The sequence below is a fragment of the Lissotriton vulgaris genome, chromosome 1_1 (genome assembly GCF_964263255.1).
Source record: "Lissotriton vulgaris chromosome 1_1, aLisVul1.2, whole genome shotgun sequence".
NCBI lineage: Eukaryota > Metazoa > Chordata > Amphibia > Caudata > Salamandridae > Lissotriton > Lissotriton vulgaris.
Window position 1 is genome coordinate 227,172,121 of NC_141685.1, and position 144,179 is coordinate 227,316,299.

Below are 144,179 nucleotides of genomic sequence, written 5' to 3' on the forward strand. Positions count from 1 at the left end.
GGTTTGAAGCCAATCCATGGTGGCAGAGGGGAGTTAGGGCCTAGCTGCAGAGCGCGCGCGGAGTGATTTGGGAAATTTGTGAAAAATTGACTAAGTCCCCATTTTTGTACTTTTGCTCTTTGGCTGTTTGGGGGTCTTCTACTCGTTTTCTCCTGGGTTGACGGCTCTGGGGCCATTGCTGGGAAGCTCTAATACCGGATAAAAGTGTTTTGGACCAAATCCCAGGCGGAACATTTTTTGTGTTTTTGATGACTTGCTTGCCTTTGAGGTGCTCTTAGGGGGGGTTCCGTCTGTTTGTGGGTGAGTTTCGTGGTCTGGGAGCATTGCTGGGACACTCTAATCTTGATTGCATTTGCTTTTCAGGAAATCTGTCGTGCCAACCCCGACTTATGGCCTAGCTACGCAGCGCGTTTGGACCGAAGGCCCAGAAATATTGCAAGTATGAGATTTTGCTTTTGGCCTGTTTGGGGGTGTTATGCTTCTTGGCGGGTGGGTTGCCGGGTCTTGGGGCATTCCTGTGAAGGTCTAATACCGGGTAGAAGTGGTTGGGACAAAATCCTCGCGGAAAAGCCTTTAGTTTTGGCACTTTTGTAACTTAGGGTTCGTTAGGGTTAGCCCTAGCAGCAGGATTGCATGTGTTTCGGGGTGTTCTAGATTTTTCCATCTGAGTTCTGGGGTCTTAGAGCACTCGTGAGAATGTGTAATTTTGGTTGCAAGTCATTTGAAGAAAATCCATGGTGGGAAAGGGGGGATTTGGCATAGTTAAAGAAAGCCTTTGCCACTATTCTTAACTTAGGGTTCGTTAGGGTTAGCAGTATTTCTATTGCATGTGTTTGAGTGGGGGGGATTTCGAGTCTTGGAGCGATGCTGGCTATGGCTACTTTTGCTTGGTTGCTTGCAAGTGGTTTGAATGCAATCCACGGTGGGTAATGGGTAATTAGGAAGGGGGTACTTCGGCCTACTTTTACTTTCAAAGTAAGTTTTGTCACCAGTTTTCTGCTAGGCCTCGTTTTTTGAGATTTGATTGGGGGTCTTCTACATTTTTGCGACTGGCTTTAGCAAGGGCTGGGTGGGAGCACTGCTAGGAAGATCTAATTTTGTTCTAAAACACAGTTTACAGTACACCTAGCTTGAGGTGCAAGATCCGCTACATTAATTTGCCCATACTTATTTATCCTTCAAAAGGTGACTCAGAGTACGCACTTTCAAAAATATTGTACTGTCTACTAGGAAAATCAAATTGTGACTTTTTGCACTCCACAGCCTACATACCTTATATTTATTTATCAGTGGTGTTGTAATATTATATCACTTCCTGTTTTTCGTTGAATAACTACAGGCCGGGTTTCAGTCTCTGCAATGGGGAAAAAAGGATGGAGTCAGGCTTCACAGTAGCGAGCCACAATTCAGCATCAGGCAGGCAGTGGACAGGGTGTCTTCTGGTGACCAACATCGATGGATGAAGCGTCGGCTGCAATGGAGGAGTGCCGCTAATAGGAGGATTTTTTTTCTGCAGGCAACTTACTTACCACTTCCAACAGGACCACTACAACCACATAGATACAGTATCCCTTGCCTTTTTCTCTGACTGGGACTGCATTTCTTGGATCTCTCTCGGCTTCTAAATTGATCCCTTAACACATCACTTAGTCCACTCCACTATCACATCTGCACCACACATAGTCATTTGTAAGTGCTCCTACGTAATTCGCAAGTCGCAGCACGCCCCAGGCCGTACAGGACTGGGATGGCCCCAATGATGAAGCATGTCACCAAGGGGCAACCCTGGTGAGTGAGGGGACACCTAGAAAACAAGCAATTTCTCCTTTTCTATCTACTATACCTTCCAGACCAACCCCACTGAGTGTTGTTGTGAATGGATTTATAGTGACCAGCAAGGCTCTCGGGTATCTGGCTAAGTACAGAGACCTTATGTTGAATATCGTTATCAATAATTCCACACAGGCCCTGTACTGTCGCATTCTTTCTTCCACAGTTGTCGAATGTACTACTTACTTTTCACTGACATGCATGCAGTCGTTCCTGCACTTTCAAAGATTGATGGATAGGTTTGTACCCAAAGAATTGTTTATGTTCCATTGTTTGTCTATGCTGTGCTTTTTTTTACAGGGTGTCTTCTGGTGACCAACATCGATGGACGAAGCGTCGGCTGCAATGGAGGAGTGCCGCTAAAAGGAGGATTTTTTTTCTGCAGGCAACTTACTTACCACTTCCAACAGGACCACTACAACCACATAGATACAGTATCCCTTGCCTTTTTCTCTGAGTGTGACTGCATTTCTTGGATCTCTCTCGGCTTCTAAATTGATCCCTTAACACATCACTTAGTCCACTCCACTATCACATCTGCACCACACATAGTCATTTGTAAGTGCTCCTACGTAATTCGCAAGTCGCAGCACGCCCCAGGCCGTACAGGACTGGGATGGCCCCAATGATGAAGCATGTCACCAAGGGGCAACCCTGGTGAGTGAGGGGACACCTAGAAAACAAGCAATTTCTCCTTTTCTATCTACTATACCTTCCAGACCAACCCCACTGAGTGTTGTTGTGAATGGATTTATAGTGACCAGCAAGGCTCTCGGGTATCTGGCTAAGTACAGAGACCTAATGTTGAATATCGTTATCAATAATTCCACACAGGCCCTGTACTGTCGCATTCTTTCTTCCACAGTTGTCGAATGTACTACTTACTTTTCACTGACATGTATGCAGTAGTGCATGCACTTTCAAAGATTGATGGATAGGTTTGTACCCAAAGATTTGTTTATGTTCACAATTGTTTGTCTATGCTGTGCTATTTTTTCTTGTCTCCCAAAACCTTTCCCAAAAACCCCCGTACCCATCCATTTTTCAAACCCTAACCCTCTTCCCCCGGGCTGTGTGGTTTTGATTGATGTGTGACTAAATGACAGCAATAAATCCACACACTTGCTGGGGAGGATAAGGTGATAGCAACAGGCTGGTGAAGAAATCCGAGGATATATTCTTACTCTGCTTGACAAAGAACCATTGCTAATGTGAAACAACTTCAACCGAATTAGTAGTTATACTTTACCATTTGTTAGGCTACAATGTGGCACTGTTCTACTGTACTGTCACCTGCTATATTCTCAGTTGTACCGTTGAATTGCTCAGGAGAACAAACCAGATTTCATTTTCTTTTTTTTCATAGGCATGCAACTGCCACTGTGTCACACCACTAGTACCACCGCTATGAGGAAATTTTATCCGACCAAGATTGCCAACCATATTCGCTGTTTCCCGTGGAGCCAGCCCTGGGTCTAGCCCTACTTTCAAACACAAATTACAGGTAAGATAAGCGTTTGGTGGTTTGGGGGTATAATGGAGCATTAGTACGAGAGACGAGAGACTGAAGGTAGTACTACTAAAGTCCTAGGACTCTTGGATTCACTTTGTCTGTGAGAGGCACTTAGTGTTGAAAACATTTGGGCATTTACACTTAAAGGAAGAAAATGGAACTAAACTTTCAGGAAAACAAAGTCAACGTTAAACCCCCACCCACCAGGCAAGCAGTAAGAAATGGGTATGCTCAGATAAAGTTTGAAAAAGTATATTTATATCCCTAACAAAATAATCTCCCGCAAGACCCTCCCTAACCCCAACGATTGTCCTTCAAAAGTCCCCAAAAACCCAACTCCCAATTCCCACCCCCCAAAAGTCTCTAAAAAAGGGGCAAGGGACACTATGGGCGGATGCTGTCAACTTTTTGGGCCAGGGCATCATGCTCCTGGCGGAGCAAGGCGTGCTCTTCGCGGAGCCCCTCCAACTGGTTGGAAAAGTGGTGGAGCTCCTGCTGGAGGCGGGACACCATCAGGGTACTGCGGCGCAGGCGTGCCTTCAATGCCTTGTAGGTGCAACGGCTGTGAGAGGAAGCTGTAGCTGTTGTCCTTGCTACTCGGCGGTGGCGTTTGGCTTTGGCAGCCCGGCTCAGTCTGGGTGGACCACTGTGCTGGGTGGCACTGGCAGCCCGTGGGGGAACGGAGGCCGATGAAGACGACGTAGTTGTTGTGGTCGACTGCACACTTTCTTCGTCCTCCAGGGCCACCAGCCGCCGATATTCGGCCACAGTGGCATCGATCCTCCGTTGCCGGGCCGCTCTAGCCAGCTCCTTCCTCCTTGTTCGTTTGGAAGGAGAACCTATATGAAGAAAGAAAGACATAGTCTGTAACCAATGCTCCTTAAGATTAACTCAATCATTCAGCAGAAATTTGTGTTGCACTACAACTAGCAACTTGCAAACGCATTACATAACTATTGAGGCCAGTATCTATCTAACCTCACACTTCTTCATCCTTGCTCTAACATTAGTGGGAGTTTAAGGAACAAATTCTACGAGCACTATGGACTTCCATTGGAGTCGACTATGAAAGTACACCAGTCTTATTCTTCTTCTTGTCTCTTGTTTTGGAAAATTGGTACGTTATCTTCTGCAAGCCGGCATAATGCCAGCGCAGTAAACTTGCACCCGAGAAAAAGAGACGCACGCCATGAGGAGTGACGTAGACTTGCGTTGCGTTACTGTACCCGTCCAGTACATGCAGGTGGTGAAGCTCTTACTTTTCTATTACGGGTGGCACTGAGAATACTCTGTTACAACTCAAGGGCTACTGCTTAATTAATTTAACTTTCACCCTACAGTGGAATTGAGTACTAGAAATGGAAAATTGAAGAAGATAAATAATCTGATTATCTATCACTTCACATGGGATGTTTTTGCTTATATATGGGATGACTTTAGGTGCTTTGCTTTTTATTGAGTGACCAGTGATACATCCACACATGAATGACTGAGTACTACTAAACTTATTAAGAGAGGTAGGGAGTGGCCACCGTAATAACCGGATCTATGCAGTGCTTGCAATACAAACTACTGCTACTATTGATGGTAGTATTTGGACAAAATTAAAAGTTCTTTTCCTTGCCTTTCCTACACTGGAACGGACGTGCGGGTGCAGTGTTACATGCTCTTCAAAGTTACACTTAGTTCATCCACTGACCGTCTACTCTCTAGATCATGGGTACTCACAAACTTTCTCTCAGGGGCTACATTTACAGTGTAGTTTGGGGCCGAGGGCCACACTGGTGGGGGCGGAGTCAGAGGGGGCGGGGCTAAAGCAAAACGATAACTTGTGACCATGAGGTTGCACACAGGTCCCTGCAGCAGATGCCCTCACCCACTGAGCCACCAGACCCAGCATTTACATACATCTCTCTCCCTCCTGCTCTCCCTCCTGCCCTCTCCATCTCTCTCTCCCTCCTGCCCTCCCTCTACCTCCCCCTCTGTCATCTCACTGTGTGTGTGTCTATCTGTGTCAGCCTTCAGCCCGGGTTGAGACCGCTTCCTCAACGCGCACACACAGACAACAACACCAAAGTACTTAACAGGTCTTTAAAATACCATTAACATATTATTGAGGCTTTGTTTGTTGTAGCGCCCCTGCTTCTCCACCCTGACAATCACTGCTTGCCCGGCCCCACAGAGGCTTTGTTCTATTTCACCTCTTTGTGGCCTTGCATCTCCACTCTGCTCTGTGGGGGCCGGGGGAGCAGTGATTGTCAGAGTGGAGATGCAGGGGCAGTAACAGGTGAAATACAAAAAAGCCTCTGCTCTGTGGGGGCCGGGGGAGCAGTGATTGTCTGCAAGGTCTGCGCACCGCCAAGGAAGGCTTGCCGGGCCACCACCGGCCCGCGGGCCGTACTATGAGTACCCCTGCTCTAGATACACATATGCTATCTAAGAGTCAGATAGTAGCATGATCCAGGTATATGGACACATACAGTTTCTGTGTCACCCACCCAGGCTGTTGTCCTTCCACCCATCATTGCTTCATCATTCACCCAGCCATGCATCTCATATTCTTGCCTTCCCAGCTAGTCTTCAATCTCAATAAGTAAGGAATATATAAGAGCTTACCTCTGGCCGCCACCACCACCGTCTCAACTCTCACAGCCGCCGCCTCCTCCCCTGAAGAATCGCCCTCCGCCTCCGTGTCGAGCACCACCACCTCCACACTGGCCGTGCCACCAGATGTTCCACCTACAAAGTACATTTAAGAATGTTAGAATAAAGCACTCACTAGTCTTTGGTCTAGGAATGAAGACATGCGAAAACAATGTAATTTGTGACTGTCTACGTTAAAGTTAAAAAAAATGTCCCTTTTTCCAGGGAAGGTTGTCTTGCTGCACTTTTTGGCACAACTGATGAAGGCTGTTTTTTTAACACGCACCATTTTTCTCCACACAGACAGAAGATGGACTTCTAACAACAAGATCAAGTTGAAACCAGGTGAGAGCTCGGCTCGACCACAAGAAATGTCTTCAATTAATCGTCAGCACTAACCACTTTTCCATTATCAGTTAAACGTTTAGTTTTATTATGACTTCATTTTAATAAATGTGTTTACTTTTAATAAAGCTTTTAAACTTAAATACAATCTGTGTATTTTGGTCCAGAGTCCAGACTAGAGTGACTGAGCGAAAGGTTTTGCAATTTTTGCAAGCATGAGTCCAGATAGAACACTTCAAAAGACATTATGGACAATCCCAGAGGACTGCACTAAGTTGATAGAGCTATTGCTGACTAGAATCATGGGAGTTTCGCCAACCGTGCAATCTTAGTTAGCTACACAGACAGACTAATAAGAATAATCTAGTAATACCACAGGGAGTCATTGTAGAGGCAGGATAAGAATTTAGATACAGTCTACAAGAAGAGCAAAGACAATTTTGAAAAAAGCCAAATGAGGAACGCTAGGAAAAATAGGTACTAGTCTAAAATGAAAACTTACTGGGGCCAGCAGAGGAGCCCTCGCCTGCCCGATCCTGGCCCTGTTGAACAGCATCCGCCGCCTGCTGCTCCTGTGTCCTCCTCTCGCCCCTGGGGGGAGCTGACGTACAACAAGAAAGAAAGAACAGAAAACATGGATGATTGTTGCTTGTCAATGTCAACCAAATCAAACATTTCAAAAGAACAATAACAAAATATTTCCGCAAAATTATATTGATTAGGGTTAGTTTTCATTTATTTGCGGACCTGTGACTTCGAAAGTCACGTAACTCACCAAACAAAGTACTGAAACGTTCACCTAGGACTGGCAGGCAGCAGTCCGCAGGCAAGACGCAAAGTGACAGACAAACTCCATTGTGATTTCAGTCAGATCAGTGACAACACTAACAGTTGCCTGCTACATTACCAGTCATTTAAATAGTCAAACTATCAATCCACCGCCACTATTTTTCTTATTGTCAGGGGTACAAAGGAAGCGGCAGATTTAAGCCCCTTGCGGCTCTTTTGCGCCGTTCTTGCGTGACTTTTGTGACGCAGCAGCTAAACAAAAAAGGGCGCCATGGTGCGGCGTATAATATTATAAAAACCTGACGCATTTGGGAGATGCATCCCGTTATAAAGCCCTGCGCCATCAGGGGGCGTTCCGGCGCAAGGGAGGGCATTCCTGCGCTGGAACACATCCTAATAGTGGCTGAGGGAAATCTACAAAATTTCAATCAGTCACCTTTAGGACAATGATGCGTCACACAAACCCTGCACCTGCTTGAAGCAGACGTACGGCTTGACCCAGCATTGGGGAGATAGGGTACCCCAGAGCATTGCTGGAGCTGCGCCATCGTTGTGACGCAACTCCAGCAGTAAAGCTTCGGTGACGTTTTGGGCCCATGGTGCGCCGCATTGCAAATACGGCGCACCATGTTTGGTGGTGGTAGCGGGCCGCACAATTAATGGCGCATCCCTGCTACTTTGCAGGGATGCGACGGTAATTGCAATTCTGCCCCTTAGGGGCATACTTACTTACGCGTTCTGGCGCATCTCCAGAGATGCGCCAGATCAAATGCGTCACGCAAAACTACCCTTGCGACATGGCAGATGCGCCTCATTTACAATGCGGCGCGCCCTGGCGCAAGGGTAGGCACTTGCGTGACGCATCTCGTCACGTAAGAGCGGCGCATCGCTGGAGTCACGTCGCCAACGCAATGCAACTCCAGTAATGCTCAGGGCCACCCAATACTTAACATGCTGTGTCAGTCCTTTAGCCTGCTTCGAGCAGACATAAGGAATTGAATTGACGTAGCAGCGTCGCAGAAGTGCCTCCGTTAAATCTTGTAGATTTCACGCAGGCAATTTTGCGAGGCGCACAGCCGCCGGACCGCCCACCCTGCGTACTAGGAACGCACCCATTGTGGTGCAGGCCCATGGCTTTATAACGTGACGCATCTCCCTAGATGCGTCATGCTGTAAATGACTCGCAGGGATGCGGCACAATTACGCCGCTGTTGCGTCACGCAAGGCAACGTAAACGTGGCGCAAGGGGCTTGTAAATGTAATCTGCCCCCTAGTGTCTAGCATTACGCAGTTCTGTAAAGTACACTCATACATAATAGTTACTCAGGCCAATGATGAGACCACGAAATAGAAAACAAATAAGCATAGTAGCAACGCCACTGAGAAGGAGAGCAGTGCACCTGAAATGCACAGAAGATTTTGAAATATAATTTAACTACAATGTAATCGTTATCAGCGGCATTATTGGCTTGCTCCATGTAAAAAAACAAATATTTGCAATACAACAACACAGAGCAGGAGAAAACATCATAGTAGTGAGTGATTAAATGGCTACTACTACTCACCAAGCCCGGGGATCTCCAAGCCGAGCTGGTCCAGCAGGTCGCGCTCGCGGTCCAGGAGGTCGGTCCAGCGATGGGTGACCTGGCTGTAGGTGTGCTGGACCCCGTAGAGGTGGGATATGGCCCAGCACACCTTCTCCCACCGCTTCCGGCGCTCCCGCATGTTGTAGCCGCCGGCCGCGATCCTGCCGCCTCCCGCGATGGTCCTGGGCAGGCGGCGCTGGACGAAGTAGACCAGCGCGCCCACTTCCTCCGGGCTGAATATCTCCCGTCGCGTCACCTGCTCCCCCCTCAATCTCCCGCATGCTGTCCTGGCACTGGGTCCAGCACTACTCCCCGCCGCCGCTGCGGCCCTCAAGTGCCTGGGCAGCTTCACGGCGCCTGGCTTGACCATGGTCTGGGCAGGTAAGGTAGGAAGAAGTAGAAAATTAAGAAAGAATAGGATAGGGAAGAAGAAAAGAAAAGAGTTTAAAAAAGTAGTTTAAAAGTAAAGAAAAATAGCAGAAAAGACAAAAATATACAGCTAGGAAAAGAGAGGGATAGATAAGAAGCAAAATCGTAAAAAAAAAACTGAAAACAAGCAAAGGATGGCAAAGATACCAAGAGGATTAAACACCATGCCCAGACACAGGAAATGAATGAAAAACAAGATGGCCGGCGCCCGTTCACGAGCCCGAAAGTAAGTTTGCGCGAGATTTTCCTCGCGATCTCGTGCGAACCTCTAGATTTCCCGCGCGATCTCGTGCGAACCTCTACTCGCAATGCGCTTACTGCGCGAGATTATACATAGCGGGCGGAAACGGAAATACGTCACGCAAACAAAATGGCCGCGCCCGTAGTCGACCTTGGGGTAAATTCGCGTGTTGCGCTGCAAGCGGCTCGCGAATACTGCAAAAAAACTCGCGAAACAACAAGCCGCAAAAAAATAAAATGCTCATTCGCACGAATTGGCGGCTTCCGCGGTCGGTTTCGCACAACGCCGGGCCCGCGAATAGCGCGAAAAAAACCGAAAAACGATTTCAGCAAAAGCAAAAGCAATGAGCAGGTGCAAAAGGTCAACCTCATGATTTGTAACGATTCTTTGTAGTGCTTCCTGAGGGGGCCCTCCAGAATTCGGTTGCCTGCTTGCAACTATTGTGTGACCCTGCTCTGACCTTAACTGTATGCCACAAAGGTCCTGATTTACAGCTAAAGGAGCAGACAAGCAGGTGCCAGGCTGGAACTTGAAATTCTTTCAGTGACACATTAATTAGCCCCTAATTCATTATTGTCAGTTGGGGCAGGGCAGGTGTTGTTAAAAAACTAACCCCAAATTAATTCATGTCAGTTCAAGCAGGGCAGGTGGGCTTGCTTTTCCCCCCCATCTTCTACAGTGATGATGAACCAGAGGGTGGCATTGATGTAACAGAGGGTGGCATGGGTCAAAGAGAGGGTGCCAGTGGTGAAACAGAGGGTGCTGGGAGGCTGTGATGATGAACCAGACGTAGAAACAACATAGTCGCGACCGTTGCGAGCCGACAAGTAAGTTCGCAATTGCGAACTAGTACCAAATCCTCGCGAACTGGCAGAAACAATTGCGAACACACAAAAAAAAAAAATCCGCAAATTCGCGGGAATTCGCGGATTTTGCGGATTGCGAGTTCGCAAATCCGCAAAATTCGCGAACGCGAGATCCGCAAAATTCGCCCATGCTTACTGCCAGCGCCGTTGTAAAACAGTTACAAAGTTAGCTTGCACAGGAACCACCTGCTTCGTTTTATCTAGTGGTTCCTGTGCAAGCTAACTTTGTAACTATTTTACAACGGCGCTGGCAGCTTGCTGGCGCCATTGTAAAATAGTTAAATGAGTGTGGGTTCAACTTTTGAACCCATTACGTTCGCGGATTTTTTTTGGCGGATTTTGCTGGAAATACGCAACATTCGCGGATTGCGGATTTCCCGTAAATCCACAAAATCCGCGAGCGTAACGGATTTCACGCTCATGCTTAGTGTCATCGGGCTCTCCGCTCGATCCATTGCCACCCAAATTCTGGAAAGCTTTTCAGGCGGAACTTTTCCAGCCTTTGTATTCCATCTGCCTCCAGTCTTTGGAGTTGGCAAGCGTTCCCGAGTGCTGGAAGCTGGCAGTCGTGTCACCACTGCTTAAGAAACCTACGCTAGACCCCGCCTGTCTTTCCAACTACAGGCCCATCTCTTTGCTTCCTTATCCTATTAAGATCGTGGAAAAATTGGTGACCCGCTCCCTCTCGAGCTTCCTGGAAGAAATCGGATGGTTCGATGATACACAGTTTGGCTTTCGTCCGGGGCATGGGACGGAATCCGCACTGGTAACCGTATTGGACAATCTTCGTTCGCGTGTCGACAGTGGTCGGGCAGCCTTCTTGGTGCTGCTCGACATGTCGGCCGCGTTCGATACGGTCTGCCATCGGACCCTTATCAGGAAGCTCGAGGAGTGCGGGATCACAGGGGGGGCAAGAGATTGGTTGGTCTCCTATCTCAGCAACCGGCAGCAGCTGGTCGCGCTTCCTCCATTTCGATCGGAGCCACGGAAAGTAGGGCAGGGGGTGCCACAGGGCTCGGCCATCAGCCCTATACTTTTTAATCTGTACCTCTGCCCTCTGTCCAGCTTATAAAAACCTTCGGTATCTCGGCTTTTAACTATGCCGATGACACCCAGCTGGTCTTTTCTCTGGAAGGAAATAACGCGGTCCCGCTGGAGACATTCCAATGTTGTATGGCAGCCACAGCGGATTGGCTTCGAGCAAACTCCCTACAATTTAATAGCACAACGACGGAGGTGCTTTATTGCTCCATGGACCGGATTCCGCGGTCACTCCCAGAGAACTTTTGGCCTGCCACCTTCTCCGAGCCAGTGCTGGCTGCGGAGTCAGCCCGCAATCTGGGGGTGATTTTTGGCCCAAATTTAGAACTTGACATGCACGTTAACAAGACCATTTCTTCGGGCATGTTGCTGCTTCGCATGCTGCGTAAAGTCCTGCCCCTCCTCCCTGCTCAGGCCAGGCCGGAAGTAGTTCGCGGGACCATACTGAGTCGTTTAGACTATTGCAACGTGCTGCTTCTGGAGGCCCCAAAAAATGTGCCGGGGAAGTTACAACGGGTGTAGAATATGGCCGCCAAGTTGGCTCTCTCTCGCCCTAACTTCAGTTCTTCCACCCTAGCGTTAAGGGACCTACACTGGCTGCCGGTGCACTTGTGTGTACTGTATAAAGCGGCGTTCCTTGTGTTTAAGGCAGTACACCGACAGGGCCCAGTGCCATTGCAGAATATGTTTACCTGGTACTCTGCCCCGCGGCTTCTCCACTCTTCCTCGGCACAACTGCTTGTGGTCCCAATGTTCCAGAGAGTTAGGATGGGTGGCCGCTCGTTTAGTGTTGCAGCGGCCAATCTTTGGAACTCCCTGCCACTCTCTTTGAGAAGCCATAGGGACTATTATCCGTTCAGGAAAGCCCTAAAAACGCATCTCTTTCCTAGAAATGTCTGAGCAGCGATAAGTGTTGTTGACTGAATTTCAAGCGCCAGGATGCCCTCTGGGTGACAGGATCGCGCTCTACAAGTATACTTACATACATACATACATACAAATTATGTTAAATAGAGGTAACTGTGCACAGGACAACAGTTTTTAAATTACATATGCGTAGGTTAGGAAATTAGACACATTTATGATTTGTTGTCATTTCTTGTGTCTTTCAACTGCAATTAAGCTTCTCTAATAAGCCTCTACCTGCATATTTCTTTTAAAACTGCTGCATTTTCCAATGATCTCATCATCGATCGCACCCCACCACCAGCCTCACTGAAACAGACTCCAGACAAACACACCCGAGGCTTGGCCGGCCTGCAGCATGAGTGGCAGACAGGCTCGAGCGCTGAGCGGGCAGCCGAAGACAGGGCAAGGCTGGCTAGCCAAGCAGCAGGGACAGGTAATAATTAAATTATGGCCGGGGGCCCGCACAGTGACGGTCTCTTTCCGACACTGGCTGGGCTGGGTCCTGGGTGGGATGCATCACCTCACTCCTCGCGCTCACTTTTAAATTGGGATTCTGCGCATGACAATGGTTTGGTCACAGACACCAGCCCCACCCTATGCCTCACTCGCCCAGACGCAGAGACATCAGCGCGCACGGCATGCAATTACTAAAGAGCCTCAGAGAGGCCTTCTCAGGGTCCAGGGGGACAAAATTGCGCACCATATAAAATAATTAGGATGCCGGGCATGTGGGATGCGCACCAATACTATTTAATTCATGCTGGCTCTCTCCCGCCTCGTGAGGGGGCCCCTGGAGCACGCCCCCCCTTGCAACGTGGCTCGGAGGCCCGGGCCCTGTGTTATGCCCCTGGCCATGGGCACCTACCGCACCATTTAAAATGAATGAACTAAGAGCTAGGCTTGTTTGCTCCCAAGTGAGGGGGGCCCTTGAGCGCTGAGGGGGCCCTTGAGCACGGCGAGGCCCCCCCCGCAACGCAGGGGCTGCGGGGGCCTGTGTTACGCCCCTGAGGAGAAGGCTCATACAAGAGAGAATCTTCAGAGTGCGCATTACCTTACTAGGGCAGACTGAATCAGAGATATTTGCTAAGTATAGGCTGAATGCTAATTTAATTTTAGATTTAATTCAAGAATTGGACCCAATTTTGAAGAGGCAAACACGCAGGACACAAGCCATACCAACCCATGTACAGGTATTGTGTTCACTGCACCTCCTTGCTTCTGGGTCATTTCAGGGTGTAATAGCCATTGCTGGTGGTGTCTCCCAGAGTTCACTTTCCAGATTTTTTAATGCCTTTCTAAATGCCATGTTACAAAGAATACGGTATCATATTAAATTTCCTAGCACACAACAGGAGTTGATGAAAACCAAACTAGATTTCTACAACATGGCTCAATTTCCACATGTCATTGGCTGTGTAGATGGCACACATGTACCCATGTGCCCACCCTCTGAAAATTAGTATATTTTTCGCAACAGAAAATGCTTCCATTCCCTTAACATTCAAGCAATTTGTAATTCCAAAACCATTATCACAGACATAGTTGCAAGTTTCCCTGGAAGTGCCCATGACTCCTACATTTTTAGACACAGTGCCATTCATGCTGGACTGTTTGCAGGTCAATTTGGTGATGGATACCTGCTTGGTAAATATTTTATTTTTAAATTGTAACACACTTTCCCTTCATCTTCACACATTTCTTCTGTGCAATTTTAAAATTCCATTGTTTTCTATTACAGGAGATAGTGCCTATGCAGTAAGGTCTTATATTTCAACACCATACCTAAATCCAACTTCCAGGAAAGAGCAGCATTACAACCAGGCTCACATAACAACCAGGAATGTTATAGAGAGGACCTTTGGTGTGATGAAATCACGCTTTCGAATACTTCATAAGACAGGTGGAGCATTGCAATATCATCTTTACAGAAAAGATCTGAAACATTCGGATCCAGAGAACCTAGCTAGCTATTAAGACATTACACTATTGGGTCTGTCTTAAGAAAACAATAACACATTAAGGTAGGGAAAGAAAATTAGTATGTATATCCAAAAATTAATGTAGGCATACTGTTCCTTTTAATTTTTCACTTTTTGGAGTGGTACTCACAGGGCGGGACCCTGTGTAGTCCTGAAGAAGAGCTGGGGGGTACAGCTCAAAACTAGTTGACTTTTTTACTAGGGCACTGTGTTTCATAATAGAACCAGCTTACCCAGTAAACGACCCCATTTTTAATGTATCCGCTAGAAGCCTGAATAAAGTTAGTTTAGCCCACTAGTAGGATATTTTTAACTTTTATCACTCCACTTCACTTCCCCCTTTGTCACATCACACCACACATACTTTTCACAAAAAGTGCTCCTACGCAATTGCGATAGTTGTAGCACGCCTCAACCCGCAGCGGGTTGGGAAGCCCCTATGATGAAGCATGTCACCGTGAGGAAACTCCGGTGAGTGAGGGGACTACAAAGAAAAAGTTTTCTTTCCCTACCTTAATGTGTTATTGTTTTCTCAAGACAGACCCAATAGTGTAATGTCTTAATAGCTAGCTAGGTTCTCTGGATCCGAATGTTTCAGATCTTTTCTGTAAAGTAAGTGCTGTGGAGGGCGAACCTAGCTAATGTTTACCTCTACTTCCCCCCCTTTTTTTTCTGAATAGCATTGCATGATCAACCAGACATTTGCTGCAAAATAGTTGCAGCATGTGCAATGCTGCACAATCTAGCAACTGAGAGAGGCATAGAACTTGATGAAGAAGATGTTTTACCTCAAAATGACAATCAGCCTCCTCAACCACAGGCAAGAGCACATGGACCAGAGGCAGCAGAGGGGAGAAGGAGAAGGGCAGAGATCACAGCATTACTTCTGAATGATGTAGCAAACTAACTCTGAATTTTTTGGTTTTGAAATCAATGTAAATTTGTATTGAAAGTGAAACATAAATGCATTTACTTCATGGACTTTGACGTTTATCACAAACTTTATACTGTATATACTGTTTATACTGAAATGATAATTATTGAACCATAGACAACTTTGACATTATTAATACCAATCAAGAGGCATCACAGACATAATGTCATTTGTTACGGCCACGCACTCCTAATGCCTTCCCTGCATTTTTTCCACTGTGCATGGCCATATTACTTGCATCATTCAGCTTTCTATTACTACGCTGTGTGCCACTTAAGCAATGCTCAAGTGTGCCACTCACAGCACTGCCGGCACCACTCTCCCCCATTGGTAGTTGCTTTCCTGGGGATACATTACAATGTGAATTTCCTGAAGGGTCATAGATAGTCCCCATTCCCTTTTGAATATGTTCAAATGTTTTCATCAAGAGTACCTGGGTTGAAAGGGTCTGTTTGCAGAGGCCACTTGTACAATTGGAAAGGCGAGCCATTTGCCTGTTATGAGCCTGCATGTTGGTCAGAAGTCGTACCTGCCTTTTGCCACTTATATTTTGCTGTTTTTGCATCAATGTGCACATGGTCTCCAAAGAATTGTCAATGCGGTCAAGCTTCAATGAAGATGTTTCATGGCCTGTCTTCATTACATTTATCATTTTATTCATACTGTTCGATAAAGAACCCATTTGTTTGCTGATATGTCCAAGTTTACCTTTAATTATTCTAATGTCTTTGCCTTGCAGGCGCTGTACCTTGAGGATTTTGTCTTCCACAAGATTGCCAGTGATGGGACCCTCTCCAAATTGACCACTTTGGGTCACATTACCTCGGTGGAAAGAAAAATGCTGAAGTCTCCTTCGCCTTCTCAGCCTTCTATTTGTGACTGTTGGAGTGCTTTGAGGTTGCCTTTCAGCTACATTGTCATTCTGCTCTGTTTCAGAATCAGTTTGCAGCAGTTGTCGCACTCTCTGTCTTTCCCCTGTTTGTGATTTGGATGCTGATGTGCTGGGGGCATTTCCCTCTTCTGTTTCTTGAACTTCTTGGTTGTTGAAATCCCTCAAATCCTGCTCAATTATTTCCTGCAGTGCTTCTATGGTTTAAAAAATGCAAACATGATGGGCCCGATTCACAGAACTAACTTAAGACAAAATCCTAAGCTTTCTACTTTTGGTATTCACAGAAGTTAGGATTTTGTCTTAAGTTTGTCTTAAGACAGACTTAAGACAGACTTAAGACAAAATCCTAACTTCTGTGAATACCAAAAGTAGTAAGTTTAGGATTTTGTCTTAAGTAAGTTCTGAGAATCGGGCCCAGAGTTATTTAAAGTTTGCACTTTCATTAAAATAATGAATACAATGTGACATTCTACACAATCACATGATCCCAGTCTCATTCTTAATAGTTCTTCATAGTAATAAAGTTTAAATTACAAATTATTGTTTGTGTACATGATGGACTTGTAAAAACTACAACTCCCATAATGCACTGCTTTCATTTTCCTAACATTAAATAACTGTTGCTGGTAACACACAGATAAGATATCATACACAACAGAAATACAATGCTGTTCATCCAACTACTTTCACAAGACTCTTGCAATTTCTAAGCTCCATTCAGACAATCAAAAACATATACAATTCACTTACCTTCAGAAGGAGTTGGAATCTCAGAAGTATCAATGTCTATCACTCCAACTACAGCCTCAGTCAACAGTGTGCCTTCCACCATGTCTTCCAGGGGGTGTTGGGTCTATCCCTGGGTGTTCCACCTCTAGTTTTCTTTGCTGATTTAATCCTGTTTGCTAGCTTCTCTTTTGCACGACTGCGCAGGTCATACCATCTTTTTTGTAAATGTTTTATGTCACGATGTGCCACTCCAACTGCGTTAACCGTTGCTTGTATCGCAATCCATAGGTTTCTTTTAACAGATTCAGGAACCTTCAGAAACAGCTTACCAAAAAGCTCTACCTGTCTTGCAGTCACCTCCTCAATAAGAATTTCCAACTCTTGATCAGAGAACGTAATTTTCCTTTTGCTGGCTGGCCCCTCTTCAACAGGATTCTCATTTTCCATTTTTCCAAAGATTTGTCAGGCACACGCTGCAGCAGCAACCTCCTGGGAAAGCAAACTGCCAAACCTCACCTTCAAAAAAGGGAGCAGCTGTGCCTAATTGCTGTACTGGCTTTCAGGCAGTTGATTCAATGAGATTCATCATGTGTGTAATTTCGCAAAATGCGAATTTGCAATTAAGAATTCGCAATTTTACTGCGATTCGGTAAAATTTGCAAATTTTACCGAATCGCAAAAAAATTGCGAAAAAAATGATGAATTGACATTTGCGATTCCTTATTTGCGATTCCTTATTTTTCGCAAATAAGGAATCGCAAAAAAAAAAAAGTTGATGCATCTACCCATAAATCCCTTATTAATCTTTCCTAAACCCCTTCTAATTCCTTCTATTTAGTAGTACGTTTCCCCCATTTACCAGACACTTCCTCCTGTCCTCCCGCATTTACAGATAAAATGTATAACTTTTGCATGTAAAAGAGGCAGAGGCATTGACCTCCACATATATGGCTGAGATACCCACCACCCCCTCTCGACACAATCCCCAAGGATGGGAAACCGGAAACGGTTCTGAACTTTTGGAAGGCGGGAGGGAGTGACCCTCCCGGACGTATTTATTAAAATATGAAACAAAATCAAAACATTAAAATAACAGTTTCATATTATGTACAATTTCATTTCCACATTACGATGTTTGGCTAACCTTAACATATTTCTAATACAAAGGTTCTCCTAGCCGAACTAACATCCTACAAAACATTTAACTTGAAATTGTACATCCTAACGTTAAGGGCCAACGGCAAGGTCGTAACCGGTGTCAGATCCCTAAACCAGAAATACCCCCCTCACTTGTGAGGGGCGACCGCACAGAGGCGTACCTCAAGTGCATCTATCAATTTCCCTTTGACTTGACGGGGGCCCCAATGAACTCGACGCCATTTAACGGTCGTCCGAGGACTCGTGTGAGGTGTCTAAAAGGTAGCGTAAACCCCCTCCCAAACTCCACACAACTTACCCCATCTGCCGTCGCAGATGTCCTGGCCCCGGGAAATTCCCCAGGAGGGCCCGTAGTCCCTCCTATGCAGGAAGGGGCCTTGACCGCCTTTCCTTTCCTTCCGGCGGCCCATCCTTAGAAGGGACCGCCTCCCCGTTGAGGGGCCAATGGCCACCTCCCCCGAGCGCTCCCATCCGTAATGGGTGACGCCCCCCCCATAGGGATCTTCCAATTACTGCTCACCGATCATGACCTTACCGCCACAGGCCGGATAGTTGACCGGCTATCCGGACCCCCCACAACAACTCCTGCCTAAAGGTCATGTTTTAAACTCTTTAGCCAAGCTATGAGGTCACCTATGAGTAACTCATTGCCCATCCGGGACAAGTGGACCCCATCCCCCAAATACATACTATCCCCCTTGATACAACCATGCGGAATAGAATGCAAAGTACTTGAACGAAACAATCTACCCAATTTATTATTTACTTTTTTCACTGAGTGATTCAGAGCAGAAACCGAAATCGCCCCCCGCCACACTTTCCGTGGAATCATATGGGACCATGCAATAGTGCACCCTGGAACTCTTCTTGCTAACCAACTTACTGTGGAGAGCATCGCCTCAAGAAGAAGTCGTCTACCAGTGGCCACCAAATCGTTGCCCCCAAGGTGGACTATGATTATAAACGGCGGTGACCTTGTCCGCCCTAACAAACCCTCGAAAAATGATTGAAACTGGTCAATACAGAGCCCGCCCCTTCCGTAGAAGGTCACCCTGCACCCGTATTCCCCAGCCATGTGAGTCATGTCACCTGCTTTGAATACGTCCGCGGCACGCCTCACGTATGAGTGGCCCACGACCCACACCTCTCTTTTCGCAGCCGGTGATGTCTGACCGCTGGTTCCCAGGTGTCGGGTTGACTGCACAGTCCGCCCCGCCTCATAAGTTTGCGAAACTGTAAACCAAACAAAAACAAGAAGCGTGAGTACATCATTACAGCTTCACAACATGTGCAACCGCACATACCTTTTGTAACAGTTCGAGGACCAACGCCCCAAACGTTTTACTTTTTCAACACTCAGACCCCTGGCTGTAGCCTCAGTAGCAGCCCCTATCCGAAAGGAATGGGTCCCAAACTCGCCGGGGTTCAAACCCGCGGCCGAAATAGACATCGCAAGCACCCGCTGGAACTGAAACCTCGTCAGTGGGGTGGCGTCAGCGTGCCTCAACAAGGTCCCCCCCCCCATGATGCCAACCTCTGCGCTAAATATTCCTCCACGCAAACAACAGGGCACATGGAAGACCCGGGAATCCTCTGTATGATTATGCAGTCCCCCATCGCACCCTGATCGGTTTTGGACCTGACAAACGAGACAGTTATCGTCTCCCCCTTAGCCTGAATGTGCTCTCGGCACAGTCCCCCCATAGTATCCTGCTTGTTCTTTGCCACTAGTTCGCTTACCCGCATAGCCCCATGGAATGCTAGCGCAAAAGCGGCTCGGAATAACACCGTTTCATACCGGGATGAACACGTTGCAGGGAGTACAGCTAATAACAGGGCCAACCTATCCAAACCTATAGGGCGTCTCTCATCTACTCTGCGGCCCTCCAGGCGTTGCCACCCACGGAGCGCTTTCTGCACAACGAAAGACGCTGTCGGGTCCTGGATCCCATGAGCCCTTGCCATAAAGGAAATGGCGGCTCGATGCCTCTGGGCCGTAGCTACTGATTTGCCTGCCTGACGTAAAGACAGCAAAAATTTTACGACAAGCTCTTCTTGACCCCAAAGCTCCCCCCTAGCAGAACCCAAAAAGGACCAATAGGAACGAAACGCCCCTTCATATGCCTTCCTTGTCCTGGGTGCTAAACTCTCTCCCACGAGGTTTTGTAGTTCGGGGCACCGAGAGACCAAAGAGCTTCGGGAAAGGGGGCCACCACCGGGTCCGCTGTGGGCAGAAAACCCCAAAAGGCCTGCATACGGAAACGAGAAAGCGCATCAGCTGCTTGGTTCAGCACCCCCGGGACATGTCGCGCCCTACAGAGCACATTCAACTGCATACATAAAAGCACAATTTCCTTGAGCAGTCTCAGGATCCATTTACAACGTGCTGCCTGGCTATTGATACACTCAACCACGGTCATGTTATCAGACCAGAACACAACAGAGTGATCCCGGAACCCCTCAGGCCATGTTTTCAAGGCCACCAAAATAGGGAAGAGTTCAAGAAATGCAATGTTACTCGTGAGCCCACACTCATGCCACCATGACGGCCATTTTTGAGCCGACCATTGTGTCCCGAAAATGGCACCAAAACCTATACTCCCCGCCGAATCTGTCCACAGCCCCAGCTCCTCGGAGGACACCGCCGGTTTGTTCCAGACAATTCGACCATTGAAATCCGCCAGAAATGCCAACCAAATGCGCATGTCCTGGCGAACCTCAGCCGAGAGCCTCGTGCGGTGATGTCCTTCCTTCAGGCCGACCATGGCTTGTGCAATCGAGCGGGAAAAGGGGCGGGCCATTGGCATTACTCTCAGGGCAAAATTCAACTGGCCCACCACTTGTTGCAATTGATGCAGGTTTACTTTCGTCGCACGAATACATGTTTCAAGGGATGTCCTGAATTTTAACACTTTTTCCCTGGGTAATCTAAAACAACCTTCTTCCGAGTCGAGCTCGATCCCCAGAAACTCGAGCAGAGTTGAGGGACCCACAGTCTTACCTGGCGCCAATGGCACACCAAAATGATTCATTAAGACACAAAATTCATGTAAGGCCTGTCCACATTCAGGATCCCCGGCTGCCCCCAAGAACAGAAAGTCATCGAGATAATGCATAACATGCTGAAAACCCGTCTTCCTTGTGAATACCCATTGCAGAAAACAACTGAACTTTTCAAAATAGGCACAGGATATAGAGCACCCCATTGGCATACATCTATCCATGTAATAGCGACCCTGAAACATAAAACCAAGGAGACGCTGATCGTCTGGGTGCACCGGGAGCAACCGGAACGCTGACTCGATGTCTGATTTTGCCATCAGCGCCCCGGGCCCCAGGCGATTCAACATGGCGACGGCCTCATCGAAAGATGCGTACCGCACCGAACACACTTCCGGGTCTATCGCATCATTCACGGAAAGACCACGTGGGGCTGACAAGTTATGTATTAGCCGAAACTCACCCGGGTCCTTCTTGGGGACCACCCCTAGAGGGGAACAAACAAAGTTAGCAACCGGTGGCGAATCAAATGGACCGGCGACACGACCTCGAGTCACCTCCTTCCCAATCTTTACCTGTACCACCGCCGTATGCTGCAAGACAGACAGTTGGTTCTTACAGTTTGCTACACCCTGAAAATCCCCCACTGGGATGCGGAAACCATATGAAAACCCGTCCCGCAACACCCCAGCGGCAGCATGATCCGGGTATTCGTTGAGCCAAGGAATCATTGCCATGGTATCAATTGGAGTAGGTAAAGGCGCCCCTCGGACTATTTCAGACCTGTTTGGCGCTTCCCCTACCACCGTTATCACCCGTCTTGGCTCTGCACATGGACTCAGGATGGGATGACTGCCCACACCCTCCACATTCATGTCTGAACTTGCATGACCCCTGGGGCCTCGTACATTTTCCCCTGTTAAAATTCCAACAAATCCCCCTTTTACCTGCGTTGCCACTCGACTTTGAGTGGTGCTCGTTACCTGCACCCGTCCGAAAGGGTGTCCCAGAGGATTGGCGGGAAGATTCACCCCCGTTACTCCCTGACAATGGCACTTTTAACATTCCTGAACTCTCCATTTTCTGCCACGAGATGGAGTCGAAACAATCCCATGTTAGAACTGGGTCGTGCTCCTTAGCTTTTCTAAAAATATTGTCATAACAGAACCACTGATTGCCCTCGTACGCCAGAGAATACTCCATGATACGTGACTGATAAATAGGCAACTCGGTCAACAACTCGGGCCTGCGCTCACCCATGATGGAGGTAAAAATGCCCCACGCTCTGCCCCAAGTACCTATGCTTTCGTCAACCTTAAAGGCGGCCATTTTTGCGCGCCAAACACTCGGATGCATGAGCTCCTTTTGGCTCCTCACATGCTCCATCTCGTAATGGTCGGTAAGCAAAGAAAACATGTTCACATACTTATCCGCCCAAATATTTTCCTTAATTTCCAGTGGAACATGCTGGGCAACTTTCTCCCTTCGTGAAGGTACAGACCCCTCCCCCGCAATCGGCAATGGCCGCTTACCTGAACTAGATGCTGCATTTGCTGCCGAACTTGGGCCTGCTGCATTTTCAGCCACCGGAACCTGTGGGGGAACAGAAGATGGTGCCTTCGCAGCCTCTCTAGATTCCCGCAGTTGTCTCATTACTGCCCGGGCGTCGTCAGCCGTGGTGCCCTCACTATCTTTTCCCAACCACGCTGCTAATTGCGCCGCCAATTCGGGAGGCATATCCTCCCCGTTCACGGGGGTGACCACCACGGGGATCGGATGCCCCTCCTTCGGAACCGAAGTTGGCTCCTCCAGTGGAGTATCGGGAACCGGGGTTTCCCCCCCAAGTGCCCCCCTTTTGGACCTCTTGCCTCTCCCGCTAGGGACTACTCCTGGCAAAGCTGGTCCGATGACTCGCTTCGGTCCTCCCTCCCCGTTCTTAGCCGCCATCTGCTTCTTCAAATCGGCTACCTCCTTTATGAGCATGCGGAGCATCTGATCGGTCCCGACCCGCTTTCCGACCTTCTTGCCCGGCATTCTCAAGCGAGGATATCTGTAAAAACAAAGAGAAAGATTACAACGCTCAAAATTGGCTCTTCGTTCCGTCTCGAGCTCACGTGCAGCGGGGAGGTGCAGCTTCAGAGCACAGGAACAAGAGGATGCTTTCTTGGCTTGTTGCTCCTTTTATTCGTCTTCGGGCGGGCGTAAACCCGCCTGCGCCTGCCTCCGGGGGCGTGGCTGGCCGCGTCAGTGTCTAGGACAACCCACTCCAGGGCGGGAAAAGGCGCGCCCCGGCTACGCCGCTTCGGGCATACCAGCCGAGACTCGCCTCCCGCCCAAGATGGCCTCCCGGGGGGATCGGGGTACTCCACCATACGTTCGGGGGGACCGAATGGTCGCCCCTTTCCATACGTTTGTGAATTGCTTTTGTTGTACATTAGTAGTTTTATTGCAGTGCCACAAGGCACCTTGTTGCACTGCCCTACATCAAATTGAAAGTGCAGAAATGCATCGTATTTAAGCAATATAGTGCATTCCTGTTCTTTCTGCTAGTGCTGGTGCCGTTTTGGCAGTAGGCACTGCTGTGTAGTTTCTACTATACAGTAGGAATTGCATTTGTAGACAGCACAAATGTCGGAATGGTGCCAGACTGATTCCAAGCGTCCCCTCAGGATATGTTGTCCCATAGGCTAGCTCGCTCACAGTGCCAATATGAGCACCCCCTAACCTATACAGGTAGCAAATGGTTCAGGCCTCCACTGAACATAACAACCTTGATCCCTCAGGAATCGTGGGAACAGATCTGGAGCCCTTTTGCTTAGTCACTTGTGCTCTCTTTCTCTCAGACAAATATATACAGAGTACACAGATGGACGTTGTCAATGTTTATTGAACCAACGTGATTCTTGTACAAAAGATATCTTCTGCAATGATAAATAGACAGTAGCAAATGAAGGAATCAGGACAGTAAACAGAATAAAATATTCCACCAATGTGCCTAAACAACGTATATATGCAAGCATATAACAAAATATAACAATCTGGCATACTCCTACTGTGTACCTAACCTATGCATTTTTAGTGTGTGTGTGTGTGTTCTGCCAAGAATCCCCATTCTGGATGATCCAACCCCATTACCTGATAGGAATGAATATAGACCCTGTCTTGGTAACAAGCTGGACATATCAGGAAACTGCTGGGCCAAAGCATCAACGTTTAGAGAACTTGCAAATGACTACAAAATGCTCCTCTACCAACACCTGGAAATTGATGTCTTTTATAACAAAAGCCATCCTTGCCTGGGACTGAGATCTTGATCAGGCTGCCATTGCTTGTGTGTTATAGATAGGTATGTCACCAAAGATTAAAGAACAATAAGAACATTTATACGTGTGTATAAACCTTGTAGATGGTGTCAAGGTAGCATGATAGTGTTCTTGCGAAGTTGATTCTGTAAGCAAGTGTAGTTTCCAAGAAACTAATCCAGACTGTCATGGATGCAAATATGTTTCAGAAATCATAGTGCAAAAGTGAAGGAAATTTTAGGAAAGGAAAGACCCGTCTAAATGTAAAATGGCAGTATTTCCATCAAGTCCTAACAAGGTGGCTGATTAGGAAGGCGGGCGTACTTTAGTCCGCCCGCCATCCTCATGGTGCTGGGACCGGCCAACAGACGTGCGGCGGTCCTGCACCGCTAATTGGATGCGACCGCCCGCCCTGGTGGTAGCATTCTGCATATTTGACATTGCGGTGGGTGTGGCTGTAAGCAGCACCCACTGCAGTGCCAAAGAGCCTTGTTGTGCATTGCCATGGACAACATGGCAGGCACAGCGATGTGCCTGACACCTTGGTCATGGCAATGTAGGGGGGTACTATAGGTACTCCCAAGTGCAGCCGTCCACCCCACAGGCTCCCGGGGGCCCTTTAACGGGCCTCCAAAGCAATTCCCTGCCAGCCTTTCCATGGCGGCAGAGCTGCAATGGAAAGTCCTGTGAAACCCAGCATCCTAATATGGATGGCGGTGCCTGCTAGGCACTGCCACCATATTGAGGCCCAGGTCTGCCCCGCCGACCAGCGGAAAAGTGGCGGACGGACTTTCTGTGCACTGCGTTACCCACCGCCATTGTAATCTGGTGGTGGGTAAATCAGGTTACGATGGCATGACGGTTGCCACAGCCGTGTTACACCATTGTAATCGGCCCCTGGGACACATGCCAGCACCTTTGCACCTTGGTACAAGGTGTCTCTGTTGCGGGGAGGATTGCTTTTGTAGTGGAAGGGGTACCTTCCCTCACAAACAAAATCCTAAGAGGCGTGTTCCTCTTTCTATGTGTGCTGCATAATGCAGCGAACATGGAAAGAGAAAAAAAGTAGGCGTATGGATTTGACGCTTCTACAGGTTTACATCACTTTGAATATCTGGGGCGGCATTAAATTCCTTGTGTGTTGCACAGGAAGACCCAACGCGACGCCCATGGAACGCCTCCTGGGTGCAGAGTAAGATAACTCTGTGATTTGCGCTGCGTCACCGTACTCCTGATTCATGAGGGTGGCTTTCCATGGCTTCATAAATCTTTATGATAACCCTGCATCACACATGTACCACTTTACGTACACACATGAAGCAGGGATCTCATAAATAAGTTCCCGATTGCTCTCCCACCTTAAAATGAAGTAAGGGAGCCACAGGCTGTTGGGATGGAGTCCTGCAAACTGTGGTACCGAACAAGATAATGACACTTCCAATAGCACTAATGTTGGTGTGAATCTGAACAGATGCTCTAGTTTTGCGAGCTCAAATCCCAGAATTCATTCATGGTTAATTAGTTGTGGGACAAACATCAACATGCAATAATGATTACTGAGTAATGGGGGGATCTAAGAATTCTGTTGTGATTAATGAGTGATGGAGCAGCCCTGACAATACATGAAGGGTTCATGAGTGATGGGACAACTCTGAACATGTAATTGTGATAATTCTTGGCAAAATTGTGGCCATTCTTGAGAGTGTTGTTCACCTCTTTCTTATGCTTGCATGTGCATCATGGTAGTCATTCCTAATATATTGTGGGCATTCTTGGCACTTTGGTGCCGTATCCTGTTATAACTATTGAGCTAACATAATATTGGTAATTTGTAGTATTTTAATAATAAAATGCTGAGAGAGTCTATCCGTATACTCACTAATCCATCCATCAATTTATGGTCACCCCTTTCATCCTCCATCATCCATGCAGTCACTTCTTCGAGAATTCATCTATGAATTAATTCATGAACTCCCTCACCAGGCTCTCAGTGAGATTCTTATCCATTGACACATTCTTACATTCCCATCATCCATTCATTCAACCACGCTACCATGCTCAGAGAGTCTGAATCAAGACAATGACTTTCTTTTCAGGTTAATATTGAGAGTTTAATCACAAAAGCTAAGTTTATGGAGAAAATATAATTGGTGGGAAAAATACAATCCTACATTGACTAAGCAGCTGCGCAGTCAGAAAGAACTTTCAAAAGTTAACACTGTTACAGAGAAGAAGCAGAAAAGAAGTCTAGAAAAATAATCATTCAAAATGATAAAATTGGAATTTGCAGATTTCAAAAAAACAAGCTGAGGGGTCTTTCAAGAAACATGCTGGATATATTGTTGACATCAGCTTTATCAGCATTATAGGGCTTTCCATCCCACTGAAAAGGAAATGCCAGGAATAATAATAATTACAGAAAAAAATAAGGAATACTTATTCAATAACGTCATTTCTTTGACAAAGAAAACTAGAGAATTGTATTCTTGACACGAGGGTAGATGTGTACCGCACGATTGTGTTAAACTCAGAGACCAACTTGTTTAACTGTCGTCGTTTGCTCCGAATCTATGATGGCTGTGACTTTGGAATTCCTGTTTTTGTCAACGGTGCATTGTTGCACAAGTCTTCAGAACAACAGGAGGACTTGAAGCCGGCAATCTTCCGTATAGTGTTGATGATGTCTTGGCCTATACATTCTGCCATCATTGTGCATTTTTTAATTTCCACTGTAAAAACACAACAAACTAATTAGTTCATTATATTTGCATTTGTTTCAGCAAGGAAAGGACATCACTTGGGAATTAAATATGGTATTTCCTCCTCTTCTCCTTCCTCCTCCCATTGTGCCCATTCTCCAGTGCTGCTCACACTTCCTACAGCGGTTTTCTCTTTCTATCCCTGGAATAGGGATTTACCCATAAATTCCCTGGCTTTTCCCCAGCACTACCTGTTCTTTTGTTGTGCCCTTGTCAGTTCCTGAGGGCTGTAGGGCTTTACAGGGGGGTACTGAGGAGTCGATTAGGATGGTGGAAGGACCGACACAGCCAGCCATGCGGCGGCGGTCCTCCCGTCGCCGACTGCCAGTTTTCCCCTCCGCATTAGGATGGAGGGTGGAAATGTCTCCTGACCATGGCAGACTACAAGACTGTCCACCACTTGTCCACCATAAGCAGTCATTCAGATTGCCTGGCGGACGGTCCAGGGACCATAAAATGATGGTGGTGCCTCTTTGCTCTCCCGTTGTGGCTCTGAGGGGACGGTAGGCTACAAGCTGCTTCTCTTGCTTATGTCTAATACTGCCTTCGTTCTTTTGGGAATTGAACAGCTTCAGTGAGCACTGTTTGTTTAATTATAGTGGTGCTGCATTCTAGATAGTTTCTGGATGGCCTAGGGTGCCATTAAGCTACTTCTCGGTAGTGTCTGAATATGTGGTCCCTATGGCTGATGTAGCTTCCTTTCTACTCTGTTAGAGTTCTAATATGCTCCTCTTGAAAAGAAAAATAAAGAAGGAAAGGGAGGGCTCGAGTAAAGACATTTCAAACAGAAATAAGCTTTTTTTTGGCTACGTGCGCAACCGTAAAAGTACATCAAAAATTCTAAAGTAAAAAAAATAAAAGAAATAATTACGATCTGAACCATTGAGCAGCTACATTGCAAGAACCAGGGTGATATATGGCACAAGAAAGTGACAGTGCATGAAAACTACAGAGAGCTAAACAGGATGAGTTATTCTACAAGATTAAGTTCTAAGGTGACATAACATTACATCAATATAGTCACGCCTTTAAACCAGTACAATATACAGAATATGTCGTAAAGAAAGTGGCATCATGGCAGCTAAAACAATATAGATTGCCTTTTTGCAAGTTAAAACTGAGAACCTGCAGCCTTGGCTTTGTGTGCGGGCCATAATATACGCATCAGAGTAAACGCTGCCCCTTGGGAATTTACAGAGGCTTATGGAGTCTCTCTTTTAAGAGAAACCTTAGGCGTCTGGATGTTTGCTCATCATTTAATATTGATCAGGCACTTGGTAGGCCTCTCAGTTAGGGACCCAGGTGGGTATTTAAGTGGACCATCTCACCGGTGCCAGCTTGCGGCTTTAATGGGGAAGCGTCTCAGAAAGTCACACTGTTCTCCTCCTGTCACTGAGAGATACCTACATTGAGTCAAGAACAGGGGACAAGGATCCAGGGATTCCTCTGTGTCTGATAAGGATCTGCAGAAGATTGCAAGGTGCCTTTTTGAGACATATAATCGCCACTGTAAGAAGAATTAATTGCCTCTGGATTTTCCTGTCTCCAGGCAGATCCTGCTTCTATCTCTGTCCTCCTGCTCCTCCTGGGCTTCTCCAGAGTATGATGAAGAAGTGGCAGGTGTTCTGGTTGATCTTTCTGATCCTAGACGGAAATATATTTTGATAGAGAAGCTGAAGTCGGTGGTCTCCCACCTCTCTCACAATCTTCAGCTGCCCGTGGAGAGGATTAGTGAAGCACAAGTGGGGAAAGGTTTCATCAATTCCAAAGGCCCTCTTATCCCAGGGTGCCTGTGATTACTACTTTTTAAAATATCTTGAAGGGAGAATGGAAGGACCCTGCCAGACTCTCAGTTCCTATATTCATAGGGGAAACTTGATCCTTTGGCAAAAGGAGAGACTGTTCTGCCTCAATGATGGGTGGTGGACCTCCGTCTAGCGTGTTTATTGGGTAAACCATCCCTTCTCACTGAGAATTTTGTCCTTTAAAGACCTGCAGATTCGAAGGCTGAGGGCGCCGGCAAAGGATTTCATACAGGTCTTAGTCTTGCGTTTAGTGTGGGGATCTGTTGGATATATGTCTCTCAATCCTTAGGCAAGGACTTTTAGTTTCTCTCTCTCTCATGCTGCATTAACGCTGGTAAGGATTTCTCAAAGCTATTGGGAAAAATGGGAACCAGGCCCATTTCTTGTTGGATGTTATGCTTCACAACCTACGAGCATCAGTCATGGCTTTAGCAGGCTCAGTTGCTGCCGGGCACCAATTGAACTGTAGGAACTGTTAGCAGCCCAAAAAAAACTGACTGTTGAGAATGCCCTTCTTGGGTACTAAACTCTTTGATGGTAAGTGCGAAGAACTTCAGATTAAATCCTTTAAGAGTCAGAAGCAAATGCCGCCTTTTGTCACAAACAGAAATCTTGGAAAAGAGGCAGGAAGAGTTATGAGCATGAGTCAAAAGACTGACTTCTACCAGAATAAGAACTGTTTTCAGCCTAAGGAAAATCAAGCAGCCGGGAGAGGCAATACAACATCGAAGTCCTCACTATGCCAGAACCTCTACATGGCCAGTGGGAGGTCATCTGCAGTTTTGTCATTAAATATCAGGAGATTTAATATCATATATGCAAATTCAGCAGCTTGTTTCTTAGTGATACCTCATAGAATTACTTTGAGATTTTTAAGACCCATATTTTGTTCAGACGGTTTGGCCCAGGAATATGATAAAGATGGAAGCCTATGGGACAGTGTATCCCTTGGACAGGCCAACGGAAGCTATTCACTCTATCTCTGGATCTGGGTTGCTCCTCCAGGGATTTTCTTGTTCAGAAGGCTTCAGGAGAATTCAGAATAATTATAAACTTGCCATTGCTGAACCAGTATATCATGACTATGAATTTCAAGATGAACACACTGACACAGGTCAGTACTCTCATATCCTGGGCGGATTTTCCTATAAAAATCAACTTTCAAGATGCCTACCTGCACATTCCTATGGCTCTGCCCCAAATAAGGTTCCTCAGGTTTGCTGTCGGAGCCATCACTGGCAGTTTCAAGTGGTACGTTTTGGGCTGCAGACCTGACTCAGAGGTTTTACAAACATTTCGGATCCTGTCTTATGTCTTTCCCTTGCCCTGGGGTGGTAGCCCGCCCATATCTGGATTCTCTTCTAATCTAATCCCCAACTCAGAGCCAGCCACTAAGGAACACAGAGTTAAAAGTCCGGACGCTGGACTACTTTGGGTTCCTAATGAACTGGAAGAAGATGTTCCTGAGGCCATCTCAGAGGTTGGAGTATATAGGGATCTTATTCGACATGATCCACAGGATCGCATGTCTTCAGTAGTCCAGGAAACTCAAACTTAGGAGCCTGCTACAGATGTTGTCGAAACGACAAAAAGCCTCAGTGAGAGAGTGGCTTCAACTCTAAGGAACTATGGTAAACTGTAATTTTAACTTTCTGTGTATTTCTTCATTTTCTTTTTTACTTTCACAGGCATCAACTCTAAGTGTTGCTCCTTAGGCACAACCCCTCAGGTCAGTGGTGCTTCACATTCTCAATCTCTTGAAATTATGAGGACCTTTTTCCAGTAACTCCTGCTGTCCGGGAGAGTGTTGCATAGTGGATAATGTCAAAGGACACACAGATGATGGACGGAATGCAGAGCAATTCAAACATTAACCCCCAGTCAAGAGATATGCGTTAAATCCATTGTTCTTGTGCACACCATGCCATCCCAGTTTAGACCCAGCCATATATAATCAGTCTTGACCGTGTGCCTCATGGGAACAGCATCCTGAATGGCCAAATCAGGTCCTCTGTGGACCGAAAACAAGCATCCTGGGACTGGTTTCGAAGCATCACCTTCATTAGCCAGGCTAGCTTGAATTCAGTGGCACGGTGAGCGCGGGACCCACGTCTGGGCATACCCGGTGCACTTAGGGCGAGAAAGCAAAAGACACAGAGATGATGGGCAGAATGCAAAGCAAATCAAACACTCACTCCCAGTCAAGAGATCTGGGTTAAATCCATTGTTCTTTTGCTCACCATGCCACCCCAGTTTAGATCCAGCGAACTGCAAATTAGTCTTGACCCTGTGCCTAATGGGAACAGTCCAGCCTGAATGGCCAAACCGGGTCCTCCCTGGACCGAAAACAAGCATCCTGGGACTGGTTTCGGGACATCACCCATCATCAGCCAGGCTAGCTTGAATTCAGTGGCACAGTGAGCGGTGGACCCACGTCTGGGCATACCCGATGCACTTAGCGCGAGAAAGCAAAAGACACGGAGATGATGGACAGAATGCAAATCAAATCAAACACTCACCCCCAGTCAAGAGATCTGGGTTAAATCCACTGTGCTTTTGCTCACCATGCCACCCCAGTTTAGATCCAGCCATATGCAAATTAGTCTTGTCCTTGTGCCTAATGGGAACAGTCCAGCTCGAACTGCCAAGCCAGGTCCTCCCTGGACCAGATACAAGCATCCTGGGACAGGTTTCAGAGCATCACCCCTCATCAGCCAGGCTAGTTTGAATCCAGTGGTGCAGTGAGCCCGGGACCCATGTCTGTGCATACCAGGCACACTTAGGGCAAGAAAGCAAACACACATATGACGGACGGAATGCACACGAAATCAAACATTCACCCCCAGTCATGTGATCTGCGCTAAATCCATTGTTCTTTTGCTCACCATGCCACCCCATTTCAGACCCAGCCATATGCAAATCAGTCTTGACCCTCTGCCTCATGGGAACAGTCCAGCCCGAACTGACAAGCTAGGTCCTCCCTGGACCGAAAACAAGCATCCTGGAACCAGGTTCGGGGCATCCGTCATCAGCCAGGCTTGATTGAATCCAGAGGCACAGTGAGGCCGAGACCCACATATATGCATACCCGGTGCACTCAGGGCGAGAAAGCGAAAGACACACAGATGATGGATGGAATGCAGAGCAAATCAAACATTCACCCCCAGTCAAGAGATCTGGGTTAAATTAATCGTTCTTTGGCTCACCATGCCACCGTAGTTTAGACTCAGCCATATGCATATCAGTCTTGAACTTTTGCCTAAACGGAACAGTCCAGCCCAAACTCCAAAATGCCAAGAGAGGTCCTCCCTGGCCTGGAAACAAGCATCTTGGGATCGGTTTCGGGGCATCACCCCTCATCAGCCAGTCTAGCATGAATTGAGTGCCATAGTGAGCCCTGGTCCAACGTCTGGGCATACCCGATGCACTTTGGGCAAGAAAGTTGAACAGGCCATCTCTCTTTGCATACTCCAATCTAGTGGTTTCAACAAGGTGCAAGGAAACAGCTTTTTGCAAGTTCTCCCCACTTTTTGCCACCATTTGGACTATTAGCTGATTTTTTTTTTATATGAGACTGCACTGAGGCCTGCTAAACAGGCCTCAGTGCCAATATTCTAACCCTATACCAAATATATGTTGAATTGGCTACACCCAATTGGATAGTACTGACTTACTTATAAGTCCCTAGTATGTGGTACCCAGGGTACCAAGGGAATATAAGTAGGCCCGGGCGGTAAATTCCGTTCCGCTCGCTCAATTTGCGGAATTTGGGTAAATACCTATTCTGTTGAGAATGCGGAATTGCCAAAAATTCCGCAATCCGCGGCTTCACTGAATTTTTTGCATATTCGTGCTTTCGAAATGCGTGTTCGCAAGATATTTCTCCCGGAGCACGCAAACACCGTTCGCGAACAAGAAAAGAGCATCGCGAACGGGTGAAACGAGCAATTCCGTGTGTTTTTGTAACTTTTGCATGCTTGCAGACATTTAATTACCGTTTGTGGAGCTTTGCGTATCGCGATTACAGAAACTCCACCCACCCCTACATGTAAGGCAGTGTGTTCACCCAGGGCTGCAGCATTGTCTGTACCACCCTGCACGTAACATATCAGACTGAATGGGCAGTTCGAATTTGCCATTACACCTAATGACAAAGACACCACTACCCTTAAGAGTATATGTTGTCTCCCGTAAAGTATGCATATGAAGCCCATGGCAGGGAGCCATATATATTTAAGTAAGACATATGATTTTTAATATGTCTTAACAGTTTATTTTTCAATTGTCATTTTGCTGTGGAAATGTTAGGAGCCCCACTGGCTAACACAGGGTTAAAAGGTTAGCACCTCCTACGACCGGTCTGAAGTACCTTGGAGTATTTCTCTCGGACTCGGCGGACGCTGCTTGGGACCGTAATCTAATACCAGTCTGGGAACGGGTACAGACAGATGTTAAAACTTGGTCTCGGATGCCCCTGTCAATCTTTGGTCGATCCGCTATTTTCAAAATGGTGGCGCTACCGCGCCTATTATACCAGCTGCAGAACCATCCATATCCTATCCCACCTCAATGGTTTAGACAGGTCAACTCTGTGTTGGGCCGCTTTCTTTGGGCTGGGGGTGCCGCCAGAGTGGCGCTACGTACATGTTTTTTGTCCACCTACTGTGGGGGTTTGGCCACTTCGGATTTGCAATCGTATTATCAAGCCGCGCATCTTCTCATTCTGAATGAATGGTGGTATGGCGATGGTGGAGATCCAGCCTATGCCCTGGAACGTGCTTTGATTGGCGATAACTCACTCCACACCATCCTCTACTCACCCCGACTGCGTCGCTCGCTGCCGAGGGTTACTCGACTTGTTTTTGCGGTGTGGCGACAGGCCTTGCGTCGCATGGGCTGGTGGGGCAGACTGACCGCGGAAACGCCCCTGTGGCGTAACGGCATGCTGCCCGAACTGTCTAAGCTATCGGGCTTCGATGGCTGGGACGCGATCGGTATCTCGCAACTAGGCCATGTGCTGTCCGGCATGACGCTCAAATCTTTCCAGGCCCTTCGTACCGAATTCGATATGCCCCAATCTCAATTTTTTCGGTACCTACAATTTCGGCATGCACTGATGCCCAGTCTTACCAACCTTGACTCACTCCCCGAATTTAGCCCGATTGAAGCAAAGGTCTTCATGGGCGATCTTGGGGATAAAAAAGTTTCACGCATCTACCAGACAATGGTCACCCATTGCTCCTCCACCCTTCTCCCGCTAAAGGCGGCCTGGGAGGTCGACATCGGTCAGTTGGATGAAGATGATTGGCGAGTGGCCTTGGAATCCCCGAGGGGAGCGGCTATTGCAATAAGATTTCGACTCATACAATTCAAAATTCTTCATAGAGCCTACTATACACGTGAGCGTCTGTGGAAGGCAGGACTGATTGAGTCCCCGGAGTGTCTGCGGTGTGGGGTGGAGATGGGTACGTTGCTCCACACAGTATGGTCGTGCCCCAGATTGGTTGGCTTCTGGAGGGGTGTGTGGGGCTGCCTATCGGAGGTGCTGGGCTGGACCCTCCCCCGTACTCACCGTCTGGGCCTACTGCATATCCTAGAGGGGGTTGGTGGCAATATATACAAGAGGCACCTGCTCCTCCTGGGGCTAGTGGTGGCTAAAAGAGACCTAGCCCGAGCATGGAAGGATGTGAGGCCCCCCCCGAGTGCATGGAAGGCTGGCATAGACTTCTGTATGGGTCTGGAGAGACCGATCTTTGAAGCTCGGGGATGCCCCCGTAAGCACTTTAAGGTATGGAAGAGGTGGGCGGACTACAGGGGCTTGACACTAGACCCCCCGGCAGAACAGGAGGAAGACCTTTAGCCCCATATGGCCCGGCGACCCTGTTTCCCCACACACACAATTGCCACACCAAGAATTTACATCGGCACTGTACATACACACATGCATGGGATTAGGGTGGGATCCAGGGGAGGGTTCTGGGAGTTGGGTAGGTAGGTAACTGGAAAGATAAAGAAGGGGAAAATGCTTCTTTGTATCCTGGAATTACATTAGTTCCTCGACTGGACACCCAGTCCTATTTTATGATTGTATCGGTATGTTTGGTGGTACCATCCTGACTGTGGGGGGCCACTCTATTTCATATGCTCATCTTTATCAATAAAATTGTTGTGAAAAAAAAAAGGTTAGCACCTCAGCACATCTAACTCCGGAATGGGACTACATAACAGGGTCAAGTAAAGTATTGCATTAATTGTGTCATGAAATCCGACCTGATTCTCAGGCTGGATTTTATGTCACTATTAAAGTTAAGCAACTTTTAAAAACCTATCACTCTCTACTCCAGCTTGTTCAGTGACCTCACAAAGGCCCTGACACTTAAATACATTTCTGACCACCTGGGGAGATGTGTGAAGGACTCTCAGGCCCAGGAACAAAGGAAGCTTCTGCAGAGTGAGGTGTTACCTCCTCTCCCAGTGTGGCCACTCAGGGTGCTAACCCCCAAGACAGGTTTAAAAGGTGAAAACGCCTTTTGAAGTGCAGCTGGTAACAACATCCCTGATCCGGATGCCTTTTGATCTTACAGAGAATTAGGAGACAGAGCTAAGTAAGGGAAACCTGTGTTCAAGCCAGTTTTGCTCTGGAGATTGCAGCCTTCTAGCAGTCACACCCCTAGGGTAGGCTATCCTACGACCCATGACAAAGGCAGAGTCTTGCCATTTTGAAAGGGTCAATAATAGAGTACTAGTGGATTGCCAGGTGCCACACATCACAGTAACTTGGATACTGGAAAGGAGGGTAACCAGTGAACCATTGGCAAGTGACAATGTGGTCTTCTATGTGCTTGTTTCTGGAATAAATATGGCACCCCTGGTACCCTGCTCTTCAGTTACATTAGAGACGAAGAGAGGAGTGAAGAAGGGCTGCCCTGCTGCCCTGCTACCCTAGAACCTCACAAAGAAAGGCTGCACCATCAAGAAGACTGAACCTGCTGCACTTTTGGGCTAAGGAGAACTGTAGCGCAGCAGCCAGTATGGCTGACTCTGGAGCGCATGGCTCACGGTTCGATGAACAACAGCAGCCCAGCACCATGTGACCCTGGACAATAGCTCACTTTATTTCCCCCCATCGCCTTGAGACCCTTTCGGGTAATTAGTTTGTGCTTTACAAATACCGGATTATGTTTATTTTTTTATGCCAGCAAGAAGGGTTGGTTCGACAGTGGTACAGGCTGAAAAACCCAGAGTCTTTGGCAGGGTTCTGAACTGGAAAGATGCGGCAACAGGGGAAATTGACAGCTGTCTGGAGAGCAGTTCAGTGCTTTGCACGTATGTCAAAGTGAAGAGCTCTGGTGGCTCATACTAACAATACAGTGGCAATGTCGTACTTGAACGGTCAGTTAGGTTTGGGTCTCATCTCTCTGAAATAGGTGGTGCAATAGATTTGCACATGGTAGGAGTTTCATCTACTTGATCTGAGAGCCAATTACATCATGGGATGTCCATAAACACTCAGGTGGATTACCTGTGCAGAATGTTTCTAGGTTCCTGGTACTTTGTCCTCAGCACCTTAATCTTCTGGCAGATCTCAGAAGGTGAGGATGTCATATAAGTCACCTATTCACAACTCATCACAATTCTCAACTTCTGAATTGTCTTTCAATATTTCAGAATCATCCAGCTATGACAATAGAGATGGCCTCATCCAGGTATAGTCAAGCTGTCCAACAGGACAGCTATTGGAGCTGTGCCTCCTGGTAGTATGCTTCAAGGCACTGGACCTCAAAACCTTTTGGGCCACTGGCAGCTGCATTTTGGTCAGGGCAACATGCTAATGCCTGGATCCCCATATTACTGTACATCGGAGAAGGTTCGGTTCAGTGAAGAAGGATTGGGGAGTCTAACCTGGAGATTCACAAAGTAGTACAGGAAACAAGGCTGGAAAGCTATTTTCGCCAGTACGATTTTACCAACAGGTGCCTTTTGGAAGGTTCCTCTTATAAGGGTCCAGTGGAATGTGGTAGAGGCAGACCCCTTAGTACTACATCATCTGTGCGTACCTATTTAGGCAGGTGTCACCTACATATATGTCATGAGGCGGTTGCCAATGGCTGTGCAGTGCACAGCCAGAGACTCAATTGCCAGCACAAATAGCAGGGGGGAGAGTGGGCATCACTACCTCGTCCCTCAACCCCCAGGAAGCAAGCCGAGACAAAATGAACTAGGCGGATCTTGGACGTTGGGTTGGGGTACAATAGTTTTGTGTAAGCTAAAAGCTAGGGTCTGATTCGATTGTGCGTGAGCACTGCAAACAGGTAATGCCAGGCCATGGTATTGAATGCCTTTTTTAAATCAACAATGAGGTAAGTCCCCCATGGGAACTACCCCCTTACCTGGTCCTACAAATTGAGAGGCGGCAGATATTCTGGAAAGTGCTACGGCCCGGAGCGAAGCTGTTTTGAACGGGGTCCACAAGCTCCTGGAGGATCTGAGCTTCTCGTTCAGTTAGAATTTGGAATAGGAATTTATAATAGACCCTAGAATAGCAATGGGTCTGAAAGAAGCTAGTTGTGTGGAGTCCCTGTCTGGCTTGGAGAGCGAAGCCAGGATGGACTCACAAAGCAATGGAGGAAGCTCCCCACCCCCTAGCACAGCTCTGTACATATCCGTCAGCCCGAGTGCTAGGAGTGATGAAAAAGTATGGTAATACTCAAGGGGGAGGCTGTCTAAGCCAGGTCCTTTGTTCCAGCCAAGGTCACAGATTGCTTTTTTTTCAGCTGTTGTTGTGGTATCCGTGTCCAAAGAGAGCCTTTTGAGGATTGAGATGTGAGGAGAACAATGCCCACCTGGAACATGTCCACATGTTCTGCCGGAAGCTCTGGGGGCGCCCGGTAAATGGATGATTAGTACTCATAGAATGCTTGCAGTGTTCCAGCCTGGTTGCGGACTGTAACACCTGAAAGATCAACCACTTTGATTATGGGATGAGTCACTGACACCTGTCGGACTAGCAAAGCTAGGAGTCTGCCATGTTTGTTGAGTTCCCGATGGACTTAACCTGCCTGTGATGTGAAGTTATAGTGCCGTACGTATTCAAGGAGAGAGCGTATTCAATTTTCATGCCTACGAGCTTGTGGGACTAGCATGGATCAGTGTCTATTGATTAACCTTGATCAGCTAGTGCCCACTCAGCTGCCCCTATGCCACTCTCCAGGTCCTGTGGATTACTGCTACTGCTATCTGCTGGATGCAGGCTCCCCTCACGACCACCTTGAAGGCACCCCATTCTGGCCTAGTGGAAGCTGTAATTATGGTTTTAGCAGAGTACTGCCTGATGCATACACCCTGCTCTACCTGGAACACCGGGTCATTAAGATAGTCTCACAGCAGTTTCCAAGTGGGTGTGGGAGGCAGGAGGGCCATTTGAGGTCCATGACATGCACGTAATGATCTTTTCTTCCCAGCTAGTCCACATGCTGAATAAGGGGTAGGAGCCAGGGAGAGCCAAGAAAACGGTAAAGCTGCATTTGCCGGCTATGCACAATGCAATGGAAGGAGTAAAGCCAGGATGTAAGAAGTCGGGAACACCATGCATCTGGAAGCACCCAGTGGAAAATGCAGGTTTGAAAATGATCCACCTGTGCGTGTAGAGGGGAGAGCGGCAGTGGAGGATGGGATCTATGTAGGGCTAGGTCAAGACGGCAGTTATAATATCTGCCTAACACCCATGGTTTCTGATAGGGGTGGGTAACCCAATAAACCCTTGCGGGCTTGGGCAGTCAAAGTATTTAAAGGAAAAGTTGCCGGCAAGGGATTTGTTTGGTGCTTTGAGTTTCACAGTATCATGAAATCTATATTAATTAGATCAATGAGCTGAATAAAACAGCAACTGTGCAATGTTTTGTCAATTCTTAGAGAGATCAATAGAAACTACCACACTAGCTCTATAAACAGTATAAGGACTTAAACTAATTAGTGATCACTTTTGTAATTATATACAATACAAGGTGTGTTAAATGAAAGAACAAAAGTAAAGCAACACGGGAAAGTTTGTTCTTGAAAAAGGTTTTTGTTTATATTTGTATAGAAATAAATTGTCAACAAATAAAGGGTAGTCAAGTCAAGTCAAGTCAAGTCAGAAAATTTATATAGCGCGCTACATACCCGGAGGGTCTCAAGGCGCTTGAAGAGGGGTGGGGAATTATTGGTCAAATATCCACGTTTTAAGTTGCTTTCTGAATGCTAGGTGGTTCTGAGTAAGGCGAAGGTGAGTGGTGAAGTGAGTTCCAGGTTTTAGCTGCCAGGTAGGAAAAGGATCTGCCTCTCATGGTGGTTTTGTTGATGCGAGGTACAGTGGCCAGGGCTTGGTTGGATGATCGTAGTTGGCGTGAGGGGGTGTAGAAGGACAGTCGTGTGTTGAGGCATTCTGGTCTGATTTCGTAGAGTGCTTTGTGTGCGTGGGTTAGGAGCCGGAAAGTGATCCTCTTATTGACGGGGAGCCAGTGGAGATTTTTCAGGTGACCAGAGATGTGTTCTTTGCGCGGGATGTCTAATATGAGCCTGGCTGAAGCGTTCTGGATTCGTTGGAGTTTTTTCTGGAGTTTGGCGGAAGTACCGGCGTAGAGGGTGTTTCCGTAGTCCAGTCGGCTCGTGACCAGAGCGTGGGTGACCATTTTCCTAGTTTCGGTGGGGATCCAACGAAATGTTTTTTTGAGCATGCGAAGAATGTTGAAGCAGGATGAAGAGACGGCGTTGACTTGTCTATTCTCTGAAAGTGAGGAATCCAGGATGACGCCCAAGTTCCGTGCGTGGTCCGTCGGGATGGGTGCTTTTCCAAGGGCTTCTGGCCACCAAGAGTCGTCCCAGGCAGAGGGGGAGGTGCCTAAGATAAGGACTTCTGTTTTGTCTGAGTTCAGTTTCAGACGGCTGTGTTTCATCCATTCGGCAACTTCTTTCATTCCTTCGTGAAGGTTAGTTTTGGCGGTGCTAGGGTCGTTGGTGAGTGAAAGGATCAGTTGAGTGTCATCCGCGTAGGAGATGATGTTGAGGTTGTGTTGGTGTGCGATGGCCGCGAGGGGGCTCATGTATAAGTTGAAGAGGGTGGGACTGAGTGAGGATCCTTGGGGTACGCCGCAGATGACTTCAGTGGCCTCTGATATGAAAGGTGGAAGGCGGACTCTCTGGGTTCTTCGGGTGAGGAACGAGGTGATCCATTCCAATGCTTTTCCTTGTATTCCGATGTTTTTGAGGCGCTGTAGAAGGGTGATGTGGCAGACTGTTTCGAAGGCTGCGGAGAGGTCAAGGAGGATGAGGGCGACTGTGTCTCCATTGTCCAGGAGGGTTCGAATGTCGTCTGTTGCTGCGATGAGGGCGGTTTCAGTGCTGTGTTTGGCTCGGAAGCCGGATTGTGAGGAGTCGAGGGATTTGTTTGTTTCAAGGAAGGCGGCGAGCTGGTTGTTGACCGCTTTCTCGATGACTTTGGCCGGGAATGGAAGGAGCGAGATGGGGCGGTAGTTTTTGAGTTCGGTGGGGTCAGCTGTGGGTTTCTTCAGAAGGGAGTTGAGTTCGGCATGTTTCCAGCTTTCCGGGAAGGTGGCGGAGTTGAGGGAGCAGTTGATGACATCTCGGAGGTGTGGTGCTATGATGGAGTCTGCTTTGTTGAAGATGTGGTGAGGGCATGGGTCAGTTGGGGATCCTGAGTGGATGGAGTTCATCAGGCGGATGGTGTCCTCAGTGGAGATTGGTTTCCAGTCGTTGAGGGTGTTCAAGGGAGGTGGGGGTCCTGCAGGGGGTTAGGTGGGTTGGTCTACGGGTTGGTTGTCTAAGCTGTTGTGGATGTCTGCGATTTTGTTGTGGAAGAATGAGGCTAGGGAGTCGCAGAGGGCTTGGGAGGGGGTGATGTCGTTGGAGTTGGCCGTGGGATTGGTAAATTCCTTGACGATATTGAATAGTTCTTTGCTGTTGTGGGCGTGGTTATCTAGTCGGTCCTTGAAAGCGGCTTTCTTGGCTTTTCGGATCAGTTGGTGGTGTGAGCGGGTGGCGTTTTTGAAGGCTACCTTGGTGCTGGTGGTTGGATCTTTTTTCCAGGACTTCTCAAGGGAGCGGCAGAGTTTCTTGGATTTCTTAAGATCATCGTTGAACCAAGAGGCCCTCTTGCTGCCGAGTTTGTTTTGTCGTTTTTTCAATAGTGCTAGGATGTTGGCGCTGTTGGATAACCATAGGGTGAGGTTGGAGGCGGCTTGATCGGGATTTGAGGAGTGGGCAGGGGGGTTAAGAAGAAGCGATGAGGAGATCTGGTCGATGGTGATTTTGTTCCAGTTTCTTTGCAGAGTTGTTTGGGGGTGGTTGTTCGGTTTGGGTTTGTTGTAGGTAAAGTGGACGCAGCTGTGGTCAGTCCAAAGGAGATTCGTGGTGTGACTGAAGGAGACATGATTGCTGGAGGTGAAGATAGGGTTGAGTGTATGACCTGCGATGTGGGTGGGGGAAGTGACGAGTTGTTTAAGTCCGAGGTTGGCGAGGTTGTCCAAAAGGGTGGTGGAGTTGCGGTCGTTGTGCTTTTCAAGGTGAAAGTTGAGGTCTCCCAGAAGGATGTAATCTTTGGAGGGGAGCGCGTGTGGAGTGATGAAGTCCGTGATGTCCTCACTAAATTGAGCGCGGGGTCCTGGAGGTCTGTAAAGGAGGGTGCCCCTGAGTGTGGTCTTGGGGTCGATGTGGATCTGGAAGTGGAGGTGTTCGGAGTTGGCGAGATAGACGTCTGTGCTGGTTGAGATGCGGATTGATTTCTTATGGACGATAGCGATTCCTCCTCCTGTGTGGCTGGTGCGGTCCTTGCGTATGATCTTATAATCTTCAGGGATGGCAATGGTGATGTCTGGGGCAGAAGAGGCATTCATCCATGTTTCTGTTAGGAAGGCGACGTCCGGAGAGATGGTGTCTAGTAGATTCCATAGGTCAATGGCGTGCCTGTGGACCGATCGGGTGTTGAGCAAGATGCATTGTAGGTGGTTGGGGTCGGGTCTCTGTGGTGTGGTCGTAGCTGAGTAGTGGACGGTGCCGTAGAATTTGCAGGAGTTGCATGAGAAAGGACCATGGGTTTGTCCAGGAGCAGCTTGGATGCAGTTGGGGGAGCGGCCGGGGTTAAGGGCTAGGAGGGTGGTGGCATTGTAAGTGATGCAGGAGGGGTGGGTGGTGCGGGGGCCAGGGGGTCCGGCGCTGGGCGCGGTCCAGGCGCGGACGGGCGTAGACGGGCTTACCTTTTGCGCACCTTCGGCGCGGATTGGGCGCGGTCGCTGCGCGTGAACGCTGCGCGCGATTGCGACGGTCATATATGGATAGTGAAAAGGGGGAGGGGCGAGGGCGGCTCAGCTGGGAGGCGGGGCGGGCTCAAGTGAACGCACACGGAGCACAAACAACAACAGAAACAAAATGGAGGGGGGAGCAGAGCAGGGCGCCGGGGGATATCGCGCAATGAACTGAGCAACAAGTCAGAGTAAATAACAAGCCAGTTATGCAGCCACCAATCGAGGTAAATCTAATTAAGTTCTAGGCGCAAATAATATAGTTGATCACAATGCAGCAGATAAATGACAAGCCAGCTGTGCAGCAACAAAGCGAGGTAAATGCGATTCAGTTCCAGGCGCAAGTCAAACAGTTAATTACAGTGCTACGATACCGCGTCTCGGCAGGGAGACAGGGGAGCGACCACTCAGGGCAGGAGCGATGCATATGTATCTTAAGTAAATGGAACTGAAAAAAACAATCCATTAGTACAAAAGAAAACAATCCAGTCTATAGCAAAATAGATAAAAATGACTTCTTTTAAAAGATCATAAATAGAAAGTCAAAAACAAACAAAAGACTTGGATTGATGTGTCGACGTTTCGGTCTCAGTGGTGAAATCCAGAGACCATCATCAGGACAAGAAGATAAGGCAATGAAGATGACCCTTATAATGTATTAAAGACCCAAATATTGATGAACTCAGGTGAAAAATCAAGGTTCATAACCTTAAGGGAAATACTATTTATGCCCCTTGGTTGTATCCATAAGTCCAGGTTAAGTCAAAATTAAATCCTTTATGGTAAGGTGAGAACGTGACATCAATGTCAGGAACCACGAAAGTTCGGGAAAGGTAGCAAACGTCTCCTCTGTGCCGGGTCAAGGGTGAAACAAAACATGGTGACTCACTGGTATGGGCAAGTGCAGAGGAGATAGTATCCCAGATGACCCCTGCTCGGCCTTGGGCGCATAAATACTTCCAATTAGAACTGGATGGCAATCTAGGTGGCCCTTAAGAGGGGCGTAATGGCCATCTACTGTCATACCGGTTTCAGGAAATGGGACCTCAGGATGAATCCACATGGATACGCTGAACAGGTTGTGGTGGAAAAACGCCCCTTCAGTTCATGTGCAACCGGTCCAACTCCCCGGCCCTGACAAGTGTCTCTCAAGTGAAATATCCTGCGCCTGCTAGCTTTTGATGTAGGAGCAGATGGCATAGCATCTTCTAGTCCTGTGTATGTCATGGATGTTTAAGGTGAGGGATCGGATGTCAGTGCTGTGCAGTTGATGCACAAGTGGTGCGAGCATGGGGTGCCTATAGTCAGACCCAGAATTACCATATCCGAGCCCTGGGAACCATGAGACTTCTACATGCCAAAATGTTGTGGTTGTGAGAGAGGAGATGTTTAAGGGGAACTGTGTCAACTGGGGAGGGAGAAAATCTCAATGCTGAGAGCTTACCACAACAGGTGGTGCACCCAAACTGACTGAGCATGTAAATCTCACTTTTAACTTCCATAGGAATCAAGAAATTCTTCTCTATTACTTACCTCCAGATAATACCAATAAGGACCTTTGATGCATCTCCTGGAAGTAGTAAGTGCTATAAGAACTACCTTAAGAGATTGAATTTAGGCTCTCTGATGCCCACTTTGTAAATTTCAAACCTGTTAAGAGAGGGAAAAAGCCAACTTCTTCCACTACAGCACAATGAGTGTGATCAGTTAGCTCCACAGCTTATCTGGGTTGTGGGAAGAGGATCACTGAGAAAATGAATACTCAGTCATCTAGACTATTGGTATCTTCCTGGGCTGAATGGGCAGAGTTTATTTTAGAGAGATTTGTAAGGCTGCAACGTAGGCCTCACCTTCAATATATATTTATCATGATAGATTGTATGTTAATCGGTACTCCGAGTTACACTTTGGGTCAAAGCTTATTTTGGGGCTGATGTCTGCTTGTAGACATTGTTTGCTTTCCTTTTTTATGTTTGTTGGGGTACCAGAGATCATATAAATATTTGTGCTTGACCCAAATTTATGTATGATTTTAATGCATCAGGAGTATGAAATGGATTTTAAGTAAGTTTATTCAGCTTTTGTTCTTTAGTTTGTTCTTTTGTCTGATGAAGGAAAGGGGTAAGCTTGGTCAAACCTCATTAGGTAAGGAATGGGACAAAGAAGGAAAAGAAGAAGTAATACTGGAATTACTTATGAGTAATCTTCATTACTAGGATTCTTCTTTTTGCTTATTTATTGCTTACAAAACCGTCATCCCGCCCTGTTGTACTTCATCTGACTTTTTTTGCTGAGGGCTAGATCGTAAACAGGCAGTCCTTGGAGAAAAAAAAGGAGATTCATGGGTAAATCCTTATTCCAAGGATAGAAAGAGTAAACATAGTAGTAGTTAGCTGTACTGGAGAACAGGCACCTTCACTCATTATATAAGTACTGGGAGGAGTAGGAAAGAATTGGAGTAATGAAGATTACCATTAAGTAATTTGAGCACTACATTGCATGGGAAGGAGAAGGAGTGTGTGTGTTTCACAATTCATCACTTCCTGGCTTTGCAGGCAAATTAACCAAGGCCCCAGTTGTATTTTCTAGTGACATCTGCCTCCCAAAAATGATTTAGTATTCTTAGACTTCTTTTTAGGTCTCGCCTAGGCAGCACGCATGTGCTGTCTCTCTGAGACCCTTGTCTTTCTGTTGACAGGTTAATACGTGTGTTTCTCCCTCCTTTTTTGTAGGGTAATGCCCAGACAGCCCCGCATAACTACTGTATTCATGCTATCAGTGGATTGAAGTGTTTCTGTTGGAACTTTTTTTTTTGTTGGTGGTTGCTAGCTTACGGTAAACATGGATGTAGAGTATTTGTACTGGTCGTAATTATGATGCCAGAGACATTTGACGTGGCATGGTTACAGTTGTCTTTTTAGTGGTTATCGTCAATGAAAATTTACAGTTTGTGTGTTTAATAAGTATATAGACAACTTTGTAACACCGCAAGTACAACTTTACCATTTTCCTGTGTTTTCCTTTTGTGTGTTTAATAAGTCTATAGGCTACTTTGTAACACTGCATGTATTTATAGTTAGCTGCAATTGTTTGCACGTTTATTAAGCTATAATATGGGCAATATGAAATAAAAAAAAATCCACTAGCGCGTGTAATAAGTATATAGGCAACTTTGTAACTCTGCAAGCACAACTTTAGCCTTTTGCTGTGGTTACCGTTCGCGTGTCTATTCAGTATAGAGGCAACTTTGTAACACTGCGGGTAAAACTTTAGCACTTAAATAAATTAAAATGTGTGTTGTTTAGTTTGTTTGCGCATAGTTAGCCTGTTTTTGTTTTGTTTTTGAAGTGTTGAGTTTCACCCCGAAACTTACACAACAGGAGACTTTTAGGCTGCTTTTGTTTCCTAAACATATGTTTATCTAATATATTATATTAACACAGTAACAAACGCACCATGAAAGCAATTCTGTCTACTGCTTAAATTGTGACAAAGAGATGCAGGGTTTTTGATTAGGCAACAGCTTTACATAGTAGACACTCTACCACGTACCTTGCTGCCGATGGAGGAGCGTGCTGCATTGGCTGCCTAGCGGACCTGCTGTTGCCCCTACGACTCGCCGGACCCGCTTCGCGGTTCCCGCAGCGCGTCGGTTGTTGAAGGACTGCCTGAGGAGCCTGTGAGGAGGAGCGCGGGGTAGGCAAGAGAACCAGCGGGGCTGCGAGCTAGCAGGGGACTCCAGTGACCAGGAGCCCCTGCGCGCCCAACTAGCAACACCTGGGCTGCTCTCCCCGCTGGCCACGCCCCCCCGCCAACGGACCAAAAAGCTGCTTTTGCCCATCTGTCTGTGGGACACTCTACCACGTACCTTGCTGCCGAGGGAGGAGCGTGCTGCATTGGCTGCCTAGCGGACCTGCTGTTGCCCCTACGACTCGCCGGACCCGCTTCGCGGGTCCCGCAGCGCGTCGGTTGTTGAAGGACTGCCTGAGGAGCCTGTGAGGAGGAGCGCGGGGTAGGCAAGAGAACCAGCAGGGCTGCGAGCTAGCAGGGGACTCCAGTGACCAGGAGCCCCTGCGCGCCCAACTAGCAACACCTGGGCTGCTCTCCCCGCTGGCCACGCCCCCCCGCCAACGGACCAAAAAGCTGCTGTTGCCCATCTGTCTGTGGGACACTCTACCACGTACCTTGCTGCCGAGGGAGGAGCGTGCTGCATTGGCTGCCTAGCGGACCTGCTGTTGCCCCTACGACTCGCCGGACCCGCTTCGCGGGTCCCGCAGCGCGTCGGTTGTTGAAGGACTGCCTGAGGAGCCTGTGAGGAGGAGCGCGGGGTAGGCAAGAGAACCAGCGGGGCTGCGAGCTAGCAGGGGACTCCAGTGACCAGGAGCCCCTGCGCGCCCAACTAGCAACACCTGGGCTGCTCTCCCCGCTGGCCACGCCCCCCCGCCAACGGACCAAAAAGCTGCTGTTGCCCATCTGTCTGTGGGACACTCTACCACGTACCTTGCTGCCGAGGGAGGAGCGTGCTGCATTGGCTGCCTAGCGGACCTGCTGTTGCCCCTACGACTCGCCGGACCCGCTTCGCGGGTCCCGCAGCGCGTCGGTTGTTGAAGGACTGCCTGAGGAGCCTGTGAGGAGGAGCGCGGGGTAGGCAAGAGAACCAGCGGGGCTGCGAGCTAGCAGGGGACTCCAGTGACCAGGAGCCCCTGCGCGCCCAACTAGCAACACCTGGGCTGCTCTCCCCGCTGGCCACGCCCCCCCGCCAACGGACCAAAAAGCTGCTGTTGCCCATCTGTCTGTGGGACACTCTACCACGTACCTTGCTGCCGAGGGAGGAGCGTGCTGCATTGGCTGCCTAGCGGACCTGCTGTTGCCCCTACGACTCGCCGGACCAGCTTCGCGGGTCCCGCAGCGCGTCGGTTGTTGAAGGACTGCCTGAGGAGCCTGTGAGGAGGAGCGCGGGGTAGGCAAGAGAACCAGCGGGGCTGCGAGCTAGCAGGGGACTCCAGTGACCAGGAGCCCCTGCGCGCCCAACTAGCAACACCTGGGCTGCTCTCCCCGCTGGCCACGCCCCCCCGCCTATCACACAGTCGCAGTATCAAAAGGAGCGCCGGACCCCCGCTGCGCGGGAGCGCGCGGGAGCAGCCCGGGACAAGGGCGGGACCGTCTTAGGCCGTCAGTGGCCGAAGGAGGCCGGGCTGGGCCCCCTCTCTTGATTTCTTCGTGTCCCAGAACCAAGGTAATGCCCTCACCCACACATCGGGATACCCCCTCAAAGGAGGGAGCCTCTAGCTCCGGGACTTTGGATAACTATTTTAAGTCCAGCAAAGGTGAGGTGGACATGACCGGTTCACTTGAGAAACGCAGGGCGGAGCGGAGGCGCTCCATTGAATCTATGAAAAATAGGCCCTTGATTGACATTAGCCCATGCCCTACCACCCAAGAGGGAGCTGTGCTACTTAGCAGCCCAAATATCCCGCCCCTAGAGGATTATCCTCTTCTGTTAAGGGAACTCCCCCCCACTCCAGGGATAGCACCTGCACAGAACGTCGAGCTAGTCCCCCTAGAGATTTCTCACTCACCTATCACCTTGGTAACTCAAACTCCACCTATTCAAGTGGCCAATAAGAGTAAGCCCAAAATAAACGTGGCGGTAGAGCTGCATAGGCCCCCACCTAGTAAACGTGCACGGAAAACAACAGGAGGGCGGGGGAAACCCAAAATATCTCATTTGGATTTTGGCAAGAAACGGCCAAATACTGCCCAACCGGGGAAGCACATGGAGATGGTGCCTCCTACTAAGCTCTCAAATAGCGGTACTAATGCCATCACCAAAGATCAAGAGGGCACTACGCCAAATCCAACTAATCCACTTTTTGCCAAAGGGAACATTGAATTTCTACTCCGCTCCCTTTTACAGCCAATCACCGACAGTTTAAAAAAAGTCGAGATTAGGCTCACTTTACTAGAAACCTCTCTTACCACCTTGAGCACTCTAGTAAGCAAGCAGACCAAGTCAGTGGAAATCCCCCCCCCGGGCGCAGAACCTCCCAAAGAAGACCTGGCACATATTGCCAGTAGAGCCCCCCCCAGAAGCATGCCATCTGCCCCCCCGTTACAACCCCTTATGGCCATCCAAACCCAGGCACGGCACAATAATCAAAGCACCAGACCCACCCAACTAGCGGACTCAACCCCACACAGCTCGCAAATAGAGCCCGCTGGTATGCACCAAGGCCAGGTCAATGTTCCCCCACTCACGCCCGTTTGTCCAGCTCCCAGACCACGGAGGCCAGACCTCCCACCGGAGGCCAATAGATTAATGGTGGTTCTAGCGGGTGCCCCTCACCTAAGATCAGGGGAAAATGAGGATTACCAGTCTCTCAAGAAAAAGGTAATCAAATGGCTTAATTGGAACCGACCCCTGCCTCCCCAATATAATAATGAAATCATCATGGTAAGAAGGGTTCCATGGCTAGGGAAGACCAGGAAAACTATAGTGGGGGACTGCATTATGGTAACCTTCAAAGATCCAGGCACGGTCCGACACATCTGTAGAGGAAGGAACCGATCCCTGGATTCTACCATACAGACCCTCCCGGTAACTTTCTTCTTTCCCCCGATTCCCAAGCGCCAGGCCCCAATATATGATGACTGGATAAGGGTGGAACATAGACGCAACCACAATGGCCCTGCACAACGCCCTTACTTTCAGCCACCAGATACACCCTTCTGTGATTTCAATCGCTTTAACTGCCTGGATGGCTTGGATGGGGTAGACTGACTTACTGCTCATAAGACAGAGTCCGGGGTTTTGAGCCCCCATGGGTCGTTCGATCATTCCACTCTTTCCCCCAGCCCAAGTTCTGGCTCACTGATCGATCCTTCTGCCACAGTTTACGGCAGAATTGAATTCTCCCACCTACCTACTGATGGAGAAGTTCCTGCTGAGGGGATAACTTTGGCTCCCCCCCATGTGGGAGAAGGGGACAGGGGTTCTACGGTGTCACATGTAACTCATGCTTCAGGCATTGTAACACAGGAGGACCCGGGCCTGACCTCTTCCAATCTTTGCACTTTGACACCGCCCACCCCTGAACATCTGAGGATAATCTCCTGGAATATTGCGGGACTAACAAACAAACTGGAAGAGCCGACCTGGGAAAACTATATAGAAACTGGCGACATATGCATGTTCCAGGAAACCTGGGCGAGAGAGGACATTGGACACCAAGGCTACACATCTTTTTTCATTCCAGCAAGGTGGGAAGGTAAAGGCCGCCCTTCTGGGGGCCTCGTGATATGGGTTGCTGCTCACCTGGGCTGTGCGGCATCACGGCTTCCATGTAATTCCGATGACATTCTGGTGGTCTCATTAACATGGCCAAACAAAGTAAATCTCCTGTTGATTAACATCTACTCACGGCCGATGGGAAAGGCAAAAGAATCACCGACTTTTAATGAACTCTCGAACTTTTTATCTGAACTGTCGACTGATTCTTATTATGTGGTGGGTGGGGATTTCAATTCTCACTTTGAGCCACTCCCCGGCCTCCAAGAAGGGTTCTTATCAGATGAAGAAGCTAGGTGGGCAGTACCAGGGGTCGATGTTCCACCGCCGAAGGCCTGGACCCCTTTGGCGCTGCAAATCACTGCCCTTACCTTAAGGTATGGACTTAGAGCGTGTAATGGGAGAGTCAACTCGGACACACCAGGCAAAAATACCTACAACCGCCGGGGAAGAGAGTCACACTTGGACTATGTTCTGGTCCAACTAGCGAGGTGGTCCACTATACAAGATTTCAGGGTAATAGACAGGCTGGACAGTGACCATAATGCCCTTGAGTTAGACCTTGTTCATCCAGCACCTCAGGGCTTAGCGACCCAGGAAGAAGGGAACCGCCCCACGCTTCTCATAGATAACAGCAGGAGAAGACTCAGGTGGGAGCAAATGGTCACAAGAAAGGATAAACTCCCAATGCTCTACGCAGAGATTGCCCCTATCCTGGAAATTGTGGGGGACCTTGACAGTGTGGCAAGTAAAATAGACACAAGGAGTAAACTGTCTGAGGCCCATAATGAGCTTATAAAAATAGCGGCACCCCACTTCACATGTAAAGTCCGGAAGACAAGAGAGAGGTGCCATGGCAGAACTCAATGGTACAATGCGGCCTGTAGACGGGCCAAAACAGAACTCCTCGGAGTAATAAAGGAGGGTAAAGGAGGGGAACGCCTTAAGCAATGCAGGCATGCTTACAAGAAACTCCTTGCTCATGCTAAAATAGAATGGGAGGAAAGCCAGTGGGAAGAACTCACCAAGGCCCTAGCAGTGCAAGACCAACGCCTGTTTTGGAGAATGGTGAATGGGGGATCAGGGAGCTTACACTCGGCTGTGGAGCCCAACATAGCTCCTGGAGTGTGGCAGGCCCACTTCCAGTCCTTATACAGCGCTGAGCCCGGAGAACTCCCTGCGGTGATCGAACCAGTGGGGCAGGGCTCCCAGGCGGATCAAATAACACTGAGTGAGGTCACTGCTGCCATTTCAGGCTTGGCCTCAGGGAAGGCCCCTGGGCTGGACGGGCTACCGGGAGACCTGTACAAGCAGGAGCCCACCGTCTGGGCGCCCTACCTCGCTGCTCTCTTTAATGGCATTCTTGGTGGGATGGAAATCCCTAGTACTTGGCTGGGGGCTGAGGTGGTCCCGATTTACAAAAAGGGATCCCCCCTCCTCCCAGCCAACTACAGACCAATTAGTCTCATCGATGTAGCGCAGAAGTTGTTCGGCAGGGTCCTCCTGAACAGGCTTCAGGAATGGATAGAGGAGGTAGGTGCCCTCAGTCCATACCAGGCAGGCTTTAGGAAAGGGGTATCGACTGTGGACCAGGTCTTCAGATTGAACCTGGTCTACTGGAAGACAGTGAGGTTCGAGGGTGGCAGTTTGTACACGATATTCGTGGACCTACGAGCCGCCTTCGACCTCGTGCCCAGGGGGAAACTTTGGGACATTCTGGCAGGGATGGGCGTACCACCAGACATCTTACTGACCCTACAGAGGCTGCACCACAACAATTATGCCCAGGTAAGGTGTGGGAGGTCGGGGGAGTTGACTGAGAGATTCCCCGTGGGCAGGGGGGTAAGACAGGGTTGTGTGCTGGCGCCGACCCTGTTTTGCCTCTTTGTCAACGGGGTAGTCGCTCATCTGAACGCCACTGACCACACAGATGTCCCTAAACTAAATGGCAACAGTGTGCCCGCAATAATGTTTGCGGACGACACGCTGTTGGTATCCAAAACTCCCATGGGCATTCAAAGGATACTCGATGCCTTTGTGGCCTTCTGCCAGGATAGAGGACTGGAAATCAATGCCATGAAAACCAAATACATGGTATTGAATCCAAGCCCAAAACAACGCCCGAATCCACTCCTGGGAGCAACACGGCTGGAAAGAGTAGCCACGTTTGAATATCTCGGCGTGACACTCAATGAAAATATGACCTGGGGGACCCATCAAACCAGAGCCAACCTTAAATTAGTGCAAATTTCTGGGGGTATTTCCCGGATGATGACCGGCTCGACTTATCGTCCATTGGGGGCCCTAATTCAGATATACAAAGCACAAGCCAGGGGGGCGATCTTGTACGGGGCTGAATTGTGGGGCCATACTCCATGTCGGAATCTGTCAGCCACGGAAAACAGATTCGTAAGGCAAATTACCGCACTTCCTCCCAGTACCCCACTTCTCCCCCTGAGGCTTGATTTAGGGCTACGGCCTCTCGCCGACGAGATAAGTCTAAGACCCATAGCCTTCTGGCGCAGGCTTTGGAGCAGTGACGATCTCGCCGACTATAGGGCGGAACTGGCCGAAATATTGAAACACCCCAAGGCGCTCAGTATCCCCTGGATCCAAAATATCCAGTCAGTTTGCACAGATCTGGGGCTCCCCGAATTATGGACCAAACCTGCAGATACAGCACCCGGAATCTCTAAGAGATCCCTGGCGAATCTGTATCACGAACATAAAAGGGAAAGGGCTTTAGCTACCCAGACAGAGGGGTCCCTTTCCTCTAAATTCCTGCAAAATAAGGACCTTTACGCATTTGAAAAGGCTTTTGATCCCATATATCCCGTTCTCACTAGAAAGTTATTTCTCCAGTGGAGATACGGGACACTGCCTTTGCGCTCCTTTTCTAGTACCTGGACGCAGGTCCCTTCTACTAAGTACTGTCCCCTTTGCGTTGACAAGGAGGAAAATGATCTGCATGTGATTTTTTTCTGCCCAGCATACGCGGCAGCCAGAAAGTACTGGCTGCTGCCTTTGATCAAGAACTTGGGTGGCAGGGAATATATGCCTATGTACAGGATTTTAAAAAGTGATGTTTCCGGCCCAATTGTCTTTGCTCTTGCCAAATTTTTTACAAATGTGTGGTATACACGTAATCGTATTTTAAAAAATGCTGGGTAGATTGATGAACTGTTTTACTTTTAACATGTGGATCTTAAATCATGCACTGATGTTTTATTATATCTGACACAATCATGTGATTTTTAATTTATGTGTATCTTTTATGACCAAATGGTCGAAATAAAGATTGAAAATGAAATGAGTATCTTTTTTTTAATTTAGAGACTAAAAACGAAAGAGGTTTCAGTGCTTTTAGCTTGCGCCAGCTGTACACATGTTTGTTTTTTATTATTTTTTATATTAACACAGTAACAAACGCCCTATGAAAACAATTTTAAAAAAATGCTAAGTTTTGAGTGTAATTTAACCAATAGGTTTTGCTTTTATTTAACGCTATAAATTTTGTTTGTGTGTAGCTGCAAACATGTAGTTAAAGGCATTCTTTAGTGGTTGATTTGTAACTAAAGAATTGTGGGTATTTTTCTTACAAAATCTCTTGATACTGTATATGTATTGTGTTACTTTGCATAACACAGAGCATATAATTTAAATGTTAATAGTATTTTAGTTACAGCTGCTTTCCCTCTTTTTAATTTGTAAGACGAGCAATGCATGCGTTTTCATTAGGCGGCAGATTCACATAGCATGTTTTTTGTTTACCCTGCATAACATAAATGAGACAAACTGTAGAAATAAGGGTAGGATGTTGTTAAAGGCCCAAACTTGCAACTTACAAGTTTGGCAAACATGTTTTATTGTTTAGTTGTACTTAGTACACTTTTATTGCGGAAGAAACACTTAATATTTATATACACATAATGGCTAAATATTAACTTAGGTGGAGCTACGCTTACATTTCTGTTGTGTGTAGTAGGCAATACGTAGCTATTGTCACCCTTTTAGTGCTTATGAATGGTTTAAGCAGAAGGTGTCCTTTGAAAAAGATATGTGTATTAAAGATTTGTAGCGTGAACCCTCAGCATACAGACAAGGCACCCTAAATCTGCCTTATTGTTGCGTACAATTTAGTCAGCACTGCCATATATTTTGGTGAGTTTTTTGCCAAGTAATTTTAGTTGTCTTGCATTTAGATTTATGTGTACAATTTACGCGAATGTACATTAATATATTTAGCAAAGCTACTGTTAGAGGTAAGCAATGTATTTTTGAAGGCAGGCATGTGTAGTAGTTAATGAAGGTGTGCAGTACTGCTACTGACCAGTCCCCCCACCGCATTACCAGTGTACAGTTTTTTGAGCCACATCCTTTTGGACATACGCTAGTTACGCTGTATGTACACACCATTTCTAAAGCTTACTATGCCATAAACCGAGCACAGTGCTTGTATTTGCATTCCAGTGAGCCCCTGTGCACTGTGCTACCTTGTGGTGCACACATGGGCTTATGCTGTGGAGAAATTAGGCAATAAGGTTTGTTATGTACATTTACCAGCTTACAGCATCACAAGGTGGTGATTGTGGGGGAGGTGGGGAGACGAAACATGTAATTTTGTTTGCTTTCTGTGACTTTTATTCTGTTATGTGTGCCTTTTGATCACCATTTCAAGTGCTTAATTTGTCAAAAAAGGCTTTCTGGGGCTTTTATTATGTGGCAGCTTTACACAAAATGTTTTTGAGAGTTTATCTGTTCAAAAGCTGTAGAAATAAGAGTGGGATATTGTTAAAGGGCCAAACTCGAAACATACGAGTTTGGCAAATATGTTTTTGGGTTTAGTTATACTTAGCAACCCTTTTATTGTGAACAAAGCACTTAATATTTTTATACAAATAATAAGTGATAATTAAGTTAAGTGGAGCTACGCTATAAATTGTTTTGGTGTGTCTCAGTAATTCGTAGCTCCTGCCGCCGTACTAGTGCTTGTGAATAGTTGAAGTAGAATCTGTACTTTGAAAATTATTTGGTTTGAGAGTTTTGTAGAGTGACCATTTAGCATACAGACAAGGCACTATAACATCGCCTTTTTATTAGCATGATTCAGTTACCCTGGCCACATATGTTGCTGCTCGGCAGCTATATATTTTTAGTGGCTTTGCGGATAGATTTACGTGTGCAATGTACGGGAATCTATATCATGATTTATGTGGCAAAGATACTGTTACCGGTAAGTAAAATGTGGCAGATTTATGTCGGACCTGTGGCACTTTGCGCTGCCGTTGCGTCACTTCTGTTACGCTTCAGAAAAGGGGGTGGTGATGTACAGAGTATCTGAATTAAGCAGAACACTCGTACCCAGTCAAGAGATCAGGGCTTGATCCATCACCGTTTTTTAGCTCACTGCACCATCACAGCTCAGAACCTGGCTACATGCAAATTAGTCTGTCCCTGGCCCAGTGCATCATGGGAACAGGGCAGACCAAACTACCAAGCCAATTCTTTTACTGGAAAGGAAACAAGCTTCCGGGGACCGGTTTCTGGCATTACAGCCGTCTTCGGCCCGGCTTGCTTGAATCCTGATGGGTCAGTGAGCAAGGGACTCACATCTGAGCATACCCTTCCACGCTTATGGTGGACAAAACAGTTCAGAAAAGGGGGTGGTGATGGACAGAGTATCTGAATTAAGCAGAACACTCCTACGCAGTCAACAGATCAGGGCTTGATCCATCACCGTTTTTTAGCTCACTGCACCATCCCAGCTCAGAACCTGGCTACATGCAAATTAGTCTGTCCCCGGCCCAGTGCATCATGGGAACAGGGCAGACCAAACTACCAAGCCAATTCTTTTACTGGAAAAGAAACAAGCTTCCGGGGACCGGTTTCTGGCATTACAGACGTCTTCGGCCCGACTTGCGTGAATTCAGATAGTGACGTGAGTAAGGGACTCACATCTGAGCATACCCTTCCACGCTTATGGTGGACAAAACGATTCAGAAAAGGGGGTGGTGATGGACAGAGTATCTGAATTAAGCAGAACACTCCTACCCAGTCAAAAGATCAGGGCTTGATCCATCACTGTTTTTTAGCTCACTGCACATCCCAGCTCAGAACCTGGCTACATCCAAATTAGTCTGTCCCCGGCCCAGTGCATCATGGGAACAGGGCAGACCAAACTACCAAGCCAATTCTTTTAATGGAAAGGAACCAAGCTTCCGGGGACCGGTTTCTGGCATTACAACCGTCTTCTGCCCGGCTTGCTTGAATCCTGATGGTGCAGTGAGCAAGGGACTCACATCTGAGCATACCCTTCCACGCTTATGGTGGACAAAACGATTCAGAAAAGGGGGTGGTGATGGACAGAGTATCGGAATTAAGCAGAACACTCCTACCCAGTCAACAGATCAGGGCTTGATCCATCACCGTTTTTTAGCTCACTGCACCATCGCAGCTCAGAACCTGGCTATATGCAAATTAGTCTGTCCCCGGCCCAGTGCATCATGGGAACAGGGCAGACCAAATTACCAAGCCAATTCTTTTACTGGAAAGGAAACAAGCTTCCGGGGACCGGTTTCTGGCATTACAGCCGTCTTCGGCCCAGCTTGCTTGAATCCTGATGGTGCAGTGAGCAAGGGACTCACATCTGAGCATACCCTTCCACGCTTACGGTGGACAAAACGATTCAGAAAAGGGGCTGGTGATGGAGAGAGTATCTGAATTAGGCAGAACACTCCTACCCAGTCAACAGATCAGGGCTTGATCCATCACCGTTTTTTAGCTCACTGCACCATCCCAGCTCAGAACCTGGCTACATGCATATTAGTCTGTCCCGGCCCAGTGCATCATGGGAACAGGGCAGATCAAACTACCAAGCCATTTCTTTTACTGGAAAGGAAACAAGCTTCCGGGGACCGGTTTCTGGCATTACAGCCGTCTTCGGCCCGGCTTGCTTGAAGATCCTGCTGTGGTTGATTTGCATCCCACAGATGCTGCAGACGAATAGATTACAATCTGTCTCGCTCAGCTCTTTGCCCTTAATTAGCCTGTCCTGGTTTCCTTTCTGAAGTGTAGGATTTTACACCGAAACATCACAGTATGGCAGACTCTATGTCTGCTTTTTTCCCCCAAACATATGTTTATCTATTCCATTATATTTACATAGTTTACAAACTATTTTATAAAAGCTAAGTTTTGAGCGAAATTTAACGAATGTATTCAGCTTTTATTTAACGCTACAAATGTTGTTTGTGTGGAGCTGTAAACATGTAGCTACAGCCGGTCTTTTACTGGTAAATTTGTAACAAAGGAATTGTGGGTCTTTTAATTACAAAATCTCTTCATACTGTATATTTGTTTTGTTACTTTGGTTAACACAGAGCATATAATTAAATGTTAATCGTGTTTTAGCTACAGCTGCTTTCCCACTGTTTAATTTGTAAAAGAAGAGGTGCATGTGTTTTTATTAGGCAGCAGATTCATATTGCGTGTTTTCTGTTTAGCCTGCATACCATAAATGACACAAACTGTAGAAATAGATGTGGGATATTGTTAAAGGTCCAAACTTGCAATGTACGAGTTTGGCAAACATGTTGTATGCTTTAGTTGTACTTAGTAACCTTTTATTGTGTACGAAGCACTTAATATTTATATATACATAATGACTTTTATATTTTTATATGGCTTTGCAGATAGATTTATGTGTGCATTGTATGGGAATCTATATCCTGATTTATATGGCAAAGCTACTGTTACCGGTAAGTAATGTGTTTTTAAATACAGGCATGTGCAGAAGTTAATGAAGGTGTGCAGTGGTATTACTGACCCGGTCTACCCACCATAATACCCGTGTATGGATTTTTTAGGTGCATTTTTTAGTCACGCTGAATGTACACACCCTTTCTAAAGCTGGTCATGCCACAAACAGACCATCTACAGATGCCCTCCTATAGCTTTTGAATGGTTTATGCTGAACCTGTACTTTTAAAACAATATGTGTATAAAAGATTTGCAGCACGACAGTTAGCATACAGACAAAGCACTGTAATATTGCCTTTTGTTTGTGCATAATTTAATCAACACGGCCACATATTTTGGTGCTCACCGGCCATTTAATTACAGTGGCCTTGCAGATAGATTTACGTGTGCAAAATACGGGAATCTATATCAGGTTTTATTTGGCAAAGCTACTGTTACTCGAAGTAATGTGTTTTTGAAGACAGGCATGTGCAGTAGTTATTGAAGGAGTGCAGTGCTGCTACTGACTCATCCCCACTGCCTTACTCGTGTATGGACTTTTGAGTCACATCCTTTTGGACGGACTCCCGTTACGCCATATGTACACACCTTCTCTAAACACAACGGGCCTCATTTATGAGGCTGTGCGTCACTTTTACGCCGTCGGTGCGTCACTTTTTGTGACGCACCAGTGCCGTAAAAAATGCACCTTGTTGTGCCACATTTACAAAGTGACGCATCTAGGTAGATGCGTCACTTTGTAAACCCCCACGCCATTTTATACCTGCGCCAGGTATAATGTATGCAAAAGGGACGTATTGACGCAAGGAAGGGTCGTAGAAGAGACTCAATGAAATCTATGAGATTTCACAGCGTCACTTTTAGGAGGTCGTTGCGTCAAAATCTTGCGCCTGCCTCACAGCAGGCGTAAGACTGACACACACCCTTTCACATGGGGCTTACCCCATGTGAAAGGACGCATTGCTGGAGTTGCGTCACTTTTGTGACACACTCCAGCAATGCGTCACTTTTGCGCTTACTGATACGTCAGAAATACTGACGTATCTGTAACTCCTTGCGACATGATGCGTCATACATTAAATATGACACATCAGGAATGTCGCAAGGAATGCGCACTGAGAAGTGACGTATCGCTGCTTTCACGCAGCGATGCGTCATTTCCCATAAATGAGTCCCACCCTTTCTAAAGCTCGCTATGCCACAAACACCCCACAGTGCTTGTATCTGCATTCCATTGAACCTCTGTGCTTCTTTGTGGTGCACACAGGAGCGTTTGCTGTGGAGATATAGGGCAATAGGGTTCATCATGTACATTTAGCATTCTGGGAGTTGCAGTCCTGGTTTTCATCCATCCATGTAGGGTTGTGTCGAACAGAGTGGGTAGCACTCATTTTGAGGTAGTACACAGTGCTGGAAGCCTGGTTTGTCTGTGATGTTATAGTGTTTGCATAATGACACAAGTACTGCTTGAAGGAAGACCATAAACTAATTGTGTACGGTTGCTTGTGTTTGCACACAGTAATGTTTGCTTGTGCAGATCCGTTCAAGTCTCCATGTGACTGCAGAACTGAGTGACTGTGTGAGTATGTGTGTGGGTTGTACACATGCCTTTTGGGTTGCCTACAGGTTGTGTTATCCGGATTGTGTTTTTGTCCAGCAGCATAGGGAGGTGTCCATGTGGAAATAATTCTGTTGTATGACTTTATGTGGGTTACACAAGACAGTCGGTTGTTGGGTAGAGGTTGTTCTGATCGGCGTTCTCTGTAAGCATATGGAGTTGTCCATGTGGCTGTAATGCCCTTGTAGGTCTGTTTGTGAGTTACAAAAGGCACTCTTGTGTTGGGCAAAGTTGTTTTTGTTCTTCCATACACAAATGGAGGACTCAAGGTGGCTGACATGCTGGTTCAACCGCAGGTCTGTGTGTGCATTACACAAGACTTTAAGGGATTGTATTGAGGTTGTGTGGGATGGGTGGTGTGTTCTTTCACAGGCCTATGAAGGGTGGCGGCCTGTGTGTCAGATATGTTGCCTCATGAGCGTCTGTGGAGTTTGTGTTTTGTATTCTGTGAGTTTTTGTTTAGCACTGTGGGGGTCTGTATGTGGCTGTGTTAATATTTAGCTGGTCTGAGAGAATCGTGTTGTCCTGGATGCTTCGTGTGTGCTGGAGTGTGTGGTGGATATCAGAGACATTGAGCTTCTCTGGTGTGTAATGGGATCTGTGTGGCGACCAGTGTGTGGCTACATCGATGTATGCTTCTGTGAGACTACAAGTTTCTCTAGAGGTTGTGTGTAAGGTTGGCTTGTGTGCAGCGCATTCAATGTGTATACTTGTTGATTTCTATAGCACTGCCATCTGTTGGAAGCTTCTTGGCTCTCTGTCGCTGAGATCAGGCACCTTTACTGGAACAGTTTACTTTAGTGTGGGTGAAAACCAGAGAGAAAATCAGCAGGGAGAGAGAGCCAGGGCATGAGGAACCGAAATATCTGTAAAAACAAGCATTGGCATAGACAATAGGTCTCGCCTTTGGGACCTTATAAGTGTTTAGTTATCCAGCACAATACATTAATTGTTGCATGGCTAAACACCTATAAGGTCCCAAAGGCAATACCTATTGGCTATGGCAATGCTTGTGTATTTATGTGTGTGTTGCATGCACCATGAAATGGGAGGACATGGGCTGGGGGCAGGAGTTGTTGCAGCCCATATAGCATCACATAAGGCTCTGTTTCCAGTGGATCAAGGAATTTAAAGGCCCAGTATTTTCAGATGTAGTAAAATGAAGCTCAGAACTACCAGGGTACTCAGAGTGGTATCTAATTGAGTCATACTCCTCCAGACCTCGTGGAATGAGAGCCTTAGGGGGTAATTAAGTTTGTGGGCAGATCGCCAACACCCATATTACGGTGGCAATCAGCCAGCCAAAAACCAACGCCCGCATATAAATTCCCCCGCAACATTACATGGCGGACGGGAAGACCGTCCGCCAGCTTTCCCCTGGTAGGCAATCGGGCCGCCCGATTGCCTACCGGCTGGAAAAACCCAGGAATATGGTGGCTGTGCCCTGCAGGTACCGCCATCCATGTTAGCCTCATGGTGATGGAATGCCTTCCATGGCGGCAACGCCGCAACGGAAAGGCATGCGCTCTTCAAATATGAGGGCCCGTAGCGAGCCCCCAGGGATTCTGGGGGGTGGGGGGTGCACATCGGGGGTACCTATGGTACCACCCCTGCATTTCAATGCCTGTCACGTTGTGCATTGAAACGCACAACTTGCATTTGTGGCATTGTGGCGGGCGGTGCTTTCAATGTACAACGTGGCTGGCACCGCGCGGTGCCTGTCACATTGTGCATTGAAACGCACAACTTGCATTTGTGGCATTGCAAAGGGCGGTGCTTTCAGCTCCGCCCGCCAGTGTGGCGGGCGCATCCTAATTGTTGGTGCGGGACCGCCACACGCATTGCGGGCGGTCCAGTTTCCTGGGGCTCTGCCGGGCGGGCTCCGTCCGCCATACTAATGAGCCCCTTAGTGTAATTGTTAGATACACAGATTTCAATTAGGGGTAGTTCATGGTAGCAACTCCAACCACTCGCCCTACCTTTCATATCCATGTTACTGCCATTGGTATTTCTTGCTTGGGGCAATGGAAGAGGTCCAAGTCCTTGCCCTCCTAGCAACAAATTGTAATTTGTGGTGTAGCTGTGGGTGTGACATGTGACCAATCCTGCAAAGGGAGCAGGATGTCACTTCTGGCATTGTTTTGAACTGATGTTGATGATCTGATTGAGAAGTCTATGTCACAGTGTACTTAATAAGTTTATTTCCTAAGAACAAGTGTATTGCAGAGCTTTTTCTGATCACACAGCTGGAACCAACTCCCTCCGCTGGTTAGGTCTCAAACCAACCATTCTAAATTTAGGACACTTAAAAATGGAGCTATTCAAACAATATTCTTGCTTTTGAGTATTTGGGGACTTTTTGTCTTTGCAACATTGTCAGCTTGTATCAATCAGTGTCAAGAGGCCCTTCTGTCACTGTTTGTGCTTTATAAACTTTTCAAATAAATAAAATACTCACGTGTCCCCATACGGTAGTCTGCACACCTATTCATATTAGGATTACATCTCTCGAGCATCGTCTCCTCATATTCCGGGCTGTAAAAGTGACATATAAGGGCTCCACCTACAGGGGTGTTGAGAGGAGAGGAGGGAAGAGGGGAGGGGGGGGGCGAGATGGCACAGCAGGGCAGTGGAGTGGATTGGAGTGGAGCAGAGAAGGAGACCAAAATTAGACATATGTCAGCCTCAAATGAGTGTGAGAAATGGGAAGATATAAAGGAAGTGTGACAAAGAAAGATTCCCTACAGGTTAAGGAGAAGGAAGGCTGAAAGACAACAAGAACATTTTTGAAAGTGAGATAAAGAGAGACAGAGAAAGTTACATATGAAGAAGACATTAAATATCCAGATCTATGAACTGAAAAGAAGGAATTACAAAAACAGAGTATGGCGAATAAAATAGTTATGCTTAATAAATAAATTTTTCTTCCAGCATTTTTAGGTCCTTCTGTAACATACTCTTCACCCCTCCACTTTCCTTTCACTGATGAGCCAGGATAAACTATATTGGGAGATGGGGTGGTTGATTAACATATGAAAATTGCAAAAAACACAGTTGATGGACAGAATGCAGAATAATGTCTTACATTCACCCTAGTACAAAGATCTGGGCCTAAATCCATTGTTTTTTTGCACTCCATACCACCCTAGGTCAGACAATGGCTATATGCAAATCAGCCTTGACCCTGTGCCTCATGGGAACAGTCCAGCCCGAACTACCAAGCCATGTCTTTCCTAGACCGGAATCAAGCATCCAACGACCAGTTTCTGGCTATCAGCCTTCTTCAGCCTGGATAGCTTGACTGATTAACATATAAAACACCCTTCTAAATTAGCTACAATGATCATCATCCAAAAATACATTATTTTGTTCATTAGCCATAAAAAGTTCTGGATAAAAAACATATTAACACATAATTTGTTTTCGTAGTATTAATAAAGAGCACCATAGTATGGGGTCAGAAGAAGAGATACTCCACATAAAATTGGATCAGAGCACAGTCCAGTGATAAAAACTACTAGTCATGCGACTGAGTTTAAAAATCTACTTATAGAACCTGTAGATCTAGTGTTGTAGAGGCCACCACCCGCCTCCGCAAACATATGTGCATAATAGGCAGTCAGTAATTGTCGTGGCAATCGAAATGACCCACACTGAGACGGGTAAGTGATGCTTCGATTCTTTATTGTTTTCTTGCCTTGTGCCCACATGCACGTCCGTCCCCTCTGCCCTCATCCAGTCTAGTGCCTGCCCCACTCCCTGACCAGAAGTGGTGTCCGGTCTCTGTCCCCTCCACTAGGTCCAAGTGCAGGGTTCTGGTGCCACAAGCGTCCTCTCCATCTTCGTCGATGGTCTTCACTCCTTTGAAATTAGAACTATTTCTTGTTATTCGGTACGGGCCTGCTTCCTCTGTGATCATTGGCCCTTTGACCTCCATTACTATTAGCGGATCTTTGGAGTATGGACTGTCAGACTTTCTCAGTAGCCGTTGATGCACTATCACTTAGTCTCCTTGCTTGAGGTGCCCTGTGGAGGCATGTCTCCTGTCATCCCCATAAGCTTTCACCTTTTCTTTTGCCTCCTGGTCTCTTGCAGCAATGCTGCTGTGTTCTGATGGTCTCTTCACTTCATACATAAGCCTTTAAACAGTCCCATACAATTGCAATTGATGCCGAAGCCATATTAATGTTGATATAATCCCTGAGTGCCTTACGCATCACCTCAATGTATTCCAGATTAATATGAAGATGTCTAGGGAAAGTAAAATCCCTGATTGGTGCTTGCGCATTTGATCGGAAGTGATTTTAGGACAAACTGCCACCAGTGCGTTTTCCAAGATAGAATATTTGGCTAAAATCATATCAATTCTAGAGTAGGGTTTATAGGGAGATGAAAAAAGGTATATCCTGGGACATTAGGGAGTAGCCTCCTCCAAAAATCTTCCAACTGCTGCAGATGTCGGAGCTCATGTATGGCATTTCTAGTCTTACACATTTTAGCGCGAGCAGAAACATTAGTGGTGTCAATCATCCTATCCATTATGCAATTAAAGTCGCCCATCACTGTCTTATCACCAGACCATTCCAGCAGCTCAGAGCTCACTTGGTGTATAACGTCTGGGCGATCTGTGTTGGGGCCATAAACCATACATATTGTGAGCGTATTCCGGTAGATCAAGATTAATGAAATTGTTCACCTCCCCCTAGTATCTGCAAGTGAGCAAACGACAGTAGCCTGACAGAATCTAGATTTTAACAAAGCCACCCCACGTATAGATACTGTTTGTGATGTGCACACCATGAGGTCGTATTCCAAGAGTTTAAGGAAGTCTTTGTCTGTATAAGCGATATGCTTCTCTGCCAACTCTATCATCTGAGGTTTAAAAGTAAGTAACTCTTCCATTACTAATCGTTGTTTCCCCGCTAGATTCAATCCTGCTACATTCCAACACAGACACTTAAGTTCAGACAATGTAAAAAATTCAAAATCGGGATCAGATTGTAAGTACTCAATGCAGAAAGCTCCTCTGTCAGTTGCTCTGCATAAGTAACAGTGTTTGACCTTTCAAAGCTGTGGCTTTTAGCCCTTATGGAGCAGATTTCATCTGCACTCAGGCTTTGCTTTTTTTGTATTTCAGACATACTGCATTTAAATTGATGCACATTTTGGTCTAAGTTAAAACACATGGCAGATGAAAATATGAAAATTAGGCCTAGTCAGTCTGAAATGCTTGTGCTGAATTAACGTGCTTTTTGCAGTGTAGAGAAAAACTTGTGATTTGAGTGACCTTTTTTAGTGGTGGAGAATAATCATAGAATGTGTTCTCTCTTCCCAGCTCATGTTTCCTTATAATCTATACCCCTGTCCCTGTCTTAAAAGACTTTGGCTTGTTGCATATTTTGATAAACATGTTCAGTTTATAACACCTATTTTTATAATGTGTTTGAATTAATAATGCACCAAAGACTACACATGGGGCTAAATGCTTTTTTGCATGAAAAGCTATCTAACACATTAAGCATGTTGCGGTGTGTGCTGCATTAACTGTGTGCGCTTTTAAATATTTACACTAATGTATAATAATGCTATGTTGCACACTTTTATTTTGCATGTTGTACACAAACAATGAGAAAAGCTGCTTTAAATTATTAGCTTTTGCTAGGGAAAAATAATACAAGAATATTAGTATGGAGATCGGAAAAACATAATGGGCTGATTGAAATTAATACTCTTTTGTGTTTGTTTTGTTTTTGGGCCTACAATTAAATGGCTGCCTGTGAATCCAGCAAGGTTGTGACTTGCATTAAAGAGAAGAGAGCATGCACAGCCTGTGCCAGCTTGCCACAAGACATGAAGGAGTCAAGGCCAGTGTGAACTGTACATTCTTGTAATTGTGCCAATGTACCAGTGTTAGTTAAAGTATCAAACCTGCCTACGATATGACAGGAAGGAAAATCAGACTGAAACATTTTTTCCTAGTAAATTTTGCAGAAACATATAATTGTATTACTCATTTGCGCTTCTTTTGTTAAAACTGGTATAGTCTAGAATTTAGAATGAGATCAGGATGGGGATACCTCATGCCATCGTGGCTGACTAATCAGTTACAAGCTTTGTTGACTATGAAACATTTTTGTATAGTCTGCCAAGAATTAGAGTATAAATAATTACCTCTTCAGAGGCGTGGTTGGCTTTTGGGCTCTTTTGGCTTCTAGGCTCCTTTGGCTTTGGCTTAGGTTCTGCTTCATTCATATGGGTTAGTTACGAGAATGTCGCAGGAGGAGATTTCTGCAGCCTTGCAAGGAGATTGCACTGAGGAGAGAGGGAGGTTTCTTGCTCATATTTTTTTCAGAGAGTCCTTGAACGTCATATTTTTGGCAAGGCAGATCACATTCCTCTGTGGTCTGTGAAGATGGGGCTGCTCGCTCCTAAAGACACAGACAGGCAAAGAGTGCAGCTGATTAGGCTAGAATTAGATGCCAAAATTCTACGTTTATGCTTTGACTAATTAATTAGTTTGAAAAGATTTATTTGTCTTCTGTATTTATTTCTCTTAATGGGAGATTTTTGCTAAATATTGATTAACCTTGTAAGACTCTTTTTCCTCGAAACTCTTTAAGAGTTTTGACTGACATTTGCACCACTTTTTTTTCTACATGTGATGCTTATATGCAGACTGTAATATGTTCTGTATTAATGCTATTTTTCCTGTTTTCCAAATTTTTTAACCTGATTAATATTTTACTATTGATAAAAGGGTTAAAAAAATACTCAACACCTCTCTTCATTGGTTTAAATAATAATTGCATTTTTGACTGTTCATGTTTATTTAAAGTCTCCTGAAGGAAATACATGGTAATAAGGGCGCAACACCTTTTCAGCTGTAAGTAAAGGTAGCAGGGGTTTTACATTGAGAAATTACCGCTGCATCACCCCTCCTCCCCAGGCAGCCATCCCTACCTGACCCTTCACCCGCCCCCTCCCAGTTGCTAGAAAAAGGAATCAGCCCTTTCCCTGCTGTCCCATAGTGACAGCATTGCCAAGACGTCCCCCCATTCCCCCATCCCCCGTGAACCCCAGTCCCCAACTCTGTAAGTCAATCATACCATTAGGAAAAACAACAATATGTGCTTGTGAATAAGAAAGAAAGAAAAGAGAAAAAGAGAATAAAGAAAGGAAGAGAGGAAGTCTCTTAGGAGTATCCATTATAGTATCCATTATAATGCAAAAAGTAAAAGTCTATTTCCACAAGAACATCCTCTCTTAAAGTTACTGCAATGGGCTTAAGACTATAAATACTACTTGCTAGCCGATTGCCATTTGCTCAGAGCTTGCTTGGCGTCTTGCTCATTGAGAAAAAATATTGTCTGCCATCCTTGACTACTTTTAGATGTGCAGGCTCTTGCAAGAATACCTGCGACAAGACAATCTTAAAGGGATCGATAAGTTGGCGAAGCCTCCACCGTTTGTGTATAGTCGCCTTGCATAAGTCAGATCGCATGAAAATAGTCATTGTGTCTACTTTGACAGGAGCTGGCGGAAGGGCCCTAAAATTACCCAGGAACACCAAAATTGGACGGGCTAATTTGGTTTTAGATTAATTACCCTGGAGGCTGAGATTGACAGTGGTAGTCTATGTGCTCTTTGGACTTGGGTGTCCATATCCCAATCTGCGAGGTCGGGAGGGCCTTTTGAAGGAGATTAACAATGAAAGCGTGTGGATCGCTGCCTTCTCTGCCCTCTGGAATTCCAAAAATTTGCAGGTTCTGTCGCCTCCTGCGATTTTCCAGATCTTCAATCCTGAACTGTATTCCTGACATTTGAGAGTCCTATGCTTTAACAAAATTAACTGTAGAAGTATTGGCATCTTCCAACTCCATCACTCGTTGTTGTAAGTCGGCAACTTCGGAAGAAAGTTGGGCGACCTTGGATGTAACCTCCACCAATGCTTGCTTTATTTCAGAGCTATTCATTTTAGACTGCTGATAATATTCTTGGGTTTCTGCTCTCTGAAGATTCAAAGTCGAAAGAATGCTGGAAAGAGGAGTATCTTCACCTGTTTGTGACAGATTCGGAGGTAACACCTGGGGGTGGAGAGCAGGAGAGAAGACTGAAGATGTTGAAGATGTCGATGAAGTACTACCAGGTAGAGGGTCAGGCTTCTCCAAAGGAGCCGATGAAGGTTGTCTCTGGCCACCTCCATTGCCCCCAAAATTTCCATCAGATGTTTCAATCGGGGAGGTCACAGATTGATTTGCGTTTGAAAGTCTAGAAATAATAGTTTTGACCTTTACCTTAGAAAACACCCACTTACGAAGCGGACTGATCCTAGTCCTGGGCTTAGAAGCATTGACAGTTGCATCCTTTAATCGCCTCGGTTACTTGCTGTTTTACCCCTCGTCCGCGCCATTTACCTCCTTCGAGGTTTTTAGGCATATTAACATTCATATTTTTCTTCTGAGCCTTAACCCCGTTAGGGGTATTAAATCCATTCTTTGTGGTGAATGCCGAATCCCGGACCAGGTCTCGTTGTTCTGGATCTGGCGCCGACTCTATTGGAGTCTGAGTGTTTAAATTTTGGACTGAGATATTACTGTTAGATTCTCTATGAATCACTGTGTGTTTAGTTGGACCCTCTGATTCCTGGCTGATAAGACCCCCACGACCAGCAGTTGTATCTGTGGCTGTTGCTGTATCTATACCATTAGCACGCCCAGCCATATCATACTGATTGGTACATTTATCATTCTCGAGACCGTCCGCTCCGCCTATATTTGCTCAGTCGGCTCCGTCAATCTGATCAGTTGAAAGAGTAGTAGCATCAGAGAGTTGAATATTTGTAGGAGAGCCGAGGCTGATTAGGCTGTTATTGCGATTATTACTGTCAAATGCAAGACTGACACGGCTCCTACTTCCCTGCACTGCAGTGTTTAGCACCTTGGCCATTACAAGACGTGGAATGGAATTTTCCGAGCCACATGTACAAAGTATTTCGTTTGTGTGGCCGGATTGCAGTAAATTCTAGATAGACGTCCCTATTTGTGACCCAGGCCTGGGCTGAGCCTTCACTTTAAGCCTACCACTGCTATCAGTAGCTGTTTGAGAAGTATTTACAGTGAATTGTGGCACTCCAGTTGCATAGGGAGCGGTATTGTTTACCCAGTTATTCCCGGTTATCGCAGTAGCCTTTTCCTTTTCTTTGTCTCTATACCCCACATGAAGTGCGTCACTTGGTTCCGCCTGTATGGGGATTTTGTTGTACCTTGTTTTTTACATTACGTGGTGAGCCCATTTCTTGTGCAGATTTTTTCCCTGAGAAAATAGCGGAAGCAGGTCAAACTATAAAAGCAGTTAAGGGGGGTTGAGGCGTATAAGAGAGCTGGAGGGGCCTGAAGTGGAGAACCACCAAGAGCGGAGGCTTTGAGAGACCCTTCGGTTTAAGGTCTAATTGCAACACATCCGCCGATCTTGTAGTGGAGGATGGAAAGAAAAAAAAAACAAGTGTCTGGTGTAGGTAGACTGTGGCAGAGACTTGACTGAATCCCAGTCCAGAGGAGTAGCCAAAGCAGACAAAAAGCCTTTCCTATTGCTTGAAAGTGCCCCCAAAGTCTCAACAAAGTCTCAGCAACATGTAGGAATCTAAAAAAATATCAAAGCAGAGCAGACTTTCAGTGTAAAGTGCCACAACATCCCCAAACTTGCTGCTTCCACTGCTTCTCGCTGCGAACATACCGCTCCAACAAGCAGCAGGTTCACGAAAACCACCTTGAGAATCAAAGAGTAGGCAGCCATCAACAGGGCGGAAGGAAACCACCGAAAGAGGATCCCGCGACTCCCACAGGTCCACAGCTGAGAAGTGAACAATGAGAGTAGCCGGGGAGGCAGTTGTAGAACATACAAGAACCAGCCAGGCAGCCCACCATCCCTGCGGGGCCAACCACAGACCCTGAAGCAAGAGGCGTCCAGTGGCTCGTGTCCCGCAGTTCAGACAACTCCAGCGGCTCCTGTGGCTTCGCTACAGCAGACCGACAGGTAGGCAAGTACGTGAAAATGCCAGTAAAATGGCCAGCAATGTTGGAGCAGACCTTGAAGAAAGTGCTCTGCTCCAGGTCCTTGAGTTGCCTGCCAAATAGTCAGATCATTGCCCGCGTGTTATCTGTTTTCTCTGTTAGCCGCTAGTAGAGTGACACATATTGTCTGTGGGGGGGCACAAATAGGGAGTCACTAAGGCGCTAAATGGAGGGATAGGGAGAGCAGGGAGAGCGTCTGCGCATTCGTGGCTTTACACCGCCATCTTCCTTCCACTCCACTCCCCACCGTCAGCGCATTCACGCTAACCTGAGGATAAAAGGCACAGCAATAGATCTCCTGAAATCTTTTCTGACAAATCAACAAAAAAATGTGGCATGGGCGATTTTGTTTCTGTGCAGTTTTCTCTACTGTTTGGAGTTCCACAGGGATCAGCACTTAGCCCAACACTTTTTAACCTCTTTGTTATGCCATGCCACTTACGTCAAGGTTTTACCTTGGCATTGTATGCAGATGACACCCAAATTGTGGTGTCACTGACTAACAGTGATAACAAGCAAGGTGAGGCATTCTGCTCATGTATGAGCAAGGTAAGTAACTGGCCGGATTGCAAGTGCCTGAAGCAGAATGCCTCAAAGAACGAGGTCATCATCTTCAGCAATAAACCCTCTCTCTGACACCATATTGGTGGCCTCCTGAGCTGGAATCACTACCTACACCCTCAACCAAGGTTAAGAACCTAGGAGAAATGTTAGACAGTGAACTGAAATTCAAAGTTCATAAAATTACATCTTCATCCCTTTGCTCTAAAAGGTTGATAAGAAAAATCGAAAAAAAACTGCCCCCAGAACTTTTAAAAACAGTGACCATGGTTATGGTCCTTATGAGGACTGATTAATGTAATAGCCTCTACCTCACTCTAACATCAGGCCTTATGAATAGACGCCGGATTTTGCTAAATGCTGATGCCCTTTTCATTACGCTCCGGCTCTGCCAGGAACATGGAGAGGGGGGTTGGGGTTTTACAGGACCACTACAATGCTCTGGAATAATTTGCCATTGGCTCTAAAACAGCTCCTTCCCTACTCAGCTTCAGAAAAGCCTTGGAAACCTGTCTTTTCATACAGAATCCATAAAAGCACCTTTACCCCTTTGCTTTACCCGTATTGGCTGTTTCTGTTACAAATATAAACTCTGTAACGCCAAGATGCCCCCGGGCATCATATTTACATTACATTACTGGATTTTCTTATTATTCTAATTTTAATTGTATACAGAAATCTTAGAAAATGACTAAATCACATATACATAAATGTGCTTGGTTTGAGAAATTCTGTTCATAAAGTTTAAAAGGGGGGCCAAGTCGTAGTTTACTTTTTTGGGCAAGTATTAAATGAGGGTTTAATAGGGAAATAAATATTGATGAATTCCGAATCTTTGCCTATGGTTTAAATACTGTTTTACTAAGCATATTGCTTTTCGCAATAGTTACTTATAATCAATATGGCCTATTCACAAAGGCAGTTTAACACTTGAGTAAATCTTTATGTGTAAATTTACTCTTAAGCGTAGTATCCTTACTACTTTTAACTATTGACTACTTCCAAGTCTAAAGACACTAGAACAGTGATTCTTAACCGTTTAACGACCTACGGATCCACACTGAGCCACTGTTGGAATACAGGAACTCCCATTGAATCATTGTTGGGATCCGGGGTCCCACACTGAGCCATTACTGGAAGCCAGGGACTCCTGTCTAAGCATGTTCGATAATTTCAAGCAATCAATCATGGTTTATAAAGCTACTTCACCATGAGAGTCTCAATGGTCTAAGGGGGCGTAGGGATGCTGATCCGTTTGAGCTCTGGGGTTCAGTCAAAGAGCAGGGCCTAGAGATCCTTCCTGAATTGGGTCAGCGACTGGGCTTACCTGAGGCGGAGAGGCAGGGTGTTTTAGGTCTTTGTTAAATGGTAAGTGAAGGATCTTCCTCCGGTCCGGGTCTTGGTCATGCTGATGCATTGGACTGTGGACAAGGACACTTCGGTGGATTGGAGGTGCGGAATGATAGGTGTCGGTTCAGATATGCTGGTCCTGGGTGGCGTTGTAGGCGTGTGTGGGGAGGGTAAAAATAACTCTTTTGTTGACTGGGAGCCTGTGGAGTTCTCGCAGGAACTCAGTGGTGTGGCTGCAGCAGGGGATGTTGAGGTCCAGTCTAGCTGCGGCGGATTGATCATTCTGTAGTTTCCTGAGTAGTTTCTGGATGACGCCTGCATAGAGTGTGTTGACGTAGTCAAGTCTGCTGTTCAAGTGCATGGTGACCATCTTTCTGGATTCGGTTGGGATCCATTTGTAGGTCTTTCAAAGCAGGCAAAGTGTATGGTAGCATGATGAGGAGACATCGTTGGTTTGGTAATTCATTGTGCGTGAGAAGTCGAGTGTGATGCAGAGGTTTTGTGTGTGGTCCTTGGGTGTGGGGTGTGTTCCTAGCATGGCTGGCCACCACGAGTCATCCCAAGCAGAAGGTATAGGCCCCAGGAGGAGGACTTTGGTCTTGCCCAAGTTAAGCTTGAGGCAACTCTCATCCAGGTGGCGATGGCTTTCATACCATTGTGAAAGTTGTTTCTGGCAGCTGTGGGTTCGTAGGTGAGGGAGAGGCTTGACTGGTTGTCATCAGCATAGGCACAGAGTCTGTGGCTCCTGACAATGGCTTTGTGTGTGGCCATGGAGAAATTGAAGAGGGTATGGCTGAGACAGGATCCCTGGGGCACTCTGCAGCTGATCTCTGTGGGTTCTGAGAGAAATGGTGGTAGTCTGACTTGCTGTGGTCACGGAAGCTGACGTCATGGAATCATGTGCTTAGGGTGGGTGGGAGATGGTGTCGAAGGCAGGCAAGAGATCCAGGAGGATGAGGGCTGCTGCTTCACCCCAGTCAAGGAGGAAATGGATGTCGTCTGTGGCAGCAAGGAGGTCGATCTCAGTGCTATGGTTGCTTTGAAAGCCAGATTGGGAGATGTCCTGGGTGTGGTTGGCTTTGATGAACTTGGAGAGTTGGGCATTGATGGCCTTCTCGATGACCTTGGCTGGGAAGGGGAGGAGGCAGATGGGTTTAAAGCTTTTATGGTGTGTCAGTAGAGGGTTTTTTCAATAGGGGGTTGATCTCGGTGTGTTTCCAGTTATCGGAGAAGGTGGCAATCTCAACGGAGTAGTTGATGGTGCGGGTAGTTTGGGGATGATGGAGGTGGCAACTATGTGTGATGCTGGCAGGGGACAGGGGGAGCCTTTGAGTGGATGATCTTCATGGTTTTGAGAGTATCATCTGTGGTGAGCAGGGTCCAGTGTTGTCATTGGGTGCAGTGCTTGCGGGTATGATGGGAGGTGCTTAGGTGTCAAAGCTGTCAGAGATCTGCTTGATCTTGTGTTGAAAAAAGGTGCCAAGTTTGTTGCAGAGGTCTAGGGAGGGTGGGACGTCTGTGGTCTGACTGTTGGAATTTGCAAACTCCTTGACGATGGCAAAGAGTTTTTTGCTTTTGTGGGCATTGGTGTTTATGCTGCCATGGAGGGCCATTCTCTTCGTGGTTTTGAGGAGGAGGTGGTGTGCAGTGACATACGCTTTGACGGTGGAGTGGGTTACTGGAGTTTTGTTGTTCCTCCGTCTCTTCTTGAGCCGTCTACAGGTGCATCTGGAGTAACCCATAAATAATTTGCAAACAATACAGACACAAGCTTTACTGAAACAGACATACATATAATTAAATATTTCATTCAATTCACAAAAAACGTTATCGAAAAATCTAAATTTTAATTATATTAGGAAGATTGGAGCTTTTCTAAATTAAGTTGAGGACACTCAACGTCCATGCTATATTCTGTTTGATGCACCTGCACAGCTCCCCCGAATCAATCTGAGGATACTAACCTAATTTTAGCCTCCATTTTCAAACATCCTTCACATTTAAAAATGTTCAATTGTACATTATGCTTCTTTTATTATATACACTTTATTAATCTGTTAATATTCATATTTTTTAAGCAGTCGCAGAACCCCCTGAGCAGACTTCACCGATCCCCAGGAGTCCCTAGACAACAGGATAAGCATCACTGCTCTAGAAAGTATAGATTTACATGTTTCCACCCCCAGAACTGAGGAGGGTTGAGTCTAATTTCTGAATGCAAAGCCGCTATTGGGAAGTTTTTGCATGAAGGTGAGGTCTCGCCACCAGGGGAGAGATCTCCATATGGTAAAGAACAGGGAAATTGAAAATAGTATATTAACCGTAAAACATAAAAATATGCAGCATATTAATATTAATCAATTTTATATATTTATTTTTAATTTTGAACAAAATAAAAAATGTCACTGCACTATTAATTTATTTCTGAATTACATGTTTGATTGATGTAAATATATTAACTTAAAAATATTTCTAAAAAGATATTTAAAAAACACACCCAAATTAAAATGTTTATATTTATTCATTATGTATTTAAAATGACTAAATCTTCTGTATTGTTAGTTATGTTTGAAAAAATTAAATTACAATTATGTTTAAATTAAAAACATGTACCATAAAATATTATGCCCAATTTTTATAAAACGGCATGTCTCTCCCTAAAACCCTTTTAACAAGTCTCTAAACCCATATCTACACCTTTCCTGAGTCCTCGTAATTAGTAGTAAACATTCTAGATTTTCCAGCTACTCCCCTTGTCCCTCCCACAATTACTTCTAAGTGAGTAGAAAACTTTATTGTTTGATTAATAAAAATCATTACAATGGTAAACATTTATCGATGATAATAAAAACGTGTATCGATATTACTAAAGTATTTACACAAAGTGCAAGAGACAGACATTTTATCTTGGTGCTGTGTCTTAGCTTAAGACATTTATTTAGATTTTTGATTTTTTTTTTCTCTGAGAATCTTCCTGGGAGCGTCCATTTAGTCCATTCGTATCATCACAGTGGGTTAAAAAATATGATTCGTCCATAAATAATTAGAAAAGACCTAGCCATCTATCTTTGTAAGTAAAGTATTAACTTAATCTGGACAATGCAACTTCATAACGAGCAATTATAAAATGGTAGGGGGCCATGGTTGGCCCTTCTGATTTAACATCTGCTAAGGCCACAGAGCGAGACCCTGGTCTTTGAGAATGAGTGATTAATACCACTGGTAGCGCGGGTCCATTAATATGGTGAAGTCCCTGCGTATGATTGTTTAAATTTTCCTGGGGTGCACAGGAGGGCAAGAAATGGTGCATGTGAGAAAAGGCTATGATCAATTGCTGTTTAGTGGAGCAGAGTGCTTAATCCTTCCTTTTATGGTTCGCTATTGTTTGCTTGCTGGCTCTCTCTGATTATAAATATGCTTGTTGCTCTTGTCATAAACTTGGTGAACCGGATGTTGAGCAGTGAATTGTCTGGATTCATTAAAGCAATGATAGCTTGTCGGCACGTGAGAATGCCCAGTTTATTCCATTTGCTCTTTAACATGATTTTTCGGTCGTCGAGTAATGTAGGACAGAGACATGCCGCATGCATTTCCTTGCTACTCCTACAACCCCTGCACATTACGTTGGTGTTTACGCATTGCCAGCTCGTCAGGTGGTACAAGAATGGCCATTCGCCCATTCTGAGGGCCATGAAACTTTTTTTCCACAGCACAGAGTAAGTACATGACAGGTATGGGGCCATAATCCCTGGCTTAAACTGTGATACAATTGTCTACGCTTGCTTACGTTGGGCCAACTGGGCTCTGCCTGAATGGAAGGACCAAAGGCGGACGTTCCTTTTCATGTGGATTTTGAGTGCCTGCTGCGGTTGGATTCGAGCTCCAGATTTCTTCTGAGTCCAGGACTTTTAGGGAGTCTTGTATATGATCTACCAAGTTGTCCAGCTGAGATTTCTTGCCACAAAAGGGCCTCAAGGCTTGCTTCTCTGGAGGTACGCAACTTATTACACAGCCTGATGAATGCTCCGGCCCTTACTGCTTGATGGTCTTGAAGGCCAAACTCAAGACGCATTTGGGCAGGAGATGAAGATTTTGGAATGCTCAATACTTGTTTGAATATTCTTGTTGTTGTTTTATTCACGAGGGTGTTGTCTTTTTCTTGCATGATCTCCTGGCTGTAAGTGAGACAATTGATGATTTTTGCCTTTATACCAGTTATGAGTGGGGTCAGGCTCGGCCCAGACAGTTGCCTGGCACGGGTCTTAAATGCCACATGGATTATCAAAGCTTTGGCTTCTACCTCATCTCTATGTTTAGAGAATGAGTCCTTTTTATCCATGTGGACCCCCAGATACTTATATGAGATGGCTTTATCAACACTTTTGCCTTCGTACAGCCAACCGCCACCTCAGTATTTCCTTGACCCAAAGGTGATTGCTGTTGTCTTTGTTAGGTTCATTTCCAGTTTGTTTCCAGTGGTGTAAAGGGACAATTGTTCAAGGAGTCTCTACAGGCCAACCCTGGTGTGGCTTAGCAGCACTACGTCATACGCTTACAATAGATTACTAATTCTTACCCTGGCGAGCTTTGGTGGATGAGAATTAACTTTGTCAAGTGACTCTGACAAGTCAGAGATGAAGAGATTGAAGAGAAGGGGCGCTAACGCACATCCTTCTTTAAACCCGCGTGATGTTTTGATTTTCCTTGCGCAATTATTGCTCGTAGAAGCATTGGTGGAATCCCACATTTCCTCAATTCGAGCCATAATAGACTTCGGGGTATGCGGTCAAAGGCGGCCTTAAAGTGCACGAAGCAGCCATGCATTAACAATCCTGAGGAAGCCGCATTGTCCAACAAGACAGATATTGCAAGCACATTTATTATGGTGCCTGATTTTTGCACAAATCCTGTCTGGTTAAAAGGTATTAGATGATTTTTGTTGCCCAATACTCCAGCTCTTGAAGGAGCAGTTTGGTATAGTATTTTGATTCTACGTCCAGTAGAGTGATCATCCTATCATTTTTCGGGTCTGATCTCTTCCCTCCTTTATAGATGTATGATGGCACCACGCCACGATTCTGGTAATATCAAGTTGGTCCAGCAGTGGCAAAAGAGGGGTGCCAGTTGATGGTCCCAGAATTCTGTATCTTGTTTAAACAGCACCTGTGGTAGGCCGTTTGGCCCTAGGGCTCCATTTGAGCAACCCTCAGTTATAATTTGAACTGTTTTTTCCATGATAATTCCCAAGTTTGTAAGTACATGTTGGGATGGTTCTGGGGGCTGGGCGAGGTTTTAATATTACTTTCCGGTGGCGTCCTTAGGTTTGATTCAGCTTTTTTCTTTTGTGGGTCTGCATCCATTGTGCCTAATGGATGGCAACAGTGGCATTGTTGGGCCATTACCGTGGACTTTGCCGGTGGACCAACTTCTTTATCTTGTTCCTCAAAATGGGTTGTTAAATAGAATACCCATTCGGCTTCAGAGATGTTGGCGCTACTTTGTCCCCCTTGCTTGTGTGTTTTGGAATTGACGAGTGACCAGGAAGCTTTTGGGTTATGGCTTCTACCTGCATGTATCAGTTTTAGCCAAAACTGTTCAGAACGTTTATTTTTTTCAAGGAATATTGCTTTTCGAAGTGCATTCTGGGCTACCTTATAATTTATGGAGTATCAGATCTTCCCCTGGGTGCCTACAAACTTGTCTACGCGTACTGTTACATATTGATTTTAATTTCTTAATTTCATCTGTTGAGCAGTCCTCGGAGAAGATGTCCCATGCTATGATTGGCGAGAATTCATTGGAATTCCTTAGGTCTTGCAGGACTCTACATTTACCCATTATTTCTGGTATAATTGAATCTGACCATTTCAGCCTCTTTAGATTTTCGGTATAATACCGTCCTGAGGTTTGACTTGTCGCGGCATGATGTGCTAAGTGGAATGACATGGTGATCACTTGAGGACGGTGATCACTGTCACCTCGAGCAATTATGGCATAATTCTTGATCGGGGGAGGATTTTCCTTGTTACAGATGGTGTAGTTTAGTAAGGAGTGAATATGACCATTTGATCTTGTCCCGTTCGGTGGATTGTCCTTAGGGAAACGACCATTCAAGATTGTGTAGCACAGAGAACGGAATTGTAGCACCATGTATTCGCCAAGTTTGCTATATTTTGTGCCGGTGGGTTTTGTTTGTTCTAGTATGTCTGGCCATGGTACAACATATACTTCAGAAGTTCTTGAAAAAGGTTTGTGTTATAATCATCAGATACTAGGCAGGCTGGTCTTTTGTAATTACTCTCTAGGTTACACAGGGTCTGAATTAGGTGGTTGAACTTCTGTTTTTTCTCCCTAATACTTGGTGAAATATAGACGTTGATCAAGATCAGTTGGTCAGTCTCTTTGTGGTTATCTATCCTTATATCAGAGATCCAATCTTCCATAAATGTCAATTGAGCAATATTAAAGTTTAGCTCAACTGAGATGTAGATTGAAAGACCACCGCTGGGTCAGCCAGATTTATGTGACCTCTGAGCAGGGACTCTGTATTCCAGCTATACTTCTATTGGAAGACTGACCAGGGACCATGTTTCCTGCAATAGTATGACCTTGTGGCTTTTAAAGAACATTATCACATTGGTAGATTGGAGTTTCGTAGTGAGACCGTTAATATTCCATGAGCATACTGAAAGACCGGGTTGATAACCAATTCAATTGTGGTTTACCCCGTCCAGGGCCGCTGCAGCCAAGCCCAGTCAGACGCCGTTATTATGACCTCCTCTGTTTCAGGGCAAATGCCCTTCCTGGGGATCGGCCTTTGACAGATCTTAATATTGAAAGAGATAAAGGTCCTGGTTGATCTAGTAAAGCTAGGGAGTTTGCAAGAAACAATGGATACTGTAGTTCAACTTGTTGAACTGCTTTCATTTCCGGTGTATTAAGTAAATCAGACATTGTTAGATCCTGCTCCTTGATTACTGAGGTTGAAAAGGTGATTAGCGTTGGTTCGGTGAGTTGATTACGCCCAATGGGTTTGAATTCAATCAAAAATATATAATTGGATTCAATATGGCACAGTTCAGGAATGTTTTTAAAGAGTTTCAGAATGTTCCCTCTATTCAGGATGTCATGTGGTTAGTTCAATTAAAAAAACTTCATTTTGTTTTTGGTTCAAACCATAGAAGTTACACGTAATAAAACATTTTAAGTGACAGTGCAAAAGATTACAACAAAAACAGCAATGAAAGTTAATCAAATAGATAAAAAGCCTGAGGAAGCACTCTTTACAGATCCATATAATTCCTAGAGTTAACAATAGCTTTTAAAAACCCCACTAATAAAAATAAGCAGTCCTCTTTCAGTAGTTGCAAATACACCAATGCTGGGGGAGCCTGTCTAAAATCATTCTTTTTAAAATAGGAACCATGTAGCGTTTGTGAGGAAATTCATATAATTTGCATTTGCCTCTTTACCTCTAGTAAAACCTTTGGGGATGTCATGTGGTCCTTGGGTGTGATATTCAGGGATAAATAACAATTTAGTTATTGGATTTGTTGTTGTCGAAACCTGGCCGGGGGTCTTAGAATTATTTTTATCTATTGTCTGGGATAAATTGATTCTCCTTTGGGTATGATGTAATTGTTGCTTATGTCCTACGTGTTCTTCTTGAGGTTGATGGTCCTCAATCTTGGGGGAATGTTTGCCCGTTTGCATTATGTCCCGGTTCTTGAATAGTGTTATTTGAAAATTCTCCTTGCGTCTTAACCTATACTCATCCTCATACTTGTCTATCTATTCCCGTTTTTTGTTTTCCCTTGGTGAGTTCACCATATTTGTTAAAGCTAATGGGTCTTCAGGTCCAATCCAGACCATGTGGAACAATGTTTCCGACTTGAATCCTCTGTCTGACTCACCTAGAGTAAATTGGTGTGGGGATTTTACTAAGACCTCACCCCTGGCAACGGATGTATCCTTATGGTTTTTACTGTTGGCAGGAGATGATAGCGTCTTACTAATTGACTCTGTGGGTACTTGCGGAGATGAATTTTGTGATAGTGAAATAATGCTATCAGAACTCGCGGAATTTATTGAGCCACGTCGTGTGTTGTCCTTTTCGGCATAGAGGGGGACATTAGTCGTGTTTTGGTCACTCTGCTGAGTTTATTGCATTTTTTCCTTAATCTCTTCCTTTCCCTTTTGCTTAAATGTTGGTTTTGAAGGGGTTTATTCATTGGTCTTGACCTCGGGTCAGCATCTCGAGCGTCAATGTCTTGCCTTGTCTCAGTCTTAAGCAATGTTTCTGTTTTTAAAGTGAGGTTATTTTTATTACTTAATTTGGCGGTTTAAAAGATACAGAACTCCTTAGGAGCCACTTGATTATCTGGAAACGTTACTGGTGCTGAGACGTTGGTCAGTTGGATATCAGTTTTTGCTGGTAAAACCTTTTTACCGTTGCTGGTTTTATTATGGTTTATGCTTTGATCGTTAACTTTCTGAGTGGTTACATTATTTGTGAGCGAGCATGAGTGATATGGTGTATCTTGCAAACCTGATGGTAATTTCCTTATTTCTGTCAGGACCAGGGCAAGGAACCGGGGAAGCGTGGACAGGGAATCGATGATTGGTGTGCAGCAGCATATCTCTTGGGTCAGGTTGACTTTGGATTTTGCTTTTGTAATTAAGGCGTTCAAGCCTTCCGATTTGTTGTTGATCCCTGCTGTGTATACTGCTAGTGTTTATAGAAGGTCAACTTGTAAATTGAGTTTATCTGAGTGGTAATTTAAAGCCGATACTGTGGATTGTAGGATTTGTAAAAGCTGGGGCCAGGCGGCAGTGGATTCAAACGCTGAAGAGTTGTGACCTTCAGTCTTATACTTTGTTTTATTTGATTCTGTTTTGAAAAAGGATAAGTCCAAGAGGGAGTGATCATTGGGTTTCCCTTGCTTTACTTCAGGTGTTTCCTGGTGGACCAAGACGGGTGGCGTTAATGGTTTGATGATACCCAGGGTAGTCCTGGTCCACTGTGCTGCTTGGGGGGTAGAATTTATTCTGTTTCCGGGGGAGAATGAATTATCTTTGTGAGAATTGATTTCATGCTGAAGGTGTAATTTAGTGTTAAGGGGGGTGTAGTTGTTGCTTGAGATTGATATTGGGGATGAAGATTGACCCTTGTTTAGTTGAGGAGCTTGTTGTAAAGTAGGAGACATGTCTCCAGTCTGGATGACTGATCTTGACCCCTTTTTTGTCTGGCATACGGAGCTCGTCCCTTGTGGAATAACTGTCTGGAGATGTGATAGTAACCTGATTATGAAGCTGTTCATGGATCAGGGACTGCACTTTAATCTGAACTAGGTCGTAGTTGGGAAGAATTTGGGGGGGGCTGAACTAATGAAGAAGATGTTTCATTGGGGTTGGTTGGAGTTTGGGCTTTTGATCTGTTTTTCTTAAAATAATCTCTGAGGGTCATTTTTTTTGTGTCATTACTTATTTCATCCTTCATATTATGATGTTGGGTGGAGGGCACTGGAGAGATTATTATTCCCGTCTTGGTGGTATGGCCTGAGGGGCCAGATTTGTAATCATGATGCTGTAGAGGAGGTGGTAATTGCTCATGGGGAGGGGATTGCACCATCTCCGATTCCCCAGGCGATTCTATAGGATCTTTGTTCAGTTTCTTGCAGGTTTTTGTTGTTTCTTTCTTAAGCCTTCTAGACCGCATTGTAATATAACTGTAGCTTGGTGTAGCTGGGTTTCCTTCTTTGAAGTTTTTGGCTTCCTTGTGGAGTAAAGGATCTCCTGTGGCTCTTATAAATTATGGGTTTTGGCCTCGGTGGGCTACAGCCAGACTCTACTCTGTTTTTGGTTGATAGTTAATGGATGTGGGGTACCAAGGGCGTGGGAGCAGGAGTGCACTAACCTGTGCTGGACCCTACTCAACCCCACCACACTACCCCTCTACTCTTCCAACTCCGCCCCCAATCGCCGGTTATGCACTGTGCCCAACAGGTGACTGACTACTAACTGCACAGAGGTCCTCCTTCTCTTGTGCAAGTGTGCACAGCAAGGTAATGGTCACTCAAGGTCACGCTCTCTCTCCAGGTGAAACTCAGGATGACTCTCCACACTTTTGTTATGGGGTAAGACAGTTGTGTGGTTTTAAAGGGCTAAACTGCTCCACTAGTCCAGCCTACATGTCCCATTGGCAGATGCAGATTTAAGAGGGGGGCTGAATGGGAAGACTGAGTTGAAGGCTGAAGAGAGATGGCAGGACGATCAGGAGCACGGCACAATGGAGCGCCACGGCTGCACCCAACCTAGTTGGTCTGCTTCCACGGCACGACCGGGCACACCGCTCTGCAGCCTCTGATAGCAGAGGCGTGCTTCAGAACCTGCTCTCACCCCACCCGGGTCTTGACTCAGCCTGCTCGCTCCTTACCGCAGGCTGCCTATGTTGTAACAGAGGAAGAGGCAGCAGTCAGCTGTCCGCAGACCTCAGGGTGAAGGCCAGATAAAAACAAGGTCTCGACCGCGATTCACGGATTATCCGTGGTCCTGGATCCACGGGAGTCTACAGGCGTCCTGAGGCAGCGGCAATGACAGCCCGCCCGCTCGCCTGCTCCTTGCTCACTCCGTGCTCCTCGCAATCCTGCACTGCCGCCTAGCATTCCGGCTCTGCACAATTTGGTACTAGTTGTGTCCTAAGTGTATATGTGCAGAGATCTCTGTGGGTGGGGCTTTAATCTCTGCACAGAAAAGATAAGAGAGGTGGAGACCTCCGCACATAGGTTAGGGAACAGCCTTTGTATTACGTGAATAGTACTACTGTAGTCATACTAAACATACTATAAATGCAGCTGTGAACAGATACCAATCTGTACATGCCACCATTTGTTTTTAAGTGTAACATGATGCTGAATTCACTTTTGAATTAGATTGATACTCTAGCAGTGAGGTATCCTAAAACATTTGTGTTGATTACTGGCAACTTTATTCGATACATGCTTTAAGAGGTATGCAGTCAAAATATCGAGTAAAAAATATAGAATTGACTTAATATCGAATCAAAAATATAGAATGGACAAAATATCGAATGGACAGAATATAGACTACAAAAATATCGAGTTGAATAGCAGTAATATCGAATCCAAAATGTAGAATGGACAAAATATCGAATGAACAGAATATAGACAACAAAAATATCGAATGGACAGAATATAGACAACAAAAATATCGAATTTGAGGTAAGTAAGTTAATATCTATTTATTAATAATATGTACATTTTTAAATGTTTTTTATGTTAGTATATGTGTGAAAAGTGTATATTTGTTTTATAATTTTAAGTAATTAATTTTATGGTATTTACTTTTTGCATAATATAATTCTGTAGAGGGTTGTAGGTTTATAGGGTAATAGGGTGGGAAGTAATTTATTATAATTAATTAAATATTTAAAATGTATTTATTAATATTTAGTTTAAATATTTGTGAATTAATTTTTGATTGGTAATTTATTTAATTATAATTGGTAATTCATTGTTATTAATTGATTATTTGATAATTATATTAACTTTATCAATTTATTTTCTGTAGCGGGATGTGGGTTTATAGGGGAATAGGGTGGAAAGTAATTTAATGATAATTAATTAAATATTTTAATGTATTTATTAATTGTTAATTGGTAATTAATTTAATTATAATTTGTAATTAATGAGTTATTATTTTTTAGTAATTCATTTTTATTTGTATTTTAATTGATTAATTATTTTAATCTATTAAATTTGTAATTACTTTTAATTAATTTGTAATTGGTGTTAATATTTATTTATTTTTATTCATATATGAAGTATTTATTTTCCTTACTGTTGCACTCCCTGGAGTGGGAATAGTAATTTTTACCGCTACGCTATCCAATGCTTTCCCTACTGTTGCACTCACTGGAGTGGGAATAGTAATTTTTACCCCTACGCTACTGTTGCACTCACTGGAGTGGGAATAGTAATTTTTACCCCTAAGCTATCCAACGCTTTCCCTACTGTTGCACTCTCTGTAGTGGGAAAAGTAATTTTTACCCTCCCGCTATCCGACACTTTTCCTACTGTTGCACTCACTGGAGACGGAATATTAAGTTTTTACCCCTACGCTATCCAATGTTTTCCCTACTGTTGCACCCTTCGGAGTGGGAATAGTAATTTTAACCTCTACGCTATCCAACACTTTCCCTACTTTTGCACTCTCTGTAGAGGGAATAGTCATTTTTACCCTCCCGCTATCCAACGCTTTCTCTACTGTTGCACTCACTGGAGTGGTAATAGTAATTTTTATCCTTCCGCTGTCCAACACTTTCCCTACTGTTGCACTCTCTGGAATGGGGATAGTAATTTCTACCTCTACACTATCTAACGCTTCTCTACTGTTGCACTCACTGGAGTGGGAATAGTAATTTTTTCCTCTACGCTATCCAACATTTTCCCTATTGTTGCACTCTCTGGAGTGGGAATAGTAATTTTGACCTCTACTCTATGCAGCGCTTTCTCTACTGTTGCACTCTCTGGAGTGGGAATAGTAATTTTTACCCATCCGCTATCCAACGCATTCCCTACTGTTGCACTCACCGGGGTGGGAATAGTAATTTTTACCCCTACACTATCCAACGCTTTCCCTACTGTTGCACTCACTGGAGTGGGAATCGTAATTTTTACCTCTACGCTATCCAACATTTTCCCTATGGTTGCACTCTCTGGAGTGGGAATAGTAATTTTGACCTCTACTCTATGCAACGCTTTCTCTACTGTTGCACTCTCTGGAGTGGGAATAGTAATTTTTACCCTTTCGCTATCCAATGCTTTCCCTACTGTTACACTCACTGGAGGGGGAATAGTAATTTTTACCCCTACGCTATCCAACGCTTTCCCTTTTGTTGCACTCACTGGTGTGGGAATAGTAATTGTTACCCCTACGCTATCCAACTCTTTCCCTACTGTTGAACTCTCTGGAGTGGGAATAGTAATTTTTGCGCTCCCGCTATAAAATATATATAATATAAAAGGGGTTTATAAAGCGCCTGGTGACGCCATCCCGGCGTGTCCCCGCGCTGTGGAGAGAGCAGCAAGAGAAGGGGCGGACCTAGAGGACCTAGAGGGTATACAGGTGGGTTTTTAAAATTTCCTGAATATTGTTTCCGTCTCAGCTAGTCTAATGTTTGTTGGGAGGGAGTTCCGGTTGTTGGCTGCCATCACGCGAAAGGAACGTCCTCCCATTCTGGCCTTTTTTATCCGGGGGACTTTAAGAAGGCCAGTTCCCATAGAGCGAAGTGCTCTATTGGGCTCATAGGGGATGGCTAGATCCCTCAGGTATTCAGGGGCTTTCTGAGAGTTTATCCTATAGCATATAAGGAGCGCTTTGAAAAGGATCCTCTTTTTTATGGGAAGCCAATGGAGAGCAGCCAAGGAGGGCTTAGAGGCTGCTCTTTTGGGTAGCCTGAGGACTAGCCGTGCTGCCGTATTTTGGAGGACCTGCAGCCTTCTGATATTCTTTTCTGTTGTCCCTAAAAGTAGCACATTGCCGTAATCAATACGGGAGGTGACTAATGCTTGGGTCAAGGTGCGTCTGGCATCTAAAGGAAGGAGGTCCATAGTCCGGTTTAGGGTCTTCAGCACCCCAAAGCATTTCCCCACTACTTTGTGGATGTGGCTATCAAAGGAGAGTTTGGGATCAACCCAGACCCCCAAGTTCTTTGCTTCCTTGCAAGGGGTAGGTAGAGGACCCAAACAGGGAGGCAACCATTCCTGAGTCCAACTAGCATCATTTCCTCCTATCACAAGAACCTCTGTCTTTGAGCCTTTCAGCTTCAGGCAGTGTTGGTTCATCCAGCTTGCAAGTTCCTGCATGCAGGTTTTGAAGTTGGCTGCTGCTAAGGTGGGTGCCTGGGATAAGGAGATGAGCAGTTGGGTATCATCGGCGTAGGATACTAATTTTATGCCATATGATTGGACCACATCTGCCAACGGGGCCATATAAAGGTTGAACAGGGTGGGGCTCAGGGCAGAGCCCTGAGGCACCCCCTGTTCTAGGGCAATGCTGTCTGAGAGAAAAGTACCTCTCTGAACCTGGAAGCTGCGGCCTGTGAGGAAGGCTTTTAGCCAACCTAGTGCCGCCTTGGTGACCCCAGCTTTGTTTAGACACTGTAGCAGGATGGAGTGTGCTACAGTGTCAAACGCAGCGCTGAGGTCCAGCATGATAAGTGCCATTGTGTGTCCCTCATCAGCTCCTGCCCGGAGAGTTTCAGTCGCTCTCAGGAGGGCTGTCTCAGTGGAGTACTTCATCCTGAAACCAGATTGGGAGCCGTGCAAGGATTTATTAGATTCTAAGTGTGCCATGAGTTGTTTATTGGCTATTTTTTTGGCCACTTTCGCAAGGTATGGAAGGAGAGAGATGGGACGTAAATTTTCCAATATATCCTGACTCACATTAGGTTTCTTTTTGATTGGCAGTACTATTGCTTTTTTCCAATCCTCAGGGAGGCAGGCAGAGGAAAAGGATTCTTGGATAACATGCCTGATATAAGGTTCCAGTACTTGTAGACTAGCTGTGAGTACTTTCGGAGGGGCTGGGTCGCGTGGGGAACCCGATTTGACACTTTTGCAAACGTTGACAAGCATTTCAGGAGGGGGTACCGAAAAGCATTGTAGGCAAGGCTCAGTAGGACTAATTTCTGTGCTTTCTTTAAAATCATGGCCAGAGGTCAGGTGACCAGAAAAGTTGGCATAGATGGCAGTTATTTTCCCTGAGAAGTATTTTGCTATTTTGTTGCAGGTTTCCACAGAGTCATTACCGGATGGATTATCATTAGAGAGCACCGAGATTTCTTTAAATATTTTGAAAAGCTCTTTAGAGGAGTTCCCTGCCTCCCCAATGCGAGTTTTGTAATGCAAGGCTTTGGAGGTGCGAATTTTTTTATTATATGCTTTTTGCGCATTTTTGTATTGTATTTTAATAGTAGGGCAGAAGTTGATACGCCATTCACGTTCTAATTTTTTACAGGCGGATTTAGTTGCCTGGAGTTCAGGCGTGTACCACGGGGTTGATTTCCTCACATTATTGGAATTTTTCATTTTACGAATAGGAGCAGTCTTATCTAGGGCCTTTAAGATATGGTTCTGCAAATGTCTATAGGCTGTTTCACAGTCTGTGCCTCCCAGAGGACCTCCTGTTTCGAGTAGCTCGTTGAAAATATCATGGGAGAATTTTTTCCAGTTTCGCCGCAGGTAGCGGCGATCACACTCATTTTTTGGATCAGACTCAGATATCTGAATGAAAAATGGAATAATAGAGTGATCAGACCAGGGTACCGGAATTGGGGATGTGGCTTGTACTCCGGAGCCATTCCCAAAGATAGGGTCTAGGAGGTGGCCCAGTCTGTGGGTGGGGTCGTGATTTATTAGATCGAGCTGTAGGGAGTGAAGTTCTGACCTTGTTGTCCTTAGCCTCTGTATCGAGGGGATCATCAAAGTGTACATTCATGTCACCAAGCACCAACAATCTGCTTTTCCTTATTGCTAGGTGAGCTGTGGCTTCTATCAGGCTAGTAGTGAAATCATACAGTCTACCAGGCGGTCTGTACACAAGAATGCCCGAGAGGGAGAGTTGAGGTCCTATGACAATAGTAAACGATCCTGCTTCACAGTGCTCTATTGTAAGGGGAGATAGGGAGCATTCTATGGTGTTTTGATTGCAATAGCAATTCCTCCTCCCCTGCCTTCCTTCCTATCTAGTCTGGAGAGGGAGTAGCCAGGAGGCATAGCCTCTATTATGTCAGGGTCTGAGAATTCTCCTAGCCAAGTCTCAGTTAAAAACAGAATATCGAATCCTTCATCCTCAAGTAGGTGATATATTTCAATACTGTGTTTGCTGAGCGACCGGCAGTTTATCAGTCCCGCCTTAATCTGCCTATTGGGCGGAGCCTTGGTAGGTGGCATGTCCGGCGTGAAAGAGCACGGAGGACAGCTATACAGAGATAGCGCCTCCATAGTGTGTTTACAAGGGAGGGTGACCTTAGGACATAGATCTAGCAGTTCCTGCCTATCATACCTTATCGTTGAGGAATTTGGATGGCTAGGATTCCTGGCCCCGCGCCGCGTCCTGCCGCGGACGGGCGCAGACGGGCTTAACTTTGGCTCGACTTCGGCGCGCTTCCGGCGTGCCCGCTGCACGCGTCCGCTGCACGGTCGCGGTCCTACGCACATTTTATAGTCGAGGTAGGGGCAGCTAGAGCGCTGACCTTGCAGCCCTGAGCCCGGAAGTGCTGGGCTCCTCCTCCACCCTCCGCTTCAAACGCCCAAAATGGACGCGGCGGACCGGGCGGGAGTTTTAAGAGTGAAATCCCAAGCAGCAATTACGTTCGCCTACAGGTGAGGCAACAGTTTTAAAATTGTACACAATAAATTTTACACAAGAAATACACTGAAGAATAAAATTAGCAGCAAACGCTAAGTTTTAAAAACGCTATGTGATCAGCGCTTCACAGTGCAGGTCTTGTGACACACAGCGCTAGCAGATAGGGTCAGCCACTGCCACCGGCTAGACTCTTCTCCACCACGCGGGTGTGCCAAAGCAGGGTTTTTAATCACGCACGCGTACAGCGCAACTAGAGCGCTGACCTTGCAGCCCTGAGCCCGGAAGTGCTGGGCTCCTCCTCCACCCTCCGCTTCAAACGCCCAAAATGGACACGGCAGACCGGGGCGGGAGTTTTAAGAGTGAAATCCAAAGCAGCAATTACGTTCGCCTACAGGTGAGGCAACAGTTTTAAAATTGTACACAAATTTTACACAAGAAATACACTGAAGAATAAAATTAGCAGCAAACGCTAAGTTTTAAAAACGCTAAGTGATCAGCGCTTCGCAGTGCTGGTCTTGTGACACACAGCGCTAGTAGATAGGGTCAGCCACTGCCACCGGCTAGACTCTTCTCCACCACGCGGGTGTGCCAAAGCAGGGTTTTTAATCACTCACGCGTACAGCACAGCTAGAGCGCTGACCTTGCAGCCCTGAGCCCGGAAGTGCTGGGCTCCTCCTCCACCCTCCGCTTCAAACGCCCAAAATGGACGCGGCGGACCGGGGCGGGAGTTTTAAGAGTGAAATCCCAAGCAGCAATTACGTTCGCCTACAGGTGAGGCAACAGTTTTAAAATTGTACACAATAAATTTTACACAAGAAATACACTGAAAAATAAAATTAGCAGCAAACGCTAAGTTTTAAAAACGCTATGTGATCAGTGCTTCGCAGTGCAGGTCTTGTGACACACAGCGCTAGCAGATAGGGTCAGCCACTGCCACCGGCTAGACTCTTCTCCAACGTTTTCCCGACTGTTGCACTCACTGGAGTGGGAATGATAATTTTTACCCTTCCGCTATCTAACGCTTTCCCTACTGTTGCACTCTCTAGAGTGGGAATAGTAATTGTTAGCCTCCTACTCTCCAACGTTTTACCTACTGTTGCATTCTCTGGAGTGGGTAATTTTTACCCTCCCGCTATCCAACGCTTTCCCTACTGTTGCACTCACTGAAGTGGGAATAGTAAATTTTACCTCTACGCTAACCAACGTTTTCCCTATTGTTGCACTCTCTGGAGTGGGTATAGTAATTTTGACCTCTACTCTATGCAACGCTTTCTCTACTGTTGCACTCTCTGGAGTGGGGATAGTAATTTTTACGCTCCCGCTATCCAACGTTTTCCCTACTGTTGCACTCACTGGATTGGGAATAGTAATTTTTACCCCTACGCTATCCAACGCTTTCCCTACTGTTGCACTCACTGGAGTGGGAATAGTAATTTTTACCCCTACGCTATCCAACGCTTTCCCTATTGTTGCACTCACTGGAGTGGGAATAGTAATTGTTACCCCTATGCTATCCAACTCTTTCCCTACTGTTGCACTCTCTGGAGTAGGAATAGTAATTTTTACGCTCCCGCTAGCCAACGTTTTCCCTACTGTTGCACTCACTGGAGTGGGAATAGTAATTTTTACCCTTCCGCTAACCAACGCTTTCCCTACTGTTGCTCTCACTGGAGTGGGAATAGTAATTTTTACCTCTACGCTATCAAATGATTTCTTTACTGTTGCACTCTCGGGACTGGCAAAAGTAATTTTTACCATTCCGCTATCCAATGCTTTCCCTACTGTTGCACTCACTGGAGTGGGAATAGTAATTGTTACCCTCCCACTCTCCAACGTTTTACCTACTGTTGCATTCTCTGGAGTGGGTAATTTTTACCCTCCCGCTATCCAACGCTTTCCCTACTGTTGCACTCACTGAAGTGGGAATAGTAAATTTTACCTCTACGCTAACCAACGTTTTCCCTATTGTTGCACTCTCTGGATTGGGTATAGTAATTTTGACCTCTACTCTATGCAACGCTTTCTCTACTGTTGCACTCTCTGGAGTGGGGATAGTAATTTTTATGCTCCCGCTATCCAACGTTTTCCCTACTGTTGCACTCACTGGATTGGGAATAGTAATTTTTACCCCTACGCTATCCAACGCTTTCCCTACTGTTGCACTCACTGGAGTGGGAATAGTAATTTTTACCCCTGCGCTATCCAACGCTTTCCCTATTGTTGCACTCACTGGAGTGGGAATAGTAATTGTTACCCCTATGCTATCCAACTCTTTCCCTACTGTTGCACTCTCTGGAGTAGGAATAGTAATTTTTACGCTCCCGCTATCCAACGTTTTCCCTACTGTTGCACTCACTGGAGTGGGAATAGTAATTTTTACCCTTCCGCTAACCAACGCTTTCCCTACTGTTGCACTCTCTGGAGTGGGAATAGTAATTTTTACCCTTCCGCTATCCAACGTCTTCCCTACTGTTGCACTCACTGGAGTGGGAATAGTAATTTTTACCTCTACGCTATCAAATGATTTCTTTACTGTTGCACTCTCTGGACTGGCAAAAGTAATTTTTACCCTTCCGCTATCCAATGCTTTCCCTACTGTTGCACTCACTGGAGTGGGAATAGAAATTTTTACCCCTACGCTAACCAACACTTCCCCTACTGTTGCACTCTCTGGAGTGGGAATAGTAATTTTTACCCTTCCGCTATCCAACGTCTTCCCTACTGTTGCACTCACTGGAGTCGGAATATTGATTTTTACCCATACTCTATCTAACGCTTTCCCTACTGTTGCACTCTCTGGAGTGGAAATAGTAATTTTTATATCTAACGCTTTCTCTACTGTTGCACTCTGTGGAGTGGCAATAGTAATTTTTACCCTCCTGCTATCCAACGCTTTCCCTACTGTTGCATTCACTGGAGTGGGATAGTGATTTTTACCCCTACGCTATCCAACGTTTTCCCTACTTTTGCACTCTCTGGAGTGGGAATAGTAATTTTTACCTCTACGCAATCCAACGCTTTCTCTACTGTTGTACTCTCTGGAGTGGGAATATTAATGTTTACCTTTCCGCTATTCCACGCTCTCCCTACTGTTGCACTCACTGCAGTGGGAATAGTAATTTTTACCCTCCCTCTTTCCAACCCTTTCCCTACTGTTGCACTCACTGGAGTGGGAGTAGTAATTATTACCCCTACGCTATCCAACGCTTTCCCTATTGTTGCATTCACTGGAGTGGGAATAATAATTAATACCCCTAGGCTATCCAACGCTTTCCCTACTGTTGCACTCTCTGGAGTGGAAATATTTGTTTTTACTCTCCCGCTATCCAACCTTTTCCCTACTGTTGCACTCACTGGAGTGGGAATAGTAATTTTTACCCTTCTGCTATCCAATATTTACCCTACTGTTGCACTCTCTGGAGTGGGAATAGTAATGTTTACCCTTCCGCTATCAACGCTTTCTCTACTGTTGCACTCTCTGGAGTTGGAATAGTAATTTTTACCCTCCCGCTATCCAACGCTTTCCCTACTGTTGCACTCACTGGAGTGGGAATAGTAATTTTTACCTCTACGCTATCCAACATTTTCCCTACTGTTGCACTCTCTGGAGTGGGAATAGTAATTTTTACCTCTACGCTATGCAAAGCTTTCTCTACTGTTGCATTCTCTGGAGTAGGAATGGTCATTTTTACCCTTCCGCTATACAACGCTTTCCCTACTGTTGCACTCTCTGGAGTGGGAATAGTAATTGTTACCTCTACACTGTCCAACGTTTTCCCTACTGTTAAACTCTCTTGAGTGGGAATAGTCATTTTTACCTCTACGCTATCCAATGCTTTCTCTACTGTTGTACTCTCTGGAGTGGGAATAGTGATTTTTACCCTTCCGCTTTCCAAGGTTTTCCCTACTGTTGCACTCACTGGAGTGGGAATAGTAATTTTTACCCCTTCGCTATCCAACGCTTTCCCTACTGTTGCACTCACTGGAGTGGGAATAGTATTTTTTACCCCTACGCTATCCAACGCTTTCCTATTGTTGCACTCACTGGAGTGGGAATAGTCATTTTTTCCCCTACGCTATCCAACGCTATCTCTTCTGTTGCACTATCTGGAGTGGGAATTGTAATTTTTACGGTCCCGCTATCCAACATTTTCCAAACTGTTGCACTCACTGGAGTGGGAATAGTAATTTTTACCCTTCCGCTATCCTGCGCTTTCCCTACTGTTGCACTCTCTGGAATGGGAATAGTCATTTTTACCCTCCCGCTATCCAACGCTTTCCCTACTGTGGCACTCACTGGAGTGGGATTAGTAATTTTTACCTCTACGCTATCCAACGTTTTCACTCATGTTGCACCATCTTTTCGTGTTGCTGGATAGGTGATGTAACCATCTCATCCTGTGTGTTCACCACAGATTGGAGATACTGTTGGGCACTTGTCCCCCAAATTAAATGGTTTGAAAGATGAATAATGCCCCTGTATTTAATGCCATTAAAAATGTCCCTGGAGGAATGAAAGGTGGTTTCCGTTTGTTTCTTTGACAGATTCCTTTGTTAAAATGAATAGCATACTCTATATCTGCCAGAAAGCCTCCTGTACACTGTTTTCTTAAATGTGTATACAACGTCATGCACATATGACAGAGACAGTGGTTCAAGTTCCTAATAGTGTAATGAGGCCTGGTTATGTACAGCTCTATTTATAATGGCTTTGTGCAGTGATGAGCTATAGTTCATATCAGCAATCCCCCTTGCTACTCAAACAGGATTATGGACCAACTCACTCCCACACCTTCTTCACCCCTATCCTTTGACCTCCTTGTGTCCAAAATACTGTTGCACAAATGTTTGTACAATGACGTTTGGGCAGAAAACAACACTCAAAACATACCAAGTAGGCATTGAATTAAGGTGTGCTTAGACATTCAAAATTCTAATGACTGGCCAAGTATGTTCAAATGCAATCCACCGAACTAGTGCCATTTCCAAATGACCCATTGAATTTCCACAGCTGGAATTACCCAAACCCTATCTGAAACAAACAATTTATGATCGATAGATAAAAACTCTACTTGAAAAACAATAGTTGTGCATCAAACTTACATGAGCACACATAGATTCCAAGGAACAGAAGAAGAATGGCAGGCTTCATTGTTGTGTTGTGGGTGGTAATTCAGGTTCTTCGCAACTGAAACCCTGAAAACAGAGTAACACACATGTTGATGCTCTATGTGCATACTTCTCGGCAACAATGATAGTAAGAAAGCTAGCAGGGCCAGATTAATTAGAATTGCTCAGTATTTCAAGACAATTAAGTCTGAAGTCAGCTCTCTATTCTTTTGGCCTCTGTTATCTGCGTTTCTAAACTTCAACATCTTGCGGGCAAAGGGGAGACTCAGTCACCAGAGCGTGGTAAACTATGCTTTGAAAGACCTCCCATGTCATGGTCACATGCTCAAGCATGCTAAAGTATTCCATTTTTAGGAGCTCAGAACAAGTATAAGCAAAATTCCAAGACACCAATTTTGGGTATATATCCAAAAAAGAAAGGGCTCCAATCAAAATAAAATGTGCTACTGGTGAAGATGTGTCGTACAGGATGGATGTACTTTGACATTCCATTGAGATTGAATTCACTGTACTAGACAATCAGAGAGCATGTTCTTCCTTCATTCAAAAGTAGCCATACTCTTCTTCACATTGCTGCACAGCAATTTTGATGAGCAAAGTGAATTTTTAAGAACAACAAAGAATAAAAACATATTTCATTCCAGTTTGGCGTCACGTAGAATCCTGTCTTTTATGAAATTAAATGACAAAAGCATTTATTAAATGCACTACTACCCGATGGTTTCTAGGCGCCAGACCAAACAGGAGGAGAGCAAAAATACTCAATAGAAAATGATAGGTGAAGATCAGTGTTTCTATTGGTTAAAAGCAAAGTTTTTAGTGAATTCCTAAATGCCAAAAGATCAGTGGTACTTTTAAGGTTGAGGGGCAGAGTGTTTGAAATGATGGGGCCCACAGCATGAAAGCTTGAGCAGGAGCTTCATTAGAGATGCAGGAGCACAGGTCTAGCGGGCCCAGAGAATCAGCAGCACCAACTGAAAGATGAGGTGTTCTAATCCTCTATGCTCACACATTCAAGTACAGAATTACACTGGATAGAAGGTCATAGCAATGTCATCATTCCATATCATGAAGAACAAGAAGAGGGGACACAGTAATATGCAAAACAGAACTACGAAGGAAACACAGTAATATGCAGAACACCAAAGATTTCCTCCCTTTTTTAAAACCAAAATAAGAAAAAAGAAAGCGAAAACAAAAAACAACCCAAAAAATTATAACAACTCCTAGTCTCGCAGTTGTCAAGGAATTTTTCTAGCTCTGCAACTTCTCCTTAAAGTTGACACAGCAGGAGACAATAAATATGGCAAATCACCACATTGTGATATCTTGGCTAGGCGTGCAACATTCCACCGTTGACCATTGTCAAGACGAACAACATGGTTTCTTATTTTAGCAATATGGCGAGGTTCTCAGAATTTTTACTTTCCTTTTTGCAATAACAAAGGGCCTTTGACCCTGACCAAATCTCCTAGAGTGTACTTAATCACTCCCCTCTTACCAGAGTGACAGAGCTTTTCATATCAAGAGCGATTGGAATTATCAGAAGTAATCTTAGTCCTGGAAGCTTCAGAGAATACATTACAGTCACCCTTGATAGCTTTCAATTTCCGAAATGGGCACAGAGAAGAAGTAACTTTTCTGCCCCTCATCAATTCAAAGGGAATGACACCAGAAATGGAGTGGAAAGTAGTCCTATATGCCCAAATCATATTTCTTATGGCAGTTTCACAATCACCATTGCTATTGAGCGTACTCTGAACACATTCAACCAGAACCCTATTAAACCTCTCTACTTTACCATTCGATTGAGGATGATAAAGGACGGTGCCCAAATGCTTGACACCCAGTTTGACAAGAAACTCTTGCATGGATACTGAGGTGACCTGTACCCCATTGTCGGTTAGAAGTTCCACCCGGACGACCTCTCTGAAGAGAACATCCTGTAAAAAACGAATGACGGTCTTGGAGTTGGGTTCAGAGAAAGCTCTTACCTCTACCCACCTGGAAAGATGATCAATAAGAACAATAAAATACCTCATGCAGTTAGGCAAAACATGAAAGGGACCAAGAAGGTCCACCGCATCTCTATGCCAAAATCTAGCTGGGCACAGGACAGGATTTGAAAATGGGAGTGCTAATAGTGAGATGTATTTTACTATAGCAGCATTGGACACAATTACTGATTAAGTCATCAACATCTCAGTCCATACTGGGGCCACCAAAAATAATTTCTAATCCTAAAATTTGAGGCATAGCCCAAATGAGTGAGCAGTTTCCATTGTTCTCACTCTGAAGACGTATGGAGGAATGACTTTGCTCCCTCTAACCAACAAATCCTGCTCAATGAAATGTTTGTCAGAGATTTTACAGTATGGTTGTAAATATATAGAGAGGGATTTCCCTTTGGGCCATCCTTTGATGACAAAATCCATTACTTGTCTCAAGATGGTGTTATTGGTGAGGCATCTTGCCACAGTGACATGTCAGGACAAATGACCATATCGTCAACATTGGCGATGATACATTTTTCATTATCATCTGGAAAATCAGGTTTGGAGTGGGAACTGTCCATGAGGAGCCTGGACAGGAAGTCCGCTTTAACATTCTTACCACCGGATATGTGGAGGAAAGCAAAGTTAAACTCCAGCAGTTTGGTGGACGACCTAGCCAGTCTGGCTGTAGAATTTTTTATCTTAGAACCAGAAAGAATGTCTACTAGGGGTTTATGGTCAGTTCTTTTTTAAGAGATTCCTAAAGCACTCAGTGAGACAAGAGAAGTTCTTAAGGAACTTGGAACAGAATTCGATTAGCCTACGGAAGAAACGTAACTGGTCTCTGTCCGTGGGGTGTGGGGCATTGACAACATCATCAACAATACTGGGCTTGAATCTGACACCATCCTTGGTGAGAACTTGACCAAGATATTTAATTTCGTTCACAGAAAAGATACATTTGTCTTCCCTCAAAGTAACACGATTGTTTTTGAGAATCTGACGAACAAGTTCCAATATTTGGTTGTGTTTAAGCAATGTGTTGGTGTGCACCGAATTATCATCCTGGAAGATTACAACATTGGGGACATTAAGGAACATCTTTGTCATTACTTTCTGGAACTCAGAAGCTGCCGAGGCCAGTCCAAATGGCATGCAGCAAAACTGAAATGTACCATCATGTGTCACAAAAGCTATGAAATGGCGGGATTGCTCATCAAGATCTGCCTGATCCAGCTTTGAGAACCATTTGGACCGACCAACATCAGTAATGAGATCTCTATACAAGGTAATGGAAAGTTCTCCACCCAGATTGCTTTGTTGAGAGATCTTAAATCAACACATAAGCGAGGTTCTCCAGACCTTTTTTTTAGCAAAAACAATGGGGGACAACCAGAGAGTGGCATCAACATGCTCAATTATGCCATCATTGAGCATCTTATTAACCATAGTGGTGAGGAACACTGTGAGGAACATTCCTTTATTTGTGCTTAACAGGGGGTATACTTTCTTTAATCTTGATGTAATGGGTAATGTTTTTAATTCTCTCAATCTTATTTACAAAGATTGGTGTAAATTTTTCTTTCTATTGGGAAGAATCAGAAACAGAGTTTACCAAAGAAACTGGATTCTTCTGACCAGGTCTAATAATCATGCCAAATTCAGCCTGGTGCTACCACCCCAGTATGTTAATGCCTTAAAGAGTGACATAAACTTTGCCATGGATAGTTCTGTCTTGAAAGGAAATATCAGCCCAAAGTAGGCAGCAAGGTCAATCCTGCTAGCCTCAAATACAGTAGTGATGACATCGGGGAGTAGCAAGACCATGTGAGACCAAGTTGCATTATATTTATCAATGGAAATTATGGTAATTCTAGCACCCGAGCAATGAGTAGCCTAATCTCATGAGACTGAATGGACACTTGGACAAAGGTATCCCCTAATCTCTTTTCTGTGTGAACATTGTTTATATCCAAATACTCAACTGAGACAACAGATAAGGACAACTCTTCAACTCTATTGTCCAAATCTGAAGTCTCATTGGGAACTAATTCTTGAACACTCCTAATAGTGAAGCATCTGCCACCCCTACAGGCCTTCCCAAAATTGCCAGTTTTTTTACATTTGTAACACTCTTGGGAAATGGCAGGATAGTTTCTGAAATTAGAATGGTGGGAGGGTGAGCCACACCTGTAGCACTGAGCTAGAAAAAGGTCATGCACGAATTGTATTCTTATTGTTCTTATCTGGTGGAACTTTACCTTTTTTTTTACTTGACATAACTGAGAGGTTGTCGCAGGCTAAGGGAGGAGCTATCAGCCAGGACAGTGGAAGAGGTATTGATCTCCAACTGTTTTGAGTCCAATTCTGGGAGTTCAATGGTCTTAGCGATGTCAATGGTTTCATCCAAAGAAGGATTTTTGAGGAAAGTAATTTCTGTTGGATTTTTTTTAATAGCACCTGCAAACAATGTGGTCTCTTATTAACTGAGGGGTAAAGTCATCAAAGTCACAATAGCTGGCTAAAATCTTTAAAGCTGTAACATAAGTGTCAATGGATTCATTAGGAGTTTGAACATGAATAAATAATTTGTGCATGTACACAACCAAATTGACTTTGCCCTCAAAAAAGGTAGTAATTTTCTTGAGGGCTAGCTGGTATTCATCCATGTCACCACTATCACAACCAGTGTATGCAGGTAAAGGATCAAAAACATTTTGCCCCTCTACACCCAAGTAATAGTATAGGAGGCTACATTTCCTGTCAGGTATGAACTTCATGCCATCAATCGCGCCCAAATAGGCATTGAAGGATCTGAACCAGAGCTGCACTTTAAAGGATGTTCACCAGGATCCTGTAGAAAATAACTTGGAGGTGTGAGAGTTTACATGATACAACAAATAAGGGCACAGTGGTAAGGAAAGACAACAGTGGAAGGAAAGTGAAGAGAAAAGTGTGAAAAGTAATGGAATCAAAGAGGCAAGAAGGAGTAAAGAGAAGAAAGGAAAAGAAAAAAATAGAAGAAAGAAGCGGGACAAAAAAAAGGAATCTTTAAATTCTTGTAAGCAATAAACTTGGATGAAGAGGTGGAACCATAAATGCAGGGATGAGGAGCAAGTAACACTGTAAATTGCAATAAAGTTAAACAATGAAAAAAAAATGAGTGAGAAACACAGTCGACTAAATATGGAGGAACGTGCAGGAAGTAGTGTGTGGATCACTGAATCCACAGGAGCTCTAATGAGGTTGGTGTGCCAGTGTGTACCAGGAAACACACAGGAAGTGACCTCAGGACATTCTCACAGAACAGTACGGCCGGAATCGTTTCCCACGGTCAGAGTATGCAGAAAAAAGTTGGCCTGCTAGTGCTCAAACGGAAGCTATCACGACGCAGGAAGTGATGCGATGAATCATAGAGGACAAGCCCAGAGTGAACTCCCATGATTAGTATACCCAGGCAAGATAAGGACTTGAAGAGCCGGAGCATTATCCCACAGCTGAAGGGAAGAAAAACAGATGGCAGGCAGGGCACATGGAGGAGTCCAGACGGGATGAGAGTCTCAGGAGCCAGAGCGGTATCCCACAGAAGTAAAGTAAAGAAGCAAGAGGCAGGCACCACATATCCAGTTAACACGCTGCGATTGTGATGTAAGCTGAGGCTCAAGCAGAGTCGGAGCGTGAGAGGCAAGGCTCTAGAGAGTGCACACACTGGTATTTAATAATAAACAGTGAAGCGTGTAGTGGCTCTTGCAAAGCAAGCAACAGTCAATTAAAGCCACAAATACTTTGACGGTAGGAACGCTGCACATACAAATGCTGAAAGTATAAGAGCGAGAAAAAGGAAAGGCAGTCCTACTGGCGGGGCAATTTAAAATAAAGTAGAGAAAAAAAATGTATGTGGCTAGATGAGTTGGCTAAGGAGGAAGGACGAATATGTAATTAAGTCCAACACCGGAAAAACGCTCATGGAGAATTAGATGGATAAAGATAGGCAGCTGCGGATTGAATAAAAAACAAACAAAAAAAAATGCCTCTGGGCCCGAAAGGAGGAAAAGCAAAGTCAGGGTAGAGGAACACTTGCCAGGGAATTCAGTTCACTCCACAGTTAGTGCCGGTACACAGTCAAAATATTGAGTTGTAAATATCGACCTACACAAATATCGAGCTAGAAATATCGAAGGTAAAGAATATCGATGTCAAGAATATCGTTGGACAGAATATCGACACTAAGGTAAGTAATATCGATTTTTTTATGTCGATGTAAGTAATATCGAAGTCAGTAATATCGATATCAAATATATCGACATTAGTAATTTCGATGTTATTAATATCGATATTTGTACTATTGTTATGTAGTTTAGTATGTATTTAATATGTATGTGTTATATGTTTTTTGTTAAGTATTTTACTTGTTTTAAGTTATATGTGAACTATTTTAATATATTTATAATGTTATTTTCAAGCCAATTTTATGTTTTAGTACCGGAGCGGGTTGTGGGTATATAGAGGAATAGGGTAGGAAGTAATTTAATTATATTAAATAAATTATTACTTTTTAGGAACTATAAATTAATTTTAGTTAATTTTTGCGTTTAAGTTTTGTAGTGGGTAGTGGGTATATAGGGGAATTGGGTGGGAAGTATTTTAATTATAATTAAGTAATGAATTATTTTTATTTATTGGTATTGATAATCTATGTATTTTTAATTCATCATTAATTGGCAATTCATAATTTTAATTGGTAAATAATTGTTTTAATTGGTAGTTAATATTATTATTTGGTAATTAATTTATTTAATTGGTAATTAATGTTTGTAATTGTAGTTAATGTTTGTAATTGGTAGTTAGTGTTTGTAATTGGTAATTAATATATTTAATGTGTAACTAATTTATTTAATTAGTAATTCATTTATTTTATTGGTAATTAATGTTTGTAATTGGTAGTTAATGTTTGCAATTGGTAGTTATTGTTTGTAATTGGTAATTAATGTATTTAATGTGTAATTAATTTTTGTAATTGGTAATTAATTTATTTAATTGGTAATTAAAATATTTTTTAAAGGAAAATATTTGTAAATAATTTGTAATTAATGTGTTATAAAAAATATTTTTGGGGGATACAAATAATATTATTGTTTAATGTTTTTTAATTGGTAAATAATTATTAATAATATTTGTTTTGTTTTTACATTATTTTATTGCTTAATATTTATTATTTGGTAACTATTATTTATTAATTGATATTTATTGTTAATTTATTGTTCATTATTTATTTAAATCTACTTAAATGATGTTTAGTTATTTTAAAAATAAAACCTTAATAAATTTAAATAAAAAAACGTATTTCTAAGTAGGTTTTATTTAATTTGTATGGTATCCAACGCTTTCCCTACTGTTGCACTCTCTGGAGTTGGAATAGTAATTTTTACCCCTACGCTATCCAACGCTTTCCCTACTGTTGCACTCTCTGGAGTGGGAATAGTAATTTTTACCCCTACGCTATCCAGCGCTTTCCCTACTGATTCACTCTCTGGAGTAGGAACAGTACGTTTTTACCCCTACTCTATCCAACGCTTTCCCTAATGTTTCACTCTCTGGAGTGGGAATATTAATTTTTACCCCTACGCTATCCAACCCTTTCCCCACTGTTGCACTCTCTGGAGTTGGAATAGTAATTTTTACCCTCCGCTATCCAGCGCTTTCCCTACTGTTTCAATCTCTGGAGTAGGAATAGTAATTTATACCCCTACGCTATCCAACGCTTTCCCTAATGTTTCACTCTCTGGAGTGGGAATAGTAATTTTCACCCCTACGATATCCAATGATTTCCCTACTGTTGCACTCTCTGGAGTTGGATTAGTAATTTTTACCCCTAAACTATCCAACGGTTTCCCTACTGTTGCACTCTCTGGAGTTGGAATAGTAATTTTTACCCCTACGCTATCCAGCGCTTTCCCTACTGTTGCACTCTCTGAAGTTGGAATAGTAATTTCTACCCCTACGATATCCAACACTTTCCCTACTGTTTCACTCTCCGGAGTTGGAACAGTAATTTTTACCTCTACGCTATCCAACGCTTTCCCTACTGTTGCATTCTCTGGAGTGGGAATAGTAATTTTTACTCCTACGCAATTCAGTGCTTTCTCTACTGTTTCACTCTCTGGAGTGGTAATAGTAATTTTTATCTCTATGCTATACAATGTTTTCCCTAATTTTGCATTTTCCGGAATGGGAATAGTAATTTTACATTTTACGCTATCCAATGTTTTTAATACTGTAGATTTTTTGGGACTTTAAATAGTAGTTTTATTTATTATTTAGAATGAATTTAGATAAAGTATTATGTTATTAATTTAAAAAATATTGGATGTATATATATTTGTTTTAATTTAATAAAATAATTATTTACTTTTGTGTGTAAATATTTTATTTGTGGAGATCTATTTGTAATTTATAGTATATTTAAATAATTTTTAAGTAATTATTTAAAAAAATTATTAAGTAAATATATAATATATATTTTACATATGTGTTTAATTAATGTTATATTATTATATATATTATTTATTAATTTTAAACATTACTAAATATTTTAAACAATGTTTATTTTATATATAAGTAATATGTACTTCATTTTAGACATTATATTTTAACAGATATAAAACAATATTTTTAATTACGATATTTTTAACATCAATATTTTTGTATCTATATTTTTGTACTTACGATGTTGTAGATAGGATGTCGATATACTTGCCTTCGATATTCCAGCCTCAATGTTTCTGTAGGTCGATATTTTGTCTGTCGACATACTGTCATAGATCCGTTAGTGCCTGGGAATTCAGTTCGCTCCACAGTTCACTCCAAGTCCCAAGATCGTCGCCAACTGAAATGATGGGGCCCACAGCATGAAAGCTTGAGCAAGAGCTTAATTAGAGATGCAGGTACACAGGTCTAAAGGGCCCTGAGGATCAGTAGCAACTGAAAGATGAGGTGTTCTAATCCTCTGTGCTCACACATTCAAGTACAGAATTACACTGGATAGAAGGTCATAGCAATCTCAACATTCCACATCATAAAGAACAAGAAGAGGGGACACAGTAATATGCAAAGCAGTACTACGCAGGAAACACAGTAGTATGCAGACACCACAGTGTTCCACAGTCTGGCCATGCAGACTAAAAAACTGCTCACCCCAGGAGGATCTCTTGATTCTGGGAATCACAAGGATATTAGAGGATGCAGATCTCAGAGGTCTAGATGGGATATAGGAATGACATTTTTGTTTGAGATATTTAAGGCCAGTATCATGTAAGGACTTAAATGTAATGCATATTGCCTTAAAGTCAATGCACTTCCTGATCGGAAGCCAGTGCAGCTGTTTTTGGAGATTGCAATACTGATTTATATTTGAGGATACCCAGCAGTAGCCTGGCTCCTGCATTCAGAAATCTTTTCTGAATGTTCATACAGATGGCATTGCAGTAGTCTACCTTTTATACAATGAGAGCAGACACTGCAAATTTCTGTAGTTCCACCAGAATAAAAGGGAGAACTTTCATAAACAATTTCAACATGTAAAAAGAGGCAGACGTGAATTTATGTGATTATTCTGACCTTCAAATGCCAATGACAATTAACTTTTGCCACTGTGTCGGGAGGTTGCCAAGTTCATGGGGCTATCATCTTGGAGGCCAAAAGGAGGAGTTCCTACCAAATATCATGGTTTCAGTTTTAGAGAAGTTTGTTTTAAGCAGTTTTTGCTCATCCATCTCCTCATGTGCAGAATGCAGTCAGTGGCGTAACGAACCGTGAGGGGCCGCCCCTGCAAGGTATGTGAAGGTGCCCCCTCTGGACTCAATCTAGAGCTCCCAGGAGAAGTGCAGTGCTGACGGGGCCCACTGGAGGGTGAGCCCCCCCCCCACACACACCGCGGGGGCTGCAGGGGCCTGTGTTACGCCCCTGAAAGCAGTTATAACATCTGGTATCAATGACCTCTGGGTTGCTAGCGACCTATACCACAATTTGGATGCCATCTGCATAGGAAACAAGCGTGAAGCCATATGATTTGATCAGAGTCACCAGTGGAGTCACTTAAAGGTTAAACAAGCCGAGCAGTGTGGGACTCAACAAGGCAGGGTAAAAGAGGGTGAGCTGAGATTATCTAATCACTCACCACCTGCTGTCGTCCTGAGAGAAAAGATTTTATGTTAATTTTTCAAAGTCTCAAACCTTGTGGTGAAGCACCTTACAGATATTCTCCCGCCTAAAAGATTTACATGGAAGCTCAAATTAAGATGTGAGCTATGTGTGTTATTTTACTAAACATTTAGTCACTGGTTTGAAATGCCCAAATGTAGGAACATAGAACATTCCCTTGCTCATGCACCTCATCACAGTGAACACTTTCATTGTGATGTTATCCCTAGATACTTGTGTGTCTTAATATTTGCTATTCTCTCCAAAGGGCAAACATTATAGTTAGTCTGGATCGCATTTATTTACGGAATATTTGTGGGTTAGCAGTGTCTTGTCTATTTATATAGCAATCGAATTTCACTTCTAGGTCTGTTTTGTGTATTTAAATAAGGTGGCATATTCATATTGCTGATACAACTTTACAAAATGTAAGTACTTCCTCCCAAACTCCAGTTTATGTTTTACTATCATTGTGCCATAATTATTTACAGTGTACTCATCTTATTGACCTTCCATTTACGGAGTATTGAAGCATGGAAGTGATTTTCCGAGAACCACAGGATGTTGAGCTGATGCCAGGACTTAAAGCTTGTGACCCAGTTCCAAAGTCTGTGAATCAGATCATTAGTCCACGTCTCCTTCCCACTCCCAAAACCCTGACTCCCCATAGCTGGATGCAGTAACAGGAAGCTTAGACAGAAACCAAAATACCGCTCGGGTGGCACACTATGAAAATCAGAGAAATTTAGTTTATATGTTTAAGCCATGCGCCTAAGTGCCTTGGCAGCGTCACCTTGTGGCACCTGCCACTCTTGTTTTTATCCTACTTAAAGCATTGAATTAAAATATTCTAAGATACTGACCCAGAAAAAAGTCTTCCTACTGTATAATAAAGTAAAATTAGGAATTATCCACATTCGCTATAATTTGGGAGAAAAGTTGGAGATTTTCAACCAGGAAATTGAAAGAATAGTTTCATGTTTTTATGAGCTGGATGTGTGAGGTTGGAGGTTCACCTTTTGTGATTCAGCTGGCACAGTTAGCTCCTTTGGGACTGAAAAGTAACCCTGGGCAAAGCACTATGCTATGCTTGTGTAGTTTGCGAAGTTTGCGCCACTTCGCGCGACGCAAACTGCACGTAGCACAGTGCAAACACGCGTACCGTAGTGCAGCGGTCATTTTTTGCTTGCTTGCGGGCATCAACGTCAAGTTGGTGACCACCAGCAAGCAAAATGACATCCGGCGAGACTTTTTCCTCGTTCGCAATCAGCAACATCAAGTTGTCATTGCGAGCGCGGAAAATAAACCTCCCGGCGGGATTATCAACACAGGGAGGTCTGGTTTCTCATTGTGAGTGGTCGCGTATGCTCGTGATGAGAAACTACCAGTCCGCGTTGAGAAAGCTGCAGTCATTGATGAAGCATCTTGCACAGTGCGAACAAGGTACTACGCAGTTCGTGTAGTGCTACAGGTAGCTTGCATAGTGCGAAGTGCACTTCGCATAGCTATGCGTAGCGCTACTTTGCAAACTACGCCCAGCCCTACTGAAAACTCTTTAATGAAAAACACCCAAACTTGTGTCAGAATGCTAAGGGCTATAGGAAAACAAACAAAAGTCAGGAACGGGGTGGTTCACAGATGATATAGTGTATCTTAGAATTATGATTTAATACCAGGCCAAACAAAGTAAATTGATTTTCAACTGTTTTATTAAAGACAAACCAAGTTTTAAAGCAGGTCCATGCAAGGAAGGCATCCTAGGCAATTGTCATCATGGGTTCAATATATCAGTCCCTGATTCCAGGAGAATCGTTGTAATGCTAGACACAAGTGTGGAAATTAGAGAAGATGGTATTCTGTACCTGAGAGTTCATAGTATGGTGGTGTACTTATCATAATGTAGGCATGTAGCTTAGTAGTGATTTGAGCCCCTGCTGGCAGACACCTACCACCTGGAGAGCACAGTTTAGAATCCGGACAAGGCATTCTAGCTTCTCAGCAGTAGGGCTTAATGACCCCCCTCCTCCTGCAGAATCTATTGAGGGACCCCTGAGTCTCCATGAGCCAGTGATTGCCAGTGGAGGCCACTTGGAAGATGGAAGAAGAGAAAGACGGAATATTTCACAAAGGGAGAAAGCAGGAATCTGCAAGAGTGAGGTAAAGAGGGAGGGGGTTTCCGCTAGTGGATTAAAGAGGCCTGAGGTGCTTTGATATTCGGAGCACAACAGCCATGGGCTTTAGAGCTTTGGGAACCAGCACAAGCTAAACACTGATGCTATGCAAATGATGTGAAAGCAGTCCATGAGGAACCTGTTCTTCATAGACTCTGTTTCCGCGCAGGTAAAGCTTTGAGATGGGGGTCTGCGAGAGGAATGGGTATGTGGCTGGGATACGCAGCTGAGGCCCTCCAATGATGGGAAGGTGCCAGCTATTCTGGCATGTACACTATTGTGGAGCAGGACCAGTGAAATTAGAAAAAGTCTGGGATAGAGGCATTGCCTGGCGGCCGTGGGGGCGGGTGCACAAAAGTGTGAGGATGATAGGTGGCCAGAGGTTGATGCAGCCCAGCGAACTCACACAAAGCCACAATGTGTCACACAATATCAGCTCCATTCACACATTCTCACGGTGAGGAGCTGTGACAGGGAAGACAAGCTGAAACCACTGCAAAGAGTACATTTCCAGCTCATCTTTCAAGGCTTTGAACAGGCACCAGCCTCAGCAGGCTTTTTCTTTTACATGATCGGGGTTTGGGGGAAAGGGGAGCACATTGGTACTTCTTGTCACCCTCTAAGGCCCCGCCGCCTTCTCACACATTGACTTTTTTCTTAGCTGGCAGGTCTGGGCCATGGACACTGAGTGGCTTTTTATGGCCTTGTAAATATGGAGTAAGGCAATGCCTTGCTCTGCATGGAAGGGGGGTTCCATGGCTCGTGCTGTGAGTGTCCCCACTCAACACCCTTGGCTTTTGACGCTGCCCCCGATTTACAACATAGTGTAAATCTGGGGCAGTGCCAACATTAATGTTTTCCCAGAGCAGGCGTAAGTATAAGAAATGTTTACCTTTCTCCTAATTATTTTTTAGCTCTTTCCACGTGCGCTGCATTCTGGGGCAGACACAGAACTAGTAACATGCCTCCTTTGATTGTTTTTGTGCAGGAAGGTGTCCCTAACACCACAAAAATTATCATGCCAACAACCCAGACACCCTTGCACCATGGTGTAAGGGTGCCTGCATTAAGGCTCAGCTGCAGTTTGGGCCCGGCAGAAAGGACAGAATGTGGTGTGTCTTGTAGATACGGTGCATTCCTGCCTTTTCATTTGCCGTGGGGTGGTGCGGCTAGAAGACTTGCGGTGCTGCCGAAGGCCAACATATTGTAAACATGCCCTTCATCTGTATCCACATCTACCAGCACTGGATTGGAAAAAAAGAGGAATGGACGCAAAATATCCTTCTAAACCTGAATTACTCTTTCCTGGCATTGAGCGACACAAGGAATGATAAATTCCTATGCATCCCTTCACTGTCAGAATGCAGGCCATTATAATTGCTTTAATGGTAATTACATTATGGTAATTACAGTGGGTTGCCCCTGACAGTGCTCTTCAAATAAACTATTGCAGCAGGGGAGCTCTTGTGCGATAGTTGCTTTGCTTTAGTTGACATTTTGGAGTCCGGGTAAAGTATGTACCTACGTGCAGTTAGTATTAAGTTTGATACAGTGCCAGACCCCACAAAGTACTTCAAAGGACAACTGCACTTTTTGTTTTTTTTCCTGCCCATGGAGCTGCGGATCAGCCATAATTCTACTCGGTGGGAAAAAATAGGCTAAATGACTGCATTCTGCTTACCTGAAGGGAATTTCACCCACCTCTAGGGGGCTGTTCACTGATTAATACCTTTGCCTGCCTCTCGGTTTGCTAGCGCCAAGACTCCATTGGTAATCATGCGCTGTATAAATTTATAACATAACATAACATTTAGTCACAATGTCTTGCTGTCAAAGCCCCCCTATTAGCGCTTACCTGTGGGTGTCTTGTGGTTGTCGTCTGCTGTCCTGGGCTCTCCCTGCGGTTCTCACTGTGCCAGGGGCCCTGGCTTATATAAGACTGTAACTGATGATGAAGGCCAATGACAAAAAAACAAGACGCACATTTTCAATAACACGCACACTGGCATCTCAGACTACCTTGCTGATCAGGTGGGGACGCTAGAAAGACGCTTGAATGCATCATCATTCCTCCTCTATTTGCTCGTCCCTATCATGTGTTTGAACGTGTGTTCTCCCGTCGTTTCTGTGATTTGCATATCTGGCTCAGTGAAATGGGCATGTGTCCTAGCATTAATAAACGCCATAGGTTCATGCTGGTTTGTTCCTGAAAAGTAGAAAAGACCACCCAGACTCGTTTTTCTTTCAGTGCTCATCATTGCAAAGATTCTACAGCGATTGTCCCAATTAAATAATTACAAAGCAACAATTTGTAAAGTGCTTCCCTGCGGTATTACAAATTAGAACCCAACAACCAAAAACCAAAATCTATACTTTACTTACACCTAAACTGAAACCCCACAACTAAGCTTAACATAATACTTGTACATGCTGTGCAGTCTCTCTACTTTGTTATATGTAAGTTTTGTTTGAATATAATATCTGTGCTTTGTTTTAGGTGTTTTGAAATATACTCCATAGAAAAGACTTTACAAAATATTTTAATCCTACCTTGGAGGCCTTGCTTGAAGTGTGTTAGAACTAAAGGTGACAAATAGAGCTCTGACAAAACACTTCAGTGTGATCCTGGAGTGCCCTCCACATTCCAGACCTGCTATGACTATGCTATTGTAAACTTGTCCAATAAAGTATGCTAAATCAACCAGGCAGTCCCTTTGGTGCTCACTCCCTAACGCACTGGCACATTCTGTCCCTAACTTGTAAACTTACTCATTAACTCACCTATTTTCTCCCTCACACACTTTCTCATTCCCATACTCACTACCAGGCTTACTCGCTCACTCACTGATTCACTACGTACAAACTCCATTGTATAATGAGCTACAACTCTCATATAGGACAAAATATCTGACCCCTTACATCTGGTCGTATCAAATAGCCCTGCATAAATTTACCCCACATGCCTTTACAACTCAGTCACTACCCCATCTGCAACATTACCACAAATTACTTTACCAAGCAAGTCCTTAAAATTATTTGCTTTAGGGGACGCTGGACTTTGGAATAGTATAAATTGCTATTCCAACTCCACTCTACGCAACAGTAGGGAAGGTGTTGGGCTTAAAAATCCAAAACCAGGCCACCAAAGTGCCACCTAAAGCAAGTCGTTGCAACAACTTGCTTGGTAAAGTAAAGCATGGTAAAATGGCAGTCGGAGTACTGACTGCGTTGTGAAGCCATGTTGTTGATGCGACTGTGGGGTAAAGGATGTTTCCTGTACCTGTAATAAGAAAAATATAAAGCAGAACATGAGTAACATTAAAGAACGTTTCCCAAGATCTATATCCTCTCCATAATGAAGACAGATTAATTTGTCTAAGACCTTCAGGGATTCAAAAGACAAGGATTTCTCTTTGTAAGTACCCCTCAATAGGCAAGGATGAACCAGGTCATATCTAGCAATCATGGTACGTAGAGCAAGAGGTAGTAAAATAAATTCCTTCCATTGAGTAGTTGTCGCTCTGGAAACATCCTGTGAAAAAAAAGACCTTCTGACCAGACCACAGCATCTGCTTTCTTTGTTTAGCCACAGATAGGATACTCATCAGATCAGAGTAATGAAAAAAGATGGAACGATAATGGCTCTTTGTCGTCTGATGAAGATGATGTTGAAGTTTTAGGGTCACCACAATGTGCTCTTTGGAGATTGAGATTGACTGCATCCGTCTTGCCAAGAATTTTTGAAATTTCTAATATTACTGTTTTCCAAGTCTTCAGTAAATGTCCCTGGACATTCTCTCAACCTCATCAGTCAAATCTTGGATGTCACTAATTCGTTTTTCTACCTCAGACAACTTAGAATCCAGGCTTGACCATTACCTCTCAATCCGTTGAAGTGTAGAGTTAGTTTCCATCAACAACAACTTTAAATGCTTTATTTGCTTCATTACATTTTCTACTTTTAGAGGTGAGAGTGTCTTCGTCGGATAGGTAAGATCCTTTTTTTGCCTCTTATTATGTTACTGTTAGAGTCTTTGCAGTGAAGTTACATGGTCATAATTAATGACACAGGTTTCCATGTAAGAGGAGGAAGCATAGTCCGTACTTGAAGACATGAGGAGAAAGTGAGTATGACCTAAAGGAATTTTATTGCCTCTAATATGATGCCCAAACCTATAAGGGGACTCTTGACGAGTCAATAGCCAAGACTATACATATATGATAAGGAATAGTAAATAGTACTCATTTTTTGATGAAAATCAGCAATGTTACAACTACCTCTCAGTCAGTATATCATATGGAAGAGCTTTACCTTATTTTGCCTGAGCAGGGACACATAACAACTTCTCCAGTAGCCCTCAAAAAATGTCTTAATACAATTCTAATGCGAGGGCGAGCAAGCGTGAACTTCAAAGCACTACCGCAGGCCAGGAAAGATAAAAAATGGGGGCCTTGGCAGCCCAACATGAGGAAGAGGGAGTGGAGCGAAAACACTATGCAAAAAGTCAGTGAAACGGCCTGTAAAGGAACCTACTCACTCCCTGCATGCTCCACTGCTGCCATGGCATGCCTCAGGTATAAATGAAAGGCACCCTCTGGTGAGGCTCCCACTGGTATCTCCATGGTACCAAGAGACTCATGCCATGATGTCCATCTTGTGGGCAATCCGGCCACATTCTCATCTCTCCTAACTTTTCTTTGCGGAGATTTCCGTGCTGAATGAGGACATCTCCACACATGTAACTATACATTTTTGTAGTAAGTGGGAAAGAAAGAGGGAAATGGGAATACTTCAGTCGAATGGGTAAGGATTGGGGGAGGAGTATGGAGGTGTTTAGGGAGGGTTAGGGAGGAGTTTTGAAAGACAAAACAACCACCCTCAAATGAGTAACTCCCTAGAATATTCACAACCTGCCCTTCTAAATTTACTACAGTTAAAAAGGATCCAAACTTTCATAACTATAAGGGCTGAAGGGAATTCAGCACTAGACATGGCCAATCACTAGTACTTCAATACCCTCCAGCTGAAACATTTGGAGTTAGGGACCACACAGAAAATATGTAAAAAATACTAAAATATTTAAACTATACAAAAATATTAATGCATTTTATTTACGGTTGTCTCTAAATAAATAAAAAATGAATTTAACTTTAATGTTTATTGCAATTAATTTCATACATCCCTTTACGAATTGTTATTACATCAACAAGAAAAATATATTTATTTTTTTAGTTGGGTATCTTTATTTAATTTTAACTTCAGAAAAACTTCAGAAAAATATTTGTATTTTAAATTAATATATTCAAAATATTATTGTTCAATTTTAAAATTAAATTAACATAAACATATTTTTTCCCAGCAGAACCTCCCTGGGGTCTTGTTGGAGTGGACTGTCTAATGCATCCTAAAATTTGTATCTCCCCTCAATATCGCTGGATGAGGTAGAATGTTTCCACTCCCTCCTGGCACCTAACACAAAGAGAGCAGCTTACCTGACCCATTCTTCATAGACTTTTAGGCAGTAATAAATCCTATGAAAAATGTAATTGAATTAGTCGTAAATTGGGTGAATAACGCAGTGATCATTTATATAGGAGTCTAGAGGGGTAGCCTTGTGCATCTCTGTGTTCGGATGTGCCTATTGCTAAGATAGTCTATATAGTTTTTAGAGATAGTTTTTTCCGAACTGATGATTTGACTATTTTTTAGGGCTTTTCACGTGAGAAAGTTAATTTGGTTGCATGAAGAAGGTCGGCACAGTTTTGCAGGGGGAAGTGTGGCTCACTGGTTAGAGGAGGCAGACCTGGAAGCAGAGGTCAGTCCGGGACCAGGGTTCAATTCCCGGCTCGGCAGGGTCTTGAGTCCTAAAATGTCCACAGACTCGACAATTCTTGCTCCGGTGCCTACTTGATTCATGGGTTCACACTCTGCGACTCTGGGCATTAGCTTGCTTAATCTCCACAACGGCCCCTTGCGGCGGGATGCCTGGCTTTCACCTTGCGGATACCCTGCCGAGGTTATCTCACAGGGGAATACCAGGATGGGTTCTCTAAGCAAGCGCTTAGATACCGGGTCGGTGATTTGCGCTATATAAATACATGCACATTTACATTTACGAGTGCTGCAGGGGGAAGTGATGGTATGGCTGCCACGACCGAAGACGGATGTGAAAGAGAGAAGAAAGTGTATCAGCCTCAAGCATTACACGGATGAAAGTTTCTGCCCTCTTCATTGATAGCAGACGTTGACAGGAAAGGGAGCCTCTGTAAGGTGAAATTTCCAGGCATGCGACATGAAGCAGACTGTTTTAGTCTCAGGTTCTAGGAGTGTTGCGGGAGGCTTCGAAAGTGATGAGGTTGCTGGTGGAGGAGTTTAATACACATTTATTTAGAATAGGCATAGCAACAGAGGCAAATATGCATGGTTGGCCAGGGATATAACATTCAGATTGTGGGGAGGTGGAAGTCTGAGTGCTACAAAAGTTACATGAGATGGGGTGTAGAGAAAGTTTATGAATGATTCCTTTTTTTGTTTGCTGTAGATTGCATGGCAGGGTTTGGGCGAGGAGCAAACATATCCGAGGATTTGAAGATGTATGCACATGGTTGTGAGATAGGGTAGCCCTATATTTGCTTCCCTAGTTAGGTGACCCCCAAGCACCACAAGCACAATAGGCAACACCTACATCACAAACTGCCTTCGAAAGGGGGGGTGCTTGATTTCTGAAGGAAAGCATTGGCACACTGCTCTCCTGTTCCTCTGTTGGCCCTGAGACTTACCTCATGCAGCCAGTTCTGAAGCAAGAAGAATACATACATAGTACCTTTCTCTGGCATAACTGGGATGACTGTGAATATACTGTGGAATGACTGGCTTTCTGAGTCACCAGACATCCTTGCTGGCCTGCAAAATTACACTGCACCTAATGCAAATCCTCTGGAGACCTTAAGACAGTGGTTCTAAACCAGGGGGTCTACAAGCCATACTCAGGGATTCTTTGGCTGTGTTACAAAATAAAATACTATTAAAAATAATTAATTAAAATAAATATATACAAATAAAGAAGCAACATTTAAAATGTGGAAGATTTCTATATTTGATACTGAATTAAACAAACATTATCATCAAAAAGCTTTATTCGAAGTTTGATCTCATAAAAGCATGAACATGCATTTAAAATACAATATTAAAAGCGTACATTATAAAATAAAATTTTTAAGTAAAATTTGTACAAACATAAACAGTTGATCAAGGAAAGGGAGCACAATAACTTTTATACACAATTGCACAAATGCCAAATTGGGTGCCACAACATGTATACTCTAAAGAAGGAGGGCCCTCCGTCTTATAGACCATGCCCACCCCAGATACTTAGCTGTTGCCAAAACTTCAGGCAAATGGGTGGAGGTGCAGAGGATTCGTAGGGCCTCCATTCCCCTGGATGTCCCTAAATTTTTACAAACAGGGACAGAGAACAGTCTGTGAAATTGGGTAGCTACTATTCGCCTGATCTCACTCTGCCTTGTGGAGTTCCTCAGGGCTCCTCGCTAAGTCCGACGCTTTTTAATATCTATGTATCGGACTTAGCGAGGGTGATCAAGTCATTCGGCATAGGAATAACATCATACGCCGATGACACTCAATTAGTCCTGGCTATTCACAGGAATGGAGCTGCAGTAGCCGCTAATTTCCAGGAAGGTATGAGAGCGATTTGCACCTGGATGGACCAGGACTGCTTAAAGCTAAACTCCGACAAGACGGAGGTCATGCTTTTTGGCAACTTGACCCCGTCTTGGTCACCAGTCTGGTGGCCAGCAGAGCTGGGAGATCCACCTCTTCCGGTGCCTAAAGTTAGGAACCTCGGAGTTCTATTCGATAATAGACTTACTTTCCTTAGCCATGCCAACGCAGTGGTTTCAGCGTCCTTTTATACCTTGAGAATGGTAAAGAAGCTTCTCCCGTTTCTTCCTCCAAACTCAGGTAAAACCCTAATGTCTACGCTAGTCCTCTCAAAAATTGATAATTGCAACGGACTATGGCTAAATGCACAGGAACAAGTCATGAATAAATTACAACTAGTGCAAAATGCTGCTGCAAGAATCCTAACCGGCACACCCAAATTTTCGTCCATCTCACCCATTATTCGCCAACTACATTGGCTGCCTGTCAGAAGCCGCACAAAGTTTAAGGCTTTGTGCATTGTTTATAAAACATTGCACAATACCGGACCAGACTTCCTAAAAAAATCCATCACTTTCCACAAACCCAATCGCTCCTTACGCTCTGCGGCATCTCAGCTACTTGATATTCCACGCACGAGGAAAGCAACATGGGGTGACAAACGCTTCACAGTTGCTGCCTCTAAATTGTGGAATCAGCTCCCCCTTAATATCAAATCCAGCTCTTCCTTACTTATATTTCGTAAGCACATAAAAACTTGGCTTTTTAACCAGTAAGTTTCTGTAAGAGCCCCCTGTAATCTTAACGAACTCTAGCGCCGAGACACCGAAAGGTATTTGTGCGCTCTAGAAATTTTATAAATAAATAAAATAAATAAATAAACAGACTTTGCTCGGGGTGGCATAGGCTTTACAAGAAAATAGGAAGTGGCCTATATTTTCATTTGATGCACCACAAGCTGGACAGCATGAGGTGGAGGAATTCCTCCACCTACCTGTCAGCGATCTCAACGGAAGAGCACCCGATCTTAACTGGAAAAGAAGCTTCCTATCCCCAGGGTTAGTTATGCTATCCCAGTAAGGTTCTAGTACTGGATACAGCTTAACTACCACAAAACGCCCCATCATAGAGTTGGATTTGGCTTTGTTCCAGACTCTTTCAGCAACCCTATCCCAATATAGATCTTTGATTGCTTTTTTACTTGGAAATGGTGCCCCGGTAGGGTTGTCCCATAGATTCGTAAGACCGAAGTCGCCCATAGCAGACCTAAGATTATTTAGCCAAACTATCTTATGGAAGGTGTCAGCATTTATTATGGCTAGAAACCCCTCCGCATAATGCTGAATCTCCGGGGTAGTCCATAGGCGTCTCCAATAGAGAATCGGGTGCAACCCTGCCAGGTCGCTCACTGTTCTTCTCCCCAGATCAATGCCAAGGGGGACCATTGGGGTGCTCTGCGGGAGTCCAGTAATACCCCTTAGAAACCTGTTCTCAGATGTCTGCAGGGGGAGGAGCTTCCCAAAACCCCACAGCTCTGCCCCATAAAGGCCAGACCCTAGAGCCTTGGCATCATATACAGCCAGAGCAGATTTTATTGGTTTGGACAGGGATTTTTTGTGTTCCACCCGAAATGCCCCCGATATCTGTTGGTGCCTCAAGACCGCCATTTCAATGTGTTGGGACCATCTCGAGTCGTTTGCTATCTGTATCCCAAGGTAGGTAAATACAGTTACCACCTCTAACAGGCAGTTATTCAAAAGTATTTTAGGCCTAGGTGTACGTTTTGGTGCAAAGGCCATCAACTTAGTCTTTCCCACGTTGATTTCCAGACCGTGCTCCCCGCAAAAAGTGTCAAAAATATTCAGAGCTCGCTGCAGACCGCATTAAACAACATATTTAAATATTTAAGCATTTGTAATGTGTATATTTGTTTTTGTATTTTTCCGTATTATTTTGAGGTTCAAATCTTGGAAACTGCTTAGGCCAGGGGCTTGGAATTCTAGTAATGATTCAGTGAGGGTCCCCAGATTCCAGTAATGATTTAGTGGGGGTGCACAAAAGTCAAACGGTTAAGAACCTCTTCCTTCTCTAAATGTGATCTTCTAGGTTTAGGCGGAAGCGTAATTTCTACTAGGTTCCTGCTAGTGCAGTGCATAGTAGGTGCTTGCTGTGCACGTCGAACTGCCACTCTATCTGAATGGAGGGACATTGCATTGCAAGGAGGTGAGAAGGGACATGTGTTCTGCAAGGTACCTTCACAAGTACACATGCGCTGCTGGGTCACACTTGTGTAGCAGCTGGTTAGGGATGACAGCCCATTGTTCTACTACATTCTATATGTCATTTGGACATGGGTAAAGATATAGTATGTGCCAGGAGGGATTTTGATCCACCCCTGTCTCACTGTGCCACATGCATAAGTTGGAGGATGTCATTCAGAAAACTGTCAAGGGATAGGGAGATCTACTTAGCCACCGCAAAGTACATGAGTCCAGGAAGGTCAGAAGCTGAGGTGGGTGGACCCTGTCGTCTTAGAAAACTGGGTAGGTACATGTAACCATTCCCAGTACTACTATCAAGTGGGGTGCTGCCTGAGCAATATCACTCTATAACAGCCTTCCATGTCAGTCTATTGGCTATGGCCATGCATAGTGTAGGTGCAGTAGGCACATGAGCGCTAATGCATGATCCGGGTCACGGTACACAGTCAAAATATCGAATCTTTAATTTCGACTTACACTTATATCGAGTTGCTAATATCGAAGGGACAGAATATCGATGTCCAGAATATCGATGGCCAGAATATCGACCCTAAGGTAAGTAATATCGAAATTACTTATATCGATAGCATATATATCGATGTAAGTAATTTCGATTTACTAATATGTGTTAGAAATTTTACTTAAGTATTTAAATTAATTGTTATAATATGTGTTTAATATGTTTTTATAAATAAAAAAAATATAAAAGTAAATTATATGTTTTACTACCAGAGCGGGTTGTGGGTTTATAGGGGAATAGGGTGGGAAGTAATTTATTTGTAATTAAATAATTATTTTTTAATGATTAATTTATTTTGCAATTAAATATTAATTGGCAATGATTTATTTTAATTGAATAATTGAATAATTAATTGATAATTTATGTATATTTTTAACTAAATTATATGTTTTACTACTGGAGCGGGTTGTGGGTTTATAGGGGAATAGGGTGGGAAATAATTTAATTGTAATATTAATTAATTTTGGGTAAAGGAGTATTTTTAGGGTTCAGGGTCAGTTTTCAGTTCTTGGGTAATGGGGTATTTTTAGGGTTCAGGGTCAGTTTTCAGTTTTTGGGTAAAGGGGTATTTTTAGGGTTCAGGGTCAGTTTTCAGTTATTGGGTAAAGGGGTATTTTTAGGGTTCAGGGTCAGTATTCAGTTTTTGGGTAAAGGGGTATTTTTAGGGTTCAGGGTCAGTTTTCAGTTTTTAGGTAAAGGGGTATTTTTAGGGTTCAGGGTCAGTTTTCAGTTTTTGGGTAAAGGGGTATTTTTAGGGTTCAGGGGCAATTTTCAGATTTTGGGTAAAGGGGTATTTTTAGGGTTCAGGGTCAGTTTTCAGTTTTTGGGTAAAGGGGTATTTTTAGGGTTCAGGGTCAGTTTTCAGTTCTTGGGTAAAGGGGTATTTTTTGGGTTCAGGGTCAGTTTTCAGTTTTTGGGTAAAGGGGTATTTTTAGGGTTCAGGGTCAGTTTTGGGTTTTTGGGTAAAGGGGAATTTTTAGGGTTCAGGGTCAGTTTTCAGTTCTTGGGTAAAGGGATATTTTTTGGGTTCAGGGTCAGTTTTCCCTACTGTTGCACCCTCTGGAGTGGGAATAGTAATTATTGTTAAGTAAGTATATATTATATATGATTTCTTAATATTATTTTTGTTTATTAAATATGTATTATTATTTTTTTTTACCATTATTAAATATATTTAAATATGTTTAAGTAATTTATAAGTATTATTTACAGTATTTTTCATGTTATTTTAAACAAAAAAATTATATATTTGACAACGATATTTTTAACATCGATATTATTTTTTCGATATTTTGGTACTTACCATGTTGTACATAGGGCGTCGATATTCTTGCAATCGATATAATTACGCCGATATTTGTGTAGGTCGCAATTCTGTCTGTCGAAATTCTGTCATAGATCCCCGGGTCACATCATTGTGCGGCAGTAAGTCGGCTGCCAGGACCAAACTGGGAACAGCCAGATGAGGCATGTACACATACAAGTGCATGGGTCTGATTAAAATGATGTGTGAAACCCTGCAGATAACAAACTGTGGTCATTATGAAATGGGTTGAACATCAGTGATCGTAATTTGACTAGTATTCCAGGGCCAATCTACTCAGAGTAGGCACACAGTGGTAGTGAGAACAATGCTGAGATCCAGTCATCTGTATGGGAAATGCAGTGCAAAATGCAATGCCTACACTTGCACAACAGGTGTCCTGTGTTTTAACCTTGATTGTCCACTGGATTACTCAAGTCAACATCTAAGCGAGATCAGCAAAAGCATTTCTCCATCTTATTGCAGACGATAAACCCTCACCTCGTGGTCAGCATGCTGTTCTGGACTTCAACGAGGATGGGGATGACAACCTGCAAACAATTGACCAGGACACCCTCCAAGAATTCCTGAACTCCATCAGAACACCATCTCTGGACACGAGGAGGGTCAACAGCATTGTGGGGTCTCCAAATCCCCAAAAACCAATCAACAGGCACCTTCTGCCACCCATTTCAGAGCCCTGAACTCTTAGGAGTAAAGAGGGAGATGGTAGAGTAGGTGTGGGCAGGGATGGAGACTGTGGCGGCCACCCTGGGGGGAGTCTGTGGGTGCCTCAGTTCCAATGGAGACACTTGCCTCCCCACCGTAGCCTTCAGCAGTCACTTGCTGACATCGCTGGTTTAATGAGGCATGAACAAATGTCCTGCCAAAGTGCCACCAGCAAGGTGACCACCCAGCTTGGGGCAAAAAGAACCATCTTTGAGTCCATGAAGCGGAAGCAGGACTTCCACTTTGCTGCAATGGCTTCCATGGCTGCCTACCCCCCAATGCTGTTGGTGTTTTGGAAAACCAGCAGATCCTCTTCGCTGCTCTGTTGCCTCATGTGTTGGCAAAGATAAATGCTACTGCAGATACTGGATCCCCATCTTCAGCCTCTAATGTGTGTGTGCCTCGCTCGGCTGCCGCACCTACCACACCCCCCTCACAGGAGACCCCACATACATCAGAGGAGAAAGATGTGGACCGCATCTCTTTTTCATGGAAAAGTGTCCGGTAGCATTCATCGGTGCCACATACCCAGTTTCTCCTATGCCCCATTCTTATGAATATACCAGCAAAAGTGTGATAATTCTTTAAACAGGGCCTCCTCATAACCTTCTGTTTTATCAGGATTTTACAAGTTATCAATATACTGCATCCTCTGATGGGCTGTAACTACTGGAATGTTTTTTGGGGTATTTTGATTTCATTATTTCTTGGCAAGGTTCCAAAGTTTTGTTGGATCTTTTGTTTCTAGGTCCTCATGTAATTCTACCCAAGCCTGATTCATTTGCTCGGTCAATTTCCCAGGCTTTTTGCATGTAAGCCTCCCTCGCCTTCCTGATCTTAGCTGGTACTCCTGCAGTGGCAGTGCCTTTGTGTACCAACCTCTGGAGTTTATTTAGTTCATGTTTGAAAGCCCTCAATGCGGGGTTATTGGTTTCCTTCTAAGAATGGGTGCTATCCATCATTTGTTGCTTGCTTGCCAGCTTATCCAATAGTTTGGACAGTAGTATTTGCCAAGGGAGATTCTTCTGTTGTCTTGAAGGTCTACTGGGTCCAGCACGGAGCCTTTATGGATCAGAGACAGTGGCAAACCTGGGGAGGTCCAGTGAAGTCCAGCGTGTCCAGATGGTTGAAGTGTGGTGGTATCTTCTTGAAGAATCTTGTCCACGTAAAATCTAATGTCCTATAGCCAGGTAACCCATTTTATACCCACGGGAAAGGGATGGACAGATTCTAGGGATCCTCCTATGGGAGGGACAGGACAGAGGGGTGGTTACACCCATGTCCTTTGTCCAGTTTCGTGCCAGTGCAGGAGCAAATGGCTCCCAGAGCTGGTTTGAGCTGGACTATGCACAGGGACACCAAATGTGCCCTTTGTGCAGACTTTCAGGCAGGGAGACCGTACACCCAGCCAGCTCCTATACACTAAATCCTTTATGGGATGTGGTCACACCTCCCTGTCACAGAATACCTATTGTCCGACCTTCCCCTGCGCAAGCTTGTCTCAGCAGGGGAACACAAAGGGTCTGGCTCTAATCAAAGTACAACAACAAATCTTGCCTGTACTGATCCTTATTCCAAGATGCAAATCATCAAGGTAACAACAACCAAATTATTGTCGACCTCGTCTGGTATTATTCAAAAATATATTTAGTTTTCAATTTTCAAAAAACCTTTTTGTATTTTACATAGTATCATGAATCGACAATTTTTGACATTTTACCACAAGACCAACAACACAATATTCAATTCCAAATAAGTACATAAAAAATGGACAACATTCAAAGACACATTACTCACAAACAAAACATATAACACAGAGCATATACCCTGAGTGATCTTTCTCAAGAATTATTTTACATTGGTTAATCACACATCCATTTTGTGCAGTAAGGCTCGAGAAAGTTGGTAGCCGTAGACTTAGGTACCTCCAGTACCTCGGTTCTGAGGGGAGGAATCATACATTCCACACCAGTTACTGGTGTGGCGGTTTGATTCCAAGGTGTTTGACACCAAACACGACATAATTCTTTGCAGTTGTTTTCGAGATAGCATTTTCCACGAGGTTATAATGCACCTCTACCTTTATATTTGGCAGTATCACGTACAGCCCGGGAGAATGGTCTCCAGAAGGGCCCTGCTCATGCAGGAGCACCCTCTCACATAAAATCTAGAACTCTGCCTTCAGGATTGTTAAGGCCTGCTACAGGGTGACTTTTAAAGTTTTAAGTGTAGTGATCTATCTATATATATTATATATATATATATATATATATATATATATATATATATATATATATATATATATATATATATATATATTACCTACTGGCTATCGCCAGTAGGTATATATAGTTAGGATTAATTCCCTATGGGATTTTTGAAAATTCTATGTCTAATAACTTTGGCGTTTGAGGACGGAATCGGCTGACATTTTCAAGAAAATGGCACATTTTGTTTCTGAGCAGCCCCTGAAAATTTGGGGGGATTTCGTCAAGGGGGGGCTGAGAAAAAAGGGGGGTCCCAAAACGCGTTTTTCCCATTCATTTTTCCATAGGGCGGTTGGACTCACTTTTAGCTCGAACGGCTGAATGGATTTGCACGAAACTTGGCAAAATTGTAGGGACTGTTAGCCCGATGTGCCTTTGCTAGGTCTCAATATATGTGCTCCAGTAGTTTTTGAGAAATTAACGTTCAAAACAAGATATATATCTGTAACAGCGCTCTGGGCAGCGATCCGGTCCGCTTACTTTTCGCGAAACGGAACTTTGCGCGCAGAAAGCTGATTGGCTCTCCGGTGTCTGTCAACATTCTAAACAGTCCGGAGCGGCCGCCATCTTATCTCTCGGTAGGATCGAGAGAGAAGAAGAGGTGAAAAACGAAGGGGGAATTTCTTGAAAGGGGGCAAGGTATACCCCTCTTGACCCCCTAGGAATGTTGTTGGGGTTATTAAAGGGTCCCGTGGGGAAAATAAAAAAAAATGATTTTTCACGGTAGAAGCGCTTCACGGGCCGCGAACTGGGCCGCAAACTGGTAGCGAAACGGGAATTCGGCATTTTGTGCTTCGTTTTAATTGTTTAGAGACAAAAATTATCGCCGCACATCGGCCACAATGCATGAATATCGCTGAAAAGTCAGCGATATTCATGCATTATCCAGCAAATGCTCTTAGCCATGTTATCCACCTTCCATTGGATAACATGGCTAAAAACTGCTCTGTGCGTGAGCTTTTTTTTTTTTTTTTGCTGCGTGACGTTTGTTAACGTTCGATTCGATGGAAATCAGGAAGTGTTGACCACCATTTTGTCACTGCGAGTAAATATTTTGTTATAAATGAATCCTTATTGATAAACATTGTCTGCGCCATCTTGCGTTTTTGTCAAATGCCACAATTTTGTCGTGCACGGCAGCCATTTTAGATGCCTTGACCAGGGCCACTCTCTGCACGCCGCCGATCCTCAGCATGGCTCCCCACCCTCGCAAGCATCTTCCCCACGCACTGGTCACCCCCGCTCTCTCTCTCATGCATGGGACATATACTTCCCCCCATCTGCGCTGCTCTTCTCTGAGAATCACACCCTGTGCCCGCCCGACACCTCCCTTTCACCCTATTCACTACCGCACCCTCTGACACTCCTCTTCCTCTGTGTCCGATTGTCCAGGCCGGACCTAGGCTATCACCTAGCCCTGCGGATGTAGTTTATGGCCCCAGCTGTAGAGTATCCAGACATGCCAACCCTCCCGATTCAGGCGTGAGACTACTGATTTCAGTGCTTGTCTTTCGCTTCACGATTCCTGCAAGGAAAAACCCGGGGGCATATTACCAACAACTAGCGGTAATTTTTGTCTCTAACTTGTTTAGAGACAAAAATTATCGCCGCACTTCGGCGAATTTTATCGCACATAAACCTTGCTATTAGCAAGGTTTATCGCAAATGCGTTAAAAAACGGCCGCAATGCATGAATATCGTTGAAAAGTCCGCGATATTCATGCATTATCAAGCAAATGCTTTTAGCCATGTTATCCACTTCCCATTGGATAACATGGCTAAAACTGCTCAGGGCAGGTGTTAGGTTTTGGAGATATTCGCGCTTAGCGTGAATATCTCCAAAAGTTGGTAATAGGAGATAGCGATGGTTAGGGACTGTTTCCAGTCGCTAAAATCTTGTCACGCCCACTTTGCATGTCATTAGTGATAAATATCACTGATATGCAAAGCGGGGCCCAAGATGGTCGCTATCTCCTTTTAGCTGTCACTAACTGGTGTTAGCGACAGCTTGGTAATAGGGAGATCATTTTATCTCTTTTTTTTTTGGCTTTTAAAGCCAAAAAAGCGGAAATAAACCCCCTTGATAATATGCCCCATGATTTCTCGGGGGTTTCAGCTGACAGGGCTTGGTATTGTGTTACGTGCTAATTCTTCCAGGAAACGTCAGAGGGTCGATGCAGGGGTTCTAGAAGGGGTGATAAACCATTTAAGCCTCATGAACAAGCGCATGGTCTTTTAAAGATTTGTGAAGTACTCGGGGCGGCGGTGTGTGTGTGCCCTCTTTCAGGAGCGGGCGGGGGGGCACTGCCAGCAACTTGCCAGGCCAGGCAGTGTTCAACACGTGCATCACCCTTTCTCTGCCTGCTATTGCGCCCCATGCTTCGGAAAGGTAAGAAAAAGAACGTGCATTTGAGTTTGAAATGTCCGATCTTGTAGCAGTACACTTGCAAAGCCCACACATGACAATAACCCGATTCAAGGCCCCATTCACCCGATTTTTTAAACATATATAGCACTCCAACAAAGTTAGATTTTAAAACTTTATTAACATTTAAATATAACGAACGCAACAAAAACTGTAAATATATTTAACCATTTTTTGAAATTAACCAGAACTATAACGATAACAACAACAACAACAATAATATAACTTTTATGCCTAAATTACGCAAACATTTAGCTAATCTGCTAAAGGGGGGAGTCGCCATTTCTTTACAATAATCAATAATGAAAAATCCACATCAATAGGGTTGTCCGTTTTCTCGATGCAGCACTATAGTGCAATATACACAGCACCTGGGGTGTCAAGAGTGAACAGGTCTTTCTTTGTTCCTTAAGATGTTATCTGTGTCAACCTCTTCCGAGAATGCTGATGCGTTAGGATTTCCTTGTGTTTCTTAATAGCATTGGTGTCTGTACACTTATTTGTCAATTCTGTCAAGATGATAACTGCTTCATAAACAGACAATATCTTTGTTTAGTCATTAGTGTTAAGTGTGTCTGAAACTACAGTGCCCTTCTGTTTTTTTTTCTTCAGGCTCCACAGAGTTTTGTGTGTTGTTCTTTTGAGCGACAATTATTCCAGAGGTTTCAGGTTCACTTGTTTTGTCCTGCAGTGAGTTAACAGCTTTAGAGAGTTCATGTTTATTTGCTATGTCCTGCTGTTCGTCAACTGCTTCAGAGACGTCAGCCTCATTTGTTATGTTTCAGTAGATCCTGGACCTGCCCGGCCGCGCCCAAAATGGCGCCGGTGTAAATGGGACTCGTAACTGCTTGTTGTGTACTGGTTGCCCAACCTTGATATCACGAGATACATATGCAGTTTTGAAGCACATGGCGGAGGCTTGTCTGCTGTAGTGGGGCGCCCCTTTATCGTTTCAGTCGCCATTCCGCCCGCTTTTGCTACACTGTGCCTTTTCCGCCATTCAGCTGTTTAGCGCCCGCTCTTACGGCTACAGCGTCTCGCTCACCATGTAGTTGAGTTGCTCCCACTCTTGCGGTGCAGCGATAGGTGGCTTCCACAGGACTCCTAAAATGGCGGTCGGCTCTTCGGATTTGGGCCTGGTCCAGTAAAATGGCCCTGGGACACCTTGGAACTCGGACGCTTGTCTGCCAGGGCTTGGGTTCCATTCTCGAAAGCGTCCCCTCAGCCTTGAAGATTGTACAAAAGTCTTGGGGGCCGTCGACTCCCGCAGGCTTCCGGTGGGGAGCGGCTGCCATGATTGCTTGCGGAATGGCCACGACGGAGCTACGAGATGGTGGTGCTCTCATGGTGACGCCAGCTTCAGTCTGAAACATCCAGAAACAAGGTGGGGCTTTCATCGTTTGGGAAAAAAATGTTTTAATCCAATGAAAAGTGTTATTTTTAGGTCACATGACCTAGTCTTACATAATTAGGAAAAGAAAAGTAAAATGAACCAATGAAAATTTTTATTAACAAGTCACATGACCTGTTATGCTTACGATACGCGCTGCGCGGCACGCTCTGGATTGTTTCCGGGAAGCTGCGCCTTGCGCACCGGAGCACTTCCGGGTGCGCTAACGCGTCGCGTCATATGACGCATTACGCGACAATGCAGGTCCAGAATATAGTCAAAATGTCTCCACCAACCAGCGGTCGGAAATCAACCGCTTTCAGCAGTCCAAAAAGTTCGGTTAAATCTTAAGAGCGGGTGCAACTCAACTACATGGTGAGCGAGACGTTGTAGTCGCAAGAGCGGGCGGTAAACGGCTGAATGGCGGAAGAGGCACAGAGTACCAAAAGCGGGCGGAATGGCAACTAAAACGGTAAAGGGGCGCCCCACGACAGCGTGTCTTCAGGTCAAACGCATTGTGGGACAAGGTCCAGAATGGAAGATTCTTCAAAAGGGAAAAAATTCCGCCGGACCCCGGGAGCCGGCCGCCTATGCCGGGGGCGATCTCAGGCCTCACCAGGGCAACACGACTTGGGGAGGGGGCAGGAGCCAAGCGCCCCCTCTCAGTCCGCGCCATCTCACCGCCCCTCGGGGGCCTCCGTCAAGCGGTTTAGGGAGGCACCGTATCACATTGTTTTCCAATGCAGTCAGGTCCACAAATGGACCCCACTTACTTTGAATAGTGAAGCTGCAGCAGGTGCAAATAAGGTTTAAACAGTGTTACAAGAGCTGCTTAGAACTCTGAAGTATGGCACTCAACAACCAGGACTTATGCCATTTGTGTAAGGCAGTGACATGGAAGCAACTCAGGGACAAAAAGCATGAACGAACATTCACGTATGAAAATCTTATTTGGGGAAGGGGTAGAATCCAAACGCCCCCTGCCAGTTCGCGCCACTACACCGTATGTGGAAAATCTGAAGCCATCGTTCTACAAACTCTCAACGCTTGTTATCAGTGCATGAGTTTCATGCTCGATCGATTGAGCTAGCCGGATCGGGCAATAAAAAGTATAAAATAGTTATGTAAATAGTTATTTAATAAAATGTTTTACTCTGTTTCTTTGCTGGTGTGTTGTGTATATTTATAATATTTGCATAGGGTTTGTCGTTATTTTGGGCGGTGTGGGTGGCGGAGTCGAGCTGTTTTGCAGCCCTCATGGTGTGGAGCTTAGTTCATTTCATTATTTTCGTATTTCTCATGAAGGGTTGTTCCTAATGTTTGTATTTTACCGAGGTCAAAAAGAGATCGAATTAGTGGTCTACTGATTTTGCTCGGTTACTTTTATTTTTTTACACAATTTTTCACTATCTGCAAAGACTAAACAGAGTATTGCGACTTTGTGCTTGTTTGTAAATAGAGAATGATCCAAAGAGAACCAATTGTAAAACAGTAAATGCTTGGATAATAATCAATCAAATGGAGAGACAAGCAGGTACGACGGATTACAACAGTCAAGTCAAGTCAAGTCATAAAATTTGTATAGCGCACTACATACCCAGAGGGTTTCAAGGCGCTTAGGAAGGGGAGGAGGATTATTTGTCAAATATCCACGTTTTAAGCTGCTTTCTGAACGCTAGGTGATTCTGGGTGAGGCGAAGGTAAGCGGGGAGTGAGTTCCATGTTTTGGCAGCCAGGTATGAAAAGGATCTGCCTCCCATGGTGGTCTTGTTGATGCGAGGTACAGTGGCGAAGGCTTGGCTGGAAGAGCGAAGTTGGCGGGAGGGGGTGTAGAAGGACAGTCGAGAGTTGAGGCAATCTGGTCCGATGTCGTAGAGTGATTTGTGTGCGTGGGTAAGCAGTCGGAAAGTGATCCTCTTATTGACGGGTAGCCAGTGGAGGTCTTTAAGGTGACCAGAGATGTGTTCGTTGCGTGGGATGTCTAATATGAGCCTGGCTGAGGCGTTTTGGATTCGTTGTAGTTTCTTCTGGAGTTTAGCGGTGGTACCTGCGTATAGGGTGTTTCCGTAGTCCAGTCGGCTCGTGACTAGAGCGTGGGTGACTGTTTTCCTTGTTTCGGAGGGGATCCAGCGAAATGTTTTTCTGAGCATGCGAAGAATGTTAAAGCAGGAAGAGGATACGGCGCTGACTTGTCTGTTCATTGAGAGTGAAGAATCCAGGATGACGCCAAGGTTCCGTGCGTGGTCTGTCGGGATGGGTGCTTTTCCGAGGGCTTCCGGCCACCAGGAGTCGTCCCATGCAGAGGGGGATGTACCTAAGATGAGGACTTCTGTTTTGTCTGAGTTCAGTTTCAGACGGCTTTGTTTCATCCATTCGGCGACTTCTTTCATTCCTTCGTGTAGGTTAGTTTTGGCGGTGCTGGGGTCCTTGGTGAGAGAAAGGATCAGTTGAGTGTCGTCCGCGTAAGAGATGATGTTGAGGTTGTGTTGGCGGGCGATGGCCGCGAGGGGGCTCATGTATACGTTGAAGAGGGTGGGACTGAGTGAGGATCCTTGAGGTACGCCGCAGATGATTTCAGAGGCCTCGGACTTGAATGGTGGGAGGCGGACTCTCTGTGTTCTTCCGGTGAGGAACGAGGTGATCCATTCCAGTGCTTTTCCTTGGATTCCGATGTTTCTGAGGCGTTGTAAAAGGGTGCTGTGGCAGACTGTGTCGAAGGCTGCAGAGAGGTCGAGGAGGATGAGGGCGACTGTGTCTCCATTGTCCAGTAGAGTTCGAATGTCATCTGTTGCTGCGATGAGGGCGGTCTCAGTGCTGTGTTTGGCTCGGAAGCCAGATTGTGAGGGGTCGAGTGATTTGTTGGCTTCGAGGAAGGCGGCGAGCTGGTTGTTGACGGCTTTCTCGATGACTTTGGCCGGAAATGGAAGAAGCGAGATGGGGCGGTAGTTTTTGAGTTCGGTGGGGTCTGCTGTTGGTTTTTTCAGAAGGGCGGTGAGTTCAGCGTGTTTCCAGTCTTCTGGGAAGGTAGCGGAGTTGAAGGAGCAGTTGATGACGTCTCGGAGGTGCGGAGCTATGACGGAGTCTGCTTTGTTGAAGATGTGGTGAGGGCATGGGTCTGTGGGGGATCCAGAGTGGATGGAATTCATCAGGCGGATGGTGTCCTCAGTGGAGATTGGGTTCCAGGCGTTAAGGGTGTTTACGGGAGGAAGATGGTCAGCAAATGGTAGGGTGGGTTGGCTTCCGGGTTGGTTGTCAAAGCTGTTGTGGATGTCAGCAATCTTGTTGTGGAAAAAAGAGGCTAGGGAGTCGCAGAGGGTTTGAGAGGGGGTGATGTCGTTGGAGTTGGCCGAGGGGTTGGAAAATTCCTTGACGATGTTGAAAAGTTCCTTGCTGTTGTGGGCGTTGTTGTCAAGTCGATCCTTGAATGCTGTTTTCTTGGCTTTTCGGATCAGTTGGTGGTGAGTACGGGTGGCGCTTTTGAAGGCGTCCTTGTTGCTGGTGGATGGGTCTTTTTTCCAGGCCTTTTCAAGGGAGAGGCACAGTTTCTTGCGTTAACTACCGTTCACTATCTGCAAAGAGAGAGTACTACTAAGAGAAAAGAGGGGAGTGGGGGGGGGCAGCGTTCAAAGCACATCAGCGTGCATAAACACGAAAACGTGATGTCATCAGTGATGTCACTAACCATGTCATGAATGATGTAATATGTGACATCATCAGCAGTGGATTGCGGGTGCGCGATATATAGTTAGCGCTTATAACTATATATGGAATTTCAATGGTTTTATGCGAGTAAAATAAGGTTTTCTAAATGCAAATCCCTAACTATATATGGCCTAAAACCAATGGTTTTTTCATTGAATATATATATATATATATATATATATATATATATATATATATATATATATATATATATATATATATATATATATATATATATATATATATACAAATATTACCTACTGGCAGTCACCAGTAGATAGTTTTTTCAATGCAAAATCTCAAAAGTCTATTTTGAATAACTTTGGCGCCGGTTGACGAATCTGCCTGAAAATGTCCTCAAATTTGCTTCGCGGAGCTCCGGTCCTTCCTTGAAAGTGTGGGTGGGATTCGTGAAGTGGGGGCCGAGATAAAAGGGGGGTCCCAAAACGTGTTTTCCCCATGTTAATTTCCATAGGGCGGTTGAACTCACTTTTAGCCCGAACGGCTGAATGGATTTCCACCAAACTTGGCAAAATTGTACAGACTGGTAGCCCGATGTGCCTTTGCTATGTCTCAAGATATGTGCTCCAGTGGTTTTTGAGTAATTTAGGTTCAAAAATATATATATATCTATAAGCGCGCTCCGGTACGCGCACCGGGGGCGCGTACCGGACGCGCTACGCGACCTGCGTGCGGAAATCTGATTGGCTCTCGGGTGTCTGTAAACATTCCAAACAGTCCAGAGCGGCTGCCATCTTGTGTCTCGGTAGGATCGAGACACAAGAGTTGGCTAAAACAAAGGGGGAATTGACCATAAGGGGGCAGAGTAGACCCCCCTTGACCCCCTAGGTTTGATGTGCGGGCCATCAATTTTTTTTCGATTTTCGCGGGCGGAGCGCCCGGTACGCGCACCAGGGAGCGTACCAGGGAGCGTACCATGGGGAAAAAGACTCACAGTTTTTTTAAAAAGTAGCTTTTTTTATATATATATACATACACATACATATATATAAATGCACATGCATATATATGCATATATGTGTATATGTGTGCGTGTAGAGAGAGGTAGAGAGGTAGAGGTGTAGAGGTAGAGAGGTAGAGGTAGAGAGGTAGCGGTAGAGAGGTAGAGACTAGTAGAGAGAGAAGTAGAGAGAGGTGGAGAGGAAGAGAGTAGAGAGTGAGTAGTAGAGAGTAGTAGAGTGAATAGTAGAGTGAGTAGTAGAGAGTAGTAGAGTGAATAGTAGAGTGAGTAGTAGAGAGTAGTAGAGAGTGAGTAGTAGAGAGTAAGTAGTAGAGAGTAGTAGAGAGTAAGTAGTAGAGTGAGTAGTAGTAGTAGAGAGCAGTAGAGAGTGAGTAGTATAGAGTAGTAAAGAGTGAGTAGTAGAGAGTAGTAGAGAGTGAGTAGTAGAGAGTGAGTAGCAGAGTGAGTAGTAGAGAGCAGTAGAGAGTAAGTAGTAGAGAGTAGTAGAGAGTGAGTAGTAGAGTGAGCTGTAGAGAGTGAGTAGTAGAGAGAGAGTAGTAGAGAGTGAGTAGTAGAGAGCAGTAGAGAGTGAGAAGTAGAGAGTGAGTAGTAGAGAGTAGTAGTGAGTAGTAAAGAGTGAGTAGTAGAGAGAGAGTAGTAGAGAGTGAGTAGTAGAGAGTAGTAGATAGTGAGTAGTAGGGAGTAGTGAGTAGCGAGTAGTAGGTAGTGAGTAGTAGAGAGAGAGTAGTAGAGAGTAGTAGAGAGTAGTAGAGTAGTAGAGAATGAGTAGTAGAGAGTGAGTATTTGAGAGTAGTGGAGTAGGAGAGAGTAAGTAGTAGAGAGTAGTGGAGAATATTCCAAAGTTTGGCACAGCACCACTTGCACAATGAGTCCAATCAAATCATATCACTTAGAGTCCTTATTGAAGCGCTGAATCTTGGGGTATATTCAAATGCTTTTATTTTCCTTAAGTTTATGTACCACAGCCAGCCGAAACGTTTCGTTCTGTACAACAGAACTTCTTCAGGGCGTTCTTATTTCCTTCAAGTTATGTCGGTATCCTGTTGTCATATAACTAGACATTTCTTGCAAATGTTAGACGAGACGTAAGTACATTCTTATTCAAAGTGACTAGGTATCAATTTTACCCACACAATTCGGGCAGACTTGAGTAATTTATAGCATCCTCAAAGTCAGTCTTTCAAAAATTCCAAAGTATAGGACATGATAATCCAAATCCAAATGTTTTTCAAGAAAAGTCATTTTCAATTGTTCGGAATATCGGTGTTTGGGCAGATATGACCAAGGGACCCCCAGTATGCAAGGGGAATTAGTCCCCCCTTTGCAAACGCGCCAGTGGCCTGCATTGCAGAGAGGTGTAAAAAGGGTGTGGCCTCATTACACCTCTCTGCAATGCAGCCCCCTGGCGCATACTGGAGGCTCCTGGTGGGCTAGTTGGCCCCCAGGGACCCCCAGTATGCAAGGGGAATTAGTTCCCCCTCTGCAAACGCGGCAGGGGGCTGCGTTGCAGGGAGGTGTAAAAAGGGTTGTGGCTTCATTACACCTCTGCAATGCAGCCCTCTGGTGCATACTGGAGATTCCTGGTGGGCTTTCAGGTCTTATATAGTTAGGAATTAGCATAAAAAAACCATTGAAATTCACTGAAAAAAACATAGGTTTCACACCAGTTATAGTTAGGAATTAGCATTTAAAAAACCTATGAAATTCACTGAAAAAACCATAGGTTTCACACCAGTTATAGTTAGGAATTAGCATTTAAAAAACCTATGAAATTCACTGAAAAAACCATAGGTTTCACACCAGTTATAGTTAGCTGGAAATTTTACTGACATAAAGCCTTGTATAACAAAGGTCCTCTCTGCGGGGCTGATTCACAGAACTAACTTAAGACAAAATCCTAAACTTATTACTTTTGGTATTCACAGAAGTTAGGGTTTTGTCTTAAGACAGACTTAAGACAGACTTAAGTTAGGATTCTGTCTTAAGTATGTCTTAAGTCTGTCTTAAGTCTGTCTTAAGACAAAATCCTAACTTCTGTGAATACCAAAAGTAGTAAGTTTAGGATTTTGTCTTAAGTTAGTTCTGTGAATCAGCCCCGCAGAGAGGACCTTTGTTATACAAGGCTTTATGGACAATTCAACAGATTTTGAATTTCACACGCTTGTGGATTGAGAGCCAGTGGAGCCGGTGGAAAAGGGGAAGGGCGGAGTTTTAAAATGAGCATTCGTGACGAGTCGCGCTGTGGTGTTCTGGACCACCTGCAATCTACTGAGGGATGACCCATTTGCAGAGAAAAGGAGAGCATTACAGTATTCGAGGACCATGATCTGCATGAGAGTTTTGTGGGTATGATCTGACAAGAAGGGTAAGACACGTATAAGCAAACCCAACAAATAAAAGTAGGTGAGCAGTATGCTCCTTTAATGTTAAGTCATGAACAAGTGAATGCCCAAGTTTTTAACTAGATCTTTACGTCCAGGAGGGACCCGTCTGGGGACCATAGGACCGGAGCATCCCCAAAGAGCATAATTTCCGTCTTAACTGCATTAAGTTGGAGAAAATTGCTTTTCATCCAGAGGGCAATTGTAATCATTCACTCTGAAAGGGTTGACTGAGCCGATGAGGAAGGTTTGTTAAAGGAGCTGGGTGTCATCCGCGTAAGAAACGGGTAAGAAGCCGCAGGAAGTAAGGAAATTGGTAGATTGGCCAAGGGGGCAATATAGATGTTCAACAAGGTAGGGCTCAAGCATGAGCCCTGAGGCACACCCTTGGTCACATTCATTGTCTTAGACCAAAAAGGTCCTAGATTGACAGTCTGAGCCCAGGAGGACAGGAAGCTAGTCATCCACTGAAGGGCAGGTCCTCTAAGGCCAATCTCCTCCAATCTCCTGAGCAAGATCCGGTGTGACACTGTGTTGAACGAGGCGGAAAGGTCCAACAGCACAAGGATTGTAGTGTGGCCACTGTGGCGCCACACTACAATCCTATGACGCAAATATGTAGGCACACAGCATCTACATAAGAATGGTCTCATTCAGCTGAAGACTAATATGACATCTTCCAATGCATTTGACTGTCATGTGGTCTGTAGTGTGCTTGAGAAGTACTACTAACCAGTAGGGCATTACCATATGTCCCATATGTCCCATTCTGTAAATGCTTACTGATGATGGAATGTCGGAAGATGAAGGAATCATGAGCACTCCCCAGGTACTTTGCGAGGACATTGTTGTTGATGCTCAGATAGTCCACAAATGCCTGTATGTTCATGCTTCCTCTTGCGGTATAGGTGTGATGAAACAAGTGGAGGCACGAGTTGCACATGGGTGCAGTAAATTAACCCCAACACATGCTTAAATCTTGCAATGGCATAAAAGCCTTGCTTGCTCTCCTGTTGGTTGTGTTGGGGAAGAAGAGGTACTGAGGTGGGAAGATTATGATGGCATCCAGGACAAAGGGGAGACTTTTAGGGAAGGATGCCTGCGATACTCCTGCCACTCTGGATGTGGTGGGTTGGAAAGTTCCAAACACCAGCATCTGTAAGACAGCCAGTAGCCTGGCCTGCTGATGGATGTTGGTGTACTGCTGCGATGTTGGCTGCAGCCTTGGTGCAATATGGTGCAGGACGCGGACATTGACTCCCTCCTGGGCCTATAATGGGCAATGATGTCCTCCTCCCTGAGACCAAAGAGGGAAGTCCTATGGTGGTATGTCCCCTCTCTTCTCCTGCACTGCCCCTGTGGTGATGCAGGAGATGGTGGAGGTGGTGGTGGTGATGGTGGTGGTGGTCTTCTTGGTGCTCCGAGCTGCTGTAGGGGTAGGTCTTTGGTGCAGTTGAGCTTGCCAGAGTGATTTGGGTATGTTTTGCTTTTTTTTACCATTTGACATGCATTATTTTTATGCCTAGTTTTCTATAGCGGTTAAATTCTGCCGTTATTGGGACTCTGCACGTCTTTTGTAAGGTAGTGTCATTTTCCCAAACATTGAAAATACAGCTGAATCAGTTTTGCATGGTTTTTTAAGGGGCCACGCCTACCTTGCATATCATTATCGCTAACTGCTGCAAATGGATCTCGCGCTGTGAAAAATCGGTGCAGGAGTTGAAAAAGTGACACTAAAGGTCTCTAGCATCACTTTCTGAATATGGCACCAAATAAGTGAAGTCATGGAACTTCTAGCTCCTTGTAAATATGCCCCTCTGTCCGGAAAGTCTCTATAAATGTGCAACATGCAGTTCAGATTGATTTTAGTTGACTAACAATATTAAAAATGTATTTAATAGCTGAGCTGGCTAGCTGTCAACAGAATGACTGTGTCAGTGTTGAGGGCCTTAAAAGACTAAACAGTGTAAAGCAAGGTCAGCAAAATTAGTGGTTGGTGGGAGAGTCCTCTTCTATAATTTAGTTCACACATCACCTACTTGAATAGGTATCCTGCTCCAAGGCCACACTGAGATGCATTGAGAGAGCTGCATGGGGGTAGAATAATGCTGTGACATCTGTGGTTAATGGCTACAGGAGTGACGTTCATTGGAAAAGTGTTTTTTACCCCTGCGATGTCAGCAGTGGAGGAAAATAGAATGTGTTATGGAGATCTTCATTACATTATGTATAGTGAAGGATGCATTTTTTGCAGGCACATGTTGGTGGAAGAAACCTATAGAGTCCTAAACCCATGCAACCTTACTACTCTGGCAAAGTATACAAGTCGCAGGAGCGGTGGACGTCACCTTTGTGTATGCAACAGAGAATGAAGGTAATGAAGTAAAGATATGAGAGACACTGTTTGTTCCCCGCAGGTGACCAAAACAAGGGGTTTGCAAATGGTTTGTGGTCGGGAACAGACGCAGGTCCCTGGTTTACCCTGGCAATACTACACGTCATCTCACTAAAATGACTGCTTCTTCAGCTGACTGAAATGACTGCGTCTTGTTCGCTTCTGATACCTGGGAACTAGATTTTGCCTGCAGGCCTCATTTATAGACGCGTCCTGACAGACTGTGACTGTGGGAACCCTTAGAGTGGAGACAGCATACTTGACAAAACCACACACGAGCTCACACAACAGAGCATCAGCAGCAAAATATTGTGACAGCCATTTCTAGTGATAGAGCATGAATCTTAAACAACATTTACATGATCAAGAAAAAGAAAACACAAATTTGGCAAACTATATGTTGCACACACTAGATAGATTTTTCATGAAACTAAGAATTGAGAGTAGTAGAAGAACCATAGAAGAGTGCTTTAAAGCATAATAGATAAATATTCATGCATATCTACCTATTTACATATAAAACATGAAACAAGAGAAACGTGGCCTGGTGTTGTGGTAGGATGCTTTGGGGAAATAACGTGGGATAGAATAGTGGTGCTATTAGTCCTAAACAAAGAGGTAAATGCTTGACATTTAAGAGAATGATATTAGAAATTATATATGTTATGAAAATGTTAAAACAAACTATGCAGCATTGAAATAAAGAAATGTGTGTAAAAGCTTTTTTATGACAATTTCAGAAATATAACAGACTTAGGCATGATTCATGAATACAATGTCAGAGTACGAATATTAATGCTGATTTATTAAAGTTATGATTTCTCGCGTTAAAGGTAATGATTGCCAATATCCTAGGTGAGGTCAAGTAAAAGCCTTCATGGTAAGACATGTTTGAATTCTAACCGTATTTATTTATTTAAATAGTTTTAAGACCCATACGGGTATCAGAGCGCAGTACAGAATTGGCGAAAGCAAGGGTACAAACACAATGGGACAGTAGGTGAAATTACAACAAAAGGGGAAATATATCAAGTTAAGAGTTGGGGGTATCAGCGGTGCCCTAGAGCACGAAGAGCATAACAGCATAACATAAAACACACCAGAGAAGTGCAACAAGAATCAGAGTATTACCAAAACAAGAGCAAGATCACAAGTTGATGCTATTAAGGTGCCCTAGAGCACTGGAGCAAAACAACATAAAAGCAAACAATAAAACGCATCAGTGTAGAACAACAAGAATCAGAGTATTACCAAAACAAGAGCAAGATCACAAGTTGATGCTATTAAGGTGGCCTAGAGCACTGGAGCAAAATAACATAAAAGCAAACAATAAAACGCAACAGTGTAGAACAACAAGAATCAGAGTATTAACCAAAACAAGAGCAAGATCACAAGTTGATGCTATTAAGGTGGCCTAGAGCACTGGAGCAAAATAACATAAAAGCAAACAATAAAACGCATCAGTGTAGAACAACAAGAATCAGAGTATTAACCAAAACAAGAGCAAGATCACAAGTTGATGCTATTAAGGTGCCCTAGTGCACTAGAGCAAAACAACATAAAAGCAAACAATAAAACGCAACAGTGTAGAACAACAAGAATCAGAGTATTAACCAAAACAAGAGCAAGATCACAAGTTGATGCTATTAAGGTGCCCTAGTGCACTAGAGCAAAACAACATAAAAGCAAACAATAAAACGCAACAGTGTAGAACAACAAGAATCAGAGTATTAACAAAAACAAGAGCAAGATCACAGGTTGATGCTATTAAGGTGCCCTAGTGCACTAGAGCAAAACAACATAAAAGCAAACAATAAAACGCATCAGTGTAGAACAACAAGAATCAGAGTATTAACAAAAACAAGAGCATGATAACGGGTTGAGGCTAATAAAGTTTGTTCAAGTGTAGTTGTTTGACAAGTTTCTTAAAGGATGCAGTGGGAGGTTTGGATCTGATCTCATGATATTAACTTGAAAAATGGGTTTAGCTATAATGAAAGTGTTTTTTTCTTGCATTCTGTGCTCACTGTCAAAATAATTTTACTCTGGGGATAGGTAGGCCTTGAACCATGCCTGTTGTTGCACAGTGTACTTGTGTAAGAAACTGGCTCTAAATACACTGAACCAAAGTGAGATACAGAGTGTATAGAGTCCAAGGGTCTTCAGAGGTTTGGCAGAGGTTAAAGTTAGATAGAACCTTACTCTATAAAGTGGTAGCTTGGTCAAGCAGGAAGGCAGTATAAGAGGACAGTGTAAAGCATTTGATGTACACACTCAGTCAGCAAATTAATCCACACACTCCAGAACTGAACTCCAGGCCAATTGTTTTGTTTAAAAAAATACACTGTTGTTTTATTTCTAGAACAAAGCAAGCCTGGTACAGGTAAGCATAAAAATACGTTTCAGTAGTAAATTACTTGTATGAGCACAGTTCAAAATTGCAGTGTAACTTGTACTGGTTTTGGTTACAGTTTTAAGTAAGCGGATATAGTACATTTAATTGAATGGTCTTTTTAGGTCAAATTCAGTTAATTACTTTTCAGATTACTTTTACTAACACAGGACTGGATCCTAGATTCAGCTTTGGGACACTTCCTGAAAACAGGTGAGTAAATGCGTTTTGGTTAAAGGTACGATTTTGAAAGAATATTATCACATTTCAAAAGTTGACAGAAACTTTTTCACATAGAATCAATTAAATTCAATTTAAAATCTTTATTTGGATACAAGAATATATCCATAAAAGTACAATCAAATAACAACATATTACATGAGAACAATCCGGTAACAGAGGGAACAAAAACAAATAGAAAAACAGCTTTAAAAAAGTTTCCAATTTAAATAGATCCGCCAATAATACAATACATATTAAAAGATACAGGTGCAAGACAAAATTCATCAAGATGTTTGTTTATCAGAGTTAAAATACAATTAAAATGCCAAAGTAAAAGTAAACAGACTTCAAGAAGTACACATTGAGTTGCGAGTGTGCACTGTAACTTTCAAAAAAGATCTGACCCGAAAGGTTAACTCTTCATCTTTCATGGCAATAACGTTCCCATAGACTACCTTATAGTTAGTCATAGGTATGGCCTTAAAATATGGTATCAAAAACTTGTTGGTATATTTTAAGTAGTAACTACAAAAGAATACAAAATGCAGCATAGATTGATTATATTGGCTATTACAGGGGTATTGCAAAAGATCAAGGTTGGAGTTGCACCCCACAGGAAAACAAAACAAAAATGTAATTTTATCAATCCTCAGACGAAAAAGCAAACCCCTTTCCCATCAACCAATGGGTTTTAAGAGAAAGCTAGATGGAACATGGGAAGTGTTCTCAATAAGCATGTATTTAGCAACAGAGGTTTTCTGAATCTCTTTGTCATGTCTAGCTTTTCTATATAATGAGTATACAGCCTTCTCAAGGGTTTTCCTACTTATACTGCCAAAATCAGTGGGATATAAAAATAAATACTCATAGTTCACGCTACTTAAGCTTTTATGAAGCAGTTGATATATTCTCCCTGGAAAATTGGGCCGCGGGATTCTTCCAAACTGTGAGCTAAAATAGAGTGGGACAAGCCTTGATATCATCTTCAATGTAGGGCACATTAAGTTCCCTGTGGCATGCGTACTGTGAAGAGGAGATAGGAGCACCCAGGATTTTAGGACAAAATCTGTTCTCTTCCCCCTGCATGCTACCACAATTAGTAAAGCCCCAGACTTCTGCACCATAGGTGGCAGTTGGAATGCATTGAAGTTTAAAGATCTTAACGATGTCTGATACGACCTCCAAATTCCTAGGCTTGGGCAAGGCAAGTATTATATTAGTGGAGTTGGAAAACTTTCTCCCACTGCACGCCACATGGTCAGCCCACAGTCCATTAGAAGCAAATACCAACCCTAAATAGGGGAAAGTGTGAGTGCTTTGTAAACAGTCTGAGTCCAAACCAATTGACGTGTTAAAATACTTCTTCAACCCAAACGCCATTAAAAAGGATTTTTTAAAATGGGTGAATAGGTCAAAACTTGCAATAAAATCAACAAAATCCACACCAAAATGCAAAGAGCTTTTGGGGTGCGGCCCATTAACACAGCATCGTCTGCATACAGTAGGCTGGGGAATTTGTTGTCATTAATGCTAGGGACATCATGGGTGAGTGTTACCAATGTCTTATTCAGATCGTTAATGTAAAGGATAAAAAGAAGAGGGGCCAGGACACAACCCTGCCTGACCCCTCAACAGACCTCAATATCTTTCGATAACTCACCATCCCTACTAATACGCACCCAGGCTTGCTGGTGTTTATGTAAATAAGCTAAAAAGTGTACAAGGGACTCGTTCAAGTCATAATTTAAAAGGATAGTCCAAAGCCGTGACCTGTTGACAAAGTTGAAGGCCGAGGTAAGATCCATGAAAGCTAGGAATATAGATGATTTTTTTAGCTATGGTGTATTTACCAATGACCAGATTGAGCTTGGGGCACTGCTCAATGGTGTCAATGTTACTTCTAAACCCCAACTGACAAGGAAGTAAAATCTGGTCTTCCTCGGCCCACAACCTAATCTTATTGTACAGGACCCTCCCGAAGATTTTCAGGGTATTGTCAATCAGGGAGATCGGCCTATAACAGCTTGGATTGGAGCAATCACCCTATTTAAAAATTGGCACAATAATATAGGTGGACCATGTGTTAGGTATAGTGGAAACTGTTAAATTATTAAAAATGTTGAGTAATTAGGGCGCCTAAAAATATGGTTGGTTTTTAATAAGGTTGATGGGCAAACCGTCAGGGCCTGGGGCTTTGCAGCCCAGACTCTGTTCGATAACCACCTCTACTTCGGATAAATTAATTGAGACCCTAGTGGTAACTACATACTCATTGAGGGCTATAGTTGAGACTGGCACTGTATAAATCTTAGAAAAATGTGCTTCCCATGTCTCACTGGTAATATTACAGCTGATTGGAGTCAGAGAGTGTCCTAAAGACCTCATATCTTTAACAGCAAACTAGAAATCCTTCCCATTTTTGAGCGTAACTGCGCAGGTGGTATTGTCCCAATGCTCCCTAACTATTTCCTCCTTTCTAATCGAGATAGCTACTTTATAGCTCTTTCTGAGTGTTTTAATGAGGGATCTATCTCTAGGTTTTTTTTACAAGTGCCCTTCGAACAGCTCTGTTGGCTGCTGAACAATAAGTATTGAACCAACTAGGGCCAGAATGTGTTTCCTTGATGGGCCTAGATAACACGGTTTTAAAGCCCACACACAGCTGTGAAAAGCAGCGCCTGTCGCAGAATTATTTTCCTTAAAAGACAGACAGGTATTAATTAATTCTGGATATGTTCTAACCATCAAGACTTTATTATCTATAGCAACCCAGACCAGTCTAAGGTTGTCAGTGGAGCGGGACAGATGCCTTGCATCACACTCTTTGCCATAGATCGGCCTGGGGGCAAGACTCAAAGTTAGGTTAATGGTGTTATGATCCCCATGGACAGTAGGAACAACCTCAGCTTTTAGCAAACATTTTTCTAACGAGGAGATAAAAATAAAATCTATGGTGGAGGCGAATGCCTGCCTCTGTACGTAGGTTCTATATGGTTAGCTCTTTTAGATACCTCTGCAAGCTCCATCACGTCCCAAAAATTATTATTATTTATATAATCTAATAGTTGGGTCCCCCATTACATAATGGAGCCTTGCTGGTAGGATAAATAGCAGAATAAATTCCGCCGGGTATCTTAACATTGAAGTCACCCGCTAGACAAATTCCTATAGGGCTAACAACCCTTTTAGACTACTGAAGAAAGGAAATATATTTAAACAGATTAGTAAAATTCATGTTTGTGACACTCTGAAAATCATTATTATACAAATTAACTAAACAGACCGAAACCCCCTGTTTATAAATTACTGCCTGCAATTTACCTTTTTTTTGTGTCAGGGACCACTGCACTATCACCTGCCATGATGTTAATCCAAATTGAGAGACCTCCTGCCATTCCACTAGAATTTGGGATAGGGACGACAGTATTGAAACATTCAAACCCCTCCAGGAATAACTCCTGTGTTGGCCATGTCTCCTGAAACATTAAAATATCCTGTATGGCTGAGATACCCGCCACCCCCTCTCAACACAATCCCCAAGGATGGGAAACTGGAAACAGTTCTGAACTTTTGGAAGACGGGAGGGAGTGACCCTCCCGGCCGTATTTATTAAAATATGAAACAAAATTAAAACATTAAAATAACAGTTTCATATTAGGTACAATTTCATTACCACATTGCGATGTTTGGCTAACCTTAACATATTCTCTAATACAAAGGTTCTCCTAGCCGAACTAACATCCTACAAAACATTCAACTTGAAATTTTGAAATTGTACATCCTAACGTTTAAGGGCCAACGGCAAGGTCGTAACCGGTGTCAAGATCCCTAAACCAGAAATATCCCCCTCACTTGTGAGGGGCGACCGCACAGAGGTGTACCTCAAGTGCAACTACCAATTTCCCTTGACTTGACGGGGGCCCCAATAAACTCGACGCCACTTAAAGGTCGTCCGAGGACTCGTGTGAGGTATCTAGAAGGTAGCGTAGACCCCCCCTCAAACCCCACACAACTTACCACATCTGCCGTCGCAGATGTCCTGGCCCCAGGAAATTCTCCAGGAGGGGGCTGTAGCCCCTCCTACCCAGGAAGGGGCCTTGACCGCCTTTCCTTTCCTTTCGGCGGCCCATCCTTAGAAGGGACCGCCTCCCCGTTGAGGGGCCAATGGCCACCTCCCTCGAGCGCTCCCATCCGTAATGGGTGACGCCCACTCATAGGAATCTTCCAATTAGTGCTCACCGATCATGACCTTACCGCCCGACCAAAATAAATACGACAATTCTAAACTAAATGACTAATTTACTTAAAAGACAGTAACACAACAACTTTATTAAAAGCATGCTTACTGATCAACACTAGAGCAGGATTACTTTATTTGCAAAATATACCACAAATTGACCATTCTTTATTGCATATTCAAAGTTACCACGATAATAATCCGAACCTGCAAACAAAATTAGAGTTATCACATCAAACTTTATTCAAAACCACTGCTGTCCTCAGGGGCTGGTGGGTGGGTCAAAATTGGCTCTTCGTTCCGTCTCGAGCTCACGTGCAGCGAGGTGGTGCAGCTTCAGAGCACAGGAACAAGAGGATGCTTCCTTGGCTTGTTGCTCCTTTTATCCGTCTTCAGGGCGGGCGTAAACCCGCCCCAGCCTGCCCCCAGGGGCGTGGCCGGCCGCGTCAGTGTCTAGGCCAGCCCACTCTAGGGCGGGAAAAAGGTGCGCCCCGGCTACGCCGCTTCGGGCATACCAGCCGAGACTCGCCTCCCGCCCAAGATGGCTTCCCGGGGGGATCGTGGTACTCCGCCATACGTTCGGGGGGACCGAATGGTCGCCCCTTTCCATATGGCTGAGATACCCGCCACCCCCTCTCAACACAATCCCCAAGGATGGGAAACTGGAAACAGTTCTGAACTTTTGGAAGACGGGAGGAAGTGACCCTCCCGGCCGTATTTATTAAAATATGAAACAAAATTAAAACATTAAAATAACAGTTTCATATTATGTACAATTTCATTACCACATTGCGATGTTTGGCAAACCTTAACATATTCTCTAATACAAAGGTTCTCCTAGCCGAACTAACATCCTACAAAACATTCAACTTGAAATTTTGAAATTGTACATCCTAACGTTTAAGGACCAACGGCAAGGTCGTAACCGGTGTCAAGATCCCTAAACCAGAAATATCCCCCTCACTTGTGAGGGGCGACCGCACAGAGGTGTACCTCAAGTGCAACTACCAATTTCCCTTGACTTGACGGGGGCCCCAATAAACTCGACGCCACTTAAAGGTCGTCCGAGGACTCGTGTGAGGTATCTAGAAGGTAGCGTAGACCCCCCCCCTAACCCCACACAACTTACCACATCTGCCGTCGCAGATGTCCTGGCCCCAGGAAATTCTCCAGGAGGGGGCTGTAGCCCCTCCTACCCAGGAAGGGGCCTTGACCGCCTTTCCTTTCCTTTCGGCGGCCCATCCTTAGAAGGGACCGCCTCCCCGTTGAGGGGCCAATGGCCACCTCCCTCGAGCGCTCCCATCCGTAATGGGTGACGCCCACTCATAGGGATCTTCCAATTAGTGCTCACCGATCATGACCTTACCGCCACAGGCCGGATAGTTGACCGGCTATCCGGACCCCCCACAACACTCCTACCTAAAGGTCATGTCTTAAAGTCTTTAGCCAAGCTATCAAGTCTCCTATGAGTAACTCGTTCCCCACCCGGGACAAATGAACACCATCCCCCAGATACATACTGTCACCAGTAATACAACCATGCGAAATCGAATGCAGTGTATTGGAACGGAACAATCTACTCACTTTGTTATTGATTTTCCTTACTGAATGATTCAGAGCAGAAACAGAAATAGCCCCCCGCCATACTTTTCGTGGGATCATATGGGACCATGCAATCGTGCACCCTGGAACTCTCCTCGCCAACCAACTCACAGTGGAAAGCATTGCCTCAAGAAGAAGCCGTCTACCAGTGGTGACCAAATCATTGCCCCCAAGATGTACTATGACTATAGACGGCGGTGACCTCGTCCGCCCTAGCAAACCCTCGAAAAATGATTGAAACTGGTCAATACAGAGTCCGCCCCTTCCGTAGAAGGACACCCTGTACCCGTATTCCCCAGCCACGTGAATCATGTCACCTGCTTTGAATACGTCCGCGGCACGCCTCACGTATGAGTGGCCCACGACCCACACCTCCTCTTTCACAGCCGGTGATGTCTGACCGCTGGCCCGGTGTTGGGTCGACTGCATAGTCCGCCCCGCCTCGTAGGCTTGCGCAACTGAAACCAAACAAAAACAAGAAGCGTGAGTACATCATTACAGCTTCACAACATGTGCAACCGCACATACCTTTTATAACAGTTGGAGGACCAACGCCCCACACGTTTAACTTGTTCGACATTCAGACCCCTGGCTGTAGCCTCTGTAGCAGCCCCTATCCGAAAGGAATGGGTCCCAAACTCGCCCGGGTTCAAGCCCGCAGCGGCAATCGACATCGCAAGCACCCGCTGAAACTGAAACCTCGTCAGTGGGGTGGCGTCAGCGTGTCTCAACAAAGTCCCCCCCCATGATGCCACCCTTTGTGTTAAATACTCCTCTACACAACTCACCGGGCACATGGAGGACCCGGGAATCCCTTGTATAATTATGCAGTCACCCATCGCACCCTGATCGGTCTTGGACCTGACGAACGAGACAGTCATTGTCCCCCCTCTGACCTGAACGTGCTCTCGGCACAGTCCCCCCATCACATCCTGCTTGTTCCTTGCCACTAGTTCGCTTACCCGCATAGCCCCATGGAATGCCAGCGTAAAAGCGGCTCAGAATAACACTGTTTCATACCGGGATGAACACGTTGCAGGGAGTATGGATAATAACAGGGCCAACCTATCCAAACCTATCGGGCGCCTTTCATCTACTCTGCGACCCTCAAGGCGTTGCCACCCACGTAGCGCTTTTTGCACAACAAAAGACGCAGTCGGGTCCTGGATCCCATGAGCCCTTGCCATGAAGGAAATGGCGGCCCGATGCCTCTGGGCCGTAGCCACTGATTTGCCTGCCTGATGTAAAGACAGCAGAAATTTTACTACTAGCTCTTCCTGGCCCCAAAGCTCTCCCCTAGCAGTCCCCAAAAAGGACCAATCGGCTCGGAACGCCCCTTCATATGCCTTCCTTGTCCGGGGTGCTAAACTCTCTCCCACGAGGTTCTGTAGTTCGGGGCACCGAGAGACCAGAGAGCTTCGGGAAAGGGTGCCGCCACCGGGTCCGCTGTGGGCAGAAAACCCCAGAAGGCCTGCATACGAAAACGAGAAAGCGCATCAGCCGCTTGATTCATTACCCCCGGCACATGTCTTGCCCTAAATGACACGTTTAATTGCAAACACAACAACACAATTTCTTTGAGCAATCTCAGCACCCATTTGCATCGTGCTGCCTGGCTATTGATACACTCAACCACGGTCATGTTATCGGACCAAAACACCACAGAGTGATCTCTGAATCCCTCAGGCCAAGTTTTCAGGGCCACCAGAATGGGAAAAAGTTCAAGAAAGGCAATGTTACTGGTCAGCCCACACTCATGCCACCATAACGGCCATTTTTGAGCCGACCATTGTGTGCCGAATATGGCACCAAAACCAATGCTCCCAGCCGAATCTGTCCACAGCCCCAGCTCTCCGGAGGACACCGCCGGTTTATTCCAGACAATTCGACCATTGAACTCCGCCAGAAATGCCAACCAAATGCGCATGTCCTGGCGAACCTCAGCCGAGAGCCTCGTGCGATGATGACCCTCCTTCAGGCCGACCATGGCTTGAGCGATCGAGCGGGAGAAGGGGCGGGCCATCGGTATTACTCTTAGGGCAAAATTCAACTGTCCCACCAATTGTTGTAATTGATGCAGCTTGACCGTAGACTCACTTATACACGTTTGCAGGCATGCCCTGAATTTTAACACTTTGTCTTCCGGTAAACGAAAACAACCTTCTTCAGAGTCGAGCTCGATCCCCAGAAACTCGAGGCAAGTCGAGGGACCCACAGTCTTACCTGGTGCCAATGGCACGCCAAACTGCTTCATCAAGACACAAAATTCAGTCAAAGCCTGCCCACATGCCGGGTCCCCGGCTGCCCCCAGAAACAAAAAGTCATCGAGATAATGCATAACATGTTGAAACCCCGTCTTCTTTGTGAAGACCCATTGCAGGAAACAACTGAACTTTTCAAAATAGGCACAAGATATAGAGCACCCCATCGGCATACACCGATCCATGTAATAGTGACCCTGAAACATGAAACCAAGGAGACGCTGGTCGTCTGGATGTACCGGGAGCAACCGGAACGCTGACTCGATATCAGATTTTGCCATCAGCGCACCGGGCCCCAGGCGATTCAATATGGCTACGGCCTCATCGAAGGATGCATACCGCACCGAACACACTTCCGGGTCTATCGCATCGTTTACGGAAAGACCACGTGGGGCTGATAGATTATGTATCAGCCGAAACTCACCCGGGTCCTTCTTGGGGACCACCCCTAAAGGGGAACAAACAAAGTTAGCAACCGGTGGCACATTAAAGGGACCGGCGACTCGACCTCGAGTAACCTCTTTCCCGATCTTTTCCTGTACCACGGACGTATGTTGCAAGACCGATATTTGGTTTTTACATTTCGCTATACCCTGAAACTCCCCCACTGGAATGCGGAAACCATATGAAAACCCGTTCCGCAACACCCCAGCGGAAGCGTGATCCGGGTATTCGCTGAGCCAGGGAATCATTGCCATGGTATCAATCGGAGTAGGTAAAGGCGCCCCTCGGACTATATCAGACCTGTTTGGCACCTCCTCTACCCCCGTTATCACCCGTTTTGGCTCTGCACATGGACTCAGGATGGGATGCTTGCCCACACCCACCACATTCGTGTCTAAATTTGCAAGAC

General features: G+C 44.8%; 1 protein-coding gene and 1 long non-coding RNA gene across 2 annotated transcripts; both read right to left on the reverse strand.

Moving 5' to 3' along the window:
- Positions 1–15,271: 15,271 nt before the first annotated feature.
- Positions 15,272–16,829, reverse strand: LOC147741908 (uncharacterized). The gene is made up of 2 exons (XM_086925052.1): positions 16,748–16,829; positions 15,272–16,191 (listed from the first exon to the last, which is right to left on the reverse strand). Exons 1-2 carry the CDS (start codon positions 16,827–16,829, stop codon positions 15,272–15,274), a joined length of 1,002 nt encoding a protein of 333 aa, XP_086781178.1.
- Positions 16,830–26,885: 10,056 nt separating this feature from the next.
- Positions 26,886–106,477, reverse strand: LOC147741909 (uncharacterized). Its single transcript, XR_015299442.1, has 4 exons — positions 106,432–106,477; positions 92,186–92,278; positions 61,168–61,272; positions 26,886–26,915 (listed from the first exon to the last, which is right to left on the reverse strand). It is a non-coding gene; the product is annotated as an uncharacterized LOC147741909 (long non-coding RNA).
- Between the last annotated feature and the right edge of the window lie 37,702 nt (positions 106,478–144,179).

Bases quoted from the DNA above. Each gene is read 5' to 3' on its own strand.
- LOC147741908 (XM_086925052.1), bottom strand. From the start codon at position 16,829: ATGGTGGAAGGCACACTGTTGACTGAGGCTGTAGTTGGAGTGATAGAC. The intron at 16,192-16,747 runs GTAAGTGAATTG...TTTAAACCATAG, and splicing joins GATTCCAACTCCTTCTGAAG to AAGCACTGCAGGAAATAATT.